This window comes from Perognathus longimembris, chromosome 9 (genome assembly GCF_023159225.1).
Source record: "Perognathus longimembris pacificus isolate PPM17 chromosome 9, ASM2315922v1, whole genome shotgun sequence".
Taxonomy (NCBI): domain Eukaryota; kingdom Metazoa; phylum Chordata; class Mammalia; order Rodentia; family Heteromyidae; genus Perognathus; species Perognathus longimembris.
Window position 1 is genome coordinate 29,676,370 of NC_063169.1, and position 143,169 is coordinate 29,819,538.

Sequence of the window (143,169 nt, forward strand, 5' to 3'; positions counted from 1 at the left end):
TTTGTCTATCTGACATTGTGGTAATTGTGTTATTTTTATTAGATGCATAGATGCTCCCAGCTTGTCTTGCATATTTCCTGCCCTAGTGTACCAGTCATCTTCACAAGGAGTTCTGGTTCCTCCTATGGAAAATCAAGATCTGGGCCCTGTGTGCACTGAATTTAGTTACTTTTTGGTCAGATAATTGTTAACTAGAAACTTCAAAAGAGCTTGGCTCTAGGGAAGTACAAATCCCTGTTACTTTTTCATTCAAAGAATTGCTGTTTATGTAGCAAAAACAAAAAATAACTAAAATATGCAGACTTTTCATTATTAGATAAAACATCAGGATTGCTGTATTTTAAATTAACCAACATGGTTACAACAGAACTAGGAATCTTAGAATAACAGAGTCATTTGTCGAGGATCACCAGGGAGAATACTTATAGTTGCAGTGTCCTGGCCACCCAGGACTTGCACCCAAGACAAGAAAGTCACCAGCACTCAGTTAATGGGGCTAGGAGTCTTTATTTAGCTGTACACAGCATCTGCTCTCCACCATCAGGATGGTAAAGAACAGCAATGAGCCACCGCAGGGCTGGTGTTTTAAAGGTAAAAGCTATGCATTCTACAGCAAATGGTCATGTAGCACAGATGCAGGGGGTCAGAGCAGTCACAAAATGGGTTAAGCGAGCCATTTACAGGAACAGAATTTTGCAGTCAGGCTGACCTAATATCAACTTTATTTTTAACAATTGTTACCATGTTTCCCTAATATCAACCTACCAATCATGAGTAGGCTAAAACAATCCAGTACTCAATCATAAGTGGACCAACCTGACAGTCACCATGGCATTTCTGTAACTACTACTACTATTTCTATAATCTATTACTATGAACATTTTTACAATCCGTTACTAGGGGTTGCTGCCTAGATACAGAGAGGAAAAAGGGCTACATATATTCGTAAATGTCAAACTATGAGGAACTAGTCTCATGGGTAGAGGTGCAGCCCTCTAGCATGGAGTCACTGAAATGGTGTTACAGAAGCTAAGAGTAAACTCTTATGACAGTGCAATTTTACAAGCCCTATTGTTTCTAGGAGCTCAGGAGGCTACACTTTTTTGGTTCTCAATAGTATCTTCAGCTTTGCCATATAACAGACACAGCCTGGTATATTCCTGAAATTCATCCATGGTACTGAATGTATATTCATGCCTGGCATTGACATAACAATTTTTACACATGATCACAGGTAATTATTTCTTCTCCATCCTCTTTCAGGGATTTGTTAGTAATCAGCATAAACTCCTGTTTACTGCACACTACACATTCTGTAAAGTTCAGTAGAAAAGATCCATTCTCCAGACACGTGCTGTCCTGGTTGGGAGATTCCTTCTCCCCAGTCGCCACACATCACGATGCTGCTTACTGGGATCCATCCTCTGCCTTTATTTAAATTTTTTTTTTTTTTTACTATTTTGATTAGCATGCATTTACAGTAAAGAGGGTTTCATTGAAATGATTCTATAGATGCATACAGTGTAATTTGAACCAGTTCACTCTTTTTTTCAAGGGTGTTTCATTATACTATCTCCACATATGTACACATGCACAACAGACATTCACAAACTACACAGATACAGACACACACTTTATCCTTCAGTGCTATTTTTTTTTCTTTTTCCCCCCATCCTCCTTCACACTAGTCAGTTTCTTGTTGTTTCATTTTGGTATCATTTATGTTCTTTTTCTATAAAATTTTATCATTTGAATATAATTCCTGGTCATATGATTGGTTGTATTCCAATGATACCTTATTTATATAAACCAGTGGAAGGCAGAATTTGGCCCTCAGGCTGTAGTTTGTAGGAGGGGGGGAAAGTAAACTGGTAGAAAAATTGTAATCACCTTCCTTTTGGAACAGATGGGGGAAGCCACAAAAATTTATCTTTGGAGATAGACACTTGTCCTTGGGAAAAGCCTCTTAGTTACACAGAGTTGGAGTAAGAATCAATTTGCTCAGTATAAAGAAAGAAATAGGGAGTTTGTCTTTGGTAAAGAGATTTTTGTTTTGTTTTTTTTTTATGGTAGCTTGGGGCTTGAACTCAAGGATTTTGGTGCTGTCCCCTTAGGTTTTTCATCCAAAGCAAGCATTCTCTACCACCTCCAAATTTTATGCTGATGAATTGGAGACGAGTCCCATGGACTTTGAACTGATATCCTTAGATCTTAGCCTCCTGAATAGCTAGAATTACAGGTGTGAGCTACTGGCACCCAGGGAGAGTTGCTTGCTTAGTTTCTTTGGAAGGAGTCATGCCAGATGGACTGAGAGGAGGGTGCAGAGAAGTATGAAAGAAGGAATTCTGTTTGATTCTTTCATTTTAGTCAACAATATTTGCTGCACTTTTCAATTCTGGGGATATGTTTGTACACTTATTAGCCTACCTTGAAGCTGAGGGAGACACAATAGATGAAGGAAATAGTACCATGTTTCAGAAAACAATACCTGCTCAGAAGAAAGGAAGGGAAATACAGTGGTGTGGGTATGAGGTGGCCAATTTAAACAATTTGGTCATGGAGATTAAAGAAAAGCTTTGGGACTGGGAATATGGCCTAGTGGTAAAACGGTCGCCTCATATACATGAAGCCCTGGGTTCGATTCCTCAGCACCACATATATAGAAAATGTCCAGAAGTGGCACTGTGGCTCAAGTGGTAGAGTGCTAGCCTTGAGCAAAAAGAAGCCAGGGACAGTGCTCAGGCCCTGAGTTCAAGCCCCACTACTGGCAAAAAAAAAAGTCCTGAAGGATGTCAAGGGCAGACATACAGCTACCAGGCAGTGTCCAAGTGAAGTTGGAGTCAGAGGAAACCACATCACATTTACTTTGGAGTGGGATGGAAAGGGTGAGCAGATGAACAACATGATCTTAGATAGATGATCTGCATCTTCCAGTTTTTCAACTTTATATGATGTGAAAGTGATACATATCTTACAGAAACCATACTTTGAGTTTTGATGTTTTTCTGGGCTTGTGATATGTGTACTACATTTTCCAAATGTTGGGAAGCTATGGCAAGTCTCAGTTTTCAAGCAGGAGCTCAGAATAAACAGTACTTTACAGTGCATATGAAGTCATGAAACTATGATGGTTGTTAGGTTAAGTGTATTAAAATCATTTTGAAACTTAGAAAATCTCAACTTAAAGTGGTTTATCAGGACATAACTCCATCATAAATAAAGGGCCACCTGTATTAATAGAATTACATTGGCTTCTCTATTAAGACTAAAATGGAAGAATAGAGATGGCTCTCAGGTGGGATGACTCTCAGGGTAGTATTTGTGGAGTTGCTGGGACTTGAAATCTTTATTTTCTAAAGATAGGCAACATACTTAGTAATGGGTGAGATATGAATTTGAGAAGAAGGAAGCAGGCAGGGATGTCCCATGGTGTGCTCTGAGCATACCATGAAAGGTTTAGTAAATGAAACAAGGAAGATTGAGACTTGCACATGATAAGTGTGTGTGCACGTAGATTTCTTTTCTCATGATTCTTTTTGTCTTTTTTGTACTGGGGACTGAACCCAGGATGTTATACTTGCTAGACAAGTGTTTTTTCACTGAGCTACATCCTATCTTGAGATTGGCACATGTTTCAAAGGTGAAATTACAAATTCATTTTAGGACATGTGACATTTGAGATGCCTATTAAATATCTGAACTAGAAATGTCAAATAAATACATGTTGCTAACACTCGAGTTCAGGGGAGTGGCCTGGGGTATGGGATCAAAATTTGGGAATCACCAGCATATACTTGTGAAATCATGAAACCAGATGAGATTACCAAGAGATTAAGTGTAAGTAGGAAAGAAAACATGCTCTATTGTCTGGATCCTGGGGAAAGACCTATAAAATAAAACCTTGAAGAAATCCCCCCAGTTCTTGGGAGAGGCAAATTTTCAAGACTACTTACTTTTATTTTTATGAAAGACATGGGCTAGCCAGTCTCATCTAATTGTGTGTTCCCATTGACATAGAGGCAAGAATTCAAGGCTCATGGGTGGTCAAAGGCCTCTGACTATTAGCATCAGTGGAGGCTAGCCTTGCAGTACTCTGGCCATGGTGCAGAATGGTCATCACCAGAGCTTTGTTCCAAGACTGTGTCTGTGGGAGACTTGCACCACAATACTTCACTGTTCTGGTTTATGGTCCATTGTTTGGACTGGTTTTCCATGCTTGATGATTTGGGACACTAGCTCATGTCCTCTGGCATTGTCTCTGCTTAGAGATTTGTTTTTTAGCTACCTGTCCTAAATGGCTGAGGGGAGTATGTCCTTTGTTATTTTTAATATTCCAGGCATCTTGTAGTGGGTCATATTTCATTGTTCCCTAGCTAGTTTCCCACAATGTGGGTGTTCTTTTTCCATTCCTGGGGCTTGAACTCAGGGCTTGAGCACTATTCCTGGCTTCCTTTTACTCAAGGCTAGCATGCTACTACTTGAGCCACAGTGCCACTTCAAGCTTTTTCTGTTTATGTGGTGCTGAGGAATTGAACACAGGGCCTCCATGCATGCTAGGCAAGCACTATACCACTAAGCCACATTCCCAGCCCAACCATGTTTTTTTTAATGAAGTATTTAATTAAGGTTCTTAGAGGCCTGGGAAGTACTACTTACTAGGGATTTGCTTCAGGTTTTTATAAATGCCTAAAGCTTCTTTTGACTAGATACGAAAGTTGTTTCCATTTGTTCCAAAAGAACCTAAAAAGTTTTGTTTTGTCAACACACATCAAGAAATATAACTCATTTTCAAAATATGTAGGACAGAGAGCTACTGACCTACTGACCTACTGCTGGTGGTTCTGTAGGTAAGGTGGGGATCTGTGTTTTCCAAAAAGGTGATGACATACTATGGCTGGACTTAATCCTAAACTCAGTAACTGTAATTGGAAATAGGGTTGTGCTGATAAGTAATTGTGCTGAAGAAGTAGTTGGTGTGGGCTTTATCCAATATGACTGATGACCTTACAAAAGGGGAAATTTGATCAGACAGAAAAATACAGAAGGAAGAGGATATAAGCCAAGGATATCAGAGGATGCAGCTGCTGGAGGAGAGACATGGACCAGATTATCACATACAGCCTTCCCCCTCCCCCCAAAGAACTACTGGCCACTTGACCTTCTATTTCTAGTCTCCAGAATGGTGAGACAATGTATTGGTGTCATTTAAGCCATTTTATGTGTGGTTCTTCATTATGGCAGCTCAGGAAATGAATACTAACACCCTTTCCTAATTGTGGCAAGCAGTTACATCTGCTTGACAATCCAGCTATTAGCTATCAGCTATTAGCAGACTGGACTTCCTTCTAGGAGATTTAGCCACTTTCTTATGGCAAAGTGCTGAAGGCAACTAGTGCTATGGTGAGAATGTCTGCACACATCATCCCCTTACCCCAATCTGTTAGTAATACCGCCCCCCCCCTCGCCATGGTGATGGGAGGAGGTTGCATCTTTGAGAGGTTGCTGAGTGAGGAAGACAGAGGCCTCATATTTAGTATCTTTATAAAAGGGACACCAAGTTGCCTGGCCTCTTTTGCCAGTAAGGACATAAAGCAAGAACCATCTAGGAAGCAAGAAATAGGCCCTCATCAGACATGACATCTGCCAGCATCCTGATCTTCGATTTGGACTAGCCTCTAGAACTATGAGAAGTGATTTTCTGTGTATAAGCCACCCATTCTGTGAATTTTGTTATACTAACCCAACCAACGACTAATTTTCTTTAATTAAAAGAATATTAGCTGGGCAAGAGAGGCTAATACCTGTTCCTAACTACTCGGGAAGCTGAGATCTGAGGATTGTGGTTTGAAGCCTGCTCTGGCAAGAAAGTCTGTTAGACACTTATCTCTAATTACCACCAAAAAAGCAAGAAGCAGAGCTGTGGCTCAAGTAGTAGAGCATTAGCCTTGAGCAAAGAAGCCCAGGGACAGCACCCCGGTGCTGAGTTCAAGCTCTAGGACTAGCACCAAGAAGAAAAGAAAAGAAAAAGTAGGACTGGGACTATGGCTTAGTGGTAGAGTGCTCGCCTAGCATGCATGAAGCCCTAGGTTTGATTCCGTAGTACCACATAAACAGAAAAGGTTGGAAATGGTTCTATGGCTCAAGTGGTAGAGTGCTAGCCTTGAGCACAGAGATGTTCAGGGACAGAGCCCAGGCCCTGAGTTCAAGCCCCAGGACTGGCAAAAGAAAAAAGAAAAAAAGTACTAACTGCAAAAGGCTTTAATGTGGCTGATTGAGGTAAAACTAGCTTATTATCAGCATGCTTGGAAATATCATAGGCACACAACCAATTCAGATAAGCTAATGAAAATCTACCATATTGCCTTGGGTGTTTTATTTTTAGGAAATCAGTATAGGCCTCAAAGTCATGTTAACAGATTCTATGTATCAAAACTATAACATTCAGTAGTGTACGCTTAAAAATTACCTTTCTCTCCTCCTTAAAAACTTCATGTAGTTCTTTATTTTTCTTTTTGGAATAGGAGTGGAATAGGACAGTTGCCAGATGGCCTAGGGTTTATAATTAAGAGAAGCGATACTAGAGAAAATTTGTCAAAAGATCTTCTTCAAGCTATGTGTGGATGGTTCACACCTGTAATTCTAGCTGAGATCGAAGGATTATGGTTCAAAGCCAGTTTAGGCAGCAAAATCCCTGAGACTCTTATCTCCAATTATCAGCCACAAAGCTGGAAGTCATCAAGTGGCTCAAATGTAACAGTACCAACCTTTAGTGAGAAAGCTAAGGAACAGTACTCAGGCCCTGAGTACAAACCTCAGTCCTGGCACAAGAAAAAATGTTCTTCAGTCATGTCCTGAGTCATACATATTGAACTGAATTGAAAGAATGATTATCAAAGACCAAAGAGCATATATCTTCACTTTTATTGTTTAGAATTTACAATTGCAAAGTGGCCTAAGGTCATTTCTTAACACCAGTGCATAATATACAAACACATATTTAGAAAAATTATAAAACTATTCCTTAAAAAATTATACTCTCATAAGATTTAATTTACTGGCCAAACATAAAAAAATCTACCCCAGATGTACCTTTATTGTTTTGTATAATTTTATTGATTTTTGTTTATGGATAACTTGTAGATGCACAGAACTGAGGGAAATAATTTACTGCAACCACCTTCAAATTTTTACTTATTTGTAAATACTAGGAAACAAACATGTTCCCTCTCCAAACCTCTAGCTGCTGTTTGCCCACAACTCTTGCTGACTTTCTGAAGCAGTGTTGAAGAGGCTACCTGGTCCTACTACGTGTTGAGCACATATTTGCTTTGGGGCATAAATTATTTCATCTGTCAGTATTTTTGGGCACCTCCTCAGGGGTTCCCTATTTGTCTGCATGTATTCTTATATCTGGACTTGAGGATGACTTACAATGATTATTTAATTTTAAGGCAGACTGACTTCAGACATCTTACGTATATCACTTCTTAAAATCAACTCTTGTTGTCTGGAACTCTGAATCTCCTGCTGTGTGTTTGGTGTAACTAGAATATGTGCAATGTTGGTATCTTGGGAAGGGAGAGGTGCAGGGTTAGAATTACAGTTTATTTTTGAAGGTTCTCTGTGACACCTTATGCATAGAAGCAGGGCCAGACAATCTCATAAAATTAACAACAGCCAAAGCTACAAGCCAGGCTGTCACTCTTTTGCAAATACTTACTTACCAGCCCTAAATGCTCAGTAGCTCTGGATTTTCTATAATGCAACTCAGTCCTGGCATCATCTTTCCTTTCTTCCTTGCCCCATGACTGCCTGTTGCAGCTCTTGGCCTTTCCCATTATCTGTTTCACAAGTTTGCTCCTTGACTCATCAAAGGCACAAGGCGAAGCAAGAGAATACTGTCATGTGTTCAGCCCATTAAATTTGCTATTTTAACAGGAGCCAAAAAAGGAAAAGGTAGAGATAAGCAGAGGCTTATCATCCACGAGCTTGGAGCCACTGATGGTTATGAAGAAATTTTCATCATAATTCTGAACATCAACTTGATGCAGTTGATCAGTTTCCTTCTCTGTCCAAGTGAGGGGAAAGAGCTTGTGGGCATTAAATGAGACAATGTGCTTAAAATACTATTGTAAATGATAAAGTTCTATGTACACTGTTGTTTGATGGGTCACAAATGGATATACAGGGGGAAATTATGTGGCTAAAGTTAATAACATTTTGTTAACATTTGGATGTGCATGCTCAGTCTGGTTGGTACTCTCCCTATTTGATTGCTTTCTCTTTCTTCTAACTAGGTTGCTGGAGAGATGAAATCAATCTCTTCATTGCACAATACTCTAAGCAGCTTGTAGGAGCCTGAAGATGATGTGCCAGGTCCCAAAGCTAGGACCTAAAGGGCAGATTTCAGTTTCACTTGGGGGGAAATGCAGTTTCACATTGATGGCAAGAAGAACTTTTGGCTATTGGTATAAAACAAAGATCACTGACCAAAAAGAAAGAAATACTAAAGGAATGCTTCCATGGTAATGACTTCCTGCTGAAAATTTGATCCGACCTTCAACTGCTGGATAAATTATTTTCATCTTTAAGATGTATTGAGAAACCACGCTGATGTCTTGGTCACCTGGAAAAAGACATACATTAATGTAACTACAGAAAAAGTAATTACCAATTTATCATAAGAGGAGTGGGACAAACCATTTCTTTCTCTAAAGCCTTTGGTAATTATAAAAGGGAAGGCACTCAGGAGGGTGACATTGTCCAAAAAGAAATGTACTCCTTACCTGACTTATGCAACTGTAACCCCACTGTGCATCACGTTTATAATAAAAATTTTATTTTTTTTAAAAGGGAAGGCATTCATTTTAAGTCCCAGTGGTACAGTGCCAATGGGACAAGAATACTGGTGATCATAAGGACAAAGGATTTGACTGAATTTTCATCTTACAGACCTGACATGTGCTAGTTGTTTGGAATTGGATGACTAGAGGAATAGGGAATGCTAGCCTGATTTCCTCCATCTCAGGAGACACCCTGCCATCTTAGGCCTTGCTTTAAAGCATGACCCTTCCCTGAAATTAGCTGATACAGGGCCATTTGAAGCAGGCAGCTGCAACTGCTAACAGTAGCTCCCCCCTGGAAGTAGTATCCCATTTGTGCAGCTGCAACCATAAATCTTAGTTGGACCCCCTCCCCGCAGTGTCCTTCATGGCTCACATGAACCTGGTCCTATACAACTGTTCTCATAGTCCCCCACTGGATGCTACTCTTAGCCAACAAGGTAGCTTGTCAAGTTACTGATATTAAATTCTTTTTTCTTTGTATGTGACTATGTGTCCAAGTGATTTTCTTGGGGAAGCCTTTCACTGGTGCCATGACTTGGATCAGGGCCCTCCCATTGACCTTGCTCTTCCCCTCCCAGGGAATCTGAGCTGCTTTAGGAACCCCAGCCCCTCGGGCTCCCATTAAAAAATCACTTTTTGCCCTGGACATGGTGGATCATGGATGACAACTCTTCTCCCCATCTCCTCTGCACTTTTACTGATAGAGGAACTTTTGAGGACGCCCACTGTCCCTCGTAACTTGGTATGGTTCACTCCTCACCATGGGAGGGTCCTGCTCATACATCCCCTCTGATTCCCCTTTGGGATATATCTTCTGTGAGTGCTCAGGAAAATGGAAAGAGCTTTCCTACATATAGGCTTTTCCTTTTTCCCCTCTATGCCCAGTCTCTGCACTTCCCACTTCCCCTTCCCCACCAACACCACCCCCTCTGTCTCCTCCCTCAGATCCCATTACCCCACTGCCTCCTGTCACAGCTGGAGCTGCTACTGCTGTGCAGAGGTGGCCACTGGCCAACCCCACCCCCCACTCCTTGCACACATGCACTCTTGCTCAGCCCAGCCTCCCACAGATCAGCAGCTCTCTGCTGTGCCTGTTCCTCTCCTTCCCCTTGGGAAAGTGGCCAGCACCAAAGTTGTTAGTGTCATACCCCCGCCATGTGTCTCTCTACTTGTGCCCTTGAGAGGTGAGAGGCAGGCAGGGTCCTGGGGACCACCACTCTAGGTTCCCTATCAAGGCTAGCGTTCCTGGCTTAAATGCTTTTAGCTAAAACTCTCTCTCTCTCTCTCTCTCTTTCTCTCTCAAGAGCATCCACACTCTGTTACTGTTACTGTGTGACCCTGCCTTTCTGCTTGTCTGTTTGCTGTTTGACTGCTTGCTTGCTTAAAGGTCAGTTTGTATACCAATTTTTGTATACCAATTGTCTTGGTGTTGCCTGTTTTTCTGGTGTTGACCACGTGGTTCTAAACTTATGGCCAATTTTCACTTAAAAAAAAAAAAACCTGGCTGGAATATAGCCTAGTGGTAGAGAGCTTGCCTCGCATACATGAAGCTGTGGGTCAATTCTTCAGCACCACATATATAGAAAAAGCCGAAAGTGGCACTGTGGCTCAAGTGGTAGAGTGCTAGCCTTGAGCAAAAAGAAGCCAGGGACAGTGCTCAGGCCCTGAGTTCAAGCCCCAGGACTGGCAAAAAACATTTTTTAAAGAAACAAAAACCAACCTAAGCGGGCCTTAAAACTTGTAAAATCTCAATGTCTTAGAGTTTCCTCTTAGCTTCTATAACTCCATTTCGGTGACTCCATGCTAGAGGGCTGCACCCCCACCGGTGAAACTAGTTCCTCATAGTTTAACATTTAAAAATACATGTAGTCCTTGTTCCTTTCTGTATCTAGGTAGCAACCATAGTAACGGATTGTGAAAACAATAATAGTAATAGATTATAGAAATAACCATAGCAGTAGTTATAGAAATGCCATGGCGACTGTCAGGTTGCTCTACTTATGATTGAGTACTGGATTGTTTTAGCCCATTAATGCTTTCTAGGCTATTAGGGAAACATGGTAACAATTGTTAAAAAAATAAAGTTGATATTAGGTCAGCCTGACTGCCAAATTCTGCTTCTGTAAATGGCTTGCTTAACCCATTTGTGACTTGCTCTGACCGCCCCCCCCCCCGCATTGGTCCCCCATGTGTGCTATATCACCACATGTTGTAGAATGCATAGCTTCTACCTTTAAAAACCCAACACTACTGAGGCTCAGGGATGTTCTTTATCATCTGGATGGTGGAGAGCAGACACTGTGCAGAGCTAAATAAAAACTCCTAGCCCGATTGACTGAGTGCTGGTGACTTTGTTGTCGTGGGTTCGAGTCCTGGCTGATCAGGATACTACATAAAGAAGGTATGTAATTAGGTTGGCTGTGATTTAAATAAGGGGTCAAGATTAATACACTGATGTAAAATCATCATCTCATTCTTTATGTCTATCTATAAAAGTAATTGTGCACTATTAAGTTTGTCTGTTTTTAATATATATTTCCCAAGTATGTAAGCCATATTGGACACAGAGCTGACAAAGTTTCAATCTTAAGTAGTATCCCAAGATGCTATATTCAGTTAATCAGTTGCTGTTTTAAAACTCTCATTTTGTCTACTGACTTTTGTCATTACAGACTTTGTCCTCTGCAGCTTTTAGTCAGACCCACATAGAAATAATTCAGACAAGTATTTCTTGGTCAGTTTTAATGAGTTACAGGTAGGCTCTGCTTATTATTTCTATTGATGTCTTTGTTGCTTCACTTGGAACTAAAAGAGTTTCATGGCAAAGGCTCACTTTATCTGAGGATAGCAGTTCAAAGCCAGCCCAGGTAGAAAAATCCCTGAGACTGTTATCACCAATAAACTACTAAAAGAAAAAAGCCAAGAGTAGCACTGTGGCTCAAAGTGGCAGAGTGCTAGCCTTGAGCAAAAGAGCGCAAGGGACAGCACCCCAGCCAATGAGCAAAAATGTTAACTGAGATGAGCCATCCCAGCAATGAGCACCTAGAACCCTGGACAAAGCTAGTTCTGACTATGTGGGATCATGGAGAAGTATAAAAGGAGATTGTGTCATATCCTAAATGGAGTCACTTTACACTCACCCTTTCAAAATTAATCAGAGAAGGGAGATCAAAAGAAAGTAGTTAATGAGCATGCCTAATGTTCATACCTGTCTTCTAACTGTACAGAAAGTTAAAGTGAGTCTTAGAACAGTTAGCCTTGGCAGCTTCCTAGCTCTCCCATACATACTCTATACTCCAGACATCTACCAAAGTCTCTCAATGAGCCCTTAACCACACCAATCCAGCACTAGTCTGTGACTGGTTATTCTCAACCAGTCCACAGTGCTCTCCCCAACCCAGAAGCCAGAAACCCTGCACACTCCTTCCTGCCCCTAGTTCAGTTACATGGGAATTCCTCCTTCTCTATAATATGCCACAACTGGTTTTGTGCTCCAAATGAAACTTTTCTGGCTTGTGCCCAGGGTGTGCTTTCCTATGTCATTCATATCAACTGGCCCTACCACCTTGTCAGCCTTTTGCCTGATTTTACCTTTTCAGGATAATAGCTCTGGGAACAAGTCAAGGCCATCTTATTACTTCAGGCAACTGGAGGCTTCACTTGCACCGTGCTGCCCTGACCTGCACAGACCTGGACCCTGAAGACCCCAGCCCCAATGACTCTTTGATGCCCCCATGCCAGCAGGAAGTAACCAGAAAAGACCACTACAGTCCTCAACTTTTTTTTCTTTATGGCCAGTTCTGGGCCTTTAACTCAGTGTGAGGACTGTCCCTGGCTTCTTTTTGCTCAAAGCTAGCACTCTGCCACTTGAGCCACAGCGCCACTTCTGTCTGTTTACCATATATGTGGTGCTGAGGAATCGAACCTAGGGCTTCATGTATGGTACGCAAGCTCTCTTGCCACTAGGCCATATTCCCAGCCCCATGTCCTCAACTTTTTATACTCCAGGGTTTCACATGATGGGAATCTGCTTTGTTCTCATAACTCCATGCTGCTCCCATGGCCCAGTGACTACCCTCCCTGGGAACCCCTCCTGGTTCTCAGAAAAACTTCATCCCTGGACTACCAATGTCAGGAGGGTGCCCCTGCCAGAAAACCTGCCAAACGGGATAGTTTGGATAACACATCTCCAAAAGGACAGGACAAAAAAATTCCAAAGAAGAGTCTCACCCTAGAATGTATATAAACCAACAAGCCCCTTTACCCTTGCCACACCATTCCCAATCACCCTTACAGGCTGGAAGTTTTGGGATAGTCCTTACACAACTATACTTTCCAGCCCAACAGACTCCAAGGTCCAGTGCCACCCATATTGGATTCGCAACTGTAATATTAAACTTCATCAGCCTGTGGTACTCTCCTACAGCGCAGACCCAACAGGGCCTCTGTCTCTAAGGATTACAAAGAAAGTGGAGCCAAGTCTGCCCAGCATTCTGGAAGACTCGACAACATTGAGACATCCTAAGGACCTGGTCTCCATGGATGAGTAACCCCCTTTTCTCCCCATCTTGCTACTATCAATTTCTCCTTATTTTGTGGACTGAACTCTGTTTTTACTCTAGGCCCCCTTCCCTTCCTATTCTCCTATATTTGGTGCAGGATCTACACCTGCAAGGCACATTATCTGACTTTAACCTCAGAAGTGATATATACCTTCCCTCCCTCCCTCCCTCCCTCCCTCCCTCCCTCCCTCCCTCCCTCCCTCCCTCCCTTCTTTCTTCCTTCCTTCCTTCCTTCCTTCTTTCTTCTTTCTTTCTTTCTTTCTTTCTTTCTTTCTTTCTTTCTTTCTTTCTTTCTTTCTTTCTTTCTTTCTTTCTTTCTTTCTTTCTTTCTTTCTTTCTTTTCTTCTTTCTTGTGCCAGTGCTGGGGCTTGAACTCAGGGGCTGCACACTGTCCTTGAGCTTCTTTTTGCTTAAGGCTAGCACTCTACCACTTGAGCCACAGCACCACTTCTAGCCTTTTCTGTTTATGTGGTACTGCAGAATTGAACCCAAGGCTTCATGCTTGCTACATTCCCAGCTCCTATTTTCTTTTTCTTATTCTCTTACTTTCTTCTATTTCACATAATGTTATTTCTTGCCCTTGGTATCTTGGAAACTTTGCAGCTCATAGCCCATACTTGAACAGAGCCCCAGGTACATAACCCATATGCCTAGCATTTTTACATGAATGCCCTCTCTTCCCAATGGGTTCTTTCCTGGGCCTGGTGCCCCTCCATGGGAGGTACCAGACTCATAGCCCTCTCCTTCAACCTAAGACAGGCCTGCACTTCAGGATGTTATTATGTGAAAAATCACCTCTATGACCCTAAGATCCTCTGTCTCATCTCAGATAAGGACAACAGCTGTTGCCCACAGAACACTACTTATTATGACTGCTCCTCCTGGAACTGCAAATTTCATTACTGCCATCTCCTAGACCTCAACAAAAACTTTGGCCTGGAAAACAAAATTTTTATAAACTGTACCATTAATGTTACCTTTACAATAAATGACCCATGGGACAAAAAGTAATTGGTTCAATTAATTCCCAACTATCTATAGGAACAATTAAGATTTACTAGGCATATGAGCCCATCAACCCCCAAACAGCCCTTGACACAGCTGTCCATATCATAAAAAAGTCCTCTAACCGCCTTAAATTTTCTTTATCGTCCTACAGGCCTCTCACTTGGAGAAGTCTACTAAACCAGTCTCCTTCTTCTTGAAGCCCTCAATTACACTGCAACAGATCGTTTCCTTTGCACTGAGTTACAGCAATCCCCTGTGGTTTTTGGTTCCTCTTTATGCTTCTGCTAAAGATAAAACCCGTTTCCCACCCATCACACTATGGCCCATGTTATACAACTCATAACTCCTCGGGTATCTTGCCAAACCCCGCGTACGTCAAATAAACATGTTACCAAATCCTTAGTCAGCCCCAATGAAACCATTTTTGGCACTCTTCCTTGATAAGGTGTATCAGGCTAGGCTCTCCATCTGCCTGCATACTGCTTTCTCCAGTTACACAGTACACTTTGTACTTCCACACTGATTTCAAAACCTTAAGCACCCTTGCCTCAAACCCACATCCAGGCTGACAGATGCGGGCCATTTTTCTCCCAGTTCTGGTGGGAGTAAGCTTGGTGTCCAACATCATCTCCATAGGGCTGTCAGGAGTCTCTACCATTCCATAACATCTAACCAAGAACTTGGTGAATGTCTGCTGTCCTCTATTGAGGGAACCCTATACCTGCTACAAACTCAACTTAATTTTTCAGCTGATGTCACACTCCAGAATAGGAGAGCCTTAGAAAATAGGCAGAAAAGGGTGGGACATGCATCTTTTTAAGGGAAACATGTTGCTACTATGTAAACAGGTCAGAGCAGGTGGATGAAAATACACAGGCCCTAGATAAGCTTGTCACTGACTTATGCACTAGAGCCTCTCCCTCATCTCTGCAACCATCCCTATGAAGCCCACTTGCCACCTGGATTTTTGCCCCTGCTGACTCCCCTCATGGCCATTTTTCTTTACTTTTAATTTTACCTTGAATTTTTAGATTCCTACAAGACATCCTCACAGAAAGAGCAAGAGCCCATCAGATGGTCAATCAGATGTGCCTGGGGCAAATACAGTGCCTCTCACCCAGAGAATAGTTCCACATAACTCTGCCCATTATTCAGCAGAAAGCAGTTACAGAAGACTGCCCTTCACCCATACACCCTAATGTGGTATCCCCATGAAAAAGAAAAAGAAAAGGGAGGAAGGTTAGTCTGATATCCTCCATCTCAGGAGACACCTCACTGTCCTAGGCCTTATAGTAAAGCATGGCCCTTCCCTGAAGGCTGACACAGGCAGCTGCAAGTGATAATGACAGTTCTCCCTCTCCTGACCCGGAAGCAGTATCCCATTTGTGCAGCTGCAACCATAAATGGTAACTACAGATCCCCCTGAAGTAAGTTCTTACTCATGCAGTTGAAGCCATAAATCTTAGCCTCACTACAGTAGAGCTCCCCACTCTCATATCCCTTATAGCTCACATGAACTCGATCCTATATAACCATACTCTTAGTCCCTCCTCTGGCTGCTACTCTTAGCCCACAAGGTAGCCCATCAGGTTACTGATATTAAATCCCTTTTCTTTGTATGTGACCATGTGTCTGAGTGATTTTCTTGGGGAAGCCTTTCAGAGAAGTCATTGATATCATAGTCTTTACATTACTCCAAAATTAAGGTCATTGGGAACTCGGGTCAAGAGTCATTAGTTGAGAATCAGGCACTGGTGGCTCCTACCTATACTCCCAGCTACTCAGGAATCTGAGAGTTGAAGATAGCTATTTGAAGTCAGACAAGGCAGGAAAGCTTGTGAGACTCTTATCTACAATTAAACACCAAAAAGATTTTGGAAGTAGAGCTATGGCTCAAGTGGCAGAATATCAGCCTTGAGTGAGAAAGGTAAGTGATAGTACTAATCTAACTATCTATCACCTGTCTACCTACCTATCCTCCATCAGCCCAGCACCAGTGGCTCACACCTGTAATTCTAGCTATCCTGGAGGCTGAGATCTGAGAATCATAGTTCAAAACCAGTCCAGACAGGAAAGTCTGTGATACTCTCATTTCCACTTAACTACCAAAAAAATTCAGAAGTGGAGCTGTGGCTCAAATAGTAGAGGGCTATCCTTGATTGCAAAAGTTCAGTGACAGCGCCTAGGCCTAGAGTTCAAGCCCAGGACTGGCACACAAGGGATAGATATATGTGTGTGTGAGGGGAGGTCAGGGGGATGGTATTCCCCAGTGCTGTGCTGTTTTCCAGCAAGCAAAGCCAAAGGGAGTCAGCAGCAAAGGGACAGGATCTTATTTCTGGCTTTGCCCTCCTGGCACTATAGTAGCTTCCTTTTCAACCCAGTTCTGTTGGCCCTGTGTACCTCTGAGACTGAGAGAGGAAGAGACCCATGTGCATACCAGAGTCATGTTTTAACAATTCCTTTTTAATCATCTGGAATCCATCACCCCCACTGGCCAGGTAGCTGGGGAGGATCACTTTGTACGTTTCATCCAAGTTGAGAGGCTCGTACTTAGGCACACGGCAGCGGGTACATAGCACATCCAATCCGACCACTCTGTCCCCAGGTTTCCGGGAAAGATCATACACCACGTGGATTCCTAGAAAATAATTTGTAAAAAAAAAAAAAAAAAAAAAGAGCAAGAATTTAAAAACTAGACCTAAGGGAGATGTTGAGTAAGGAAGTGATTCTCGCCAGTATGTGGAACTGAGGTGCTAGACATGCTTCTCCTTCAGGTTGAGCCTAAGTGAAATTTCATCCAGGAAATCAAATAGATGTTGTAGTTACCCTTTCTCAGTTAGGGTAATGGAGTGTGTGTGTGTGGGCAGGGGGGCGGTATGTGGCACCTGGACTTGAACTCAAGGCCACTGTCCTTAGCTTTTTTGTTCAAGGCTGGTACTCTATCACTTGAGCCACAGCTCCACTTCAGGCTTTTTGCTGGTTAACTGGAGATAAAAGTCTCACAGACTTTGCTGATCAGGCTAGCTTTGAACCTCGTGATCTTCATTTCTCAGCCTCCTAAGTATCTAGAATTAGAAGGAGGACCACTGACACCCAGCTTGGGGCCATCTTGAGTTCCTCCAGGAGTTTTAGGACCCACTGGAAGGAAAACTGGCATTGAATCAGAACGGGGATTTGAGGGGGGCACATTTCCCCCATCTCTAAGACCCTAATCACTCTAGTAACTTCAGCAATGTGAAAAAGAGTCAGAAGGTATGTGTAAACAACTCTGAAGACTAAAATGTGGTTACTTGGGATTGGACTAGTTTCCCGAAATGTGCAGGTACCCAGCACCTTGCTAGAGCATCAGAACAAGAACACTGCTGTTTCTTCTGCTTCTTCCTGGAAAAATGCTGGGTGTTGGGATCATGCCACAGGAGCAGGCCAGGGCTCTGCCCTTGGGCAGGCCAAGGCAAGCCATCTGTTTAACCCTAACAGCAGTGAGTTCTGACCAGGAAGACTAGCCAACTCAGTAGCACTCTGTAAGTGGGGCCATGATTGAAAGTCAGGAAGTGTGACCAGAAGAGACTTTCTGATCATTAAGCATTAATTCTCTGGAATGTTAAATTACTGGGGGTTGGGAGCACTCAGAAGCCCTTGGTAAGCATTTCCATTCAGTGTTTACCATAATGGAAGGCTTAACTTGGTCAGGTGTTTCACTGTACAAGGTTGAGGACTTGCTCTGCTAACAATGGGACTAGTATGTCTATGCATCTAGCTGGCCTTCCCAGACATCAGCTTTATTTCTACCTGTATTTCTTTGAACCTAGGCATTGTATAGGCAATTTAACAAACACAGTGGGAAAAAGTTTTGTTGTTTTATTATTTTTAAGAATGCTTAGCAACTTTTTTTCCCAGTACTGGTGACTTAACTCAGGACCTAGATTCTATACCTTAGTCCTTTCTTTTGCTCAAGGCTACAATTTGAGCAACAACCCCACTTCCAGCTTTTTGCTGGTTTATTGGATAGGAATCCCACAGACTTTTCTGCCCAGGATGGCTTCACATTACAATCCTCAGAGATTAGCCTCCTGAATAGTTAGGATTACAGTCTGACTAAGGAGCTTTTAGAAGGAAGACCTCAAGCAACTGATAAGCCCAGTGGTTCATAGGGTGAACTCCCATGGAGCGCCTATCTGATGTCCAAATCAAAGTTGGTAAATATTGGGCTGGGGATATGGCCTAGTGGCAAGAGTGCTTGCCTCGTATAATGAGGCCCTGGGTTCGATTCCCCAGCACCACATATACAGAAAATGGCCAGAGGTGGCGCTGTGGCTCAAGTGGCAGAGTGCTAGCCTTGAGCAAGAAGAAGCCAGGGACAGTGCTCAGGCCCTGAGTCCAAGCCCCAGGACTAGCCAAAAAAAAATAAAAATAAAAAGTTGGTAAATATTGCTCATTTCCAGGGCTTAGGAGCTGTGACCTCTAATCTAATATGAGGGGCTGTGGAAGTCCATACACATTGAAAGATGATGTATTGGTGTTGAGTGGGGAGAAACTCGGACAAGTCTGACCATAAAGGTCCCTGTGAGTGGGTAGATGAGCCAACTAGCAGGAAATCCCACATTTTTTTTTCTAATATTTTTTAAATTTATTTATTGTCAAAGTGATGTACAGAGAGGTTACAGTTTCATATGTTAGGCATTGGATACATTTCTTGTACTGTTTGTTACCTCCTCCCTCATTCCCCACATCATCTTGATCAGTGACTTACCGCCCACCTGCAGGAACTCCCCCGTGGACTGGCCGTACCGATGCACACTGTGCTCAAAAGCCTTCTTCAGGGTGGAGCCTTTTAATTGGACCAGGTCAAAAGTGCCTCCAAAGGGCAACACCGCAGCCAGGTTCTCCCAGGTGATGGTGCCTGATGGTAGCCGCAGAGAAGGTGAACAGGGAAATACAGCTTGAGAAAACACCCAGACCAGGTGCCCTGGATCAAGAGAGGAAGTGAGGGCCTATAGGGAGCTTGAGCAGGGGACGGAGGCAAACCTAGAAAGTGAGGGGCTACAGGGAATGTAGGGAGGAAATAGGGTGGGGGTGAGGGGAGCTGAGTTCTGTCCAACACCAGGAGGCAAGGGGGCAGGAGCTCACTGGGGTTCAAAAGCTCACCACTCTCAGCCTCATCTCCTGGTTTGGGCATGGCCTCCAGTAGGTGGTTAAACAACTCATTCCTTCGGATAGGCATGTCCCTGCCACCTGTCCTTGTTGTCTGGCAAGAAAATTAGTTTGGGGCTTCATACTGATACCAGTTATGTTTGAGAACATATCAGTGAGTGTTTTGGTAATCTGTCTAATTGATTTTTTGCCATATCTCACAATCTTAGTGAGGTATAGATAAATACACTAAAATACCAATTTATTAGCTTGTGTTTCCCTGCTCAGAAGATTGGCGATTTTGTCTTTCTTTTCTCAAGCAGATATGCTGTTGGCTTTTGCTTACGTCAGCAACTTGGCTTTGCAAATCAGAAATGTAGGCCATCTTAGATTCTGTTAAGCATGGCTGCTACATGTCTGTCTGTCTGAATATATGGAAGAACCATGTGTAGATCCTTTGGGCTAGGCACCAAACTCGAGGAACAGCTAACTCAAACTTAAAGGACTGGCATGTTGGCACACGAGTGATGGCAGAGGGGAGGGGAGATGAGACTACTCAGGACTCTCAGGGTTGGAGCACCAGGAGAAAGCAGGTCAGAGAGAACAGAGGGACAAAGGGAGCTAGGGCTAGGCAGCATACCGTTATTTTGCTCATCAATTGGTGACCGGATGCCACCTCCATTTAAAATACACATGGACACGTGGTTCCAGAACATTTCATCTGGGTGTCTAAGGTTGTTGTTAATCTATAACAGTAGCACACATTTTAGTCTTTTCTCAATCTTCTTCCTTAGGATCAGTTCCAGGAATCTGGCTAGCTCTGCTGAGGAAATGAAATTGCTCCTCCCTTCACCTGTGTTCCCAGAGAGTTCTCATCTGTAATTAGAACTAGTTTTATATGCTAGCAGTCATAGAACATTATTGGTCTACTTATCTTCTTAGTCTTCATATAATTTACTAAAAGCAAAATATGATGTTGTGATTAGGATCCTCTCAAACTCTGAAAACAAGAAAGCTCTTAGCCCTTCTAAAACTCCTGTTCCCCGGGCTAGAGAGCCACAGCAGAACAATGAACCCCTTGCAGAGTGTGCACAGTGTGGATATACAAGCCAAGTCTGGTGTGAATTGGCCTAGAGGGCTTCTCCTCCCAGGATCCTCTGGGTCAGGCAGTGCCTTCAAGCTCTGTCACAACACCAGACTGTGCACCAATCAGAATGCTTGTAGGTTCTATTGAGCCAAGTGGTTAGATTGGGGAAGAAGAGTGTGGACAAAGATCTAAGCAGATGTGTTTTATCCACTGTCTATCTGTTTCCCTAGCAACATCTTCAGGGTGGCAGAGTTTATCTTTGTCACTGGATTATCTTACAGAAAGAAAGACACATCCAAAATTCAGATATCCAGGAATGACATCTTAAAATAAGTTTTAATTATTTGCTCTGCAAGCACGAAGGCTTGAACTCTAGGGGCTTGTGCTCTTAAGTTGGCTTTTTCTGCTCAAGGCTTGATACTCTGTCACTTGAGCCCCACCCCCAGTTCTAGCTTTTTGCTGGTTAGTTGAAGATAAGTCTCTTGGGAGCTAGGAATGTGGCTTAGTGGTAAAGTGCTTGTCTAGCATGCATGAAGCCCTGGGTTTGATTCCTCAGTACCAAATAAACAGAAAAAGCTGGAAATGGTACTGTGGTAGAAGGCTAATGTTGAGCACAGAGAGGCTCAGGGCCACTGCCCAGGCCCTGTGTTCAAGCCCCAGGCTTGGCAAAAAAAATGTCTCTTAGATTTGTCTGACTGGGGCTGGATTCCAACCTTGACCCTCAGATCTCAGTCTACTGAATAGGTAGGATTATAGGCATAGTATACCAGTGGCTGGCTAAATAAAGGTTCTTACACAGCCGTAAAATGATGGCTACTCAATCTAGGTCAGCTACTTTGCCAACGTACTTGGTGTGAAATTAGTCAAGCTTTTGTTTGAGTAGTAAATGTGTAAACATTCCCAATTGTGCTACAGGTACCCGTGGTACCTTTTTTCTTCTCTTGTCTTCCTATCCTCCCTCTCTAGACATAGCTCTCTGCGACTCCATACTGCTTACCATAGCATCACAGATCAGGTTGCCCATGTTGCATTCTCTGAAGCGACATGATTGAGTGGTGCCATCCAGGTACACAATGGTTTTCCCCAATTCCTGGGTAGAGTAATTATCTAGTTTTAGCCTCCAACGGTTAATATCTGCCTTTATATTTGGATCTAGAAGGAAATGGGGCGGGGGAGGGAAGATAGAAGAAAGGTAGGAAGAGAGGAATCCTATGGTTAAAATAGATCTGACAATGTAATTCCTGGAGAAGGAGTCAAAACCCATTTGCAAATTAGTTTCCATCTCCAGTTACATTTTAGCTTTGACTATGCAATTTCCTTAGCCATAGCTGTTCTGTTCCTGGCAATTAGATTTGGGATGGATCTTAATGCAAGTACCTGCTGAACCTGTAAGTTCATTAGTTGAACTTATGCAAGTTGAATGAATGCAAGTGATGTAAAAATAGAATGCATTTTTACTCTAAATCCTAGACCAAAAAGTAAAACAGATACTTTATCTAAAAGAACTTCCAAAGCTTGGGTCCATCGTACTGAGCAGCTTGATCATAACACCTGGTCCTTAGTGAATGGAGGCCAAGATTTGAGTTCTGCTTGGTCCTGTTTTTTTAGTCAGTCCTGGGACTTGAATTCAGGGCTTGGTTACGTTCCTGAGCGTTTTGTTCTCTTGAGATTTTTTGTTCAGAGTAGTGCTCTACCACTTTGAGGTGCCTTGCCCCTTCCTTCTCCCTCCCTCCCTCCTTCCCTGCCTCCCTCCCTCCCTCCCTCCCTCCCTCCCTCCCTTTCTTTTTTAAGTCATGAGGTTTGAACTCAGGGCATGGATGCTGTCCCTGAGTTTTTTCATTCAAGGCTATAGCGCTTTACTACTTTGAGGTGCCTGGCCCCTTCCTTCTTTTATTTTTATTTTTCTAGTCACGAGACTTGAACTTAGGGCTTGGATTCTGTCCCTGAGTTTTTTCACTCAAGGCTAGCACTCTACCACTTTGAGCCACAGTGCCACTTTCAGTTTTTTGGTGGTTAATTGGAGATAAGAGTCTCACAGATTTTCTTATCTGGGCTGGCTACATTATCACTCTGTTTTTTATTTTTTGTTGCTGTGGGGTTTGAACTCAGGGCCTAGGTGTTATCCCCGAGCTTTTGTGCTCAAAGCTAATCCATTGCAACGGTTGAGCCATAAATCCACTTTCAGCTTTCTGGTGGCTTACTGGAGATGAGAGTCTCACAGACTTTCTTATCTGGGCTGGCTCTGAAATGTGATACTCAGTCCTCAGCCTCCTGAGTAGCTAGGATTACAGGCACGAGGCACCAGCACTCAGCTTGCTATTTGAACTTACTGAACCCCTTTGATTTCAGCATATGCTGTCATTGACATAAGCTGAAACTGGCTTTTGCATGTCAGGATCAAGGTGTTTGGTTTTTGTTTTTTTTTTTTCCACCAATACTGGGACTTGGTCTCAGGGCCTGGACACTATCTCTTAGCGTTTTTGCGCAAGGGTAGCACATTACTACTTGAACCATAGCTCCATTTCCAGATTTTTGGTGGTTAATTGGAGATAAGAGTCTCTCATGACGTTTCCTGTCCAGGCTAGCTTTGTATTGTGATTCTCAGATCTCAGCTCCAGAAGAGTAAAGATTACAGGCATGAGCCACCAGCATTTGGCTAGGATAAAGCTTTTCAAAGGCAGAAAACACAGTGACATAGAATCTAATACTGTCCAATGCCTAACGAATGAAACTGTACCCTCTCTGTACATCAGTTTGAAAAAAAAAAGAATCTAATACTGAGAAAACTTGGAGAAGCAAATGGGAATTTGGGCATTAGGGAGTTAAAAAAGACTTCATCTGTGAAGAGGGTAAACTCAACAGAGAAGCTAACTTCTTGAAAAGTATTAGATTCTTTCTGAAAAATGGAGGAAAGAGAGGTAAATCTAGCCACCTATTTTTTTTTTTAATTACCATGACCTTCTGAATTTCACTTACCTTCTGGAATGCTGCTGTTTAGAAGAATGGGATTTCCATGTGAAGTGATGACATTTCCTTTTTCATCAAACTCGACTTTTAGATATCCTAAGTATTTGCCAAAAGCATAGGCCTGGACCACAGGAACCTTGCGCCCATCATCGGCAGTGACTATGAATGGGTACTTCCCAGCAGGCACCTCTTTGGAAGGTGGATTGCCTGAAATAAACATGCCAGAGCTGATCAAGTCAGTCCTTGTGCAGGGCTGGCTATAGGCCCAGGCACCACTGGCTGGATGACAGTGAGCTTTAAACTTGCCAACTGCTGCTCTACGTAGCTGGTCTTTCAGATTCTTCCCAGGCATCTGCCCATTTCTAAATACCCTTTTGGCACACAAATCCTTCCATTCTCAACTCAGTAGGCATTTTCTAAGCTCTTCTTGAGTCCAGGGAATTCATTGTGCCTGGTTCCTAGTTTATTCTACTTCCATCCTGGCTCAGCCTTATTCCCCTGAACTGGGCATTTAACTTTTCCATACTGTGAAATGGATGAAATAACAACCTGAATTCTCAGGCCAGTTGAGACAATGAAATACCTAAGATTTCCAGCATGGTGCCTCGCAGGCACATGAGGCACACAAGGTGAAGGCAACCTTTGGTAATCCTGGACACCCATTCAAGGGCTTAGAATTATGAATGGAAAACAAGCAGAAATGATAAATGGATTTTGTGGCTAAATGAGCCATCTACTTGGGTTCCTTTTGGAAGAACCATGTTCACTAAGGGTACTGACTAGCACACAGATTCCCTCCCCAGTCAGTCCTCACCGATGTCAGATTCTGCAGGCCCTGTCTCAAAGGGTCCCTAGGGAGAGCTTCATCACCCACCAGCCTGCACATGGGCCTGCCTGAGGGGAAGGTGTGGCCACAGAGGCAGCTTAGTTCAACATCCATCTGTATAAGTTCTTTCACTGCACCTTCTCCCTGTTCACTGTGGCTGTCTTTTTCTTTGAGACAGTGACTCAATATATAGCCCAGGCTACCCTCAAATGGGCTATCCTCCTGTCCAGTCTCTCATATGTACTACCATGGCCAGTCATACTTCATGTCTTATTTCCATCGAGAATAATGACATAGTTTGGGCTCTTTGTTATTGGAGACAAATTGGTCCCCTAAGGCTCACTATCATGGTTCAAAGCCAGCCTGGGCAGCAAGGTCAGTGAGACTCTTATCTCCAATTAACCACTAGAAAGCAGGAAGTGGAGCTGTGCCTCAATTGGTAGAGTACTAGCCTTGAGTGAAAATGCCATGTATGGGGGCTGGGAATGTGACTTAGTTGTAGAGTGCTTGCCAAGCATGCATGAAGCCCTTGGTTCGATTCCTCAGTACCACATAAGCAGAAAGAAACCAGAAGTGGCACTGTGGCTCAAGTGGTAGAGTGCTAGCCTTGAGCAAAAGAAGTTCAGGGACAGTGTCCAGAGCCTGAGTTCAAGCCCCAGGACAGTCAAAAAAAGAAAAAGAAAAGAAAATGTGAGGCTCTGGGGCTGGGGATATGGCCTAGTGGCAAGAGTGCTTGCCTCGTGTACATGAGGCCCTGGGTTCAATTCCCCAGCACCACATATACAGAAAACGGCCAGAAGTGGCGCGGTGGCTCAAGTGGCAGAGTGCTAGCCTTGAGCAAAAAAGAAGCCAGGGACAGTGCTCAGGCCCTGAGTCCAGGCCCCAGGACTGGCAAAAACAAAAACAAACAAACAAACAAAAAACAAAACAAAAAAAACACAACAAAAATGTGAGGCTCTGAGTTCAGGCCCACAAACAGAAAAAAAAAAAAGAATTGAAACAACTACCTGTAAAAGGCAAAGTACTCAAGGTCTCACAATGGCACATGATGAGGAGCTGGTTGAAAAACCAGAGCTGTGAGACACTGAATCTTATTTTCTGTCTACCACCCAATGCCTCCTCCTCACCACGTGCTGTTCTCCTAAAGCACATAAGCTAGTTGTCAAGGCCCTTTAGGAAGTTAAATGCAAACCTATAATTTGTGCCTTTGTATCCCAAGCTGTTTCTGGACCTCTCTCTTCACCAGCCTTGCTACGCTCCTGTGCTAAGAGCAGCTGTTTTGAGTGCAATAACCAAAGGGTAATTGCAAACATCAGGAGACAGCTGCTTCCAACATTAAAGTCCCATTTTCTTGCTTCCTTTGGAGAAAGAGCAAAAGTCTGAGAAATTTTATGTTTACAAAAGCACCAGACTTGGAATCCAGTGAGTGTCTTGTTCCATGATCACTCGCAGGACTATGGGTTGACAAGCTGACGGCCTGAGGCAGTGGCAAAAGAGATGTGCAGTACAGTAACAGGAAAGAAGAATTCAGTGTCCTCATCCTGGTCTGTATTTCTCCTTTGGGCAATGCTAGAACCTGCTCTTCACTTCAGGTGACTGGGTAGTTAGGGCAGCGTCCACTCTAGCTTCTAATTTCCTCTTTTGAGTGCACGTTTGGGAAGAGGCAGTTCCCTAAATGTCCACAAGGTGGTGAACACCCTGTGCAGGAGGAAAAAGCACTATAATAGGTTGCAAAAGTCAGTAGTCTGGCAGTTTCCAGAGAATGGCAAGCCTCCCTCTCCCTCTCCCTCTCCCTCTCCCTCTCCCTCTCCTTCTCCCTCTCCCTCTCTCCCTCTCCCTCTCCCTGTCCCTCTCTCTCTCTTTTGGTGCCAGTCCTGGGCTTGAATTTAGGACGTGGTTTCTGTATCTGAGCTTTTTTGCTCAAGGCAAGCATGCACAATTTGAGCCGAAGCTCCATTTCTAGCTTTTTGGTGGTTAATTGGAGATAAGATTCTCACAGATTTTCCTGCCACTGCAGGGTTTAGATTGTGATCTTCAGATCTCTGTCTCCTGAGTAGCTGGGATTATGGGCAGGAGACACTGGCACTATTATTATTGTTATGATGATGATGATCATTATTATTTATGCCATCCATAGAAATAGCTGAGCTTGAATAGAATATAAAAGTCAGGAATCTGATAATTAATTAAGTCAACTGTTAATCAGCATATACTCTGCAAATAGGAGTACACAGCAAACAAGGGCACTTAACAAACTTGGGTCCCTTCTGACAGAACAATTCCTGGATCAGAAAGGCCTTAAGATGGGCATCAGTGGCTCATGCCTGTAATTTTAGGTACTCAAGAGGCTAAGATATGAGGATTATGGTTCAAGGCTAGCCTAGGTAGGAAAGTTTGTGAGACTCTTTATCTCCAACTAACCACCAAAAAGCCAGAAGTGGAACTACCAGCTACCCTTGAGCACCAAAGCGAATATCTTGAGTTCAAGACCCAGGACCAGCACACAAAAAAAGAAGGAAGAATGGAAAGTAGAAAGAAGGAAGGAAAGAAGGAAGGGAGGAAGGAAAGAAAGAGAAAGATGAAAAACCTGAATCAAGAATAAGGATGTGGTTTCCACTGTGGTTGAGGCAATAGCTGGTTTTGCTTGAGTCCCTGCCTCTCAGGTGACTGAGCTTTCTCTATCTCCCCTTCCATTTGGCAATCCCAGAAAACCACTAGGAGAGAAGACGACCCAGGATTTATTTTCCCTATCATTCATTGCTACTCAGACAAAGGTTCTAACACTCAAAATATTCTCCCTACACAAGCCAGATTTTTGTCTTTAGAAACAAGCATCATCATCTGGCAGGATAGAAACTTTATATTTCTGTTCCAGTCACCTAGCCAGGAACCAAGCATGGATGGACCTGGGGCTATGGGTTGACATGGAGTTGGGAAACCTAGCACTTCCTAGTGCTGGGAGGGCTTCTGAGGAATTCCTCTGGAGCACTCTTCTCAGAGCCAAGGAATTCAGTGAATTCAGTGCTCCCTTGCACAGGTCTGGAGAACTTCCTCCTAGAGTCACATGGTAACACACAAGCCGATCAGGAGGCCTTTGTGGCTTTACATGGGCTGATTGTGTTAAGGTAGCCTATGTGAATATTTTTTTAATTTTTGCTTGTCCTGGGTCTTGAACTTAGGGCCTGGGTTTTGTCCCTGAGCTTTTTTTCCCCCTCAAGGATAGCATTCTACCAGTTGAGTCACAACTCCACCTCCAGCTTTTTTGATAGCCAATTGAATATGAGTCTCACAGACTTTCCTGACCTGGCTGGCTTCCAACAGGGATCCTCAGGTCTCAGCCTCCTGAGTAGCAGGCCTGGATCACTGGTGCTGCCTATGCTAAGATTTAAATACACAGAGAACCAAACTGAAGGGAAAAAAGGAGAATTGTTAGGCAGATAGGGATAAAAAGTGGCAGACATCACACATGTCAGATACTATATGGCCTACCATGGCATTTCCTGTTCTCATAGTGCCTTGGGCTCCTGCTCAAATGTTTTTTCTTCCCATAATGCCCTAAGTGCCTGCTCAACCAATGAAAAGAACTGGGGATGCACATGCACAAGCCATCAAGAAATCAGTGCAAAGCCCAGGGGAGGAGTTATCAGAGGAAACCCATACTAGGATCTGTTGGACTTCTTTGTGGGGTCCCTTTCCAAGTGGAGAGTCTCTACATTCATGGTTTTCCTTTCACTTTCAAATAAACTTACTCTGTTTACCTTAAACACTTTCCTGCCTTCTCATTCTTTAGTGGGTAGAGAAAAAGAATTGGGACCTACAGATAGCATTAAATCTAAGAACTTCTAATGTGAGATCCTTCAAAACAGAAAAGGCTGGCAAAAATAACTGGTCATTATTCTGGGCATGGTGACACATGTTTATAATGTCAGAACTTGAGAGGCACGATTAAAACCACCTTAGAAACACACTGAATCATAATAGAAAGAGAAATACACTGGGAGATGAGAAATTATACATGTCTCTTGGCATTCACACAGTGAGTCCAAAAGAGGATATTCTCAGGAGAGGATCACAAAGGCTCAATAGCTATGTGCATTTGATCATAGAAAATAATTTTATCAAAATGAACTCCAAGAAACGGAAACAAGGTGTTTTTTTTTTCTTCATTGCTGTTTTTGTTTTTGTTTTGTCTTGTTTGTTATTTTATCTGTCTTTGGGATGGTCAGGGGACACAGAAATGGAGGAACAAAGGGTGAACAAATGCAACAGAGGAACTCACTAGACACCATGTTGAAAATGAACTATACAACTTATGGGAGGGAAAAACTGGGAAAAAGTGAGGTAAGTGGTGATATTGCTCAAAAAGAAATGCACTAAAAATGTACTCATTACCTGACTTATGTAACTGTAACTCCTCTGTACATCACCTCTACAACAATAATAAAAATTATCTAGGGCTGGGAATGTGGCTTAGTGGTAGAGTACTTGTCTAGCATGCATGAAACCTTGAGTTTGATGCCTCAGTACCACATAAACAGAAAAGGCTTGAAGCAGTGCTGTGGCTCAAGTGGTAGAATGCTAGTCTTGAGCAAAAGAAGCTCAGGGACAGTGCCTATGCCTTGAGTTCAAGCCCCAGCACTGGAAAAAAATTACACACACACATGCATACACACACAAGACCACATTAGGCTATACTGCCTATACCCTGTGTCAAACTCTCCTTCTCCCCCAACTAATAACAATCGGTAATGAACCTAGCTCAAATCCTTGCTTCCAAGGGACTCAAGCCTCTCTGACGTGACCCGAGGGCCTGCTCCCACCAGATGCTGCTTTTTTTTCTCTCTCCTTTTTAATGTCTTCTCTCCCAAAGCACAGTTGTGCCTGCATCACAACCACAGTCTCTTCACTGGTCTTTGTAGGTCTCTTCTCTCTGCCTCTTTCTAACTAACCTATATGTGGCAGCCTTACTGGTCTAAAACATGACTACACACATCCTTCCCACTGCCATTAGGAAAACCATGAACATTTTTAACATTAATATCATAACCTGTAAGTGTGTGGTGATGGAGCCCTTGCTTATCTCAACCGACTGTTTTCCATCTCTGTGCCTACACCTACCTACTTGCTATGTTCTCATGGAGAAGGAGCCACACTTGAGCCAAGGCCTACATGCAAAGCATTTACATTGTTTTCCTTCAATTTCTTCCTCATCAGTAAGGTAGAACCTGGTTGGGTGGGGTAGATACTAGCTAGCTCGACTTCAATCTGATCATTTAATGTGGGGAGAAGCATTTAGCCCCTGTAGCCTAATTTTGTTTCCTAAATTTATAAAATAATATAAAACAATAAAAATATGATTTATTACCAGTTTAAATCAATGTTTAACTCTCTCTCTCTCTTTCTGTCCTTCCTCCCCCCTCCCTCCCTCCCTTTTCTTTCATCTGTGGGGATCTTTTGTACACCAAGGTCCAGCATCAAGTAGATCCAGCCAGCAAGATGAAAGCCTGATGACTCAGGTGGGTTAAGGGCACTGCGGAGGCCACAGCCCAATTTTCTGGGCCGTGCCACTCAGGGTAGGGGCAGAGATTGCTGGCCTAGATTGCCTTTGGCCTTTGATGTCTCATGGCCCTGGTTGCCTCATGTCTGCTATGCCTCATCTAGGAGTGGCTCTAGATGTGGAAAAGGGAGGGGGTCTTCTTTCTTATCACCACTGCTCAGTCAAGAGCATCTAGCAACTGTGGGAGTGAGTCATTCTCATAGACCATTTCTGTACTAAATCATGCTTCATATACTGCTCTATGCACTCAGAGAATTCAAGGGACCAGGCACTACTTCCTACCTGTGAATTACTATCTTCCCATGTACTGCTCCCATTCTTACACTTTCATTAACAAATGGGAGGTGGTAAAGGGATTAGCTAGGCATTGTCTAGTAGTGCCCAAGGCAGACAGACACAAACTTCTCATGAAATCCAAGCAAGCAAGCTCATTTGTCTTCCTGTCTCCTAGCTTGCCTGGCTGAGGAAAACAGGAAGATGTGTTGACTAGGGAGAATTCAGCATCCATGTGTCCCTCAACCAGCCACTTCCTACAGAACTCCAGTGTGGGCCAGAGCTTCCCAGTTCCCCTGTTCAGCAGGGCCAGGTCTGTGGTGGTGTTTACTACAACTTTATGAGGCCAGGAGAGGCTGCTTGGTGGAGACAACAGGGGAAAGAGCAGAGCTTGGTTTTTGCACCACCCCCTTTCTTTTCTTACTTTGAATCTGGCATTCTCCTGGGTAGTATGATACTAGATTTTCTATTCACTTTTTACATTCTATTTTTTTTTTTTTTGCCAGTCCTGGGCCTTGGACTCAGGACTTGAGCACTGTCCCTGGCTTCTTTTTGCTCAAGGCTAGCACTCTGCCACTTGAGCCACAGTGCCACTTCTGGCCGTTTTCTATATATGTGGTGTTGGGGTATTGAACCCAGGGCTTCATGTATACAAGGCAAGCACCCTTGCCACTCGGCCATATTCCCAGCCCCACTTTTTACATTCTAGACCAAATTTCTACCAAGTGAAGGAAAACACTTTAAAATCACAACAACACAGACATCCTCTAGTTCTATTACTACAGCCTGTTAAAATGCAGACAGCAAGGGCAGAAAAAGATCAGTTTTCATTTTGGTATGCTCATGTGGCTCCATTTACTAAGAAGGCTCTTCTCAGAAGCAATAACTTTATGATTAAAAAGGAGGCCAATAGAACTATAAGCTGACATCCCTGTGATATATATATGTATATATATCACATATATACACACATATATCTTATATGTACACATATAGTTATTATTATAGGAAATAAGCATTGAGCTGAGGGTATTCCTGGAGTGGCCATCCGCAGTGTGAAATGTTGGGTTGGTCACTCCGGGTGGAACCCCAGGAGTTGCTGAGGACAGCCGTGGTGGGGAGCAAGGGGCTGTGACACACACTCTACCCAGGAGCTCTCGGGCACAGGGCAGGAACCCTGGCTCCAGGTCATGAGAAGTATTTGCACATTCATACCAACCAGCAGTCCAAGTTCTCAATCATAACTGTTTTTAGTCCTGGGGGAAATGGGTAAAGTGAGGTGAGAGGATTGGGTGAAGCACAGCCAGGGTGTTTGGGCTAAATCAGAGCATCCTTTCTTTCTTGTCTTTTTAAGGTAAGAAGCTACAACTATTCATGAATTCAGCTCAGATTCTTAAATCTCACAGATAATTAAAGTAGATTTTGTTGTTCTTTGGGGTTTTGGCAGGGAAAGGGGTTGTGTGTGAATGTGCCACACATGCATAAGAAAAGAAAAAGCTGAAGCTCAGAGTGGTTTAGTATCTTGCCTGAGGTCAGCCAGCCAGTGGTGACTAAGCCAGGGAGCAAACCATGTGAATAAGAGCTCAAAGCCGTGTGTGTGTGTGTGTGTGTGTGTGTGTGTGTGTGTGTGTGTGTGTGTGTGTACCTGTGTGCCCTGTCCCAGAGAAAGTCGAGGAAGGAGATCCTTAGCTTTTTCACTCTTGGTTAGCACTGGACCACTTGAGCCACACCTCTACTTCCGTGTTTTTGTGGGGTTTTTTGTTTGTTTGTTTTTTTTGCTGGTTAATTGGAGACAAGAGTCTCATGGAATTTTCGTGTACAAGCTGGCTTTGAACCACAATCTTCAAATTTCAGCCTCCTGTGCAACTAGGTGTGAGCCACTGGTACCTGACAAGAACTGATATTTGTACATATTCAGGACTAAGTGATGTAAACTCATTGCTGTAGGTCATTCCTGTTCGAGATGAAGTCAGGTGACCCAGAGCAGGCCTTGTTTTTACAGATTCTCACAGTCCACTATAGTAGAGTCTTGCCTAAGTGTAATACCAGACCTGCACACTCACCAACCAGGAAGCTAATCCATGCCACCTGAGGAGCTAGGATTACAAGTGTGAGCCACTGGTGCCTGGCCTAGCTTAAATTTTAGGATTAATGGTTAAGTTTATGGGATTTCATTGTAAAAATGAAACTGGCATTACAAAATATTTGGCAAAGGAGAAGAAACAATTATTCATAGACCTGAACTCTTCAAAAATCATGTATATTATACATATGAGGCTTGGATGGCTTTGTGGTAGAGTGCTTGCCTAGCATGCATGAAGCCCTGGGTTCATGTCCTCAGTACCATACAAACAGAAAAAGCCAGAAGTGGCACTATGGCTCAAGTTATAGAGAACTTGCCTTGAGCACAGAGAGGCTTATGGACAGTGATCAGGCCTGAGTTCAAGCCCCAGGACTAGCAATATATATATGAGTAGTACTGAGGGGTAAGTTGGTGGCAGAATACATTTTAGTGAAAACCCATTCGTTTAGTGAATTCAGTATTGGTTGGAGTTCTCAAAGATGAGTATGGGAGAAAGTTTGAGTAGAGAAATAGCTTATTTGTTTTTCCCTTATTATATCCTAAGGCCACAATCCCCTTGCTTAATCCATACAACACATCATAGAGGTAGCTCCTCTGAGGTCTCCATTTAAAAAGGAAAAAATAAAATGAAAAAAAGCTGAAGTTCAAAGTGGCTTAGTAAGTTGCCTAAGGTCAGCCAGCCAGCCAACAGTGACTGAGCCTGGGAGCAAAAACCAAGTCAACCAAAATAATCACAAGACTCCTCCCAGAGACAATCAGAGGCAGCAGAGCTAAGGAAGCACAAACTTCCTTCTGTTGGAGTATTTACTGTCTGATGGAGAGGGAGCCCTGGATTTCCCAATAGCTGGTTACCTTTTTTTTTTTTTTTCCAGTCCTGGGGTTTGAACCCAGGGTCTGGAGCACTGTCTCTGGCTTTCTTTTGCTCAAGGCTAGCACTCTACCACTTGAGCCACAGTGCCACTTCCGGCTTTTTCTGTTTATGTGGTGCTAAGGAATCAAACCCAAGGCTTAATGCATGCTTGGCAAGCACTCTACCACTAGGCCACATCCCCAGCCTTCTTTGCAAAGGATCTTGACTATCTTTTGCTTTATAGTCACTCCCTTTCAATTTTGGTTTTGGGTAGTCTCAGTTCATCTTGGAAAACACTGTAGTGCAAACGGATGTGTGTAGCATAGCCACTAAGTCACTCATTTGTGTGTTTGAGCTTCTCCCCACTGGAGGCTGGGGCTGGGGCTGGGGCTGGGTCAGGACTGGGCATTTATGAAGTGACCTGAGTGGGTAAGTGAATATGGGAGCAAGGAAGTCCCTGTACTTACTCCACTCAAAAACTCTGAAAAATCATCTCTGGGGCCACACTTCTGTCCTTTGGCTGATTCTCCTTATTTACTCAATGAACCAGGATGTCCTCAGTCCTTATCAACCACCCAAATGGCCAAGGGCACATTCTTTGTTGGAGAAAGTTTTCTTCTTCTGTGAATGAATGTGTCAGATTGTTTTCTTGTTCTCCTGGTCCAAATTATCTAAGCTACAAGGCTACAAATTAAGGGAGAGTGGAAACAATGATTGCAAATAACAATTGAGTCATTTTCCTTCTTTCTTCACTTATCCCAGGACAATAAGGACACATTCAAAGAACTTGTCTAATGGATAGTTACACTACAAGCTTCAAAACAAAATACTGCTCTTTAAATAAATGAAAATTTGAATTCCATATTGAACAAATGTATACCTAGTCGGGTGCCAGTGGCTCATGCCTAAAGTCCTAGCTACTTAGGAGGTTAAGATCTGATGATCATGGTTCAAAGCCAGCCCAAAGCAGAAAAGACTGTGTGAGACTCTTACCTCCAATTAAGCATCCAAAAACTGGATCTGTGGCTCAAGTGGCAGAGTAAAAAAGTTAGTGCCTAGTTCAGGACTGGTACGAAACCAACCAATCAACCAACCAACAAAATGTGTGCCAAAGGACTGGGAATATGGCCTAGTGGCAAGAGTGCTTGCCTCATATACATGAAGCCCTGGGTTCAATTCCCCAGCCCCAAATAAATAGAAAACAGCCAGAAGTGGCACTGTGGCTCAAGTGGCAGAGTGCTAGCCTTGAGCAAAAAGAAGCCAGGGACAGTGCTAAGGCCCTGAGTTCAAGCCCCAGGATAGACTAAATAAATAAATAAATAAATAAATAAATAAAATGTGTGCCTAAATTCAGAAACAATCCTAATGAAAATGATGCAATTAATTTAAAAGAACCCTGATAAATCAAATAAAGACTGTTTTAGCCAGGTGCCAGTGTCTCATGCCTTTAATCCTAACTACGCAGGAGGCTGAGATCTGAGGGTTACAATTCAAAGCCTGCCAGGGCAGAAAAGTCCCTGTGAGACTCTGATCTCCAATTAACCACTTAAAAGCCAGAAATGACACTGTGGCTCAAAATGGTAGAGCACTACCCTACCCTGGAGCAAAAGAGCTCAGGGACCACACCCAGGCCCTGAGTTCAAGCCCTAGGACCAACACCACTACCACCAAAAAAAATGTTTTAAAGGAGTTGTACTGGGTAGCATCCAGCCAAAGCTGCTGAAGTAGAGAGCTAAAGAGTCTTTGTAAGAGGTCACTTGAAGGATGCTTTGGCTGGGTACTGTGAATTAAGTAAAACTTTCACAAATATCGGTGCTCTTCCACCTGGGCCATTCCCTGCTGCCCTTCATTTGTAATCATCTTGTTTTCAGAAGAAGAGAGAAGATTCAGATAGATAAACCATCGCGTGTGGAAGGCAAACTGACCCTCAAACAAGCAACTGTCATCTCTTACCATCTTAAAGCAATCAGCCAAAAACAAGAGACAATCTTATTCCAGTTCTGTTCAGGAATAGAGTAATAACAGCTTCTCCAGAAACCCTCCAAGGATAAAGTCTGAGCTAATGGTCAACCAGGCTGTGATTTTAGGACTGTGTTTTTCACTATGCCTGCCCTTCTCACTCCCTACTCCCAATTCTCCCTACTTAGCCCGAAGCCAACATCTATACCTCAGAAGACAGCTGAAGATATAGTGAAGTGCTACCTTCCCATGGCTGCCATGTAATAAATCTCCTTTCTCTGCCCTTCACCATGTCTTTTTATGTGGCATATGGGAGAGAGTGGCTGGACCTAACTTGGGACTCCTGGCCTTTGGACCTGGGGTCTAAAATCCTGGTTTTAACCTGAGGCTTCACTCATGCTGAAGGCCAGCTCTGAAAAAAATGCAGGTTGGGAATAAGCTCTGGGAATAAGAAGTCTGTGACAAGAGCCAAGGAGCAGAGTTGGAGTGATTTGAGGGTGACGGAGGCTCAGCTCTTGGCTAGAACTGACATTGCTGAAATGGAGTGGCCACTGACAGGCACTGAGGAGAGGTGATCAAGGTGAATGCTGAGTCAGTCATTCCCACAGACACCCAGCTGGGATGCAGAGCAGAGGTGGCATGAAGTAGATAGGAAATTGGATGCTGAACACTGCGTGTGGGGAATGGTGCTGGGGGCCCACTGTGACAGTGGTAAAAGGGGAGCTTCTGTGGATTCCAGGGGTCATTAAGTTCTCTTCAAGATCCTAGGGAAATTGTAGGTTGTTCTACCAGAAAAATATATTTCCTCAAATGCATAAATCAGGCTCTACCTACGGATGGTTCACTAGGGAACAAGATATTAGATTAGAAGAATCACAGAATAATAACCCTTAAATGCAGGTACAAAATGGATGTCTACACTTACCCAAGGTCACAGCTCACCAGACTGACACAAAAAACTAAAACTTCAGTTAAAAATCCTGGAGGGAAAACAGAAGGAGTCTTACGAGTCCTTTCAAGAATTAGAAAGAGCCAGGTACAAGTGGCTCATGCTTGTAACTCTAGCTACTCAGATGGCTGAGATCTGAGGATCGTGGTTTGGAGCCATCTGGGGCAGAAAAGTCCATGAGTCTTTTAGCAATAATACACTACCAAAAAAAAAAAAAGCTGGAAGTTGAGCTGGCTCTAGTGGTAGAGCGCTAGCCTCCAGCAAAAAAAGGTTTATGAACAGTACCCAAGTTCTGAGCTAAAATCCCAGAACTGGAAGAAAAAAAAGGAGGGAAGCATGCAGAGGCCTCTGACATACTTGCTTCAGGTTTCAACCTGCCCTTCCTTTATTACTCTCTTCTGTGAGGGCAGTAATATGATTTCCTCTTCTTCATGATTCTAGGCTTTAACTACTTTAGAAAAAGCATTATAAAAAAGCATGATTAAAAAGCATTTTCTTTAGAAAAGCACACACACACATACACAGAGAGAGAGAGACTTTATTATTAACTAATCATGTTGAGCAGACTTAAAATTTAATTTCATGTGAACTCCACAGAATGATTTAGTGTTTATTTTAAAGGTTGAAAAAATTTAGATAGACAGGTAGGCCCCTAGCCCTTAGAGTGTCCTATAATTACCTTTAATTATTCAGTTCACTCCTCAAAACAAGTGCCAAAATAGCTTTTCATGAGCAAGTTTAACCTTGGTAAGCCATTATGAAATGTGAAATAAATGAGTGAGACTTAGCTCACTTTTCTAAGACAGTGTAATTATCAACTCCCAGATTTACAGATAAGTAAACTATGACCTTATTCTCAAAGATTTATTTCATCCTGTGTTGCAAAACTTCTTTGGCTGGGACAGTTACTAGGAAGCCAGCACTGTCACTTATCCTTACAAGCCAAACTGTGAGCCAATAAACCACTTTTACTTGTAAACTACTCAGCTTTAACTATTTTGTGATGGCAATGGCAACCCCCCGCCCCCCACAAAATTAAAAAGACTAAAACAAAGGGCATTTAAATACATCTACGCATTACCTACATTTATGAATGTATTTATTTATTTTTGTGCTGGTACTTGGAGGTTGAACTCAGGGCCTGGGCATTGTCCTTTGGCTTTTTCACTCAAGGCTGAAACTCTGCCACTCTGGGCTTTCTGGTGGTTAATCAGAGCTAAGACTCTCATGCTCTTTCCTTTGTGGGCTGGCGTCAAATTGTGAGCCTCAATTCTCAGTATCCTGAGATTTGATTAAAGGTGTGAACCACCAAAGCCTGGAAAAACCCTCAGATTCTTAGAAAAACTAATTTTGGAAGATGAGCAGAAATGGAGAGGAGAGAGAAGATGGCAGAGAAGAAGGCTGCTAGACTGTAATCTAGGCATTAGGGGAGGGAAAGGCTGGGTGTGGTGTGACGGAAAGAATGACAGATCCTCGAACCACAGTCGATAGGTCAGTGGTACAGCACTCAGCCAAGAGGGTGACCTGTGGGGTCAGACAGTCTGGACACAGTCTCCTTCCTACCATGCTGCACGCATGGTTCTCTGATGTCACGTAGGCTCCACTCCTCAGCTTGAGGCATGGCAGTGCTCACCTGCTATTGGCAGGAGCAGCTCAGAGGAGAATAATCTTGTTACTGCCCATATTCTACAGATCAGGGACTCAGGCACACAGATGATTCCACCATTCACTAGTGGCAGGGTCAGAAGGACCACAGAGTTTACCTGCCTACTGATCTTCAATTTGTCCTGATTTTGGCTCACTCTGTGAATTTAATGCTCCCAGAGTTGGAAAAGCGGCTCTCAGATGTTTGATCACACCATTACCCAATTTACCATCTGTCCTCCTCCTCACTGAACTTGTTTGTTGGCTGCTATGTGCCAGGGCCATTCTCACCATTTTATATCCATCTTTTTTCTCCCCATGAAACGGTATTTATTCTCATGATGAAGCAATATGAGTGACTAATCTAATTTACTACTCTGTTAAAAAAATAAAAAATCCTACTGCCTATCGCCCACCAAATTCATTTTACAATCACTAATGAGTATAAACTCTGTTTGAAATTGTTCTTTAACTTGTGACCACCAATGGCTAAAATACCAGTGAGAGAGTTTAATTAGTATACATTAATACTGGTATCATTTTCTTAGGTGAAAGGACAGTTTTGTGACTCACAACTTTGAGCAATATACATATATATATACATAAATATATATGTATGTATGAGCAGCCTATAGCTATTTGCAGTTTACATAGGGTTCTCACACCCACCATCTCATTAAGTTTCACAATGCCACACTTTGAAATATAGCATCTCTATTTTGGAGCTAAGCTAACAGGTTTAGAGAGGTTAAGTGACCCACTCAAGGTCATTCAAGTGAATTAGGAATGAGAACTTCTGACTCATTGTTGCCTTTCTTTTCCATTTCCTCTTTCTTTCTTTTGGGAGGGCAGTGGAGTTTGAACTGAGGGCATTGTGCTTGGTACATAAGCACTCTAGTATCTGAGACATACTTCCAGCCTCTTTTCTTTTTATAAGTTGTATCTCATTTTCTAGTTGCAAAGATAAAATCTCAAAAGTGCTATGAAGATGCAGAAAACAAAAATTGATCCCTGTCTATCACTATGCACTAATATTCAATTCAAAGCAAATCAAAGACCTTCAGATACAAAACTTTGGAACTACTGCAAGACAGTAGAAGAAACGTTAGCACATACAGGTATAGGTATAAATTTGTTAAAAAGAGTCCCAGGGGGCTGGGAATATGGCCTAGTGGCAAGAGTGCTTGCCTCCTACATATGAAGCTCTCGGTTCGATTCCCCAGCACCACATATATGGAAAACGGCCAGAAGGGGCACTGTGGCTCAGTTGGCAGAGTGTTAGCCTTGAGCGGGAAGAAGCCAGGGACAATGCTGAGGCCCTGAGTCCAAGGCCCAGGACTGGCAAAAAAAAAAAAAAAAGAGTCCCAGATGCACAACAGATAGGAGAACTATTTGACAGGTATGACTACATCAAAATAAAAAGTTTCTGCACAGCTAAGGACATAGTTCTTAAACTAGAAAGACAGCCAACAAACGGGAAGAAGATCTTTACCAGCAATGTATCAGAACAAAGGTCTAATAAGCAACATATACAAGGAGCTCAAGAAATTGACTTCCTCCAAATCTAATAAGCCAGTCACTAAATGGGCAAGGAAGCTAATGAGAAACTTCTCAGAGGACAAGGTAAGAATGGCAAAGAAACACATGAAAAAATGTTCATCACTTCCCTGGCCATAAAGGAAATGCAAATCTAAACAACTCTGAGATTCCATCTCACCCCAGTTAGATTGGTCAACATTTCAAATTTGAGCTACAGCAAATGTTGGCAGGAGTGTGGGGAAAAAGAAACTACTGCATGGTTAATGGGAATGTAAACTAGTAGACCCACTCTGGATAGCAATCTGAAGGTTCCTCAAAAAAAACTAAACATAGGGGCTGGGAATGTGGCCTAGTGGTAAAGTGTTTGTCTTGCATACATGAAGCCCTGGTTTCCATTCCTCAGCACCACATATATAGAAAAAGCCAGAAGTGGCACATTGGCTCAAGTGGCACATTGGTAGAGTGCTAGCATTGAGCAAAAAGAAGCCAGGGACAGTGCACAGGCCCTGAGTTTAAGCCCCAGGACTGGCAAAAATAAAACAAAACAAAAAACAAACATAAACCTTCCCTACAACCCAGCCACACCACTCCTGGGCCTCTACCCTGAACATCATGAACCAGGATATGATAGGGACACTTGCACATCCCTGTTCATTGTGCTGGTCACAATAACCAAGATATGGAAACAACTCCGATGCCCTGAAATAGATGAGTGGATCCCAAATGTGGTACCTATACAAAGTAGAATTTTTCATAGCCATTAAAAGTAATAAAAATATCATTTGTAGGGAAATGGATGGACCTAGAATAAATCATGTTAAGCGAGGTAAGAAAAGCTCAGAGAGACACATGGTACATATTCTCTCTTATATGTGGAAATTAGATCTAAAATACACTGACATATGATCAGTTATACAGGATTCTAGATACTCACACGCAGTGAGACCAAAAGAGAATACTCTTAGGAGAGAAACTCAAAGGCACAATGCCTAAGTACCTCTTTATATTTGTATAAAATATATATGTATACACACACACACACACACACATAAACAAACTCCAAGATATAGAAACAAGAGACCACTTTTTTAGTTTTAGTTTTTGATGATTTTGTCTTCTTCACTTTACCTATGGTCTATTCATATGTATATCCTTGGGAGGGTAGAGGGGAGGGCATAGAACTTGAAGGAAAAAGGGTGAAAAAGTGCAGCAGTGGAGCTCACTGGACACTGATGAAAGTGAATCATACAACTTATGGGTGGAGACAGGAGGGAGGGGACTGGGAACAGAAGACAGTGTAAAAAAGTAATTATATACATTACCTGACTCATGTAATTGTAATCCCTCTGTATATCACCTCTATAATAACAATAATTTTTTTAATGCTATGAAGAAAATTAAAAAAATCACTTTCTTAGTGAAGACTGCTTTTGAACATTTCTGGGTATTCCCTACTACTTAAAGTGACTATTGTTTTATAACAATAGATGGACTTATAAAAACTGATGGTCAACTAGGCACTAGTGGGTCATTCTTGTAATCCTAGCTATTCAGGAGGCTGAGATCTGAGGATTATGGTTCAAAGCCAGCCTGGCCAGGAAAATCTGTGAGACTCTTCAATAAACTACTCAGAAAAAAGCCAGAAATGGTGCTGTGGTTCAAGTGGTAGAGCTATAGCCTGGAGCAAAAGAAGTTCAGAGACAGTGCTCAGACCCTGAGTTCAAGCCCCATGACCAGCAAAACAACAACGATAATAACAACAACAATAAAAAAGAAAAAACCACAGATGTTCTTGTAAAGTCCACATAAGAAGGTCCAGCTTCTGCTACCTGTGCAAGCTACAGATCAAGTCCTGTTGTTGTGCCAAATCGCAAGACGACCACCAAGAAGGCCACCGAGACTCAGATGTTCCGAAATGCAAAAGCAAGGCAAGGCTTTATTCAAGCGAGGTGCAACTCGGGCCTTGTCCTACCCACTGACACAGCAGAGGTTAGGAGGAAGCCCCGAGCTGTGATTACACAGGGCTTATAAAGGCAAAAAACAAAGTTACAACAATCAGGTGTTCAAGCAAGCAAGATTAGGACACAGGTACAAATCTGATTGGCTCAGGGCTCAAGGCATTCTGGGGGCAGTCAGAGTTAAGCATTCCCAGTGGTTAGAGTTCTAGACCGACTAGGCCCTAATGGGCTTGTCCTGGGTTTGCTCACAGGGCCTGCTTATCTCAGGTTCACGTGGTAAAGTGGGGTTCGCGTGGTAAAGTGGGGCCTGACTTCAAAGTCTGGCACTTCATTTCCCCCTTTTTCGCTCTGGTACCTTGGGAGCCAATCATGGCTCCATTCTGTCCATTTCAATGGCTTGCATGTCTAGGGGATGATATAAAGATAAGGCATGGGCCAATAGGGCCCAAAGTAGTAACCAAAGCATCTGTCACCATTTCTCAGAAGTACAGTCTCTGTACCTCTGTTTTGCATGCCTCTAGTTTATCCTGCCTCATCTTCCCAAAAACAACTCTGGTCCCTCAGTTTTAAAGGGGGGTTGATGGGTGAAGATCATCCATCTTCTGTAACTTCTTCAGGCTGACTCAGGGGCGTTGACCTTACCTAGCCAGGAACCTATAACCTTAGTCTACTTTACCAAGGGACTGCATACATCAAACTGGACAGGACTCCTGCTCATCACACTCGGGAAGTCGCTTATTGAGGTTCGGGTCCAAGTGATCTGGCACATCCCACTTGCCTGTGGCCAGATCACAAAAGTAAGTCTGGCCACCAGGTTCCTAAGGGGGCTTCCTTAATTGCTAAAACAAGGGGATCACCCCACTTTGGAGTGAGCTGCCAAAATAATTGGAAAGGCCGGTGAGGGTTAACATCAACATTAGCCAGGGTAGCAAGGAAAGAAGGCAAAAAGAAATTTATAACAATATTCAGTCTAACTTTCTTTTCTTTCTTTTTTTTTTTTTGGCCAGTCCTGGGCCTTGAACTCAGGAACTGAGCACTGTCCCTGGCTTCCTTTTGCTCAAGGCTAGCACTCTGCCACTTGAGCCACAGCGCCACTTCTGGCCATTTTCTGTATATGTGGTGCTGGGGAATTGAACCCAGGGCCTCATGTATAAGAGACAAGCTCTCTTGCCACTAGGCCATATCCCCAGCCCTAACTTTCTTTTCTTGAGGTGAAGGCAAAGCGTGATGTTCCATTACGGTAGTCGTTGTCCAGGGCAAAGGGGTCAGCTGGCCTGGCGTGGAAGCAATGAACCCAAGTGGCGATGCCGTATAGGGTCCCTTCCACAGTGGTTCTAAGGATTTGGGGTTATGCCTTCGGACGAAAACCCAGTCCCCTGGTCTGAACAAATGGGGGGTAGGGGCAGAAGCAGAATCATATAATGCCTTAAGTTGGGGTCACATATTCTTGTGCACGAGCTGCAAATAATCAAGTTTACACAAGAATTCAGCATCATCCAAATCAGCAAGCAATTCAGTCTGAAGGCTAGGGATAATGGCGGGGGGTACCCGTACATTATTTCAAAAAGAGTAAAGCCAAGCTGATAGGGAGAATTTCTTACTCTAAGCAGACCAAAAGGAAGGAGTGACACCCAGTCTGCGCCAGTCTCTAAGGCCAATTTAGTCAAGGTCTCTTTTAGAGTCCGATTCATTCTTTCTACCTGTCCTGAACTCTGGGGTCTATAAGCACAATGCAATTTCCAATCCGTCCCCAGTGCAGCGGCTATTCCCTGACTTACTTTTGAGACGAAGGCCGGTCTGTTGTCTGACCCAATGGTGAATGGGAAGCCATACCTGGGTAGGATTTCTTCCAGGATCTTCTGAGCCACTACATTCGCAGTCTCATGCTTTGTTGGATAGGCTTCAACCCATCCTGAAAAGGTGTCTACAAAAACTAGCAAATATTTGTATCCAAATTTTCCAGGTTTAATTTCTGTGAAATCTACTTCCCAATACACACTTGGCCTATCCCCATGGAGGTGAGCTCCTTTAGTAACTTGTTGATTGAGGCCATTGGTGAGCTGACAGGCCTTGCAATTTTTAACAATATCTTCAATAAGTTGGTCTCCTTGTTTGCATCTGCTCAGTCCAATGAAATTCTGGGAGGTTTTTGGTGGCTTCATATAGAGGCTTGGCCATCTCAGCGAACCCAGGTATCCACAGCCGGCAAAAGCCCGCTGTTCCCAGGAACTCTGACTTGTCTGGCTGACTTAGGCACAGGGATTTTCAGCACAGTCTCTTTACATACATCTGACAGCCAACGCTTGCCCTCTTTCAATATGAAGCCCAGATGGGTGACTTCAGGTTTACAAATTTGTGCCTTTTAACATTCTAGTTTGTAAAAGCATTTTCCTGACTGGCTGGGGAACTGATCTCTGATGATCTACAAAAATTACCTTTGCAGGCTTTTAATAGATCTCAATAAGGACACAATCTCAGGTCTACAAGCTTTCTATCCTGAACAGATGTATCAGCTTAAAATTCTCACTGCCAGTCAGAGCTTTGAGTATATGCGGGGGGTTGAGATTTTAAACTATCCTCTCATTTGACAAACTTACCCTTACTAACCACTATCACAGATGACTGGCAAGTTCCTGCCCAGTAGACAGACATGGGCATTAGTAAGGCATGCTTACGAACTATTCTTCTAGGACTTCCCGGCTTTGATTAACTTTTGAAAGGCCAAACATGAGTGACTCTAGGATCTGACACCATCTCTGCCATCCAAGCAGTGGCTTACTGCCTCTGGATGCTCCATCACTTTTGTCCCAGGAGGAGTGACTTTCCACTGAACTTGGACTTAGGGCCTGAGCGCTGTCCCCCAGCTCTCCAGCTCAAGACTAGCACCCTACCACTTTGAGCTGCACACAACTCCGTTCCCAGCACTCTGCTGGCTCTCACAGGGACCTTTCTCTGCCCGGGCTGGCTTCAAACCGCAGATTTCAGATCATCAGTGAGTCTTACAAGAGGCCACTTTACTCCAATTAAAGCAACAAGGTGGTCCACACAGAAGTAGTTTTTAAGCATGCTCTTACCTGGAACTTATTAAGGGCCAGTATTAGATCTTGACAAACTTGTAGGAATCACCTGTGCTTCTCTGTGGGCCTGCTGGAAACTGTTACAAAAAACCTACAAAGAAGCTGGAATGGCAATTAAACATATTGGTAGCCATAATTCTCCTTTTCTCACTTTGCAATAATTAGTTAGGACAATTTTACTTCCAAATTTCTTATCTAGAAATGTATTCTTGATTTCCAAAGCCTTTTTAACACTAACAGAACACTTTAGCTTTTATCTGCATTGGAAAAACTGAAGCTCACAGGCATTCTGAAACCAGGTGCCGCCCTTTGCCTACGGACTGCTTGTTTCAAAAGAGCCTCTTTTTTTTTTTTTTTCTTCAGTCCCAGTTACTGCATGGCATGAAGACCTTTGAACTCAAATGACAATTTTTCCTTAATGCAAGAATTACAGTTAGAAATACTTATCCATTCAGCTTTCCAATATATTAGTGAGAAAAATTGGCCCATTTTGGCATTTTTTCCTACATACATAGAGTTAATGAGAGTTTACTTATATCCCCATTAGTTTAATATATATATCCTTTTAAATCCAAATTTCTGACACTTAGCTCTGATTTTTTAACTATAGTTCCTCTTTAAAACAATGCAATAATCCTTTAAAGCATTTGGTAATGCCCAAACTTGATGACCATTTCAATTTAAACCTAAACTCACTCAATTTTACATCATACTAACAGTCTTGAACATGTTCACACTCACACATGCACACACACATACATATTCAAAAGATCTTCAAGCACGCATAATAAGCATCGGCCGTACATTTTCCAGTGGCAAGAGGTATTTTGTCAATCTTACTCCTGTAACACCCAAATTTTAAGACAAAAACCTTTAACAAATGATTTTTAGCATTCTCCAGCCTCATTTTCCAGGGCTTGATAGTTTTAGTAAAACATTTTTAGTCTGCTTAAGAAGGTTGGGTGGGGGTCCCCCCAGAGTTCTTTTTTGCAGACACTCACACTGATTGTGAGCTGTCGCCTGTACGTCTCATGCAGGTTTGACACAAAAGAGACTGTTAGATTTACAAACACAGACGACGGCGCTGCGGGGTGGGGTCACTCCCCACTGCCTGCGGTTGGTTTGGGCTGGCTTCATGTCTGCCCCTGTCGGTGGAGGCTGCGGGTCAGGACTAGGGGCTGACGCCTCCATGCCCTGGGCTGCCGGCGCCAGGACTGGTCGGGACACTCCAGAGCAGAGGGCACAGCTGAAACATTTTAAGAAAGGCGGAACCCAAGCTGGAGTGTCCCTGTCAACTAGTTCCCTCCAGGTGTCTATATAAGGAATCTGGTCTAGATAGCCTAAATGAGGGGCGTCGATTCAAAGCTCCCCTCAGGTGGCCAATTAGCCTCAAGGATGGGCCATTCTGACTTGCACAGGGTGATTTTCCTCCTTATGGGCCACACCTCAGTTCTGAGCTATCTCCTTGACCTCCCTCCAGTGAGCTAGGGTCAAATCTAGGGGGCTAGATGGAGGTCCCCAAGATAGAACGTTACCCATAGCTCTGATCAGATGTTTAGTTCAAACGGCTACAAAAAAAACAAACAATACAACACACAGGCCTGAGAACAAGAAGCTATGAGTTGGAGATCTCCTAGGTTGGCCCACAAGCCTCCTCCTGCAAGCTAGAAGCAGCAGGAGCAGACCTAAGTTGGCCCACAACCTCCCGCAAGGGTGCAGGAGGAGTGGACCCTAGTGGACTCAGAGTCTGGGGCATCCCCCAGTCTCCGCGGGATTGCCAAGTAAGCGCATCCGCTTCGACAACCCCTTAAAGAACCCCTTTAAGAAATAAGCAAAAGCAAAACAGACAGACAAGCAGACAAATTACAGGACAAGACAAATAAACAAATGAACAGCACTGTTTCCTTACCTTCGGAGTCTGGGATCTCGGGGGTCTCTGGGGCGATGCTGGATGAAACCCCAAATATTGTGCCAAGTCGCAAGATGACCACCAAGAAGGCCACCGAGACTCAGATGTTCCGAAATGCAAAAGCAAGGCAAGGCTTTATTAAAGCGAGGTGCAACTCGGGCCTTGTCCTACCCACTGACATAGCAGAGGTTAGGAGGAAGCCCCAAGCTGCGATTATACAGGGCTTATAAAGGCAAAAAACAAAGTTAAAACAATCAGGTGTTCAAGCAAGCAAGATTAGGACACAGGTACAAATCTGATTGGCTCAGGGCTCAAGGCATTCTGGGGGCAGTCAGAGTTAAGCATTTCCAGTGGTTAGACCGACTGGGCCCTAATGGGCTTGTCCTGGGTTTGCTCACAGGGCCTGCTTATCTCAGGTTTGCGTGGTAAAGTGGGGTTCACATGGTAAAGTGGGGCCTGACTTCAAAGTCTGGCACTTCACTGTCACCTTAAATCAGGTTCCAGAGGCTCATGTCTGTAATCCCAGCTACTCAGGAGGCTGAGATATGAGGATCAAAGTTCAAAGCCAGTGTGGGCAGGAATGTTGGTAACACTTATATTTCCAACTATCTACCAAAAACTGGGAAGTGGAGCTGTGAATCCAATGGCAGAACACTATGGTATCTTGAACAGAAAAGGCTAGAGGTCACCAACCCAGGCCCTGGGTATAAGCCCCAGTACTGGCACAAAATAGAAACAGACAAAAAAGTCCTGTCATCTTGATCTTTGAAGGCCCTATTCACATTACTTTGTTTATGTTTAAAAATCTTTTTAGATGACATGCTGCTTTTCAATATGAATCTGTCATAAACAAACTTGAAGGGGCTTAGTAAGCTTTTTCACTTATGAATGAATATAAGTTCTGTATATAAGCAGAACTGGCTTATAATATTGAAATAAATATGTTCTTAGTAATGCCTCTAAGGAAGATTACAGGCATTCCCATTCAATATGAATGACATAGATACAATAGATTAAACAATATAGATTAAACACTTGGTAGCAAGGGCAATTACAGCAGTTAGAAAAACAAGAGAAACAATGTAACCTCTGCACACATTGTGGCCAATGTCATTCTTTTGAAGCAATTACCTGTGTAAAGAAATGTGTTGGAGTGTCCTCCCACCACCAGGTCCACACCCTTCACTTTCTGTGCGATGAGTTTATCCATTTCAAATCCAGAATGTCCCAGTGCAATAATTTTATTCACATTTAGAGTTTTTAGCTTATCTACTTCAAGTTGCAGTGCAGTGATTTCATCTTCAAACACTAAGCTCGTGCCTAAGGTATAAAATAAATAAAACGGACAGTAACAGTAATTTTATTATATTGCTTATCAGCATTATAAACACCTTATTAGAGATCTTCAAATACTAAGATCAAAATATATCAAAATACAAAATCCCTACAAAATCAAAAGGAACTTAAATCATTCAATTAATATTGAATTAGTTGAAGACTGTAGATAACTTCTCTCTCCCTCCCTCCCTCCCTCCTCCCTCCCTCCCTCCCTCCCTCCCTCCCTCCCTCCCTCCCTCCTTCCCTCCCTCCCTGGCTAGAACTCAGGGCCTCTCACTTTTGCTTGGCTTTTTTTTTCTACTCAAAGCTGGTGCTCTATCACTTGAGCCACACTCAACTTCCTGCTTTGTGCTGGTTAACTGGAGATAAGAATCTCTTTGATTTGTCTGCCTGGGCTAGCTTCAAACCATGATTGATCTGCAGCTCTCAGCCCCGAGTAGGTAGATTACAGGTGTGAGCCACCAGTTCCTGGTTAGATTACAGTTAACATTTTGCTTGGACTGAATTCCAAACTACAAGAAGACTTCAGCTATGGCTTGTTTTTATCTCCTTTTATATTTAGACTTCTGTAATACCCATACAGAAAAGGCCTCAGCTTATAAGTTTGATGTGCAAACAGCACTACCAACTTCAAGGCTTTGTTTGGAAACTTGAGACAATCATTCTTCCAACCTAAGACTGCCAGCAAGCAGGAAGTAGAACTGTGGCTTACATGGTAGAACACCAGCTTTGAGTGGAAAAAGCCAAGCAATTTAAGCCCTAGTACTAGCACACAAAACAAGCAAAAACAGAACTGTCAGCAAGCAGACCTTGGATGATGTGCTTAACAAATTTTACCCCTTCAAGATTTTAGGAAAGTGAGAGAAATGCTACCTAACCTCTGCTACAGAGCAGCCCTCCTTCACAAGATGCAAGCATCTATTAATTTGTTTGAAAAATTCTGTTTCCAAAAAGCAGCAAGCCTATTAAAAACACATAGTGCCTAGCAAACAGACAGGCCTTCAGAGGAACAAATGAGTTGAGAAAATGAGAGCATCCTCTTAGTCGGGTGAGAAGGAAGACAAAATTTCAGAGAAATAACTCTGAGGACAAAGGAGTGTATTCTCCTAATATATTAGAACTCCACAGGATGGAAAGATGAGAGGAGCCAGGGGCTCATACCTAGATCTCACTTCTTCTTTTTTTTTTTTTTTTTTACTGGGGATTGAACCCAGGACATTGCACTTGCTAGGCAAGCACTTTGCCACTGAGCTATATCCCAGCCCCAGATCTCACTTCTAATCCTAGCTACGCAAGAGGCTGAGATCTGGGGATCCTGGTTTAAAGCCAGTTGGGGTAGACAAATCTGAGAGACTCATCTTCAATAAGTCAACAAAAAAGCTGAAAATGCCAGTATGGCTGGAACACCAGCCTTGAGTGGAAACAAACAAACAAGTGTGATATATTCAAGAATTTTATTACCTATCTATAATGAATTAAATACTAGAAGTACATGTTATATAGATCACAAAGACTGGAACAACTGGACTGTGCAAGCAGCTGAGATGTATGGGGACAGCCAGAGATGGGCTACACTTGCAGTTTGAATGCACTGAATGAAGTAAAAAGATGCTGTTTATGTCAATGAAGAAATTCACTGAGCAGAGAGGTAAGGTCTTTAGCTAGTAGTAAGTTAGAACAACACAGAATCCATCAGATTAGTTTTATCAGTGTCAAGCTAAGTGCACCATTTCCCTAGCTATCCCTTCTTTTTCCTAGGACCATAAAAATAATGCCAATCCCTGACCTAATGCATTTATTTTCAAGTCATGAGTGCTATAAAAAGTGAAATATACCTGGATTGGAGAGAGAAGGGGTTTCTTTTGAGGTATATCCTACAATTCCCACAGCTTCACCACCAAGATAAAGAATCTTGTATGGTAAATACAGTCCCGATATTTGAGATGCTAGGGACCCCTTTGCCTTAATGTTTGCACTCAGAATCGGGAAGTTGGCCTTTTTGAGCAGTGGATTGATCAGCCCTTCTACACCATTATCAAATTCATGGTTTCCCAGTGCCTAGATAAAAGGAAAAAGAGAAAAAAAGAATTAGGCACCCTGGAATTGTCAATAAAAGCATTCTTAAAAATATTATAGTAACTCAGTAGCTCCTGAAACTGGCTGGGCTCTGTGAGGCAGACCCAAGTCTTGGTGTCCAGATTTCCAGATACTTGATTGTGAAACCTTGGAGGCTGGACCGGGCCAGTCACATCATAGGCTGCCCACTTAGCAAAGGTGTCAGCTGAGTGCACAGGCACTGTCTCACCATCCTCAGATCAAGGGAAGCTTCAGAGTCTGCCTTTAACCAGTTCTGCCCAGCTTTTCCAATTCTGTTTTCTCTTAAAACCCACATTCCAGAGCTAATCATCTAAACCTTCAACCACTTGTAAGAATATAATCATCCATTGACAGGACTTTGACACTAGTGGCTCACACCTATAATCCTAGCTAATTAGGAGGCTGGGATCTGAGGGTCATGGTTTGAAACCACTGGGGCAGGAAAGTGCATGAGACTCATATCTCCAATTACCCAGCAAAAAGCCAGAAGTAGAGGTTTGGCACAAATAATAGAGTGCCAGCCTTGAGTAAAAAAGCCAAGAGAGAGTACAGGGCCTTGAATTGAAGCCCCAGTACCAGCACAAAACAAAAACCAAATGAACAAAATAAAACAGGGCTTAGGAAAATGAGAACTTGAACTCATTGTGGGCAGAGAACAGAGGCCTTCCTCCTCATTGCATCTCCTGGGTCATGGTTTTCTGGGGTTCCTGCAATTGTCTGTTTCTGAAATTCTCTGTTCCCATGGATTGCTGTGGTCCTCTAATTCTTCTGGGGAGGGAAGGAGCGGTGGGCAGGAGCTAGCATCTCTCCACTTGACCATGCTTGCTGCTGTGTGTGGGATCCAGTCTCTTTGGGCCACCCTTCCTTCACTCTAGTCCAGCAGTTAGCACAGAAGGACTTCATGGTGACATGAGCATGTGGCCTTCAGCAGGTCCCGGCGTTTCCTCCCTGCCCCCCAGCTTTGCAGAGGGCAGGGGTGGCTTCAGGCATTGTTGGTGTGATCTCATTCTCTTTACAAGGACTGAATTTATTTATTTACTTAATTTATTTTTTCCCTTTATTGTCAAAGTGAAGTACAGTGGGATTACAGTTTCATATGTAAGGCACTGAGTACATTTCTTGTTCAACATGTTACCTCCTCCCTTATTTCCCCCTGCAAGAGCAGTGGGGGAGAGATGAAAGAGAAAAAAAAGGAAAAGATTATACTAAGAAAAAGGAAATAAATGTACATATCACCTGTCTTGGAAGAAAATATCTTATTGTTAATGTTGCTTTGTTTTTAGTGACAGGTTCTATTATTCTTTTGGTTTTTGAGACAAAGTCTCACTATGTTTTCCCAGCTGGCCTCAAACTCATGATCATCTTTTTGTCTCTGCCTCAAAGTTATGAGAAGACAGGCATGTATCACTGTGCCTGGCCATTCTTCTAGTTCTCCATAAAAATGCAAGGTTCCTGTGGCTCATGCCTATAATCCTAGCTACTCAGGAGGCTGAGATCTGAGAATCATGGTTCAAAGCCAGCTTGGGCAAGAAAGTCCATGAAACTCTTATCTCCAATTAATACCAGAATACAGAAAGTAGTGCTGTGGCTCAAAGTGATAGAGTTTGAACCTTGAGCTGAAATGCTCAGGGACAAAGCCCAAGTCCAGAGTTTAAGCCCCATGACCCACAAAAAAAAATTACCAATCTTTTTTTTTCAGACACGAGCCTCTGGAACCTGATTTAAGGTGACAGTGAAGTGCCAGACTTTGAAGTCAGGCCCCACTTTACCATGCAAACCCCACTTTACCATGCAAACCTGAGATAAGCAGGCCCTGTGAGCAAACCCAGGACAAGCCCATTAGGGCCCCAATGTCTAAACAACACTCAAGCTTTCAATGCTAAAAGTTCCTTTCTTCTGAGATTTGCTATTTGGACTCAAAGCGCCACCATGTTCTCAGTCAAAAAAGCCAGAAGCCATGGAGGGGCTGAACACCTCGTGTTTCTCCCAGCAGCTTGACTTCCCTTGCCCCGAGTGGCCCACTTCCACCCATCCCATTACTACAGCCTTATAGCAGTCTTTGCCCTTCTCTCCTGAACACCACACTGGCTGCCTGCAAATTGGGCTTTTTGAAACCACTGTTCCCTTCTCTAACCATTAGCTAATACCATGTAAATACTATTGGATAGCTCTTACTTCATATTGTTGAGGAAAAAAATTTGTACATATTCAGTACAATCACCAGTTATTTTTTCCAGATATTTTGAGTCTGTTATTATTTGACTCCATAATTTGAAACTCATGGTTAGAGAGGACAGATTGTATGTTATTACTGTTGTCTTGAGATAAGGTTTTGCTATGTAGCCCAGGCTGGTCTGGAACTTGTGGTCCTCCTGCCTCAGTCTCCAAAGTTGGGAGATTATAGGAGTGATCTGTCCCTCTTGGTTTTGATTATCCTCTTATTCTGCTTCTTTTGGTTCTCTCTGCCAAGTTCTCATCTGTGAACTCAAGTTCTTTGAAGAATGAAGAACCTGTGCTCTGTTTGACCCTGGTTGAAAAGAACATTATGAATGAGGAAAGATATAATGTTACAGTAGAGCAAAGGCCAAAGTCAGCTGGGTACTGGTGGCTCATGTCTGTAATCCTAGCTATTCAGGGGGCTGAGTTCTGAGAGTTAAAGCCAACTGGAGTAGGAAAGTCTGAATACTCTTATCTCCAATTAACCATCAACAAAACAAAACAAAAGCTGGAAGTTGAGCTGCGACTCAAGTGGTAGAGTGTGGAGCGCTAGCCTTGAGTTCAAGCCTCAGGACCTGGACACACACACACACACACACACACACACACACACACACACACACACACACACACAGCCAAAGTCATTCTAGGCTATCTTTCTAGTGTTTACTCTCTACCAGTGTATCTACTTAGCATCCTTTTGACAACTAAATAAGACTTGAAAATGCCATATTGCTAAGCTGGACAGACCTTTGCTAGCTTCCATTCACCCGGAAGCTAAGAATTTGATAATAACTAATCCTATAAAAGAGATTCTCCACTTTGCTCTTCTATAACTCACCTACCTAATGGCCTCACCAAAGTGCCTAGTAAATGCACTACTTTACAACTTTCTTTTATGCGGTGACTACAAAAGTTCAAGTAACCTCTCCCACATTGAACAAAACACTCAGTGTAACTTGAATCACATGTTACAGTGCACTGGTCATTCATTTGGATCAGAATAAATAATTCTTATCTTTAAAATAGAGCTGGCATTTTACATTAACATGACTTGCCATTTACCATAATCTTAGTCAAGTGATTTCCATGGCCCTAAATCACAATTTATCTTTCTCATCTTTTGCTTTCCAAGGATTTAATTCTGAATATCAGCTTCATTCATTTCTTGGGTTTTCCCTTGGTTTTCTTGCTCACAGCTGACACTCTGCCTTTTGAAACATATCTCTAGTCTGGCATTTTGCTCATTACTTGGAGATGAAATCTCACATATTTTCCTACTTCACTTGGCTTTGAACCATGATTCTCCAGGTCTCTGGCTTCTGAGTAGCTGGAATTATAGTCATGAGCCACTGGTGCCTGGCATAACCTTGTATATTTTTACTACTAGCACTAAATTTCACCAAATTCATCTTTTTTTTTTAATTTCAGAGAACTGAGCTTAGCAAAATGACCTGTAGCATCTTGAATACCAAAATCATGTGTTGAGAAATACCAGTGACCCCCACCCCCCACCTTGAAGAAGGTATAGTGGGAAGTGGTGCTGTGGCTCAAGTGGTAGAGCACTAGCCTTGAGCTGAAGAGCTCAAGGACAGCACCCAGGCCCAGAGTTCAAGCCCCACAAATGACAAAAAAAAAAAAAAAAAAAAGAAGATATGGTGGTAGGTAAAACACCAAGGGACAAATGAAATATAGTTTCCTGCCAAGTCTTCTTAGAGGAGTTGGTCCCTCATATCATGGAGACACAACATGAGCATCTAGTCTACCTCTAGCTCCTTACTTTCATGTATAGGAAAAAGCCTAAAGAATTGTTTTTGTTTTTTAAGACAACAGAAAAAAATCTGGGTGCTGATAGCTCACTCCTATAATGCTAGCTACTCAGAAGGCTGAGATCTGAAAATCATGGTTCAAAGCCAGCACAGGCAAGAAAGTTTGAGACTCCTATCTCCAATTAACCACCAGAAAACCGGAAGTGGTGCTGTGGCTCACAATGGTAGAACACTAGCAAAAGAAACTCGGGGACAGCAGAGAGAAAAAGAGAGAGAGAGAGAGAGAGAGAGAGCGAGAGCAAGAGCGAGAGAGAGAGAGAGAGAGAGAGAGAGAGAGAGAGAGAGAGAGAGAGAGAGAGAGAGAGAGAGAGAAGAGAATGAAAGAAAGGGAGAGGGAATTGATTTTTCAGCACAGAAACTTTCCACATTCTCCATGTAGCCTTGCCCAGCCCGGGATATCTGACACTTAAGTAAATACTTGAAGCATTGCTGCCATTTAGAGTCATAAAAACATGCCATAACTCATGGCTCATGCCTGTAAACGTAGGAGGCTGAGCTTTGGGGATCATGGTTTAAAGCCAGCCCAGGAAAAAAAAAGCCCACAAGACTCTTATCTACAATTGACCAGCAAAAAGCTTGTAATGGAGCTGTGGCTCAAGTAGTAGAGTGCCAGCTTTGAGCAGAAATCTAAGGGACAGAGCCCAGGCCCTGGTTCAAGTCCTTGTACTCTTCCTCACCTACAAAAAAAGTAACAAGCAAATAAAAATATAAAGAACAAGGAAAGTGATTTGATTCTTCTGTGGCTAAGAAGCCTGTTGTCCAGTGAGCTCTGAGGACTACAACCTGCTGTTTTAACACCTTCTGCAGGTATTTAACATTCACCTTGGGGCTGGGAATATGGCTTAGTGGTAGAGTGCTTGCCTTGAATGCATGAAGCCCTGGGTTCAATTCCCTAGCACCACATAAACAAAAAAAGCTGGAAGTGGTACTGTGGCTAAACTGGTAGAGTGCTAGCCTTGAGCACAAAGAAGCCAGGGACAGTGCTCAGGCCCTGAGTCTAAGCCCCAGGACTGGCCAAAAAAAATACACCGCGGCTATGCATGGTTTATGGAATCTCTTTGAATCTGAGAAATCTTCTGTTGACTAAGGGTAAGGCCAGAAAGTCCTATGAGTCAGTAATGGGGGAATGAAGATATTTTAAGACTTCTAATGCCAAGTTTCTTGTTTTGGGTTATTAAAAATACCCTGCAATTAGCAGTAATAGAAAACCTGTGTCTGAGGGTTTGGCTTGTCATTCACACAAAGTCTGTTTCAGGTCAAGGTCTATTTTTTGTTTTGGGATAAGCAGTGTTTTTACTTAGAAAAAGTCTTGGGTGGTTATGAAGTGATTATATCTTTATTCATTTATATATTTCCAGTGGACTACATGCCTAAATGAATCAAGGGTCAACCCACAAAAGGGGAAAATCTTTGCTAGTTATTCAATAGAAAAATGATTAATATCCAGAATGAGTTGAACAGACTGCTCTTAGAAGAAGAAATATAACAGATAATAGATACATGAAGAAATGTTCAAGCTGGGTGCTGGTGGCTCACTCCTGTAATCATAGCTATTCAGAAGGCTCTCAGTTTGTCAAGACTATGGGACTCATATCTACAACTAACCACCAAAAAGTTAGAAATGGACCTGTGGCTCAAGTAGTAGAGCACCAGCCTCGAGCAACAAAAGCTAAGGGACTTTACCGTGGCCATGAGTTCAAGTTTCAGTACTGGCTCAACCTATCCCCCCCGTTCCCCAAAACCACAAAGTCTTGAATTCAAGCCCTGGACCAACATGTATGCATGCATGACACATATATACACACATATTAAAAATGTTAATTAACATGAAGAAATTATCAACATATATTTACTGAATGAATGAGTAAATTACCTGGGGAAGGGAATTAAAAATGGGCTGGGAATATGGCCTAGTGGCAAGAGTGCTTGCCTCATATACATGAAGCCCTGCGTTTGATTCCTCAGCACCACATATATAGAAAAGGCCAGAAGCGGCGCTGTGGCTCAAGTGGCAGAGTGCTAGCCTTGAGCAAAAAGAAGCCAGGGACAGTGCTCAGGCCCTGAGTCCAAGCCCCAGGACTGGCAAATAAAGGAAGAAAGAAGAAAAGAAAGAAAGAAGGAAGGAAGGAAGGAAGGAAGGAAGGAAGGGAGGGAGGAAGAAAAGGAAAGGAAAGGAAGAAAGGAAGGAAGAAAGAGAAAAGAAAGAAGGGAATTAAAAAGGAGACAAATAATTTCCAAGATTCAAGGATTAATTATTGGTCTTTAAGCCCCTTGGTACAGTTGCCCCAGGTAGATTCACTCATGAGATCCAGAATTCAGTACAAAGATCATCCTTTATATGTGCTGTAATGTAGGGAAAAGTAAACAACTACAGCAAAACTCAGTCTTCCTGGCTTTGCACAGGAGCACTGCTTTTGAAACCTTTAGTGAGTGATAATTTTAGCAGGAAACTCAACCACAAAAGGTAAGCTAGCCACAGCCCAGGGGGCTGTCAGGCCTCATAGGCCAATGTGGAGTGTGGCTCTGGCTCTCACATAGCTGCTTCCTCCTCGGGGACAGGTGTGGCCCCAAGCATATAAAGCAATGAGGTCACAGGGGCACGGTTTCACAAGCTCCCAAGGCAGCACTGTTTGCCCATTTTCTTTTTTGTTTTTTCTTTTTTGGCCAGTCCTGAGCCTTGAACTCAGGGCCTGAGCACTGTCCCTGGCTTCTCTTTGCTCAAGGCTAGCACTCTGCCACTTGAGCCACAGCGCCACTTCTGGCCGTTTTCTATATATGTGGTGCTGGGGAATCGAACCTAGGGCTTCATGTATACGAAGCGAGCTCTCTTGCCACTAGGCCATATTCCCAGCCCCATGTTTGCCCATTTTCTTATACCAAAAAGTTTATTCCAAATGTCACCAGGAAAGTCTGACTTTTTCCAAACACTGAAGTCACACTCCTCTCTACTTCATTCCTGCCCAAATTGAAACATGCAAATTAAGTAACAGACCTTGAAAAGGGGTCCCACTAGGGAGGTGGAGCTTTTTTTTTTTTTTCCCTTGTTTCAGAGGACACTTTAAGGAGAGGAATGGAGGAAGTTGATGGTCAATTCTCCTCTCCTTATCTCCCCACAGCTCCAACTCTCTCCATCCATATAGGTCAGGAGTCCCCTGCCAGGTCAGCCACCAGCAGAGGATCCTGTGAGGGATACTCAGAACCAATATGGCACCAGGGCTGGAGACACTGGGAAGCACAGAACATGGAGCTGCCTGATTCAGCCTCCACTACCTCAATGCCTGAAAAGAAAATTCCTTTGCTTCTGCTCCAGCCCCACCTCAGCAGTCTGTTTCCAGCACTATCTGCTAGGTCTCCTCACTCTGGTCTTTTAGGCAGTCCCTCTGCCAACACCCCACACAGCTTTCTTGCACTTACCACAGGTCACCAGTGAGCTGCTCAAAATATACTTAGCCTGCCTCTCACCTGAAGTGAAGTCTCTTCAAGGCTTCCTGCTTCCCACAGAAATTAAAGTTGTGACTCCTGGGCCATGATACAGGCCCCCATTGATCACCCAGCTGTGTCCTGGACTGCATTATTTTTTTCTGCCTAACTTTCAAGTACCCTCCCTCACTACCTTATGAAGTGGGCTGCTGACCATGAAGTCCAAGTGTAACTCTCTTAAGACACTGCTGAATCAGGGTCACATTGCTGTCTGGTGCGTCCACCATACCTTGCACCTGCATCTCTTGTAGCATGTGTCTTTGCTGGGGCCATCAGTACACACATCAACTGTCCCTATACCCTAGGTGACACGAGATACAGCTGGCACCAATGCCCAGTAATGTTTACTGAATGACAAACAAAACCACTCACTCTACCTGGTCCTTTTAAATAAGCTCCATTAAAAAAAAATAAGCTCCATTTTTAAGCTCCATTTTATTCTGATTTCATGTGTGAGTCATTAAGACTCTTCTGAAGAAGGCAAACAAAATTGGTAAACAGTAGTTAAGTGATGTCTTCACTATACAATGAGAGAAAACAAGCTGCTAGGAACAGGTGAGAAATTTAGCCAACTGCTCCCCTGCTCAGTTGGACCCCAAACAGCTTCTCTCTGGACAACTGCCAGCTTCTCTTATAATCATTTTCTATGTTTTTAAATCTATTTACCTGCATGTATTTACTAATTCCTTACTAGTACTTGTTAATGAATAGAACAGTTTTTGTGTGAGTGCCAGTAGTGGGGCTTGAACTCTGGCCTTTAGTGAGTGTTGGGCTTTTTTGCTCAAGGCTGGCATTCTACAACTTGAGCCATACATCTACTTTGGCTTTTTGCTGGTTAATTGAAGATAAGAAGCTCACAGACTTTTCTGCCTGGGTTGGCTTTAACTAAGATCCTCATATCTCAATCTCTTGAGTAGCTAGGATTACAGGTGTGAGTCACCAGCATTCAGCTTGAATGGAATATATTTTTAAAAAGTATTCATTGAAATGTTCTGTGTTGTGTCTGCCTATATGCGTGCTATTTGAGTTTCATGCTAAAGGTAGGAACACTAAACTTTCTGAAAACCCTCCTTTCTTTGAAATCTGCTAAGGTTACTCATGATTTGACCTATTACAGGACACCTATATAGGAACTTCATAGGCTCAGTTATGTTTGCAGTGAAGTTAAAATGAGGAAATTTTAATAAAGAAGATTTTTTTGTTGCCAGTCCTGGGGCTTGAACTTGGGGCCTGGCCACTGTCCCTGAGCTTCTTTTGCTCAAGGCTAGCTCTCTACCACTTTAACCACAGCCCCACTTCGTGTTTTTTCTGTGTATGTGGTACTGAGGAATAGAACCCTTCATGCATGCTAGGCAAGCACTCTACCACTAAGCCACACTCCCAGCCCTAAACAGGATTTTTCTAAAGACAAAAAGCATGATACAAAGAAATAATGATAGTTTAGACGTATGGCACCTGGCCAGGCCTACTCACATATTAACTTATTTAATCATTACAATGGTAAAAGGTAGGTACAATGTCTCATAGATGAGAAAACTGCAGTGCAGGACTCCTATAACTAGCAAGTGGCAGAGCTGGGATTTGAACAAAGGTAGTGAGGCGTTAGTAGCCAAGGCCTTAACTTCTCTGCCAAAATGCAACTAATGTATACATGTCCAAGTGGTGAGTAGTACTCAGATTCTTACAAAGTCCTAGAGAGCCAAGTAGCACCACTACTGTCCTTGTCCTGAAGAAAGTATTAGGGAAAATAAGCAAAACTTTAGCATCCATCCATCTGTTGCACATATCCATCTATTCACCCACCTACCAATTCACCTACCTGTACATCCATCTATCAATCAACTCAAGTATATATCCATTTACCCACCCACCCACCAATCCATTCATCCATCCATTCACCAAGCCACCCATTCATTCATCTATACACTCAGACACCTATGTATAAATTCATCCACTCCCCCATTCTTCCATGTATACATGAAACATATAGGAACCATTTCCATAAATATGGAGACACATGCAACCTGTTAAGAATTACAGAGGCTCAGCTGGGCACCTGTGGCTCATGCCTGTAATCCTAACTACTTGGTTGGCTAAGGTTGGGAGAATTACAGTTCTAGGTTAGCCCAGACAAAAAAATTTCTGAGATTCTCTCTCAAGGGATGAAGCTGTGCTTGGTGGTGCTTGCCTGTCATTCTAACTATGACAGGGGATATAAAATAGGAGGATTATGATGCAGGTGTGGGCCTCTCACAAAAAATAAGACCATATCTCCAAAATAAACAGTATAAATGGGGGCTGGAGGTGTGGCTCAGTGGAGAGTGCCTGCCTAGCAAGTGTGGGATGCTGAGTTAAAGCCTGTGCTAAAAAAAGGAAGGAAGAAAGAAAAAAGAAAGAAGGAAAGAAAAGAGAACACAGACCTCCAAAGGGCAATACAATGTGGTTGGTAAGAAAGCTCAGAGCAAATACCACTAATGATATAAACAAATGAAAGAACAAAAACAAGAGAGGGTAAGGTGTCAAAAATGTACCAAGTGAAGATAAAATGTTTACACATGTCAGAGAAAATCAAAGGGAAGGAAAGCTGCATGATGTAGAAGAAGAAAACACTCTTTTATGATGTAGCCACAGAAATCAATTGCAATAATGTCACAGGGCTATTTTGTCAGAAATCTGAGGTACATTTAGTTAGCTTGCTCATTTGTTAAGGACTGAAGGTTATAGTAAGTGTTATAAATTAATACTGAAAAAGACAAGAAAGACTATTACACAATGTGGCTCTGTTGGAATGATTCAGGGATATTGAACAACATCCTTAAGGGGAGAGTACCACAGACGATGCTTGGTTTGGCTAATGCATTCCTGGCAATGTGGACCATGTCTGATTATTTGCCCTCTAGCCCCACAACCCAGGGCCAGCACATGTTGGCAGTTGGATGTGGAGCTCTAATGAGTCATAGAAAAGATCCTGGGGACCAATGCACTCATCCACATAACATTTGTTCAAAGATTGAACAAAGGAGTACTGAAAAGCTGAGCACCGGTGGCTCATGCCTGTAATAATCACAGCTACTCAGGAGCTTGAGATCTGAGGATTGAGATTCAAAGCCAGCTCAAGCAGAAAATCGATGAGACTTTTACATTCAATTAACCATCAAAAGATTGGAAATGAGTTAGGTGCTATGCAGGAGGCTGAGATCTGAGGATTGTGGTTTAAAACCAGGCTGGGCAGGAAAATCTATTTGACTCTTACCATGAATTAAGCACCAAAAAAAAAAAAAAAAGCTGGAAGTATAGTTGTGGCTCAAGTGGTAGAGTCCTAGCCTTGGCAAAAATGTTCAGGGATAGTGGCCAGGCCCTGAGTTCAAGCCCCAGCACAAAAGAACAACAACAAAACAACAAAAACAAGTAAAAATAGTTGAGCACACAGCTTTTCACAGTTTCTGCATCAATTGGAAAGATGAACACACTCTTCCTACATGCATACATGTCACTGTCACATTGAACATTAACTGCTCAACTAATTGGGTTCCAGAGAGGCTTAATGGCATCTCTGTGGATAAAGAACTCAGTGAAGGTTTAGACTCTATCTAAAAGCAATTATTAAAGTTAGAGGGAGAAAAAAAGCACCAGGAGAAGTTTTAAGCAATTCACATAGCACACAGATATATTTGTGTGTATGGTACTTCTGGGCCAGTGTGGCATGTGATTTGTTTAATTCTTTCCAATTTTCAGATAAAACACAGATGCTGGGACAAGGACAAAATGTACACTAAGACATTGCCTTTTCTGCCTCCTTTGCTAGCTGAGGTTAGCCCTACTTAGCCCCGCTCTAGTCTAGAACACAAAGGGACAGTAGTAGGCAGAGGCTGTGGCCATTCCTACACGAGGATGCTGGTGTTTGTCAGTAGGTATGAGGACTTCTATTTGCTGGAGTGCTATTCAGGAAGTTCCTGCTCATGCCAATACATTCTAGTATTTTCCCTATCCTTTTTTGTGGTAGTTTTAAAGTCCCAGGTCTTCCTTACATTAAGGTCTTGCCCATGCCAATACTTTCTAGTATTTTCCCTATCCTGTTTTGCTCATGTGTGGCTCTGTTCTCATTTCTCCTGGATGAATCCCCTTATGGGTTGATAGTTGATAGGTTATCCTGAGTGTGGCTGTCTCCTGTATGTTCCACTTTCTCTATCCAATGTGCTGATGTGCTCGGCTTCTGTGGAGAATCTTTCACCAGGAAGAAGGATATCACCAGCCCTACAATAGATGAGTGGCTCCAAAATGTAATATCTAAACAAATGGAATTCTATACAGCCATGAGAAAGAATAATAGGTTGTTTGCAGGGAAACAGATGGATTTAGAACAAATCAGGTTAAATGAGATAAGCCAAGCTCAGAGAGACAAATGGCTCATGCTTTCTCTCATATGCAGAAGCTAGATCTAAAATATAGAGACATGCTAAATCATACAGTATTGTAGGCGTTCACACACAGTAAGAACAAAGGAAGTTACTTTTAGAGGAGAAACACAAAGGTGCAATACTTATGTGCCTCTGATCATATAAAATACCTGTTGAAATGAACTCCAGGAAATGGAAGCAAGGTGTTTTTTTTTTCCTTTGTTTGTGGTTTTTGTTTTCTTTTCTTTTTGTCTTGTTGGTTCATGTATGGAGAGGGGAAACCAGAGGGGACACAGAAATGGAGGGACAAAGGGTGAACAAATGCAGCAGTGGTACTCGCTAGATACCATATTGAAAATGAGCTATACAACTTGTGGGTGGAGACAGGAGGGAAAAACTGGAAGAGAACAAGGGAAGGGGTGACACTGTTCAAAAAGAAATGTACTCATTACCTAACTTATGTAACTGTAACCCTTCTGTATATAACTTTTATAATAACAATGAAAAAAATTTAAGAATATGAAGGAAGATACCACCAGATGTCTTGTGCTCCTCATTATTCAGAAGTGTGAGCCAAAAGAAACCTCTTTTTCTTATGGATCACCCAGTCTCAAGTATTCTGTTATAGCAACATATGACAGCTGAAGGCAAAGAGGAAGCTTAGGAGGAAGAAAAATCCATGTCTTTGTGTAGCAGTCTTGCTGCACAGCACTATATGGTGCCATATAGCACTGCATCTCCAAGTGTCTTTGATTTGACCCTTCTTTGTCATTGCAGACTCTTTTGAGCCACTCCTGGCCAGCAGCAGGTGAGCACAGCCAGCACTTGCTGACCCTTCAGCTCAGGCTGGCATTGGGCTGGCACTGTCATGTTTTAACCTGCTGAGGTGACATGGAGGTTTCATTACATCAAATAACCTGCTCATAGTCCATAGGTGCAGTGTGGTATGGAGGAGACTATGTCCAGATTATCTGCCCCTATAGGTCACCCTCTTGGCTGAGTGCTATATCACTGTATCAAGTCTTGTTCTCAGTGTGTCTAGCCATTCTTTTTTATCACACTGCATGCAGTCCTTCCCTAATACCCAGATTACTGTTCATCAGTCCCTCTTCTTGGTCATCCTCTCTCTCCCTTCCATTTCTGCTCATCACCCAAAACCAGTTTCTCAATAACCTCAGGTTTTGCCAGGCATTGGTGGTTCATGCTTATGATCCAAGTTACTCAAGAGGTGAGATTTGAAGATCTCAGTTCAAAGACAGCCTGAGTATAAAAGTTCATGAGATTCTCAATTCCAATTCACCAGTAAAAAGCTGGAATTGGAGGTGTGGCTCAAGTGGTAGAACATCAGTCTTGAGGTGAAAAGGCCAGGCAGAAGTACAATGTCCTCAGTTCAAGTTCCAGCACAAAAAGAATCTGTGTGTACATGCATGTGTTTTTCTCTCTCATAACCAATTCTTCAAATCTCTGCAAACATTGACTGTGTATACAACAACTCAATTTAATTTTCACACTGCTCACCTGGACTTAGCTTCATACATCACCAGTTAGAGGACTCAGCTACACCAGACTGTCCTTAGTTCTGATGCCAGTCTAGAGGGTGAGCCACCTGCATGTCCAAATGATCAACTGTAGGTTGGAAGTTCTCATGACACCAACCTTACATTTGATAGTTAACTACAGTAATCCCCAGAACCTACTATTGTTAGCTTACTTTAGAGGATACACTGAGGAATAGCCAAATGGTGGGCCTGCAAATGATAAGGCTTAAGTGGTATGGCTTCCATACCTTCTCTATGCACCCTGAAACTTGAGAGAGCATCTAGCATCCTTAGTCATGAGATTTTATGAGCTAGATCTCCAGCCCTGCTTGCTGGGAAATGGATAGGTGAAGTTGGAAATTCTAGTTCCCTTCTCCTCTAATTACTTGGCTCTTCTGGTGGTAACTGGTCTCATCCAGATGCTATCTAAGGGCTCTATCCCACTAACTTCATTAGCTAAACTCCAGTGTTATCAAAGGAGCTCAGATTATTTCTCTAGGAAATTCCTAGAGAATAAAAACTTTAAAAATTCCCTGGGTTTTAGGAGCTCTGTGGGGACAAACACAAAATCTTTTTTTTTTTATACTATCATCCATCTAACCCATGTCTTACCACGATATAGATTTCTTTCTTAAGAGGCAGAGAGAGGGCTGGGGATATGGCCTAGTGGCAAGAGTGCTTGCCTTGTATACATGAGGCCCTGGGTTCAATTCCCCAGTACCACATATACAGAAAACGGCAGGGAGAAATCCTCCAGACAGCGGCGGATATACACAGATCACAGGCTGAGCACAGACAGGCTGAAATCGCAGAGAAAGCATGAGTACCCCACGAAAGACATTCTCACTCTCAACCATAGAGCAGCTTCTGGGAGGTAGCCCTTCCCCCACCACCAGAGCAAAGCACCATCTTTGACACTGGCATAGGGTCAGACCAGACTGGAACTAAAGCAGGCCTGGGGAAAGTGAGGACAAAGGAGCCATCTTTGAGAAGGGCAAGAGGGACCAATCAGTGAGAGCCAGCTCCACCCAGGAGAACGACCCCTGCCCAGGCAGAAGGCTTGTCCTGGGCTGCGGTTCACACACTCATGTGAACTCAGCCAGAGGTGCCCCGCCCTGCACGCTGGAATTTCTAAGTTAAAACCAAAAGCGGCACGAAACAACAAGACGGGAGAACAAACAGTTCCCAAGACAGATAAACAGTCCCATCACAGAGGAAGCCCAATTCCCAGCCCCAAACGGAGCTGAATACCATACCCAGCTCTGCCCAGGAGACCGCCCCGCCCAGGAGGGAGGAGCCCCCCCCAGGCAAGCAACTCTCAGCCAGGTAAACCAGGCCAGAGGTGCCCTACCCTGCTGAGTCCACAGCCTATTCAAAGCCAGGCATTAAAGGCAGCAGCCCCACAGCAGACTGGAGGAGCCACGGTTCCCGAGACTGTTCACGTCCCCATCTACAGTGGACGCCCAAGGCCTACCTGCAAGCTGTGTGAACCACAGAGACCCAGGATTTCACTAACAGGGGAAGAGGGTCAGAGCAGATCCACCCCCTGAGAACTGAAAGCAAGTCAAACAAGCCAAGTGGCAAAACAGACTGCAGACCATCGCAAGGAAACCAGAGACTGTAGAAAGCCCACCTAAACAAGGAAGACTCCATAGTTTTTTCTCAAACATTTTTAAAGCTTTCTTTTTTATTTTTATTTTATTTTTATTTTTTTCATTTCTGAAACGTCATTGGTTTTTTTGTTTTCCATTTTTACCTGTTCGTTTTATCAAGGTTTTTTTTTGATGTTGTTCGTTTTTCTGGTTTTTTTTTTTCCTTTTTATTTTTTAAAATAATTTTCCTCTGTTTTGTGCAGTCTTCCAGTATTTTTTCTTTATTTCTCTCTTTGCATTCTCTTTCTTTAAAAATTACTTTCCTATGAATAACACCTCCACTCTTTACTGCTACCTCTCCATTGTCTACCATTTTAACCTTGTTCTTTGTACTGATTCTACTCTTCTCCACATTTTGATGTCACTGAAACTAAACCAAAATCATCACCCTCCTATACATTTTACTCTATTCTCTTTACTACCTCTGACTTACCCTCCTGACTTACTTCCAGGACCTCCAGATTCCATTGACTCCTGGTTATTGGGTAGAGGGTATCCCTGCTTAATCCAAGTGAATCAAAGGGGTTCATAGAGAAAGCGAGTCCAAAAAGAACTTAATATAATAACAAAAATTGCTCATAGGGTTGTAGCAGTAAATAAGTAACTACTGAATACAAGGCTCAGGATTGGTTGTTATATTGAAATTGTATTCTTTAGGAACACCAAATCTAATTTTATATACAGGTATACAAGGTATCTGTATATAATTGTGAACTTCTAAGATTTACACAACAGTGCTTGGTAAGGTCTGCTTTGGGTCTTAAACGGTGCTCACAGGTGCTTGTAGATTGGCATTCCCAATCCAAATGGGGAGAAGAAACACAAGAAATATGGCAAACTATGGAGTTTTATCTCCCACTCAAAACAAGCAGGAAGCAGAGCAGTCAATCAAAGACATAGAAGAGAACTCTCAAAATGCTCTACAGAGTCTACTGATAAACATAATAAATGAAAAGCTTGAATCGATACAGCAATCCTTCCATAAAGTAATAGAAGATTTCATGGCCTCGACAAATAGAAAGATAAATGAAATTCAAGTGTCAAATGAAAAGATAGCTACCCAGCTAAAAGATTTGAGAGGCAGTACTCAAAACCAAATTAAAATAGGTAATGAAGTAAAGAAGTCCATGCAGGACCTAAGAGATGACATGGAATCATCTGGAAAGACCAGACAGAAGGAAAAGAGATTTGAAATCAAGTAGCTAGCCTACAGTCCCAACTAACTGAAGCAGAGGATTGAATCTCAGGAGCTGAAGATTCCCTAGAATCTATGGAGAAAGATAAAAAATCAATACAAAACCAATCCAATCGACAAAACAGATCATTCCAGGAGCTCCAAGACACAATCAGGAAGCCCAATTTAAGGCTAATATGTATTGAGGAAAACCTGGAGAAAGAAGTTAATGGAATAGGCAACCTATTTAACAGAATATTAGCCGAGAACTTCCCAAATATCCAGAAGGATAGGCCTATACAGATACAAGAAGCATTTACAACCCCAAACCGACTAGACCAAAACAGGACATCCCAACGCCACATTGGGATTAATGCAGAATCAAGAGTACAAGAAAAGGATCCTTAAAGCTGTTAGGGAGAAGAAAACAATGACATATAAAGGAAAAGCAATCAGAATTACCCCAGACTTCTCAGCAGAGATGACGAAAGCAAGGAGAGCTTGGAATGAGGTATGCCAAACCCTAAATAAAACTAACTACCAACCAAGAATACTGTACCCAGCTAAACTCTCATTCATAGCCGAAGGTCAAATAAAAATCTTCTACAGTAAGAAAAAACTGAAACAATATATCTCCACCAAACGAGCTTTACAGAAAATCCTCAAAGATGTACTATACAGGGAAAATAATCAAGATCCCAATACAGACAGAGAAATGAACCCCAAATAGTAAACATCAGATCAAGAAATGGGAAGACACAGCTTTAAACAAGATAGTGATAATGAAAGGAACAAACGATCATCTCTCAATCCTAACTCTCAACATTAATGGACTTAATTCCCCAATCAAATGACATAGGCTCATAAGTTGGATGAAAAATCAAGATCCATCTTTCTGCTGCCTCCAAGAGACACATCTGTCCAGCAAAAGTAAACATCTTCTAAAAGTGAAAGGCTGGAATAAAATCTACCAAGCAAATGGCCCCCATAAGCAGGCCGGAGTTGCAATCCTAGTATCTGACAAAATTGACTTCAAATTTAAAAAGGTAAGAAGAGACAAAGAAGGTTACTACATACTAATAAAGGGATCTCTCCTACAGGAAGATATAACCACCATAAATATCACACACAGCAAATACAGGAGCACCCAACTTCATCAAACAAACACTACTGACTCTAAAAACACTCATAGGCCCAAACACATTGATAGTTGGGAACTTTAACACTCCACTGTCACCTATGGACAGATCAACACGCCAAAAACTGAACAAAGAAACCACAGAGCTAAACAATTGCATGGACCAACTAGACTTAACCGACATCTACAGAATATTCTACCCGGAAACAACAGTATACACATTCTTCTCAGCTGTACATGAAACATTCTCCAAAATAGATCACATCTTAGGGCATAAAGAAAATCTGTACAAGCTCAGAAGTATCAAAACCATTCCCTGCATTCTCTCAGACCACAATGGAATAAAAACAGAACTCAACTCAAACAGCCACCATAGAAAATCCTACAATTCAAGGCGACTGAACAACACACTGCTGAACCATCAGTGGGTCATTGAAGAAATTAAAATGGAAATTCAAATGTTTGTGAAATTCAAACAAGATGAAGACACAAAGTACAAGCTCCTTTGGGACACAGCAAAGGCAGTACTCAGAGGAAAATTTATATCTCTGAGTGCATACACCAACAAACTGGAGAAACAGCAACTCAATAATTTAAGGAAGCACCTTAATTTCCCTGAAAGAGAAAAATAAGCCAAACCCCAATTCAATAGATGGAAGCAACTAATTAAAATCAAATCAAAATTAAATTAATTAGAGATGAAAAAAACCATCGAAAGAATCAACAAAACAAAGAGTTGGTTCTATGAAAAAATCAACAAGATACACAGACCCCTAGCAAACCTGACCAAAAAACGAAAGCAGCAAACCTAGATAAACAAGATCAGAGATGAAACTGGAAACATCACCACAGAAACAACCAAAATTCAGAACACAATAAGGGACTATTTTGCAAACCTTTATGCCAACAAATTCGAGAACTTGGAAGAAATGGATGATTTCCTAGAAAAAACTGATATCCCCAAACTCAACCATGGAGATTTAAACCTTCTGAACAGACCCATATCCAGTATTGAAATAGAAATGGCAATAAGTGATCTCCCATCCAAGAAAAGCCCAGGTCCAGACGGATTCACAGCAGAATTCTACAAGGCCTTCAAAACAGAACTCACACCAATATTTCTCAAACTCTTCAATGAAATTGAAAGAGAAAGTTCACTACCAGACACATTTTATGAAGCCAGTATAACCCTCGTCCCCAAACCAGGCAAGGACTCATCACGGAAAGAGGACTATAGACAGATTTTCCTGATATACATAGATGCAAAAATTCTCAACAAAATTCTGGCCAATTGACTTCAACAGGTCATCAAAAAAATCATACACCACGATCAAACTGGATTCATCTCAGGGATGCAAGGTTGATTCAATATACGCAAGTCAATTAATGTACTCCACCACATCAACCAGAGCAAGGTAAAGAAACACATGGTTATATCACTGGATGAGGATAAAGGGTGTGATAAAATGCAGCACCCATTTATGCTAAAAGTCCCCGAAAAACTGGGATTCCAGGGACCATTCCTGAATATAATCAAGGCAGTTTACGACAAACCAACACCAAACATAACTCTAAATGGTGAAAAACTAAAGCCATTCCCTTTAAAATCAGGAACAAGACAGGGATGTCCGCTCTCTCCCCTTCTCTTCAACATTGTACTAGAATTCCTAGCCAGAGCAATTAGGCAAGAAGAAAATGTAAAGTGGATTCAAATAGGAAAAGATGAAGTTAAACTTTCTCTCTTTGCAGATGACATGATCCTATACCTAAAGAACCCCAGTGACTCTACTCCCAAGCTACTAGAGCTGATCCAAAACTTTGGCAAAGTTGCAGGATATAAAATAAACCCCCCAAAATCAATGGCATTTCTATATGCTAATGACCCAAACGCGGAGGCTGAAATCAAGAAAGCAACTCCTTTTTACAACATCCTCAGAAAACATAAAATACCTAGGAATAACCTTAACCAAAGAAGTGAAAGACCTCTTTGATGAGAACTTTAAAAACATGAAAAATGAAATTAAGGCAGAACTAAGAAAATGGAATAACCTCCCATGCTCCTGGATTGGAAGGATTAATATAATCAAAATGGCAATATTGCCAAAGGCTATCTACAAATTCAATGCAATACCCATTAATATCCCAACACCATTTTTTAATGAAATAGAGGAAGCAATCCAGAAATTAATATGAAACAATAAAAGATCCAGAATAGCAAAAACAATCCTAAGCAGAAAGAACAGTGCTAGAGGAATTACAATATCCAACTTCAAGCTGTATTATAAAGCTATAGTAATAAAAATAGCTTGGTATTGGCACCGGAACAGACCTGAAGACCAACGGAACAGAATTGAAGACCCAGAAATGAACCTACAGAACTACGCCTACTTAATCTTTGATAAAGGAGCTAAAAAGATAGTCTGGAAGAAAGATAGCCTCTTTAACAAATGGTGCTGGCAAAACTGGTTCAACACCTGCAACAAACTAAAACTAGATCCTTATATATCACCCTGCACCAAAATCAATTCCAAATGGATCAAAGACCTCGAAATCAAAACAGACACCCTGAAAACACTAAAGGAAGGAGTAGGAGAAACGCTTGGGCTCCTTGGCCCAGGACGGCACTTCCTTAGCAAAGACCCAGAAAGGCTACAAATCAAAGAAAGGTTGGATAAATGGGACTGCATCAAACTGCAGAGCTTCTGCATGGCAAAGGACATGGCTCGCAAGATAAACAGAAAGCCCACAGATTGGGAGAAGATCTTTACTGGCCATTCAATGGACAAAGGCCTCATATCTAAAATATCTGCAGAACTAAAAAAATTACATTCCTCCAAAACAAAACTGCAAAGAACCAATAGCCCCCTCATCATTTGGGCTAAAGACTTAAAAAGAGACTTCTCTGATGAGGAAATGAGAATGGCCAAGAGACATATGAAAAAGTGCTCTACATCACTGGCCATAAAAGAAATGGAAATCAAAACAACATTGAGATTCCATCTCACCCCAGTAAGAATGTCCTATATCAAGAAAACAAACAATGACAAATGTTGGAGGGGATGTGGCCAAAAGGGAACCCTACTTCCTTGTTTGTGGGAATGTAAACTGGTTCAGCCACTCTGGAAAGTGGTATGGAGATTCCTCAGAAGGCTAAACATAGAGCTCCCCTATGACCCAGCAGTCCCACTTTTGGGTATCTATCCAAATGACCACAAACAAAATCACACTAAATCCACCAGCACAACAATGTTCATTGCAGCACAATTTGTCATAGCTAGAATTTGGAACCAACCCAGATGCCCCTCAGTAGACGAATGGATCAGGAAAATGTGGTACATATAAACAATGGAATTTTATGCCTCTATCGGAAAGAATGACATTGCCCCATTTGTAAGGAAATGGAAGGACTTAGAAAAAATTATACTAAGTGAAGTGAGCCAGACCCAAAGAAACATAGACTCTATGGTCTCCCTTATAGGGAATAATTAGCACAGGTTTAGGCAAGTCACAGCAGAGGATCACAAGAGCCCAATAGCTATACCCTTATGAACACATAAGATGATGCTAAGTGAAATGAGCTCCATGTTATGGAAATGATTGTTATATCACTGTTGTAACTACTTTCAACGTGCTATGTGTGACTGTAGCTTCTTTTATTGATTATCTTCTTGTATCTCCTTTTTGTACCTACTGTGGTTGTGGTTGTACCTACACTATCTCTGTATCTTATCTGAGTATATTGGAAACCGTGTATACTGGTATTAGAACTAGGAAATTGAAAGAGAATACAAAAAAAAGAGACATACAGGGTAAAATAAGACAAACAATTACAAAAGCAATACTTGCAAAACTGTTTGGTGTAAATTAACTGAACAATTCATGGGGGGGAGGGGAGGGGGAATTAGGGATGAGGTAACAAACAGTACAAGAAATGTATCCAGAAACTGTAACCTCTCTGTACATCAGTTCGATAATACATTTTTTTAAAAAGAGAGAAATGGGGCTCGAAGGCTCATGGGAGTATCCAGGCCAAGGGTAAATGAAATGATTTGCACATCCTCACTCTATTCCTCATGCCTCAGAGGATACTAGTCCTTCCACTGTCACTTCGACACCACCTGGTCACTCATGCCAATATCCATCCAGTTTTCTGCTGCTGCCCAGTCCCAGGCTCTCTCAGGCTACCTCCAGAGTCTTTAAAACTGCTCCAAGAGCACTCCTAGAGATATGACAGATCTATACTTTCTCAAAGGTTCCAGCTCTAGCAGACTCCTTGGGCTAAACTGGATTCTAGAAGCCTTTCTTCATCCTCTAGTTGAAGGAAATTGTAAATACCTGTCCACAGCTGCTCTCCACCTCAATCTGAACCTCTTGTGTCTCAGAAATCAACATGCAGCAGGTGGTTGTGATGGGGGAGCCTTCACAATGGCATCAATAAACCCCTTGAGGCTTAGTATAATACAAGCACAAAGACAGTGAAAAAAAACCCGTTGGCCAGGAAGACTGCAAAACTGTAACATATATATTTAGTATTATAAGAACTATACTTCTAGTAGGTCAGATCCTGTTTTTCAGGCCCTGGTGACCTTCCCCCCTGCAGCCTATCATACTGTGTAGAGGTAAGTATTGATGAGGAGCTATCAGGAACATGGCCATCAAGCTGATGTCATTCTATCTGCCTCTGTCAGTGTTATATACGTAGCTTGGTTTTGGCCTCAGGCCTAAGTCCAAAGTAACTCCACTACACTAAAGTATTCAAAACATTCAGGATCATGAGCTGCAACTTGTAGCACAGGGTCTTTCTTTACTTAATTTTCCATTATAAATATGTGACATGATTAGCACCTGTGCTCAATTTGGCCTAAAGAGGGAATATTATTGGGGAAAACTAGAAATGTATTTATTATTGTTATTATTATTATTGTCAGTGATGGGGGCTTGAGCTCAGGGCCTAAACACTGTCTCTGAGCTCGTTTTGCTCAAAGTTAGAACTCTACCACTTTAAGCCACTGCTACACTTCTGGATTTCTGGTGGTTAATAGGAGATAAGAATCTTACAGGGTCTGGGGATCTGGCTCAGCAGAAGAGTGCCTGCCTGGTGAGGGCAAGGCCCCGAGTTTGGTCCTCAGCTCTGGGGGAAGAAAAAACAAAAACAAAAACAAAAAAAACTATAAAAGAATCTTATGGACTTTCCTGCCTAGGCTGACTTTGAACCTTGGTCCTCGTATCTCAGCCTCCTGAGTAGCTAGAATTATAGGTGTGAGCCATCAGCGCCAGGTTTCCCCCACCCTCCCTCCCTCCCTTCCTTAAACAAAAGGAGTTTACACAACTGTGGAGAACTTTCCTGTAATGCTAGGTATTCAGGAGGCTGAGATCTGAGGATTGTGGTTCAAATCTAGCCCAGGGCAGGAAATCCATGAGACTCTTATCTCCAGTTAACCACCAAAAAAACTGGAAGTTGTGCTGTGGCTCAACTGGTAGGGCACTAACCTTGAGCTGAAGAGCTCAGCTACAGTGCCCAGAGTTAAAGCCCCATGACCGACAAAAAGAAAAAAGAAAAGATTGCTAGGTGCCAGTGGCTCACATCTGTAATCCTAGTGACTCAAGAAGATCTGAGGATCAAGGTTCAACGCCAGCCCAGGCAGACAAATCCAAGAAACTCTTCTCCAACTAACCAGAACATTGCCAGAACTGGAGATGTAGTTCAAGTGGTAGAGCTCCAGCATTGAGTGAAAAATTTAAAGGAAGGCACCCAGGTTCTGAATTCAAACCCAGTACTAGCACAGAAAAAAAAAAATCAATCCAGGCTGATAAACCCAAGAAACACTTTTCTCTACTCTGGAAAAGCCCGAAGTGGTAGAGCTCCAGCCTTCAGCAAAAAAAGCCAAAGCACAAAGCCCTGAGTTCAAGCCCCAGTATTGGCACACACACATACACACACACGAAAAAATTATAAAGTTGTGATTTACACTTGAAGTCAAAACAAACTCACAAGGTTTATCTTTCCCTTGTGAGAGGAAGTAGTAGAGATCTAAACCAGCAACAATTCAATTACATAAATATTTAGATTGTTATTACTGCTTTGCAAAGCACCAGGCAGATTTAGCTGTGGAAAGAGTGAGGTTATGAGACCACAGAGTTCTCAAGACCACAATTCTACTGAGGCCTAATATCACTAACCCTTACCTGCGCCCCTCCCTGCATCAACTCTGGAGACTTATAGATCTGTCTGAATTCCTGCTGCTTTGAAAATCTCTCAACCCACACTCAGAGGCTCTTTCTCCTTCTAGTCTAAAAAATGAGAAAAAAAAAGTCCCAAACAACTGTGTGTCTCCGCAATTCCAAAGCACAGTATTGTGCTTTCCTGACCTGTGAGTTCTTCTTTGTGTGTGTGTGGGTGTGTGTGCATGTACACACATGCATACATATACACACACACACACACGAACACACACACCGATTCTGAAACTTGAACTCAGTCCTGGGTACTGTCTCTGAGCTTCACCCCCTCAGCCCCATAAATCTAATGCTTTTCCAGTTGAGCTGCAGGCTCCACTTCCAGCTTTTTGGTGGTTAACTGAAGATAATGATCTCATGGACTTTCCTGCCTGAGCTGGCTTTGAACCATAGTCTCTCAGATCTGTCTCCTGAGTAGCTATGATTACACGTATGAGCCGTGGGTATCTGGCTCTGTGAACACTTCTTGTACAAAAACAATCGCTATCTGCAGTGTTCTGCATCCCAGTTTGCACCCCATCTACCTTTCCCTTTCCATACTTTGTGACCCCAGATTCTTGAGACCTTACTCTGCCTTTTCTCTTATAGAGCTCTTAAATTTTCCTAAGCCCCAATTTTTCTATAGTTAACTGGATTCTTTTGTGCTAGGCTTTTGCACATGATTAAATTTAGATGGTGGGCTGAATTGCGCATACATTTCATTTATACGTATTTATTACTAGGTAACCTCTCTCTGCACCTTCTCTAAAATTATCCCAGGCTTCACATTTAATGCGGTACTGGGAAGTTCACATGAAACTTTCACATTTTAAGAACCTGGTCTCTCCCTCTCTCCCTCTCTTCCTCTCTCCCTTTCTCTGCCAGTCCTGGGGCTTGAACTCAGGGCCTGGGCACTGTCCCTGAGCTTCTTTTGCCCAAGGCTAGCACTCTACCATTTGAGCCACAGCACCACTTCCAGCTTTTTTTGTATATGTGATACTGAGGAATTGAACCCAGGACTTCATGCAAGCTAGGGCAAGGCATTTTACCACTAAGCCAACATCCCCTGTCCCTTTTTCTCTTTTCTTTTCTGTGTTAAGAGAGAAAGATACCGATATTAAGATGGACAGTTAGTAGCTGGCTCCAAGTCACACAGAAAATAGTGGGGTGGAAACCTAACCTAAGAGTTTATCGGGCCCTGGATTTTCAGGGTCAATAGGTTCTGGTATCCATTGAGTTCCGGTGTTGTTTGGGCCTGGTGACTTGGATAAATCACTCAGCCTCTTGTACCATCAGGTTCCCATCCCATAGAGCCAAGATAAGATATTTTTTGAACAACAACAACAAAAAGATATTCTTTGAAAGGGGTAACAGTGAGAGAGGATGCGGGACTAAGTTCAGTCCCAGCACTTGGTAACCATGGTCAGTGCTCGCACAGCGCCCCTTCTGAAAGCCCTGGTAGATGGAGCGGGCTTGGGCTGCCTTTAGTACACTCACCTCTTTGGGGCAGTCCAATAACCTGGCTTTAAGACAATCACCCAAAGGACTTGTGTCTGCATCCTCTCGTCAGGGTCTAGCTCTCTCCCTGCGTCCTTGAGTCCTGGCACAGGCACGCGGTGCCAGGGGCTGCCTCCCTCCAGCTGGTCTCCCCAGGCTCCCGCCGCGGGCGCGGCTTTTCCTTACCATGGCATTGTAGCGCAGGGCATTCATGAAGTGTGCCACCTCGGCGCCTTTGTACACGGTGAACCAGATGTGCCCTGGTACTGGTCGCCGGCGTCGAGCAGCAGCACGTTGGGACTCGGCGCGGCGGATCTGCTCCACCTTGGTGAAGAGGCGCGCCACACCGCCCACGCAGAGGGCTGGCGTTTGTTGCACTTGGTGGAGTCCTCGCTGGTCTGCTCTAGGCCGGCTGTGCACGTCGTTCGTGTGCAGGATCGTGAGCTCCCATGCGCCCGCTGCGGCTGCGCTCAGCGCTAGGAGCAGCAGCCGGGGCACTGGTGCTGGCGCGGCCCGAGACACATGGCAGCGGCGCGTGGAGCGTACGCGAGTGGCCGCGGGCCGGCCGGAGGGCAGGCAAGTGTAGGCAGGGACTGCTCCCAGCCCGGCTCCCTAGCCGAGGGGGCGGCCGGAACGGGCCGGGGGTGGGGCCGCATCCGCCTCGCTCCGCCTTCTCGGCGGGCGCAGCGGCCAGGCGCGCTCCCCAGCGGTCACCCGAGCCGACCCCTGGCACCCGGGGCTGCCCGGGCGCCGCGGAAGCTTGGCACCCGCCGCCGGCAGGAACAGTGCGGGGATTGTTCCTGGCGGTGAGCGGGTACCCGCCGCGGTCCCATTCCTATGGGGAGCCAGGGTGCAGGCGGCCCCGCTGTGGGCGCGCTGCTCTCCCCGTGGACTTGGAGGGGTCGGCCCCGGGTGTAGAAAGATCCCCGCGGACTCGCACTCTCGGGGACACAGAGTTTCTGGAGGGAAGAAAATTCGCAGGAAAAAGCTGATCGCAAAAAAAAAGGGGGGGGGCAGGGAAACGGGGTGGAAAGAAAGGCGGCCACCCAGCGGCGGGGGGAGGTGGGAGTGAAAGGAGAGGAGCGGGAGCGCGGAGCGCGGCGACTAGTGCTCGTGGGCCGAAAATCGCGTCGTGACTTGTGGCGCTCTCTGCGGGTTGAGGACGCACCAAGTCTGCGTTGTTCAGATTTGATCTCAGAAGCCAAGAAAAAATATCGGGATGTAGTAGTCCGTTTACTTAGGATTAAAACCCCACTGATAAAACGGTGGCAGTGCGCAGACAGCTCCCAGAAGCTGAAAAGCATCAGAGGGTGGGGCCGGGGGCGCGGCGGGGTGTGGGGGGGCATTTCAACGGCTTTTGCGGTTAAGTGAGCATGTTGCTGCCTTGCCTTACCTTTCTAGCCGTCCCTTTCTTTCAGCTCTGTTTTGAGGTAGGGGTGTGTGTGTGTGTGTGTGTGTGTGTGTGTGTGGTGTGTGTGTGTGTGTGGTGTTCAATGCAAAGCATTTAGCAAGGAATTCAGCTGGGGTGCTGGTAGCTCAGCCTGTGACCCTAGTTACTCAAAAGGTTGAGATTTGAGGTTCTCAGGTCGAAGCCAAAACGGGTAAGAAAGTCTTAATCAGCAAACCTGAAGTGGAGCTGTGGCTCAAAAGGTAGAACTCCAGCCTTAAGCAGAAAAAAAGCTAAGGGACGATGTTATTACTCAACTCCAGTCCCAGTACCAGCATAGAAAAAAGAAAAACAAAAACCCACAGAATCCATACATTAGTTTTATGAAATTGAAACTGCTACAGATTTTCTCTGTTTAACATGGATTGAGTCCTCAGTTTATAAATATAATCTAGCACATCTGGGAAGGGGGAGGACAAAGAAAATTAGTTTGGTTCCCCATTATATATTTTTGCACATTACACAGAACAGCATATTTAATTCTCATACTTCTTCAAAGTGCATCAAGGCAGTTTTTTTTTTTAAGTTTTGTCTATCAACTGTGGTAAAATAGGAATAACAGATAACAATTTTAGCTGTTTCAAGGGTACAATGCAGTGGTATTCACATTGCTGTGCGGCCATTACTGCCAAGGATCTCTAGAGCACCTCACAGTGACCTTCAGTTTGTTCCCTCTCAGCCACTGGCAACCAGCATTGTCTCTACGAACTTGACTCTTCTAAGTACATTATGGTTGTCCTTTTGGGACTGCCTCATCTCACTATGTCTTCAAGATTCTTCCTTGTAGCACAGTTTGTCAGATTTGTGATCTACTTTATAAGACGGATAATGTCATTCTCTCTATTATATATAATATTATATAATATATAATATAAGATAGCATATATATAATATATATTTAATTATTTTGTTCATCAGCTAATGGATTGCTCTTGTGAGTAATACTGCTATGGATATAGATGGACAAATATGTATTAAAGTCCCTGCTTTTACTTCTTTATTTTTTATTTATTTTTACATTTACTTTGTTGTTACTACAGAGGTGCCATACAGAAGGGTTACAATTACATAAGTCAGGTAATAGGTACATTTCCTTTCTTACAGTGTCTTCTGTTCCCTCATTTTCTCCCAGCCCCTCCCTTCTGTCTCCACCTGCAAGCTGTACAGTTCACTTTCATCAGTGTCCAGTGAGCTCCACTTTTCACCCTTTTCCCCTTGAGTTCTGTACCCTTCCCAACCCTACTAAAGATGTACACTGGAATATACCTTACATAAAGAAGACAAATCATCAAAAACTAAGAAAGAAAGAAAGGAGAGAAGGGAGGGAGGAAGGGAGGGAGAAAGGAAGGAAGGAGAGGTTTCTTGTTTCTATATCTTGGAGTTTGTTTCAGTATGTATGTATTTTATATAAATATAAAGATGTACTTAGGCACTGCATTTTTGTGTTTCTCTCCTACGACTATCCTCTTTTGGTCTCACTGTTTGAGAGAATCCTGTATAATTTATCATATCCCAGTATACTTTAGATCTAATTTCTGCACAACAGAGAGAACATTCTTTTTATTTTTTATTTTTATTATAAAAGGTGATGTACAGAAAGGTAACAATAACATAAGTCAGGTAATGAGTATATTTCTTTTTGGACAATGTCACCCCTTCCCTCACTCTCTGCTTTTACTTCTTTTGGCTTATACACCAAAGTTAAATAGCTAATTGCTAGATCATCTATCTATCTATCTATCTATCTATCTATCTATCTATCTATCTATCTATCTATCTTTTCTATCCATGCATATGCATCTATATATCTATATATTTAAGAAAACTGTCACATTTTCTTCTAAAGTGGATATAACAAGTTACTTTTCTTTTGTTCTTTCTTTCCTTTTCTGTTTTTGTGTGGTGTGTGTGTGTGTGTGTGTGTGTGTGGGTGTGTGTGTGGTGTGTGTGTGTGTGTGCTGGTACTGGGGCTTGAAACCAGGGCCTTACCGTCTTGCTTGGCTTTTTCACTCAAGGTGGTCACTCTTCTGGCTTTTCGCTTTTTATTTGAGATAAGAGTCTTACAGACTTTTCTGCCTGTGCTGGCTTCAAACCTTGATTTTCTTTCTTTTTTTTTTCTAAATTATGGGACATTTCTTTATTAAATATCTTTAAGATGATAAGCAGGGGGGTTACAGTTACATATGTAATATCATGGTGACATTTGTTTTTAAACAGTTACTCCATCCTTCATTTTCCTCCCACGTACCCCACCTCTTTTTTTCCCCCTCTTCCCCATCCAAGTTGTAAGGTTCATATCCACATTAGCGGTCAAGTGAGTATCATTGTTGTATTAGTTTATCCTTTGATTTGCTGTTTTCTGTGATTCCCTTTCCCTTCCCCTGGTCAAATAATCTTATATACAAGACACAAGATATAGAAAACTAAGAGAATTGAGAAAAAAACAATAAACTACATACAGAGCACAATAAGAATCTCATGTTTCCATACATTGGAGTTCATGTTGATATACTTCATTATATATGGATCCTATGCATTAAGTAATTGGGTTGTTGGAACCCCCTGTTAAGAATATCATAGATATATTCTAGTTCTTACAAATGAGGGAAACCATAAAACCTACTAAAAATATTTACAAACCTTGATTTTCTGATCCCAGCCCTCTAGAGTAGCTCAGCTTTCATTTTCATTATCAACAGATGAGTTTTCTAGTTTCTCTGAATCCTTATCAACAATCATTTTCTTTAGAATAGTTTTAAAAGCTACTCATGGGTACCTCATTGCGGTTTTGATTTGCACTTCCCTAGTGAGTAGTAATGTGGAGCATCTTGATTGACCATTTGTATGCTTTCTGGTAGATAGAAATACTTGTAGAAATATTGTAGAAACGTTTAATTATGCCTCTTCCTTCTGTTTTAATTGAGCAATAGAAGTCTTTTATATATTCTAGATATTAATCTCATAGAAGTCTTTATAAATTCCAGATATTAATCTCATAGTAGTTTTTTATATGTATTCTAGATATTGATACCATAGAAGACTTTATATGTTCCAGATATTAATTCATTAATATTCTATATATTAAGCAAATATATGAATTAAATTTTTTGCCCGTTCAATGGTCTATGATCCCTGAGGAAAATAGAATATTAGCATCAAATTCCAAGTCCTTTTTCATTTCCAACACACTTGTCAAGTCTATGGGATGATGAAAGCAGGAAGAGAGGACAGGGTTCTCGTAAGAGGGTTCTGGAGGGCCTCTGACTCCTCATGCTGGGAACTAGGGCAAACTGCTATCTACAAATATGTTATCTAACCTATTTTCTGCCCATCTGCTAAGTCAGCCATTCCTTGGAATTCTGAGCTAATGATGTCATTAAATATTATAATCTAAGTTATAAAAGTGTTCTCCCTGTTGTAAGCAGTATAGAGGAAGCAGTATGGAAGGTAAGTGGGGCTAGTCCAGTTCACTGGACCTTACACTAAGGTAGTAAAGCAGCAATGTGACAGACAGATGCTCTTGGCCCAAGGGGTCAAGAGTAGCTGGGATTATAGGCATGAGCCACCAGCACATTTAGATCTTTATTAATCCATTTTGAATTATCATTATCTTTTTTTATTGTACCAGTCCTGGAGCTTGTACTCAGGGACTGGGCACTGTCCCTGAGCTTTTTTGCTCAAGGTAGCACTCTACCACTTGAGTCCAGCTCCACCTCTCGCTTCCTGTCAGGACTGGCTTTGGATTATGATCTTCATGTCTCAGCAGAGGATCAAGGTTCAAAGCTAGGGTTACAGAATGAGCCACCAGCTCCTGGCTTGAATTAACTTTTGTATATGGCTCAAGTAAAATTTCCTATTTATTATTTTCTGTATAGATAACCCAGTTTTCTCAGTGTTGTCTGTTGAAAAGACATTCTTTGTGAACCTTGTTTTTAAGATGTGGGATTCCAGGCTCAGAGAATGCAAATACTTGCTCAGGAAAAGCCAAGGTCTTTTATATTCTACTTCTAGTCAACAGGAAATTTCTTTGCTTTCTCCAGAAGGGAATGAACTGTATCTTCTCTCATTTCCTGGACTGTACTTACAATTTCATTTTACTGTATTTTTTATTTTCCCCTATGTGTTTAAAGCCTGTGCTTTTCTTTCCTCTAAGTGATGAAAGCAGAGCAGCTGCTAGTGCGGTTCAAACAGCATTGAACTAAACTCTGCTTTAGAGGCTGTGAGCAATAATGAGAGGAGGGCTTGGGCCTCTAGGTGCTGCTGATGCTGCAGATGAAGCGAGGCTGTTTGTATGAACAGTTGCAAGGTCATAGAAGATTAATTCAAGTGAGGAAGGACGATATATTTAAAGGATGTTCAATACATAATTAGGACTTGATCTATTGTTCATTGGTTAGACTTAAGAGATTAATGGAGCTAGTGTTTGTTAGCATTTCCCTAGCCTCAGGTCCTCAGCTCCTCCCACTAGCCCCCAGATCCACCCATACTTAATGAGCCACTCCTACTCACTACCTACCTACTTCCCCTTTATCCCCAGAGAGAAGCTGCTACCTGGATAAGGTACAGATGCCATGTATCTCCCTCTCCCGTGGTAACTATGGCCCCACTAATAAACCTCCTTCTGAACCTTCTTCTCCTGTCTGTGATTATCTCCACATGGTCCTCTGGGATGGCTGGGACATCTCCTTTCATTGGTGCCGAACCCGGGATAGGTTCCCTGGTAGATTTGCTCCCCCATTTCTGGGGGGCAAGCTGCCTCCGGGACCTATTCTGCTGTCCTAAGCCCACCCAGAGGACCACCAAGGTAACTTCTCCTGACCGAGCGCTCTACTTCCATCCACCACGACTATCTACAAATTTGCCTTCACACCCAGGGTAAGTGATCATCTAACCGGGGACTTGGATCCGATTTTCTGATTTACCATCCATGGCTTCAAGGCCACACTATGCACTCAGTCCGGGACACAGAAACTGGGGTGACAACCTCATTGCTGATTGTCTCCTACATTTCAGCTGACCAGAGTAATACCGAGGATGCTTGGTATTTAACTCTCCAGCTCCACTAATCACTTACCATGCAAGGGGCACAATCATCCCCCACAACAGATTTGAAACTCCAACCAGGGTGAGTGACCATTATCCGGGAGCTTGGATTTTCCTTAAAGCCACTGGGCCACCATAAATCTTGGCTCCAAGTTCCGAGCCCCACTCCCAGGGAAGGCCACTGGGCCGCCGACCTTAAGCCACTGGGCTAGGTCAAGGGGATCAGCAATTGTGGGTGTTTGGAGTCAACTGATCTTTAGTTCAGCTCTGCTGGTCACTCATAAAGTGGGGGACAGTCTAAAATGCTTCAGGAAAGCTGCTCAAGTTTGAGCCCATCTTACAAATTTGGAATATTTTAGAGCCCAATCTTACAAATTTGGAATATTTTACAGGACTTACATAACTTCTATGAGCGCTTGGGCAGATGGAGTTCTCTCTCTCTCTGCCTCTCTCTAAACCCTGCCTGCCTGCCTGTGATATAGGATGGGCTGGTATTAGCTTTCAAAGGTACCAATGTTTGTTTAACATCTGCTTTGAAAGACACAAAGGTTTTCTGTTCTTGTTATTGATGTTTGTTAAGCTTGGAGATTCAGTTAAATTCTGCTTGTTGTTGGCTAAATCCTAAGTTTTCTCTTAGCATTGACCATGTGGTGGACAATAGAATTGGTTTTAGCAAGTGCCATCTTGGTTCCATCAAGGTTCCAAAAACTCTTGGAGGTGGAGTCCCACCCACCCCCAGGTAATGGGCGTGCCAAATTCCTCAAGGCTGGGCTGGGATGTGGAGACTCAAGCTCCCGGTAACCCTGACCCCCACCCTAAACTCTGCAACTGTAGCCTTGCAATTCAAATGTGCCTTGCAATTCAAATGCTGTGAAGTGAAGGCATCTTCCTGTGAGCCTACTAACGCTCTGACCAGCTCCACCACCATTATGCCATGCCAAGTGTCTGTTCTGTTCCTGTCCTGTCTCCTGTCTCTTGGACCTTCTCTGGTCATAGCATCCCACTTTAGCTCCCCATTGGAGCTGAATTGGTTTCTCAAAATGTGGCTTCTCCATTTCCTTGCCGGATAATCTGTGAAAATTTTTGTTTGCTAGAAAAGTGTTTGTTTTCTAACTGACCACGTGGTTCTAAAATATGGGCAAAATAATATCATTTTGCCACTGGAATTCCAGAAAACTTACATGGCCAATTTAAAAGAAAAAATTCTAAGTACGCTCCAAAGCTTGTGCACAACTGTCTGTATGTCTGTCTGTCTGTCTGTTGGTAAAACATGTAGAAACTGGCATCATGGTTTCAAAATTACTTGCTTTTGACTACTAAACTGATCTTTGCAGCCTGTGGGTGGAGTCACAGTGAACAGCCTGGAGGCAATCCTGACTCTTATCACCAGACAAAAGAAAAAAACCGAGGTTTTAAAACCCAAACTGATCATGTTTGGGTGCAAGCAAATGTGTCTAAGAAAAACTCCAAAAGGTTCTAATATGCAGCACATGGAATTAAGTACAATGATGTAAAACCAGTGTGTTATTTATGTCTATCTATGCTAAAAGTCAAGTGTACATCTGATCCTGACAATTCTTTGGTATAGACTAAGATTTGCTTCTCCATTTTTCTCTCCTGTGTTCTCATAAATTCTTTAAGATCAAGGGACCAGAGTCATTTTGGAATGAGTGTGCAAATGTGGCTGCCAACCTCCATTTTCCTGACCCAAGAGTCACAGCACAGCACAGGGTCTTAACAATATGGAGTTTCCTAGGTCCTTAACAGCAAAGCAGTTTACAGAAATAAAATTGTCAGTTACTAGCTACAAGATGGTGGTTACAATTCTTAGTTTCTCTTGTGGTTTCTTTTTCCCTGGACTTGTTTGTGCTGAGGGCTAGTGGACTGTACATGCTGTTCTCCAGACTGGGAGCCATCTTAGGTTTTCTACTGCCTTTCATTCTCCTCTTGTCTTATGTGCATGGGGAGCCAATCCTGGTTCCCCTTGCCATAATTCTCTGAGTCTTCTCTCTGGAGTGGTTGGTACTGGGCCCACAAGACCATTAATTGCACAGTATTCACCCTGTCTTTTACAAAAGACACTAGCTTGTTAATAACACATGGGCCAATGGTCAAAAGGAGCAGTAGCATTATGAGGGTACCAATAAGGGGGACCAACCACTGTGTAAGGGACCTATGGAGCCAACTCCAATCTGTCCTATGTTGCGGGTGCTGACTTAGGGTCTCTCGAAGGTTTTTGAGAGCCTTTACATTTTCTTCCACTAACCCTGACTCATTAACAAAGTAACATCATTCTTCTCTCAGAAATACACAGGTCCCTCCTTCGGCTGCAGTACGTAGATGTAATGCCCTTTGGTTTTGTAAGGTCACTGCGGCTAGTGAATTTATCTGGCATTGTAAGGAGGCTAAAGACACCACAGAGGGTTGGGTGGCTTCCCCTAATCTGTCTTCAAACTCCTGTGCCAGCTGGAGAATATGCCCTAGGGCTCCCCCAGCCACAGCTACACTCCCCACAGAGGTTACCAGACTTACCCCTATCAAAACGGGGACAGAGATGGTCCGGTGGACCCTATAATGGGCCATTACCTGTTGATGGATCTCTCCTTTGGTGTACATCGTTAACTGGGGCACCACCGTAACTAATAGACAAAATTCTACAGTTTGATTAATGGAGGCTTGGAGAACTCCCACACACCAGAACAGCGTACCATTTGGAGCCTGAATGGGAGAGGTCACCGGTATCGTCTTTTGACAGGTTACATTTAGAGGCAGAGAGGTGCAGCTAAAGCCTGAGGGGTGGGTGTACGTAAGGTTCCCACAGTAACATATGGAGGGGAAGTCACTTCCAGGGTCCCACAGGGATATGTCGAGAACAGGTTCTCCGCACTCAAAGGGGGTTATAGCTGTTAATTGGGCCTCTGTTTTGCTTGGCATAGGTACAGCTATAAATGAGGGACGTTTTAAAAAAGCACACAGGAAGCACTGGGTTACATTGAATCCTGTATAAATTTGGTTGATAAGAGAGGCAGTTTCTTGGATAACTTGGGGCCGGGGGTGTAGGCACCTTCCAGGCCTAGTTACTCCTTGGGCTTGGACCACCTGTTTCTGTAATTCCTGCTCCAAGTGTAAAATGGACTGTTGAATCTCCTTAGGGTTGGGGGGGGTAGCTATGAGTTCTCTAGAAATATACTACACTGCTTTTAATGGGGTAGAGTAATGGGGGGGGTAGAGTAAGAATGGTAGATTTTTTGCCTCCACTCTGTTTTCCCAGTGCTTATCCTAGGGGTCATATATAGTAAAATTTAGCTGGCAATCTCCCTCACACTGTGGGGGCGGGGGCGCAGGTAAAAATATTGGATTGGGGAGTCCAGGTAGCATGTATTCTACAGGACCAGTAGGGACATCCTCCATAGTAATCTGTATACTTAGCACCTGGCTTACAGTAGTCCGATTTCTGATCAGAGGAACAGTCTGGTTGCCTTCTATCCCTTGCATAGGTCTGATTCTCGTTCTGTCTTGGGGGAGAATATTGAAAGTAATTGCTGATGCGCATCTGGGTTTTGGGCAGTCCCCCCATCCAATAATCTGATTTTTGTCAGCCTTGTTCCCAAGGTTTCTCTGATTTTTAATCTCCAATGAAACTGCTCAGCCATGGTACCAACAAAGCAGGCAAAAAACATGCACAACAGGGAGTAACTCATTATGTTTATACACTAATATCCTCTCAAGCTTGAGTTTCACGAGCCTTTGCTGTGTAGTTTAAGTTTCAGTGGGTTATGGTTGCTCATGGGGATTATTTCCCACTCTGGTTCCTGTCCGTTCAGGAGGAAAAAGTCTCTCACGTGAGCCGTGGAGGCTGCCTTGGCGTGGGAGTGGTGAATCCAGGAAGCAATCCTGTCCACTTTGAGAGAAGTGGGTGTGGTGAGAAGTACCACATATGGTCCTTTCCAGCGAGGTCTCAGGGTCTCCTGCTGGTGTCTTCTGACATAGACCCAATCTCCTGGTTGGAAGTCCTGTGGTTTGGGTGGAGGTCCAGCCTCATAGAGTGCTCAGAGACGAGGCCACATGTTCTGGTGGACTTGTTGCAGGGCTTTTAGGGAACGTAAACGATCAGAATCATCAAATTCTACTAGCAGTTGTTCAGACAGGTTGAGGATTATGGGGGGAGGCACACCAAACATGATCTTGAAAGGTGTTGCCCCCAATTTATACGGAGAATTCCATACCCTGTACAGGGTGAAGGGAAGGAGAGTCACCAGTCTCTGCCAGTCTCCATGGTCAATTTGGTCAGGGTCTCTTTTAGGGTTCTATTCATTCTTTCTACCTGACCTGAACTCTGGGGCCTATATGCGCAATGTAATTTCCAATCTGCCCCAAGTATGGACATTAGTCCCTGACTTACCTTTGAGACAAAGGCAGGTCCATTATCTGATCCTATCATCATGGGGAAACCATATCTGGGTAGTATTTCCTCCAGCAGTTTCTTTGTCACTATCTGTGCTGTTTCTCTTTTGGTCAGGAAAGCTTCAGTCCATCCTGAAAAAGTACCTACAAAAACTAAAAGATATTTGTAACCATACTTGCCCGGTTTCACTTCAGTAAAATTCACTTCCCAATAGGCTCCTGGCCTGTCTCCCCGTACTCCACTTCCGGGGCTAACGGAATTGTGGCCAGCGTTGTTCAGCTGGCAAGCTTTGCAAGAGGCAACTGTCTGCTGAATCTTAGAAGTTGCATTCTTTACTTTCAGTTTGGCATGTCTGATTAAATCTTGCATCTTCTTTTCCCCCATGTGAGTGGATTGATGCATTGTCAGTAAGATTCTGTTTCCTAACTTTTCTGACAGTATTACCTGTCCTCTGAAGTCTCTCCACCATCCATTTACACATTGGGCTTCCGGACGGAGTTTCTTAATCCAGTCCATATCCTCCTCTGAGTATTCAGGTCCCTCTGGTAGGTTCCTTGGGCCTGGATCGGGCAGCTTTACTACCCCCACTGTCTGTCTTTGGAGGGCCACCCTCCATGCAGTTTTATATGCCAAATTGCTGCCTCTAGCAATCACATTTTTTGTTCTCTGATGCCCCAGGCAGTGAACGATCGATAACTTCTTAGGCAACCATAGGGCGGCCAACAGGGCCAGTATTTCCTCCTTGTTTTTTTATAGTTTTTCCTTCAACTGTTAATAACCCCCTTTCTCTGTATATGGTGCTGTGCACATGGGCGGTGGCAAAAGCATACCAGCTGTCAGTGAGCACTGTCAGTCTTTTGTCCTTCCCCAGCATTAATACTTGGGTCAGGGCTATCAATTCTGCTTTCTGGGCCGATGTTCCCGTTGGGAGGAGTTCGTCCCATATCACTTCAGCTTCTGACACCACCGTCGGGCCTGCATACCTCTGTCCCTGTTGAACGAAACTGCTCCCATCAGTGAACCAGGTGAGTTCTGCGTCTAGCAATGGTTGATCCTTCAGGTCCTGTCTGACACCATGTGTTTGTGCTATGATCTGAGTGCAGTCATGTAGAAGAGCCTCCAAGTCAGGGTCAAGGAACAGGGTCATGGGGTTAAGAGTTGTGGGTGTCTAAAAAGTGATTCTGACAGGATTTAGTAACAGTCCTTGATAGTGCATAAGTCGGGCATTGCTCAGCCACTGGTCTGGAGGTTGTTTCAAGATTCTTTCAATGGCATAGGGGGTGGTTTTATTCAATTCCTGCCCTAATGTGAGCTTGTTGGCATCTTTCACCATTAGGGCTGTGGCTGCTATCATCCGCAGGCAAGACGGCCAGCCTGCTGCCAGTGGGACCAGTCTTTTTGAGAGATAAGCTACTGGCCTTTTCCAGGGGCGTAGGTATTGGGTTAAGACCCCTTTTGCCATCCCTTTGCGTTTGTCTATGAATAGATGGAAAGGTTTTGTAATGTCAGGAAGCCCTAGGGCTGGAGCAGACAGCAATGCAGTCTTGATGTCACTAAAGGCCTTGTCCATTTCTTCATTCCACTGGAAAGGCTGAGTTTCTTTCACGCCCTCATACAGGGGCTTGGCTAGTTCAGGAAATCCAGGGATCCATAGCCTACAAAAAGCTGCAGACCCTAGGAATTCCTGCACTTGGCGAGGGTTTATAGGTACAGGGATTTTTAGCACTGTCTCTTTCCTGGCCTCAGCCATTGCCAGCCTCCTTTTAGCATTTATCCTAAGTAGTTAACTTTCTGTTGACAAATTTGAGCTTTCTTGGCAGAAGCTCGGTACCCCAAGTCCCCCAAGGTTTGAAGGAGCCCCCTTGTACCTTGTAGACAGGCCTCCTTGTCTTCTGCGGCAATAAGGAGATCATTCACATACTGAAAAAGAGTCAGCTTAGGGTTCTTAGAGCAAAACTCACCCAGATCTTCATGCAGGGCTTCATCGAAGATGGTTGGAGAGTTCTTGAACCCTTGAGGCACTCTGGTCCAGGTGAGTTGCCCGTTTATTCCTTGCTCTGGGTCACTCCATTCAAAGGCAAAAATGTCCTGGCTCCTGGGGGCTAAGGGCAGGCTGAAGAAGGCATCTTTTAGATCTAATACAGTGTACCACTGTTGCTCAAGGGTCAAGGAGCTGAGGAGGGTATAAGGGTTTGGTACTGTTGGGTGAATGTCCATCACCCGCTTGTTTACTTCCCTTAGGTCGATAGTCATTAGTATGGGGTTTGTGGACCGCCAGGAGAGGTGTGTTCCAGGCTGACTGAGAGGGTTGCATTACCCCAATTTCTAACAGCCTACGGATTTGGGGTGTAATTCCCTTCCAGGCTTCCAGTGGCATATGGGATATTGCCATACTCTAACAGGGTCTGCCCCAGACTTTAATTCCACAAACACCACGGGCCTATGTTTGGTGAGGCCCATTTCTCCGGTCGCAGCCTAGGCTTTAGGGAATTCTTGCAACCACCTTTGTATATTTTGAACTGGGATTTTTGGTTCCTGGCATATTCTGTATTCATCTTCTAATTTGAGAGTTAATACTTGGATAGGTTGCCCTTGTGCGTCCAAGACAGAGGTTCCAGTTGGCAAGAAATAAATTTGGGCCCCCACTTTGGTAAGAATATCTCTCCCCAGAAGAGGGTAGGGGCACTCTGAAATTACCATGAAAGTATGAGTGACCTGGCCTTCACCAAGGTCCACAGTTCTTTGAGTAGTCCACGCATATGTGTTTATCCCTGTGGCTCCTTGAACCTAGGAGGTTTTCCCGATAGTTTTCCAAGGGGCCTTTGAAGCACTGAATGTTGAGCCCCAGTACCAACCAGAAACTGGACTGGGGTCCACCCACTTTGAGAGTTACCCTGGGCTTGGGGAAGGGCATTGAGCCTAGTCTTCGGGTTCCTCCATTGTCAATATGGTGGGGACCTTGGGCTTGACATAGTGGGGAGGTCCCCTTCCTGGTCTCTTTTTTTTTGTTGGGGCAATCTCTGGTCCAGTGCCCTTTCTCCTTGCAATAGGCACACTGGTCCTTACTGATATCTGCTCGGCCAGCTCGTAGCTGGGGACCGGCCCCTGGCCTGTCAGTTACTGTTACCAGTACTTTGGCCATCACCTTTTCCTGCCTTTCTTCCTGGAGTCTCCATTATTGAAGACCCTTTGGGAAATCCTAAGTAAGCTAAGTATGCTCTGTCCCTCTAAATCTGCTACTTTCTGTAACTTCTTCCTAATATCCGGAGCTGCCTGATTAACAAAGGCTATGACTACTGCTGCCTGGTTCTCAGGCACTTTGGGATTCATGGGGGTGTACTGTCTAAAAGCATTAGTCTTTCTAGAAAAGTGGCTGGGGTTTCCTCCCTTCCTGTGCTACCTCATAAACCTTGGCCAAATTAGATGGTTTTTGAGTAGCAACTCGGAGACCCACTATTAGAGTCTGGCGATAGACCTGGAGTCTCTCCTTACCTTCTGGGGTGTTATAGTTCTACTGATCATCAAAGGGTCGGCTTAAGGGAAAAGCAGCGTTAATCAAGTCTGGGTTCAGAGTTGGGCGCCCATTGTCCCCTGGGACCAGCTTCCTGGCCTCAGTCTGGATCTGCTCTCTTTCCTCCGTGGTAAAGAGGATTCAGAGCAGTTGTTGGCAATCATCCCAGGTGGGCTGATGGGTAAACATTATGCTATCTAGAGGAGAAATCAGGTCTTTTGGGTTATCAGAAAATTGAGCATTCTGGCTCTTCCAATTGTATAAGTCACTGGTAGCAAAAGGCCAATATTGGAGTCTCATTTTTCCGGTGTCATCAGGAGGGCTGAATTCTCCAAGCGGCAGCGCCACGGTGGTGTCAGGCTGTTGAGGTGGGCTCACGGCTTGTTGAGCTCTGCCATGGGTTCCTGCAGCAGGTCCCTCCAGGAGAATATCCTGGCCACCAACTGCGACCGCCCCCTCCCCAGGTTGTACGGGGCCATCGACTGCCTCCCCCCTCAAGCTGTTCAGGAGGAATAGGAGGTGGTAGATACCAGGGAGGGTCTGAGAGGAGTAGCTCTTCTGACCCACCTTGATATACGGGCAGCAGTGGTGCAAAGGGCTTATAAGGACTAGGAGTTACTTTTAAAGCCAGAATCTTGGCCTTTGCCTGTGGTGGAAGAAAAGGGGTTAGCCAGCTAGGGGGGTCTTCTATCAGGTCCTGCCATACCAGAATGTAGGGGATTTGATCAGGATGTCCGCTCCTGGCAGGAAGTTAGATCTTATTTTTAACCTGGAGAACAGTTTTAGGGTCAAAGGTCCCCTCTGGAGGCCATCTCACCCTGAAGGTGGGCCATTCTGCAGAACAGAAAGTAATTAATTTGCCCTTTTTAATTTCCACACTTAAATTGTGCCCTCTTTCCTTTAAATCCTTAAAATCAGAAGTTAAGAGGGTCAGGGGAGTTGTCTGAACTTGACCCATTTCCCAATACAACAAAAGCCCTATGAAGAGAGTGGGCAACGAAAATGAAAGGAAAAGAAAACTTAGCCTACAGAAGCAGCACCGGCGTGGGTTTGAAATATTCCAGCAGAAAAAAAGTTCAAAAGGCGAGGCGGGACTAATGGGACTAAATTTTCCTGCTATCCCAAATGGGGAAATGAGCGGGCAGGGTGCCTCGCTCTGGTGGTCCGGTAGAAGTTCCAGTTCCATTCCCAGCGTGGCGGGGTGACCACCCAGCAGTGAGAGCAGTGATCTGTTAAATCCAAAAGACACATAGGACAGCGACAACAACACATAGACAACTGGAGATATTGAAGTTGAAGAAGATGGGCTGATAAGGAGGGTCCTAGGTAACGACCAGCGGGCCTTGGAGAATCAAGAGTAAAACAGATAGAGAATATCAGTGGGGAGTAGGAGCCTGTTTTAACACAAAAGAGACTGTCAGAGTCACAAACCAAAGCACCTACAAAGGAAACACTCTAACAATTTATAAACTGACAGCACCGACAAGCACTAGACAAGGTAACAAAATAGGTTATGCAGGTTACAGGAGCAGAGGCAATTTGGATGAACGGAGTCCAAATGCCTGGGCTGCCAAAACAAAATCAATTAGACAGTCACAAATAACACAGAGATGACAGCGCTGCGTGATGTGGTTCATCAAGCAGAACTTGAGAAGCGTCTCAATAGGTGATGACCCACTCAGGCTGGGAGCTGGGGACGACTCCCACAGACCCCCATTGGCGATCCTTTAGTGCGTCCACCAAGACCCTATGCCAACCGGACAGATCCGCGTTTCAGATTCAGATTCAGTTTCAGTTTCAGATTTAGATTCAGAAAAATGGCAATGCCTCAGACTTACTGATTGGATTTTTCAGAACTCCGTGGTTAGGGTGTCTGGGTGGGCTTCGGGGGCATCCCGGAGGAGCCCCCAGGATGTTATGCTCAAATTCTGGACCCCCGCAAGGACCACCAGAGACCCACACCAATGCAAAAGCAAAAGGAGTCTTTATTGTAAGCTTGAGCTTGGTCCTCCGTGCACTCGACAACTGGTGATGCTAAGAGGCCCCGAGCATAAATTCAGCACAGTTCTTATAGCATTAAACCAACAACTTTAAGGAACTGTTACAGGATTGGTTAACATTTGAATCAAACTAAATCGGGCATACATGATTGGCTAGCTATATTTGACGGGCAAAAAAAGCGGTAAGCAGTTACTCATCATTTTGGGGTGTTTTTTTTTTGTTGTTGTTTTGTTTTGTTTTGTTTTTTTGGCCAGTCCTGGGCCTTGGACTCAGGGCCTGAGCACCGTCCCTGGCTTCTTCCCGCTCAAGGCTAGCACCTGAGCCACAGCGACCCTTCTGGCCGTTTTCCATATATGTTGTGCTGGGGAATCGAACCGAGAGCTTCATGTGTAGGAGGCAAGCACTCTTGCCACTAGGCCATATTCCCAGCCCTGGGGGGTTGTTTTTGACACACTATCTCAAAATGTCACTTGTTGGGTGGAACATTCTGGGCTCAGGTGGGACATTACTAGACTTAGGAGGGGCTATTCTGGTATTTTAGATATTTCGACATCTCGTCATAAACAGGCAGCACCTGTGATTCCACGAGCTGTTTACGTGAGGCCGTTTCCTGGTAGGAGGGTAGAAGTGGGTCAAGGGTCACAGCATAGCATAGGGTTGTAACAATATGGAGTTTCCTAGGTCCTTAACAGCAAAGCAGTTTACAGAAGCAAAATTGTCAGTTACTAGCTACAAGATGGTGGTTACAATTCTTAGTTTCTCTTGTCGTTTCTTTTCCCCTGGACTTGTTTGTGCTGAGGGCTAGTGGACTGTACATGCTGTTCTCCAGACTGGGAGCCATCTTAGGTTTTCTACTGCCTTTCACCTATCATGACAGAGTTGCAACCAAGACTTACTCCAAGGTTAAAAGCATCAGAGTTGTGTTTGGTGGCCACAGGGTTGCATTGGGGTAGCACTGGTGTCTTCCCCTCCATGTCTCAAAAACTGTCATGGCTGCTGCAGAGAGCAGACTTGGTTGGCCTTTGGTCTGTGTGGATTTTGTGACTAGGAAGATGGTTAAAGGCCCAAGCCTTCTAAAATCTTTTTAAAGTTGTCACCCTGCTTACACCAGTAGGGCACCAGCCTATAAAAGCTAGAATACTCAGAGTAAGCAACCAGGGAATACTGGGAGATTTCAAATGTCTTTAACCAGTCTGTGTAGAAATTTGCAGGCAACCCAACAGGAGGTGTGACAATCTATCCAGGGGACTCTGAGAGATGCCACTACAGCCTTGCCCAGATCCAACCCATCTCTCCTGCCTGCCTCCATCACACATGACTAACTAACGAAGACTGCTGATTCGGGATGGAAGACACAGCCACTTTGGTTCCGCTGAAGTTGAGACTTTTACATTGTCCTGACCTTTGCCCTCTTGATTGTTATTCATTTGTGCTCTCTTCCACCTGCCAGTAAGGTTAAATGATATGATTTGATTTGATGGCACATGCATGGATCTCATTCAGTTCGCTGTTCTCTAAGTGTTACAGCAGAACTCTGGCAAGTATTTGTTGGTCAATTCTCAACAAGATACAGGTAAGCTCTACTCCTGTTGTTCTCCTGTTGCTTTAATTGGAAATAAAAAGGGCTTTTATGGCCAAGACTCCTCAGATTGCAGTTCGAAGCCAGCCTGGGCAGAAAAAAAAAATATCCCTCTAAAACTCCATCTCCCAACTAACCAGCAAAGAGCCAGACTAGAAGCTTGGCTCAAGAGAACCAGCCAAATGCTGAAAGCAGCACTGTGGCTCAAGTGGTAGAGCACTAGCCTCGAGCAGAAGTGTTCAGGGACAGTGCCCAGGCCTTGAGTTCAAACCCCATGAATGCCATCTGGGACAAGCTATCCAAGCAATGTGCTCCCAACCAGTCCACTTGAAAGCCCCCCAGCAAGCACATGTAGAGCCATCTTGCAATAAGCTGACATTTTGACAAAACTCAGGGCTAGGCAGGGCAGATAACCACCCCCAAGGCTAGGCAGGGCAGATAACCACCCCCAAGGCTAGGCAGGGCAGATAACCGCCCTCAAGGCTAGGCAGGGCAGATAACCACTCTCAGGGCTAGGCAGACAACCACCCATGATTACTGGAAAAACCGCAAATTCCCTTTAAGGAAAGGACCAATTAGAACCCTGTAACTATGCTTCTTGCTTCTGTAAACCGCTTCTGCAAACCCCTTAAAAACCCCCCACAAATCGAGCCTCGGCGCGCCATCTCCCTGCGAGGACTTGGACGCCTGGGTACCCGTCCCATAATAAACCTCTTGCTTTTGCATCCATCGTGTGTCTCGCTGTTCCTTGGAGGGGTCTCTCTGACTGATCGACTTCCCCAAACTCGGGGGGGTCTTTCAGCTGGGGGCTCGTCCGGGATAGAGACCCCCACCCAGGGACCACCGACCCACTGACGGGAGGTAAGCTGGCCAGCAATCGCATTTTACTCTGTGTTGCTTCTGTGTTGTTTTTGTGAGGTTTCTGTACTGCGCCTGCGTCTGCACTAGTTGGCTAACTAGCTCTGCATCTGGCGGACCCGTGGAGGAGCTGACGAGCTCGTACTCCCGACCGCAGCCCCTGGGAGACGTCCCAGTGGTGTCTGGGGCCGAGGTGGCCCATCTGTTGTCTGGGGCCAAGTATTTGGCCCACCAGCATTCTGTGAATCCTACCCAAATAGGACTGTTTGGGGCATCTCAGCTGTCCGACAGGTACGTGGTTCTTCTGGGAGACGAGAGTAGCCGGGCTCTCACTAGGTCTCCATCTGAAGTTTTGTTTTCGGTACCGAAGCCGCGCCGCGAAAGTCTGTCTTGGTCTTGTCTCCCTGCTGTTCGTTTTGTCTGTCCTAGGACTCTGTATATCTCTTTTGTGTCAAACCTGCATTACCTGTTTTGTTACCTTGTCCTGTGTTGGCGCCGAAATTAGTAGATTGTTTATGGCATATTAATTCCTTTATGCGTTTTTTTGAGGTCTGTGTGTAACTGTGTCTAACCTCCCTCCACGCTGGCGGGAGAAATTCCTCCTAGGCATGGGGACTAAGCTAAGAAAGTGGCAAACAGAAGACTTCCAGAGGTGACTCCTTCTCTTTCTCTTTATGTCCCCAGCAGAATTTTCCTCCCTACCTTTTCTTAGCAGCATTGCTTCTCCAGATTTGTCAAACTGCTTTTACTCTCGCCACTTTTGTATGTTTGTCTGGTTTATGTAGAATGCTCTGAGAAGTCTAAATGATGTGGTTAATTGGACTTTGATGTAAAAGAGAAAGTGAAATTGAAAGCAGAAGGGCCTAGGATGAGAGTGAGTACTGAGGAGACTAGGTCTGGTGGTAAATTAGAAAAGAAAGTAATAGTAAATCCAATTACATACTAGAAAAAAATTATGTTGCAAAAAATTTTTTGTCTGGTCTGGACTGTTCTTCCCTGTTTTTGTATCTCCTGACTGTGACGGACGTAATAGGACATATTCCCTCTACCCCCTTGGATTTATATTCAGCTCATTTGAAAGATGTACAGGCGACAGCCCACAATCAGAGTGTGAGTGTCCGCAAAAAGAACTCTGGGTGACCCCCACCCAGCCTTCTTCAGCAGAAAATTATTTGGTGTGCTAAAATTATCAAGCCCTGGAAAATGAGGCTGGAGAATGCTAAAATCATTTGTTAAAAGCTTTGTCTTAAAATTTGGGTGTTGCAGGAGTAAGATTGGCAAAAATACCTCCTGCCACTGGAAAATGTACGGCCGATGTTAATTTTGCGCGCTTTAAGATCTTTTAAATGTGTGTGTGTATGTGTATGTGCATGTGTGAGTGTGAACATGTACAAGACTGTTAGTATGATGTAAAATTGAGTGAGTTTAAGTTTAAATTCAAATGGACATTAAGTTTGGGCATTACCAAATGCTTTAAAGGATTATTGCATTGTTTTAAAGAGGAACTGTAGTTAAAGAAAATGTTTCATTAATTAAAAAAGAGAGAAAAAAATTGCTTGGGTTTCTAGGAAAGGAGAAAAAAATGGGCCTGTATGCCTATCCACAGAAGTGGGGGTCTGGCAACAGTACAGCTTAGCCAGCCCACGTGGTGGCACAGGCCCTGGAGGGAATCCACGTGGTGGGACAGCCAAAAGGGGGTGTCCTTGCATGGTGGAAGAGAAGTGGGGCCGGCACCAAGACAGTTCATCAAGCTCTGAGGAGTAGGATGAAAGGATGAAAATAGGCTGTTTGGCAGGACAGGCCATGGAGGCCTCTCTTTTGACTCTTTTGTTTGCAGGTGAACTTTGGAAACCTGGTGGTAAAAATGAATGGTTTGGCTGGAATTTTAAAAAAACTGCCCCTTGAGGTACTAAGAATTAAAAAAGTTTTTTAATGGTTAAAAAGTATATTTATCTGATGTAATTTGATTCCTGTGCTATTTTGTAATTCGGATGTATTGAAAAAGCAAAGATGCTGAGACTGGATTTCATGTGTTTGTAATTTTGGTGACTGTTTTAACTTTTGTTACAATTGTTTTGGATATCAGTTTAATGATTCAGGTACTGAATTTTATGTGATGTAATAGTAAGACTCGTAACTATCTTAAGTTACACATAATGAGGCAAGTATAAAAGTAAACTCTCATTAACTCTCTGTATGTAGGAGGAAATGGCAAAAATGGGCTATCTCACTACTTTATTGGAAAGCTGAATGAATAAGTATTTCTAATTTTGTAATTGTAATTCTTGCATTAAGGAAAAAATTGTCATTTGAGTCCAAAGGTCTTCATGCCATGTGGTAACTGGGACTAAAGAAAAAGAAAAAAAGGCTCTTTTAAAACGGGCAGCCCAAAGGCAAAGGGCAGTACCGGTTTCAGAATGCCTCTAAGCTTCAGAGTTTTTCCAACACAGATAAGAGCTAAAGTGTTAGTGTTAAACAGAGGTTAGTAAAAGACCTTGCAAATCAAGAATGCATTTCTAGATAAGAAATCTGGAAGTAAAATTGTCCTAAATGATTATTGCAAAGTGAAAAAAAAAAAAAAGGAGAATTATAGCTACCAAAATGTTTAATTGCCATTCCAGTTTCTTTGTAGGTTTTTTGTAACAGTTTCCAGCAGGCCCCACAGAGAAGGACAAATGAGTTCTACAGGTTTGTCAAGATCTAACATTGGCCCTTAATAAGTTCCAGGTAAGAGCATGCTTAAAAACTATTTCTGTGTGGACCACCTTGTTGCTTTTAATTGGAGTTAAGTGGCCTCTTGTAAGACTCATTGATCTGAAATCTGCTGTTTGAAGCCAGCCCGGGCAGAGAAAGGTCCCTGTGGGAGTCTTCGTGTCCAGCTGACCAGCAGAAGTGCTGGAAATAGTCATGAGTTGCTTTGAGGCTCAAAAATGGTAGGGTGCTAGACTTGAGCTGGAGAGCTGAGGGACAGCACTCAGGCCCTGAGTCCAAGTCCAGTGATGGACCAAGAGAAATGACAAAGGTGCATTTATACCAGCATGGAAAAGTTACTCCTGGGACAGAGTGATTGCACATCCAGAGGCAGTAAGCCACTGCTTGGATGACAGAGAGCGTGTCAGATCCTAGAGTCACTCCTGTTTGGCCTTTCAAAAGTTAATCAGAGCCGGGAGGTCCTAGAAGACTAGTTCGTAAGCATGCCTTTTATTGCCCATGTCTATCTATTTTGTAACTGGACAGGAACTTGCCAGTCATCTGCGGTAGTGGGTAGTAAAGCCAAGTTTGTTAAATAGGGGATAGTTTGAAAATCCCAACCCCCTGCATCTACTCAAAGCCCTGACTGGCAGTGAGAATTTTAAGCCGATACATCTGTTCAGGAAAGAAAGTTTGTGGACCTGAGATTGTGTCCTTATTGAGATCTGTTAAAGGCCTGCAAAGGTAATGTAGGCATTTTTTTTTGGTCATCAGAGATCAGTTCCCCAGCCAGTCAGGAAAAAGCTTTTACAAACTAGAATGTTAAAAGGCTACACTGTGGTAGCCCCAAAAGTCTGTATAGTTAAGTTAAATGTTGAATGTAATTTTCAGTTTGGAGTAAAGCTCCTACTGGACATCTGACCCTGCAGCCCCTTGGTAAAGTAGACTAAAATTATAGATTCCTGGCGAGGTAAGGTCAACGTCCCTGAGTCAGCCTGAAGAAGTTACAGAAGATGGATGATCTTCGCCCATCAACCCCCCTTTTTAGGGCCAAGGGACCAGAATTGTTTTCGGAAAGATGAAACAGGATAAATTAGGGGCATGGAAAACAGAGTTATCTGATTTAAACTTATTGCCCTGGCAAAATGACCCAAGGTCCATTAATTGCTAAAGCCGTCTTGACATTCAGTGATGTGCCAGCCTACAAAATCTAGTGTGCTTAAAAAGGAATCAAGAAAATACAAGGAAATTTGACTAAAGTTATGCCTCAGGTTAACTTAGGTTAAGCTTCTCTAACCACAGTCTATGGAGAAAGTTGCAGGTAACCCAGAAGGTGTGACATTCTACTGGAACCGCTGGAAGCCACTACTGCCTGATACCACCATGACCCCTACCCATTGCATTTGAGTGAGGATCAAGGAGAGTCTAACAGTCATCTGGAAGAATCTACATTTTCACCCTGTGTAGCCCTATCTTGGTAAAACAAATGGGACTCTTATCATGAGCAGCTGATTTCTGCTGGAAAGTGCTTTGGATCTGCTGAAACTAAAATTTTGGGGGGACATTCTTGAGTTAACTGGAGATAGCTAGCTTTATTAAGAAAATTGGATATTGTAAGAAATTTTCAAGCAGACTGGCCTGCTGCTAAAATCAAAGCATGTATGACAGGCTGGAGAGTCACTTCCAGGCAATGCCTGGAGTGGGAGTATTAAAATGTGTCCAGATGAATTAGGGTGTGACCTCAGAAGAAAGGGAGGTAACTGCCATCAGGTGTGCCAGATACCAAGGTAACTGGACAGAGATTTAAACTGTCTGGGGGCATCTTCATGGAGCCCTCCTGAGGGTGGATCTTACAGATGCCACTGGCCAACCTTAGGCACTTAAAGGCACTGGAATCAGGAAAAATCCACTCTAAAATAGTAACTCATGATAGTTGGCTCTGGTCTGGCTTTTTAGGAGCAACAGTCCCCATCAGGCTGACCCTTGCCCCACCTTTGTTTTCCCCAACAGCCTGTGGGTAGAGTCACAGTAAATTGCCTTGATGTAGCTGAGATAAACTAGATTCTACAAACCAGAGGAAAGTTAGTATAGTAAGCCTTGGAGAATAAGAAAGGGATTTAAAAAGTCAAGTGTTACAGAACGTTCCAGTAAGTCGCTGATGGCATGAGGAAGTAAAAGATGATGTGAGTGGGGATATGTTAAATTTAACTTTAGAGAGAAAATTGGGAAAACAAAAAGTTTCCTTTAGATTAAAAGGTTTTGGCATGTTAAAAGTGAGAAAGACAATCCCTAGAAAGTGAGTATGTGACATATGGTATCAGTATGTCTTAGAATTAAAGCACATGAGTAAAGTTGGTATGTAATCAAATTGGCTATAATATAAATAGGGTCAGAATTGGGACTTCGGTGTAAAACTATGTTAGTCTGTACCTGCATCTGCAGGGCTAAGGGAATTGGGTGATGTCATCTAAATGTTAACCAGAAAGATCTCATGTATCTTTAACCACTTGATTCCCTTGCCAAAATGGTTTTGTATGTAAAGCCTGGATTTGCTCATGTGTAGCCTTAGGATCAGATTTGGGATCCCCTCCCATAATTCCTAGCTTGCAATTGCATTTGTTATGAGCTTTTACCCCCCTCAGAGCCCTATAGCAGGTCCACCAAGAGATCTGGCCCAAGGTAAGGGCCCTTTATGAGACTGGACCTCCTCCTGAGCCACACCCGCTACCAACTGAGTAAAGCGCCACTCACAAGCAAACCTGGATGACTGGAGCCTGTGGACTCATTCGCAGTGAGAGAGAACATTCTATCCTGGCGGCACAACAGAGGCTGTGTACCAAAAGATGGACTTGGCTAACTTTACCTTGCTAGGCCTGATATATATGATTGGTGCTTCCGTAGCTAGGGAGAGAGCCTAGACACTCATAAACCCTACCTATGGGTAGTCTGGTGGCTTGGGGATGAGCTACTGTAAATCCCCTGGCCACTATTATTATTCCTACTAGAGTCATGAGAGCAAGGCCCCACCGTAAAAAACTTTGAGTTGTGACCAGACCCTTGTGTGTGATTATTCTTGTCCTGATTATAGGACCCTGTATTAATAAGTTAGCTGCTTTTTGTTAAGGATAGGACGTCTGTTACACATGCCCTAGTGCTTACTCAACAATACCACCAATTAAGGCAGTATGAGCCTGAGGCCGCCCGAACAACAGCTCTCCTGGTTGAATAAAAGATTTTATTCAGTTCAAAGAAAAAGGGGGAAATGAAAGCCCCCCAGCAAGCACATGTAGAGCCATCTTGCAATAAGCTGACATTTTGACAAAACTCAGGGCTAGGCAGGGCAGATAACCACCCCCAAGGCTAGGCAGGGCAGATAACCACCCCCAAGGCTAGGCAGGGCAGATAACCACCCCCAAGGCTAGGCAGGGCAGATAACCGCCCTCAAGGCTAGGCAGGGCAGATAACCACTCTCAGGGCTAGGCAGACAACCACCCATGATTACTGGAAAAACCGCAAATTCCCTTTAAGGAAAGGACCAATTAGAACCCTGTAACTATGCTTCTTGCTTCTGTAAACCGCTTCTGCAAACCCCTTAAAAACCCCCCACAAATCGAGCCTCGGCGCGCCATCTCCCTGCGAGGACTTGGACGCCTGGGTACCCGTCCCATAATAAACCTCTTGCTTTTGCATCCATCGTGTGTCTCGCTGTTCCTTGGAGGGGTCTCTCTGACTGATCGACTTCCCCAAACTCGGGGGGGTCTTTCACACTATCCCTAAACACTTCCTTCCTGCCCCCAGTTCAGTTATTCCTCCTTCCTTGTAATGGGCCACAATTCAGTTTATGTTTCAAATGGAACTTTTCTGGCTTGTACCCAGGGTGTGTTCTCCCATATTAACTGGTCCTGTGAACTTGTCAGTCCATTGCCTGACAATTCCAAAAGTCTCTTTTAACAGGATAACATCCCTCACCCAGGATGCCACCTGGGAACTTGCAGTTCAAGGCCATCCTGTTACTACGCTGCTCTGCCCAGTGCAGATCTGGACCCTGAAGACCCCAGCCGCAGTGACTACTTGATGTGCCCAAGCTGCAGGAGGTAGCCAGTGGAGACCATGACACCCATTGGCCCTGATAACCATTCTCGTGGAAATGATGAGGACTTTTACCTACTGTCAAACAAATACTTCTTGGATGGTACCAGGCCAAATGACGAATCAGGGACCCCTGACTACTTTGCCCTTTATAGCAGGAAGTAGCTCCAGAAAAACAACCTCCGCCCATACTCCCAGCCTCGTACCCCTCCTCTGTAATTAATAAACAACAATGGGGGAATGTTAGCATTTCCCTAGCCTCAGGTCCCCAGCTCCTTCCACTAGCCCCCAGATCCACCCATACCTAATGAGCCACTCCTACTCACTCCCTACCTATTTCCCCTTTACCCCCAGAGAGAAGCTGCCACCTGGATAAGGTGCAGACACCATGTAGCTCCCTTTCCCGTGGGAACTATGGCCCCCACTAATAAACCTCCTTCTGAACCTTCTTCTCCTGTCTGTGATTATCTCCGCATGGTTCTCTGGGATGGCCGGGACATCTCCTTTCAGTGTTAATAGTGCAAAATGAACCTAAAAGTGAGTGGTGTCACTAGTCATTATGTAGAAATTTGAGGAAATAGTCTTTTAGTATTTGAAAAATGAACATATGATTTAGCAAAAATTGTATTAATGGCAAACAGTGAATGTAATGCTAAAGCTAAAAGATGGTTTAATTAGTATAGACTGCATAGGATGACAGTATTTTAGCAATAGTTCACATATCAAATTTAATAACAATAGATTCAGTAATTTGGGGGTGAGAAAAAGATTTTCAAACCAGGTGGTTTATGCCTATGACTCTACACAGGAAGCTGAGATCTGAAGATTTATGTTCAATGTCAGCAGAGCAGACAACTCTAAGAGACTCTTATCTCCAATTAACCAACAAAAAGATGGTAGCAAAGGAGTGGCCAAGGTGGTAGAGCACCAGCCTGAAGTGATAAAGCTAAAGGAGAGTGTCTAGACCTTCACTTCCAGCCCGAGTACCAGCACAAAAATAAATAAATAAATAAATGGATAGTCAATGCCATTTGTGAATTGGAACAATGGATTGCTTATGGACATAAAAGTTCTGTAGTTCTGCACAGTAAGTTGTTTTGTAGTCTCATTTTTAAAATTTTATTATTGTTATTTTTGTGGACTGGCAGTTGAACCCAGGGTTTCAAGGCAAACACTCTGCCCCCAGCACTCAACAATGCATTTTTTAAAATAACCATAAATGTATTTGTATATAAATTCAGGTGTGCTTGCTTGCCAGATATTTGGTTGCTGGTACACCCTTCTACAGAAGTAAATTTTGCCTTACTGAGACAGTTGTTTACTTTTGTGTCTATCATTGTGACCCTAATAGTTCCTGGAGAACATACTTATAAAAATTGGGGGCCCATCTGGAATCTTTCCATCCAGAAGAGGCACTGGGGATCCCTTCCCCTTGCTGTGGAGGCCCTGAGGTATTGGGCAACCAGTGCTCTTGGACTGGAAATCCATCTGAGGGCTGAATTCTCTCAATAACATTGGGAAGGGGGATCTAGCAAGTACCACAGCACCTCAGCAATTTTGTGCACAGATCAAAGCAAGAAACATCAACACCACTGATTTCCCTATCATTCCTCATGGCAACAAGGACTGCTGGCCCAGACTCCACACCCTGAGAGCCCTGGATACCAATACTGGCACCAGACAGAGGTGAAGTTTAGTCTGGAAGCTTCCCTTTAAAGGTTGGAACTCTTTACTTAAAGTCCTTGACTTTGATCACAGAATAAGAATTTCTGGACAAGTCACAATGGTAAGAAAACTTGGCAGATCTTTATTAAGGAAACAAGTAGGCAAGCAGACAAACAGACAAAAAGACAAACACAGAAGAGCAGGTGCACATTCTAACATAGTGTGGGTACTCTTATAGGGAGAGACACATAGCTCCTTGGGATGTTGTTGTATTTAATGGTTTCACTTCAAAGTCATGTAAAGATAGGTGCTTTGTCTTTGCAATAATTATACCTGGTGTTACTTTCTGAGTTTCCAGGTAAGAGTGCACCTGTCATAAAACTGATTCTTATCCTTGAGGTAAGGAAGCACACTGCTATCTGTATTTTGGGGCATGAGGTGGCTTAAGTTTAGGAAGTGTTTTTCTCCGGAAGGCATACATCCTGCCAGACAAGTGTTAATTGTTGGGGTGAGGAATGCACCCCTCAGAAAGGAACGCATCATGTTGTCTCCCTTTGAAGCAATGACGGAACTTCTATGTTTCTAAATACCATATTTCTGAGTTGCTTTCACCACACTTCAGTTTCCTTGAGTTATCCTGCGTCAATACTTCCCTAACAATTGCATCCTGATCAAGACTTGGAAGAAGATGAACTCAAGCTAATCTAGGAGAGACTTAGTCAAGTGCTACTCACCACTGAAAGGGCAGTGCTTACTACAAAAAAGGGATAGATTTTTTGCACTTGGTCATTGTAAGTGTTGGGAGCCAAAGGAGCAGCTAATCTCATTCTGACCTCTGGCTGTGTTGTTATCACTAGGATATGCTAAGTACAAGGACATTTGTTTACTAGCATCTCAGCCACTACCCAGAATTGCTTTGCTATGTCCGCTGGAGTACATTCCTATGTTAATCAACCTCATCCTGTCTTTACTGCCATCAGATGTTGTGGACTTCAAAGCCCCTTTGTGTTCTTGAATTTTAGCAACCCTATGCTATTCCCTGGTTCCTAAACTGCATATAAGCTGGAAATTAAAACTAAATGTGGCTGCAGTTTTAAGTTACAATCTTAAAATGCAGACCTACCATACCCCATCTTTGCCTCTTGTTTTTTTTCTCTTGTCTTGTAGTTTTCCTTTTTTTAAATCCTTGCCCCCCTCATTCAGGATTCCCTTTTCACTGCTGGCTGGCTCCAGCTTGTAAGACCCAGGGGGGTCTATGGAATCCAGTCTTGAAGATGCCAAATGACTTTAAAAAGATAGAAAAAGGGTATTGACTCTTCCTCCCTGAGATAACAGAGGGGGGGAGGGGCAGAGATTTAAAACATTTTCTTCAAGACTAACTTTAGAGCACCAGAGGGCAGGTGTCTACCCTGATACAGTTAAGAATGATGTGGAATGGTCAACAAACAATAATCAGTCATGTAGCAGGGGTAAATATAGAGATGCTTACAAAAAGAGCCTGACAATGTAATCCCTTGGGAATTGTTCTAGATCCTCACTCTGAAGAAGAATCCTTCTGTGTTTTGTATTATGGGCTAGGAATTTCTCTTATTGACATTCCCAGTCTGGTAGGAAAAAAATTCTGCTTAGAATTACTGGAACTCAATTACTATGCGGAGCCTCATATGTCCTAGTTAGGCTTCAAGACAATCATTCTGAGGTCATTGTAGTGGAGGTAAAAGATTAAAGATTGGTCATAGGTGTTGAAACTGGGTATGTTAAAACAAATGCCTGGTTGCAATGGATAAAATATTCTGTTTGCACTTTAAATAAAAATGATTTTTACACATGTGGCAGGTAGACTGAAGTAGAGTGGGGGTTCGCTACAATGAAACAGGGTTCCCCCCCAAAGGAGGGAATTCCTGGTTCCCCCAAGAGTCCACCACACAGTCTCCAGCTACAACGTGACAAAAAGACAGTTTTATTGGGGAAGTAAAAAGTGAACAAAAAGTGAACCGACTGGCCTTGGTCGCAGCCTGGACTCTGGAGCCGGAACTGCCAACCACGTGTGGAGCCCAGACTCGGGAGCTGGGCTTGTACACATCTGGGCGGCCCAGACTCAGGAGCTGGGACCGCCCCGGTGTGGCCTTTCAGCCTGGTTATAAGGCAAACATCACAGACAAACTTGTCACACGCAGGTGACCAATGAAGATACAACACTTACAGAGCATGCTAGGCCGCACGCAGGTGGCCAATAGAGTTACAGTCTGTCTCATAATATTCATTTGAACTAACCTATCATTCTAGTTAGAATTGACGCATGGATTTGGCGGGGCTCACATGATGCAGGCGGATATGCTTACTCACAGCCTGTTCCCTTGAAGCTCCCAGGCCTCAGGTGGTTAATCTACATAACTTATCATAATAAAGAGGAGGACACAGGTTCTCTTGAAGCTCCCAGGCCTCAAGTAGTCAATCTACATAGTAAAGGGGAGCTTCCCTGAATAGGGTGGGGGAGGGCTTAGTGGAGATGGAGTTGGCTTCTGCTCTTATCTGAGCTGGAGTCAACCTGAAGTCCCTCCACAGCTATTAATGGCACTGGGCAGATCTGGCCTCCCCATTACAGACCAAGATTTCAGATTTCCCTCTTCCCTCTAGGATGACCACAGAACCACCAGCATGGCATGCATGACAGTCCTCTTCCAAGACAAGATGGGTTGGGGCAACACATCCTGAAGGACAATGTCACTTTTGTGTTCTGTGGTGGGCTAAAGCTGCCTCAGTTTGTCAATGTACCATTTCATAGCTCTGACTAGGGTGGGAAAAGTGAGTCTCTGGGAAATGTATCCAGGAACTGTGAAAGTGGGTCTTTACAGGAAATGGGAATATTTCTGCTCTCACCATTGCTAGAGCTGATGTCTGGTGCCATTGTGGGGGACTTTTGCTTGAGGCTTTTCTGGTCAAATGGAACCTGTACTTTGCTTCAACTTGCTATCAAGCTGGTATTTCAAAAGCCAAAGCACTGTGAAGCAATAGATAAAAACAGGACCTCAACCCAAGTGAGTCATTTGACCTCCAGGTTTACATTGATAACATCAAGGGCCAACAAGGAGTTTCTGATGAGCCTAAGGCCTGGAACAATTAATTCCCTCTAGAAAGAGGACATTGAAAAATTGGATGGTGCCTAATGTTATTCTAGCAGAAAAAAAAAGGGGGAGGGGTTACATTCTAATAAAAGGAGGGTGGCAGCAAGGTTGTTCATTCATCTTGAGAAATATATTTCCGTATGGGATCTTAACTAAAATTCCAGAGGTAAATGGCTCTCATGCTGTATAAAGAGGTGTTGACCTCAATTCAAATGTCCCTCCTGTTGTGATGGGGAAAATGGCTTTAATTGGGTGGTGTGGGATTTTTTTCATATAGAGACTAGGAGTTTGAAGAAAAGAGTAAAAAAGGGGAGAATTGTGAAAATAACTGTCATTTCCTATCAAAGTGTGTTGCTTAAAAGTTCCTGCTTTGGTCAGTTGGCTTGACTCTTGTTAAGGAATAAAGGACCGGCTTTTGGATAAGAAAGGATTTTTGAAATGTAAGGTTTTGTCTTAAACTGGTTTCTTTTCAAGATGAAATTCAGATTGCTCAAGAAATAACAGAGGGGGCTGGGAATATGGCCTAGTGTCCAGAGTGCTTGCCTTATATACATGAAGCGCTAGGTTTGATTCTCCAGCACCACATATATAGAAAACGGCCAGAAGTGGCGCTGTGGCTCAAGTGGCAGAGTGCTAGCCTTGAGCAAAAAGAAGCCAGGGACAGTGCTCAGGCCCTGAGTTCAAGGCCCAGGACTGCCCAAAAGAAAAAAAAACCCAAAAAACAAAAAACAAAACAAAACAAAAAAAGAAATAACAGAGGATGAGATGACTTGTGTACTGTTAATCTTATTTCAAAGTCACATCATGTAAATACATTTTGCCTTATTTAAACTCTCTCTCTCTCTACACACACACACACACACACACACACACACACACACACACACACACTGTACCACTTGAGCCACAACTCCACTTCTAGTTTTTTGGTAGTTCATTGGAGAAAAGAGGCTCATGGACTTTCATGCCCTGGCTGGCTTTGAACCATGCTTCTCTGATCTCAGCCTCCTGAGTAGATAGGATTAAAGGCTTAAGCCACTGGCATCCAGCTCCTATTTCACATCTTAACACAGAGTCTTCAATACAATGCCCATTTCTCCTTAAATGTGTGTGGATATTACATTGCAGGTTTGAGCCACCAGCTCCTATCACTGTTACTACATTCATATGTTGCCTGAATTCTTCCCATGCTAGCAACCAGAACCTTGTACTAAATATCAATAACACTAAAAGGATGTTGTTAATATTGTTTTTGTTTTATGAGTGAGAAAATATACTTAATATTTACCCTGGATGATTATTTGTTCAAGATAGTTCTTGTCCAAGTAGAGAGCACACTGGTTTGTAACACGATTGTATTCCAACACTCAGGGTACATTGATAGGTTTTCATGAAAGCAGAAAAGATAAACATCACCCTCTTCTCTTCCCTTTTAGTGCTGAGAACACTTGAATCTATTGTACTGACTTGGCCAATTTTCAAGCATGGAATACATTGTTATCAACTATAGTCCCCATGTTGTACTACAGATCTCGTGTATTTATTTATTCCTCCTGTTTAACTGACATTGTGTATCCTTTGCCTAATATCTTTCCAATCCTTCCATCCTCAGGCCTTGGAAATCCTGGCAAACACCTTTATGTTTTCTGCTCCTATGAATTTGTCTTTGTCAGATTCCTCATGTAAATGAGATTGTGTGGCATCTGTCTTTCTAAGTCTAGGTATTCTTATTGTGTGTTTCATCTATTGATGGATACTTGCATTGATTGATTCCATATCTTGACTGTTGTGAGAAAGCTGCCATATCATTTCCCTTTGGATAAATTGAGATTTATTTTGGTAAGGTAATTGACTAAGGTTCCAAAAGTGAACAAGCTTTTTTTTTTTTTTTTTTTTTTAACCAATCCTGGGCCTTGAACTCAGGACCTGAGCACTATCTCTGGCTTCTTTTTGCTCAAGGTTAGCACTCTACCACTTGAGCCACAGTGCCACTTTTGGCTTTTTCTATATATGTGGTGCTAAGGAATTAAACCCAGGGCTTCATGTATATGAAGCAAGCATTCTGCTGCTAGGATATATTTCCAGCCCTGTGAACAAGCTTTTTGTTTTCAGGGCCTCATGCACTATACCTCTTAAGCCATGGCCCAAGTCTCCCTTTTTTTCTTTTTTACCTTTTATATTTGTAACTTTCATAAAAATGTTCCATGCTGGGCACCAGTACTCACATCTTTGGTGTGTGTGTGTGTGTGTGTGTGTGTGTGTGTGTGTGTGTGTGTGTGTGTTGGTACTAATGCTTGAACACAAGACTTTGGTGTTTTCCCTTAGCCTTTTCTGCTCAAGGCTAGCACTTGAACCACAGCTCTACTTCCAGCCTTTTGGTGGTTAATTGGACATAAAAGTCTTAGAGATTTTCCTGCCCAGGCTGGCTTCAAATTGTGATCCTCAGACCTCAGCCTCCTGAGTAGCTAGTATTACAGGAATAAGTTACCAGTACCCAATTTCACAAAGTGATTTAAAAAACCTATTAAGTTTTCCTGGACAGAACAGAGAATGGCAATAAACAATTTTATGGAAACACACCTGCGAGGCTTGTCCCACTATCTCCAAAGAGATGAGACCTTTTTTCTTTTTGAGGAGGGAGGGAGGGAGTAGGAGAAGGAAGACTGGATCATGAAACTTTATGGATAAAGACTTTTTCCCACAAAGCATATTTAAATCACATTTATGGTATATAAAGTACCCAACTTTCTTGTGAGATCTTGCTTTCAGTAACTAAAAACAGCTACCTGTTGACATCAAGAAGATTCTCAGATATACTTACAAATGCACTGATATTTTAGCAGTGGCCACTCCTTTGTTGATTGTCCTTGGCAGAGTTTGTTTTGCTTACCTTCCCTTTACCAAGCATTTTATTTTAAAAGAAAAACCTGAATCTAAGTAATTAAAATGTTAGCTGATAAATAATCTTTCTTTAATTTCACAGATTGTAGAATATCTGGTGACCTTCTGATAACAAAATATACGGGGGTCTGCTCTTGTTAAGGAGGTGCTCAACCACTTGAATTATGCTTCCAGCTTGGCTTTTTGCTGGTTATGTCATGAGAGAATGGATGAGGGGTTTCCTTAGTTTCCCAGTTCCCCCACAAAAATCACAGATCCACTCATGGAAAGATTTTAGGGTATCTCAAAAAAGGGAGACTCGGGGTTGGGAATTCAGCCCGGTAGAAGAGGACTTGCCTAGCAAGGACACATCCCCGAGTTCGGATCTCAGCTCTGGAAAAAAAAAAAAAAGGAAATATCCTTACAATGTGAATGTTTCAGGGAAGATTTGTTTCAAAGTAGGGGAGTGCATTAAAGTAGGGAGGAATAGAAAATGAGAAACAGTTCCAGCTTCCCAGACAAGAAGTGGGAGGTAAATATTCAAAATGGTGGTTTTTAACTGTAGCTTTTATGCTTTTTGAGCTGGGCAAAAACACATGGTCATGTCCTCTAGCAACTACGAATCCTTAAACGATGACTTTTATTTATTTGTTTATTTAGGGTAAGACCCCAAACATAATGCAAACCCAGATAACCTTCTGGACTTCTTGCTGCCTGACATGTTCTTTCCTTCTTTCTGTTCTTTAACCTTTAGGAAGTGTTCTGAGATTTATTTGTTTATTTATTTTTACCAATCAAACTATAAGACAGGCATTTCCTAATTTGGTTAACTTACCATTAAGAGAGGAAGATAGTTTATCTGCCTTTTCAATATACTTCCTGTTTTTAACATTAGACATTGGCCCTATTGATATTTGTTTAAGAGAATATCATTTCCTGTTTCCCACTCTCTATCCTGCCTCAGTTAATTTGGAGAGAGAGCCTAGCAAACTTTGCTGCCTGGGTGGCTCTGAGCATCTCTTCTCTCCAGCTCAGATTTCTGAGCAGCTTGAATTATAGGCTTGCACCACCAGCACCTGGTATCCTTATTCTTTAATTTGGTGCATCAACCAAAGTCAACAATATAAATTGTGATGATGCTCACTTTGCAGAAAAGTAGTAAGTTTATAACTAGCTCCAAGAAGTCAAGGTCAGCAGCCATGTGCATGTGTGGGGAAGACAAAACTTAAAGGATGTTAGTCCCTCTATTTTCTCAGGAAGCAGGTACTTGAATAAAATTAATTTCCCTTTTTACCAACTTTTATTTTTTCTCATAAGTATTAGCTTTTGAGCAGTGAGAAGCCAGAGCTACATCTTATAACTCTATGCTATTTTTTAAAATTTTAAATTATGGGAAAATGCAAACAATTATATTAACTTTATCAGGAAAAAATCAGTATATGATATTCAGTTTAGAAGAAATCAAAATATTTAACAGGAGCATCAGTTTGCCACAACTAGATTGGAAGTTTCAACATGAAATCATTCCCTTACAAGAAAAATCTGTTTTGCTTTTACAGCGAAATTGCTTGGTGGCAATAATGTTATATGGCTAGAAAACAGAGAAGCCACATTTTGAGAGGTGAATTGGTAGTCTTTATTGGAAAGCTGGTGAATGTTGGGGGACTCTTGTCACAGAGACCTGCAGCCCCACAAATACACTTAACACTGTTAAGCCACGAGAGCTGGAGAGGAAAGAAAATGCAGTAAAACAATAATAACAAACCAGATCAACTCCAATGGAGAGCCGAAGTTGGATGCCTTGGTGACTGGAGAAGAGCCAGCTGGGAGACAAGAGTGGACAGGAGATATTTGGCATGGCATACTCATGACTAAGCTGGTCCTGGCCTAAATAGGGTCAGGATGGGGCAGGTCACAGGAGCTTGAGAGTTCATGACCCACAACGTGGTGCGAAAGCTCTATGTTTTTAGGAGAGTGTAGATATGCCAGTGGGAAATCTTTATACCCCCACTCAATTTTGCCATAATGTAAATCTGTTCTAGCTAGGGGCCTCTGGCTCCCACCTATTATCCTAACTACTCAGGAGGAGGCTAAGACCTGGAGAATAATAGTTAGAAGCCAGCCAGGGCAGAAGTCTCTGAGACTCCATTTCCAATTAGCCAGAAAAATGACAGGGAGACATGACTCAAGTAGTAGAGAGCCAGAAAACCTACGGAGAGCATGAAGTCCCACATTCAAGACATGTTTCAAGCACAAAATAAATGAACAAATAGACAAATAAATAAATGACAACTACTCTAAAAATAATCTACTTAAAAAGAAAATTAGGGGTCAGAGGTGACATCCACTTGGTAGAGTGTTAGCCAGTGAGCAAAAGTGTCAGGTACAGAGTTTGAGTCCTGGTCTTGGACCTAAAAAAAGTTTAAAAGATCCTAGTCCTTTTCCTATCATCATCATCTTCATCATCATCATCATTTGGTATGTCAGGGTCTGAGCACTGTCTTTGAACCTTTTGCTTAAGTCTAGTGCTCTACCACTTTAAGCCACAGCTCCACTTCCGGTTTTAGGGTGGCTAATTGAAGTTAAGAGTCTCCTGGACTCTCCTGCCCAGTCTGACTCTGAACCATGATCCTCAGATCTCAGCCTCAGTGCCCAGTTTATTAATGTTGTTGTTGTTGTTACTGACAGGTTAATCAAGAAGGCATGTTATCTTCCAACAGTGCCCATAGTGGTGAATATAGAATTTTTAATAGAAAGATTTGTTTTGTTCACATAATTACAGTGGGCAAATAAATAAACCAAAAGATGTTTTACTTTTTCCGAAGTAAAATAAGGATGAATTTTTTATTTTCTTACAAAAAGTAAACCTGTTCAAAGTTCCAAGTGCTTATTTAGGCTTTCAGTTTCTGTGTGGGAACTGCTCGCAGGATGTTCTGCCTCCTGGCACAGTCTTCTGAATATGCCCAGATCCAGAGATCTGCTTCTGATCAGTTTCTTGCCTCTGGTTCTCAGGGACACTGGAGGATTCTGTTCCAAGAGCTTGTCTGTGTGCCTCAAAGCAAGATAATGGTCAGTGAGTAGTGAGAGAGAATCGGGAGTTTCCCTTATCAGAAAAGAGGTGACACAAGGTGCCTCAGAGAGTCACAGGAGCCCCATCTATGCCAAGCCACAGTTCCCAAGCAAATGGTTTCCCTTCCCTTCCCTCCTCTTCTTTCTCTCCCCCTCCTTTCCCCTCCCTACTGCTTCTTCCTCTTCCTCCTTCTCTTTCTCTTCCAGTTAATTACTAAAACATTAACAATATTGGTAATTACTAAAAAGGCTGAATAAAAAAGTTTTTCCCCCTCCCTTGACAGCAGCAACAAGCACACAGAAAAGAAGACAACAAATTGGCCCTGAGGTTTCCAACTTAAATTGGCCTAACCTACTTCATTTTCTGAAGAACTCCACTACGTGTGTCTGGCAGGAAGGCTGTTGTACAGAAACCGTGCTTTTGAATGCAAGCAGAACCCTACCTGCATCCTATTTTGACAACATTTTCCTGGAAGGGATTGTATAAGCTAAAAAACAGTTATCTTGGCGAAAACATGGAGAAACTGACCACCCAGGAGCTTCTGGGAGCAGCTAGCCATCACTAAAACTGAAAAATGTCAGCAATGCATTCCCTCTGTACCTGAAATGCTTATGAACTCCCCTGTTACCCACTCTGAGAGACATTGTTGATGGTGTCTGCCTTGGAAAGTCAACTAGCCTTTGCCTTCTTGCTGTCTCTTGGAGAGCTATTTCACAACTTTTGCATTGACCAAAGCTTACCAATGGTTACTTTAAAAGTTGCTATTATAGGGGCTGGGAATATGGCCCAGTGGCAAGAGTGCTTGCCTCATATACATGAAGCCCTAGGTTCCATTCCTCAGCACCACATATATAGAAAACAGTCAGAAGTGGTGCTGTGGCTCAAGAGGCAGAGTGTTAACCTTGAGCAAAAGGAAGCCAGGGACAGTGCTCAGGCCCTGAGTTCAAGGCCCAGGACTGGCAAAAACAACAACAACAAAAAAGAGTGAAAATTGTTATTATAAAGGTGGTGTAAAGAGGGGTTACAGTTACATAAGTCATGTAAAGAGTACAATGTCAACCCTTCCTTCACTCTTTCTCAGTTTTCCCTCTTGTGCCCACCCACAAGTTGTGTAGTTCCTTTTTAACAGTGTCTAGTAAACACTACTGCTGCATTTGTTCACCCTTTGTCCCTTCACTGCCCTTTACCTCCCAAAGACAGAGAAGTGAACAAACAAGCCCAAAAGAAAACAAAAACAGCAACAAATAATAAAAAAAACCCACCTCTTGTTTGCATTACCAATGGCTATTTTAAGGCAATAATAGCCTACAGTTTCAAACAGTTGTTTCTGAAGGGGCCCTCACGGGGTCAGGTCTTCACTGATGTGTTTCAAATCTGTTACATCACTGACAAAGTACCATCTTCTAGCTTATTCTCCAGGAGATATTGGGGATTTTAGAAAAGCTGCGTCATAGTGCCCAGACTGTGTGAGAAGTGCAGAGGAGCTGCGGAAGTTCGAAGGCTTGGGCAGAGCAGCTGCGGTGGTGCTGGCGTGCTGGGGTCTCCTCCGCCTCCCGCGGTGCTCACTGCTGAGTGGGAGGCTGCCTCAGGTCGGGACATCATATACAGGACATGGACGGAGCCCTCCCCCATGACGTACCAACATGGACCTGGAATCCAAAATGATGAAGATGGGCTTAGGCCATGAACAAGGATTTGGAGCCCCCTGTCTAAAGCGCAAAGAATGTGAAGGATTTGAACTACACTTCTGGAGAAAGGTATGTCACAACTGCAAGTGTGGCCAAGAAGAGCATCATGTCCCTTTTGAGCAATGAAGAGGATCAAAAAGTGGGGAAGCTTTTTGAAGACACGAAGTATACCACCTTGATTGCAAAGCTAAAATTTGATGGAGTTTCCATGTATAAGCGCAATGTTATGATACTGACCAATCCTGTTCCTGCCAAGAATGTCTTCATCAATACCATTACCTATGAATGGGTGCCTCCTGTCCAGAATCAGGCATTGGCTAGACAGTACATGCAGATCCTGCCAAAAAACAAGCAACCAGTGGCAGGCTCCGAGGGGGCGCAGTACCGGAAGAAGCAGCTGGCAAAGCAGCTCCCCTGCACATGACCAGGATCCTTCAAAGTGCCATGAATTGTCTCCCAGTGAGGTGAAGGAGATGGAGCAGTTTGTGAAGAAATACAAGAATGAGGCTCTGGGAGTAGGAGATGTCATACTCCCCTGTGAGATGAACGCCCAGGGCCCTGACAAAGTGCATATCTCCGGCGGCGACAGAAGCACCCCAGCAGCAGTGGGAGCCCCGGAGAAGAAGCCTTCAGATAACAAAATGTCCCAATATTCTTGCCACTGCTGCAAGCTGACTATGAAAGAAGGGGACCCAGCCATCTATGCTGAAAGGGCTGGCTATGATAAGCTGTGGCACCCAGCTTGTTTCATATGCAGCAGCTGTGGCCAACTCCTGGTTGACATATATTTCTGGAAGAATGGGAAGCTGTACTGTGGCAGACATTACTGTGACACTGAGAAGCCCCAATGTGCTGGTTGTGATGAGCTGATATTCAGCAATAAATATACCCAAGCAGAAAGCCACAATTGGCATCTGAAACACTTCTGTTGCTTTGGCTGTGACACATCCTCGCAGGTGAAATATATGTTATGGTCAATGACAAGACCACGTGCAAGACCTGCTATGTGAAGAACCACGCCGGGGTGTGTCAAGGATGCCACAATGCCATTGATCTGGAGGTTCAGCGGATGACCTACAACAACTTCCACTGGCACGTCCACTGAGTGTTTTCTGTGTTCCTGCTGCAGCAAGTGTCTCATTGGATAGAAGTTCATGAGGGATGGTTTGCTGTTGAGTGGAGTGTAAGAGGATGCTGTCTTAGGAGGGGAGCGCCAAGCAATACTGAGCCTTAACTATCCAAAGCAGCCTACTTTTCAACAATAGAATGCAATTTCCACACACTAAAAGGCAAAAAAATCTAAAAAGGCAACCAGAATAGTCTGTTTTCTGTATTTTTTTCTGATCAATTCTTCTATCTCAACTTTAAAACCTGTTTTAAGCATCTGATTTTTTAGACAGTGAAGAACTTTTGATTTCCTAATGTGAAATCTTAGTTGAAAGTTTGCATTTAATTAATCTTCATGCTCCTATACCCTGGTGCCAAATGTGTGTGTGTGTGTGTATCACATAAAAGAGATAGTGACCTAAGTGAATGGTGAGCATGTCTAATTCTATACTCGTTTTTTCTCCATTCATGTATAAAATGAAAAGGAAATGAAATTTACCCTGAGGCCAACATTTTACATTTATCACTCATCTTATTCACTGAACTTTATAATACACAGTGAGTACTTTTTATAAGAGAAAATAAAATTCAGCATAGTGTGTTCAGCTGTTTTAATGCCTATGTATTTGCTGTTTTCTGATTTAGGCAGAGGTGGCATTTTCTGTATTGCATTTCCCTATATTTTATTTACCTTACCTTTCACTTTTCTTTTGTTAGCTGGTGACCTCCATCTGTAGCTTTGAATATTTTATTATCACATATGGCATAACAATATGCACATTTTTTACTTTTAGTGATCTTTGTCTTGGAACAAAAAAGCAAGCCACACATTTATATTATTTTCTTTCTTTTTTTTTTTTTTTTTTGCCAGTCCTGGCCTTGGACTCAGGGCCTGAGCACTGTCCCTGGCTTCTTTTTGCTCAAGGCCAGCACTCTGCCACTTGAGCCACAGCGCCACTTCTGGCCATTTTTTATATATGTGGTGCTGGGGAATCGAACCCAGGGCTTCATGCATATGAGGCAAGCACTCTTGCCACTAGGCCATATTCCCAGCCCCATTTATATTATTTTCAAACACAAGAGCATGTATAGTTTTATACCTAGGAAACCATAAAGTTTACTGATTGCACTTGCCTACTATGGTTTAAATAGATATTTGCATGATTTTTTAATTTCATTTTTGATACCTCCAAGCCTGTTCATAGATATATAGAATGTGTTTGCCTATATATGTCTATATTTATTTCTTATGTTTAGTTTCCTGTATTCTTCTGCACATAACTATACACTACAAATTCAAAATGGAATGAGTGATATGTATATTATTTTAAAATGAAGTTTCTTTCATTAAAAAAAAAAGTGCAGAGGAGAGGTAATCACAGTGTGCTTTACTACCCCCCAAACACAGGTTGCTCATCTTCCTGTAAATTTATGTCATAGATTCAAGTATTTAGATCCAGATTTAGATTTACTTATTTAGATTTAGATTCACTTATTTAGGAAAGAAACCCTCAGGTTAGGCTACCTCCAAACTGGTGCAGAAAGATGAAGATTCCACCTGCTCTGGAAAAAAGTATCCAGCACTCCAGATATGATGTAATACCATCTCCATTAACACTTGTGCTTCTACCTTTGGGTCTCTTAATTTTATAAAACAGTTTTCTTTTTATTCATTCTCTTACTTTCTACAAAGATGAGTTCCTGGTGATATTGCTAGTCGATAGGTTGCCTTTAACAATATCTCTGAAGTTTTTCCTCATATTAGGCTCACATTTTTTTGATACTCCAGTTCTCATCTCTAAGGAAAGTTGCTTTCTTTTTTATCAGAAAACTAGAAATTTGGAATAGTAACAATATGTGGAGGAATAAAAAGCTGTATACTTGTACTTATACTTTAAAGAAAAGAATACATATATATATATATATATATATATATATATATACATATAGTGCACAATTCGGTTTTGTTTAGGTTTAATTAAATTTTTTTTTGAGACATAGTCTCATCATGTAGCTCAAGCTGACCTCAAACTTGTGATCCTTTATGCCTTAGCCTTCTAATTGCTAAGATTACAGGCATTCACCAGCATGTCTAGTTACATTTTATTTTCTTCAGTCCCAGAGCCTGGACTTTGGGCCTTACTGCTGTCCCTGATCTTTTGTGCTCCAGACCAACATTCTACTTGAGCCACAGCTCCATTTCCAGCTTGTTTTGCTTCATTGGAACTAAGAGTCTCATGGACTTTCCTGTCTGGGCTGACTTTGAACTATGATCCTCAGATCTCAACTTTGTGAGTAGCTAGAATTGCAGGCATGAGCTACCAGTGCCCAGCTCCTAGCCACATTTTTTTAAACTATGGGAACTATGAGAAGATGTAGCTAGCACTTTGCTTTTTGATATCTACTTCTCATAGCAGTCTTTTCAAGGTTGAAGATAACAAAGCACAGAGAGATGAAACACTTTGTCGAATCTGTTTGGCTTTCTAATCTCTGTTAACTCAAAATTGAACATTTTAAAAAATCATTTCTGAATGGGAGGCAGTAAGGATTGAGAAGAACATGGGCTCTCAGACCTCAGGTAAAACACTTGGTTCCCCTGTGGCACAATTCCTCATTCTACATTAGAGGAAATGGGGTAATAATTCACTTTCCATAACTTGCATAACAGGTTCTCATGATATTGTCCCTGCTGTGACATGATGATGTTGGATGGAGGCCTGAGAGCTGATGTCCTTGATGGACACTGTGAGAGCTAGTCCTCCTCCTCCTCCTCCTCCTCCTCCTCCTCCTCCTCCTCCTCCTCCTCCTCCTCCTCCTCCTCCTCCTCCTCCTCCTCCTCCTCCTCCTCCTCCTCCTCCTCCCCCTCCTCCCCCTCCTCCTCCTCCCCTCCTCCCCCTCCCCCTCCTCCCCCTCCTCCTCCTCCTCCTCCTCCTCCTCCTCCTCCTCCTCCTCCCCCTCCCCCTCCTCCTCCCCCTCCTCCTCCCCCTCCCCCCTCCTCCCCCCCTCCCCCTCCTCCTCACCCGGGTATTCTCCCTGATAGTTTTAACTGCTTAAGTCTAGCACTCTACCACTTGAGCCACAGCTTCACTTCCAGGTTTTAAGAGTCTCACAGACTTTCCTACCTGGGCTGATTTTGAACCTCACTCCTCAGATCTCAGCCTCCCAAATAGCTAGGATGACAGGCATGAGCCATGGTGCCCAGCTCTATTATTTTTAAATTTTTATTGTGCTGGTTCTGGGGCTTGAATTCAGGGCACACTCTGACTTGGGTTTTTCTCACAAGGCTTGAGCTCTACTACTTGAGCCATACATCTTTTTCTGACCTTTTGCTGGTTAATTGGAAGGAAGAATCTCATGGATTTTTCTGCCTATTCTGGCTTGGAACCTCAGTCCTCAGATTTTAGCCTCTGGAGTAGCTAATATTATAGGCGAGAGCTACCAGTAACCACCTAGGTGACCTTTTTATGGGGATCAAGCACCCTGTTTGCTAAAGGGCTCCCAGAAGAGATGGGATGTGTCTTATTAGCTAGTCTGAGCCTCTCCACCTCGCAGAATAATTTACATTGATCTTCAGTGGCAGGCAGCATCCTCCAAATTCTTTCTAGGCACCTGGCACAGTGTTCCTATTTGGTCCGATTTAATTATCTAATACCCTATGAAGTAGGTACCTTTGTTACCTGTTTTACAGAAGAGGCATATGTAGAGTTGAGAGTTTACGTGTCTTGCTTAAGATTATAGAAGTTAGAGGTGAAGAAATCACCCTGCCTGATTTACTAACTCATTTGGATCACTTCGACAGGCTTCTGTGTGGTTTTACAGAATTCTACAGCTTCAGATTTTCCTTAGCTGAGAGGCTCTCAGGTTGAATAGCTTTAAAGTAGGTCAGGGGCCTAATCCCATTTTCCTGAGAACTACTAATGTAAGATTAACCTGATTTATTGTCTCAGCTGTGTAACCTTTGGCCTGTTTTGGAACCAGTTTCCAGAGGTGATAATGTTTTCATTGTGCCTGTCATCTCAGCCTTTCCAAAGAGACAAGAAATGTTACTCAACACTCAGCAGTAATTTTGTTTTTAATAAACAACTTTACTGAGATAAAAATTGCCCTTTAAAAATGTCTGAATGAATTGTTTTTGGTATACCCACACGAGTGTACAACCATCATGAAGCCAATTTTATAGTGCTCTCATTTAGCTTGCTAGATCATGTCCAGTGCTCTACCTCGTGAACCATACCTCCACTAGTGGATTTTTGTTGGTGGATTAGAGATAAGGGTCGCTTGCATTTCACTTTCTGGGCTAGCTTCCAACCACTACTCTCAGATCTCAGCCTCCTGAGTAGCTAGAATTATAGACTTGAGTATCGTGCCATGTTGTTTTTCCAACTACTGCTGGGAATGGAGTGATATTTCATTTCCCTGGTGATTTTCATCAATGCAATTGTATCTAATGGGTAGTGATAGTGACCATCATTTCATGTGATTACTGGCCACTAAAATGCCTTATTTGGAGATCATTTAAATCCTTTCCTAATTTTCAGATTAGGTTGTCTTGTTGAGTTATAAGAGTTATTTACATTTTCTGAGTATCTCTGACAAGATATATTGATTTATGAGTTTTTCTTATTATGTGGATTCTCTTTTCCTTCTCCCTCCCTCCCTCTCAAGGTCCTTCTCTCCCTTCCCCCTCTTTCTCTTCCTTTCCTCCCTCCTGTTCCTCCTCCTCCCTCTCTCCTTCCTTTCTTGTGATAATGGAGTTTGAACTCAGGATCTGAATTTGCTAGTCAGGCTCAGGCACTCTGTTGCTGAGCCACTCCACGAGCCCTATGTTTTCACTTTCTTTCTAGTTTTTAAATGTACTATTTGTTTATTGACAAGATCTTGTCTCCTGCCTCAGCCTCCTAAGTGCTTGGATTATAGGCCTACACCACCAAGCCTGCTTGTTTTCACTGTCTTCACATTCCAAGCAGAAATAATTTTACTTCTTATTTTTAAATTTTATATAAATTGTTATTATGAAGGTGATGTACAGAGGGGTTACAGTTACATAAGTCAGGTAATGAATACATTTCTTTTTGGACAATGTCACCTCTTCTCTTGCTCTCTCCCAGTTTTTCCTCCTAATCCCCACCCACAAGTTGTATAGTTCATTTTCAATATAATGTGTAGTGAGTACCACTGCTGCAAGAAAAGTTTTTAATATCTTAAGGTGGTATCATAAGGTGTTAAGGTTTTAATATCTTAAGAAACCATTGCCTGGTTTAGTGTCAGGGCAATTTACTTCTTTGTTTTTTTCTCTGAGGGTTTTACAGTTTTGGGTTTACTTATTTATGTCTTTAATGTGTAGAATTGCATTTTGAACTCTAGCCTTCATATTCTTTCTTGCCTTACTTGCTCATGGTAGCCACTCTACCAATTTACATTTTGCTGGTAATTGGAGATAAAGACAGAATCTTGGATTTTATGCCTGGGCTGGTTTTGAACTGCAATAATCTTGAGATCTCAGCTTTACTGAGTTGCTAAGATTATAGATGTGAGGCACTAGCCCAAGTAATCTAGCGTGTGTGTGTGGGTGTGTGTGTATGTGTATATCCTGGGGGCTTAAACTCAGATTCTGGACACTGTCCCTGAGAATTTTTTTTTTTACCAAGGCCTAGAGTGCCTATCTGGCCAGCGCCAGAATCGGCTCCTTGGTGGTCTTTGGGGACCTGAAATCTGGGCATAACACCATCAGAGAGCAGTGCCAAACTTTGTGCTAAACCTCAATGAAAAGAAACAAGCAGTGACTCTAGGCAACTACAGGAAGGGGGGCGGGGTAAGAAAGATCATCCATATGGTAGCCACTGAGGAGTTTAACAGATTAGGGTTGGGCCCAAGGAAAGTCAGTGGTTCTGTGCACCTCAAGAAGTAATGTTTTTCAGGAGCAATTCCTGAAAATGTATTCCATTCTTGTCATGCTGAGCCAGGACCTTTCTTCAGGGAATTGTTTTGTGTCTGGCAAGGGGTCTGAATTTCCTGGGCTGCTACATTTCCTTTATGTGTGTGTGTGTGTGTGTGTTCTGGTAGAGTAGCTTGCAGCAGTCCAGGCTTGGGCACTGACTGTTCCTTAGCATTTTTGTTCAAGGCTGATGCTGTACCACTTAAGTTCTGTTACGGGGTTCAAGGGAAGGGAGTCCCTGTCCTCCAAGAGTCCTCCACTCAGAGACAGTCTCAAGCAAAAAGATGGATTTATTGGGGAAGCATAAAGTGAATTGACTGGCTAGGGATGCAGCACAGACTCCGGAGCTGAACCTGTGACAGTGAAAAGTGGGCTGACAAGCCCCGGACACAGTGCAGACTTGGGAGCTGCCACCGTGATCCCGAGCAATCCTCAAATTGGGGTTTATAAAGGTAAAAGCATAGCACATATGTAGGAAGGTGACGCAGGGGGTAGAGCAAATAACAAGTTAAGCAAGCCATTTACAGAAACAGAATTTTGGGGTCAGGTTCACCTAATAATCAAGATGGAGTCAGCTCTGTTCCCTACAACAAGTTCCACTTAGGGACTTTTGCTAGTTATTTGGAGTAAAGTGTCTCATAGACTCTCCTGCCTTGGTTGGCTTTAAACCTTTGATCCTCACATCTCATCCTCCTGAGAAGCTAGAATTACAGGTGTGTGCCATCAGTGCCCAGTACTTTCTCTTTCTTCCTCATTCTGTCTTTACCACTCATTTTATAAACCCTTTCCTATGTTGGGAAATCCAGTACATTCATCATTCAATTATCCTGCTGCTATCTACTATGCATAGACAGAAAGCTGAGTACTGGAGGGGATAGGAGTCACATGACATGTGGTTGTCTTCAATGAGCTTCTACCTTATCTTAAAAAAAACACCATGTGGGCTGGGGATATGGCCTAGTGGCAAGAGTGCTTGCCTCATATACATGAGGCCCTGGGTTCAATTCCCCAGCACCACATATACAGAAAATGGCCAGAAGTGGCGCTGTGGCCCAAGTGGCAGAGTGCTAGCCTTGAGCAAAAAGAAGCCAGGGACAGTGCTCAGGCCCTGAGTCCAAGCCCCAGGACTGGCCAAACAAAACAAAACAAAACAAACAAACAAAAAAACCATGTGCACACATAAAGAAGGTCACATTCATGCCACCCTGCTTTAGACAGAAGCACTGCAAAAAATCAGGAAAGGATCAGTGTTCTCCTGGACAGGAGAAAGACTACAGGACAAGTGGAATATGGAGACTCACTAGGGACCAATAGCCAAGATATTGATGTTTCTTGAAGCAAAAGCGACATATATTCACGGCTCAGCTTTTCCCCTGGCTTACACTGCCTTCAAGTTCTTTCCAATCTGGATTGAAATATTAGATCTATGGAATTTATTCTGCTTAAAATTTTCTTCATCATGTTATTTATAGGAAATGTGTTTTCTATAGAGAATAGTAATACTTACTGCATATTGTCTTTCTAAAATACCTGTTCATTCAAATTCCTCATCTTGGCCTGTGAAGGAATCATCCTCTCTAAAGTTGTACTTATTGTGTAATTGAATGTTTTGGCTTTTTGAAATCTGAACAAAATGTATAGAAGTCGTGAAAACATTACTTTATTAAAATGTTGGGGAAATGATTATGTATTAGCTGACTTTTCATTAAGATTTGAAACTAGGACTTTCCAGAAACAAGGACTTGATTTCTATTGTTTCTCCTTGCAGAGAGCTCCAAGTCCATGTTGTTCAATGCTCTCATTGTAAGTTGGGGTTATGGAGAGTTTTCTAAAAGTCAATTAACAGCACTTGTCTTTCTAAATAAATCTTGGCACTACTCTGTATCCTAGAATTGGGAGTCAAATTTCAAAAATTCCCTTCTCCAGGTTCACCTCCTCCCTTCCTTCTCCTCCTCCTCCCTCTTTGTCTTCTGTACTGAGACTTGAAGTCAGGGCCGCATGCTCTTGCTTAGTTGTGTGTGTGTGTGTATGTGTGTGTGTGTGTGTGTGTGTGTCCTAAATTTATGTTAAAACGTAATTTTAGTTGGACACCAGTGGCTTATGCCTGTAATCCTAACTACTTAGGAGGCTGAGATGTGAGGATTGAGGTTTGAAACCAACCTGAGTGGGAAGTCCATGAGATTCTTTAAAAAACTTTAAAAATTGTTATTATAAAGGTGATGAACAAAGGAGTTACAGTAATAAGTCTTTTTGGACAATGTCACCCTGTTGTGAGATTCTTATCTTTAATTAACCACCAAAAAGTGAAAGTGGAGCTATGGCTCAAGTGGTAGAGTGCCTTGAGAAAAAAGCTCAGGGATGGACTCTCAGAACCTGAGTTTACACCCAAAGACCAGTACCAAGTGAGTAGCACAATAAAATTCCTTATTAATTTTAATTGGGAAATGGGACTAAATTTGTCTCTGAGTGAACATCTTTTTTCTCTTGGTCTCATGGTACTGCTTTGTCCTTGCAGGACCCAATGATTAGAAAGTTTTCTTCTCTCTCTGTCTCTGTCTATCTTTCTGTCTCTGTCTCTCTCTGTCTCTGTCTCCCTCTGTCTCTGTCTGTGTCTCTATCTCTCTCTGTCTCTGTCTCTCTGTCTCTCTGTCTCTCTCTGTCTCTGTCTCTCTCTGTCTGTCTCTCTCTGTCTCTCTGTCTCTGTCTCTCTCTCTCTTTCTGTTGGTCCTGGGGTTTGAACTCAGGGCCTGAGCACTATCCCTAAGCTTCTTTGGCTCAAGGCTAGTGCTCTACCAGTTGAGCCACAGCACCACTTCTGGTTTTTGAGTAGTTTATTGGAGATAAGAGTCTTACAGACTTTCCTGGCTGGCTTTGAACTACAATCCTCAGATTTCAGCCTCCTGAATAGCTAGGATTACAGGCGTGAGTCACTGGTGCCCAGCTTAGAAAGTTTTCTAGGTAGGCCGAAAGGGAAAATTCTGTTCTGAGCCTCCTGCTTCTCCATGCTTATCTTGCCCAGTGTGACTTCCCCTTGGGATTTAGTTGAATAATATTTTTGTTTGTCTTTGATGTTCTCTTCCCTGCTTTGACCATTTTCCTCTCTGCTTGCTGCATAATGTCTCACATTTTCCACAGACCAGCTCACTTCTGGCTGACTAGCCAGGAGCCTCCACAGCAGAATGCGTCCAGCCTTTTCACAAAAAGTTCTTTTTTTTTTTTTTTTTTTTTTTGCCAGTCCTGGGCCTTGGACTCAGGGCTTGAGCACTGTCCCTGGTTTCTTTTTGCTCAAGGCTAGCACTCTGCCAGTTGAGCCACAGTGCTACTTCTGGCTGTTTTCTATATATGTGGTGCTGGGGAATCAAACCCAGGGCTTCATGTATATAAGGCAGGCACTCTTGCCAATAGGCCATATTCCCAGCCCCAAGTTCTTAAAACACACTTGAAGTTTTAAAGTTGAGTGAGGACAGAGGTTAACCACAAATTCTTGTTGCTATGGATACAGGGCTTCACTTGGTTTTACACACACACACACACACACACTCTGTGAGAGAAAGAGTGAAAGACAGACTTATTGAACTTATGTCTGTGTGGTATGTCTTATTTGCTTCATTTTTATTCATCTGTTCATTTTTATAGTTTCAGTTCTTGTTTTTTCTTTTCTAAATTTTAAATTTTTTTCTTTTGAGAGTGGAAGGAAGCAAGAGTGCCTTGTTCTTACTTGGCTTCCTTGTCCATGACTGGTGATCTACCACTTGAGCCATAATACCTCCAGCTTGGGTTTTTTGGTTTTTTTTGGTGGTCAACTGAAAAGATAGTTTCATAAATGTTTCTGCCCTGGGCTATCTTTAAATCATGATCCTCCAGATCTCAGCCTTCTGAGTAGCTAGAATCACAGGCATAAAACACCAGTATCTGGCTCAAAAACAACAAAAAATTTTCTATTACTTTGACATTAAAACATAACGAGAATAGTCAGGTAGGCCACAGTGATGACAGCAAGATAGGAAACCTTTCTTTATCCAATGGCAAGGGATTGCTGCTACAAGCCCCATCCCTCTTTTGCTGCCCAGAGGTCCCTCAGTTCTCCCCATGAGCCCCACAAAGCAAATGGCTCATAGCATAGCAAGGGAGAAGTACCCTCGAACTCCTACTTCACTCCATCCTCTGCCCACACCCACCCATTCTGCTTCATTGTCAACTCTGTCCTGTGCCAGTTATTACACATTTTGATTATCATTTCCTGAAAATAATAAGAGAGCCCTGAGTACACAGCTATTCAGCCAATGTTAGTTCTGGAATTCAACCATGATTTGCAACTGAACTACAAGAAATTCCTGAACAGTGAAAATAGATTTCATATGTCCTGGCACCATAGTCACACATACTTCTCTCAAGAAGAACTTTAGGATAAATTAGAAGGTCATAATATAGATCCAGCTATCTTGCTAAATAAAGTGTGAGTACCCTGTCACAAAACCTAGTCCTGAGTGATCTCCAAGGCCCCTCCCCTCCCCTCAGAGTTTGAGTAAGAGACTATGTGTTGGGTTAAGTAACACTTTTCATGGCTTGTTATAGGGGATTCTTTGTCTTTTAAGTTGTAGTCTGAATCACTTTTGGAACCATATGATGTTTTACAGTCATTTTTCTTCTAAAGTAATTTTGCAGATATCTCTTTTCCTCCTCCAGAGGCATAAAAATACCCATGCAATTACCAGGTGCCTGACTTCACCTGTTCATTACAGAGTGTTCAGAAGTTCCAATTATATAGCAAATTTGTGGCCTAGATTGTACGTTCAGCTTAAAAATAGAATTTAAGGTAATTTTTCTCAACCCAGTTGCAAATATCCCTGTGGTGATTTTCTGGCATATAAAATCTATGTTTTTCTAAGGAAGAGAATGAGTGAGGAAGAATATAATCAGCATAGTTTACTTAGGTATATGAAAATAAAACGATGAAGCTTGTTGAAATTATTTTATAAAAGGAACGATGGGACAGAGGACAGTCATAGAAGATGTAAAGTTGACCAGGGTACACAGGAGATTTGTGTGGAAATGTCCCAGTGGAACTCTCCTTGTACAACTAGTGTATACTAATAAAATATTTTTCAATTATATCCCTTTAAAATATTCCCATTGCCTTTGGAAGGAAGGAAGGAGGAAGGAGGAAGGAAGAAAGGAAGGAAGGAAGAAGGAAGGAGGAAGGAAAAACGGGAGGAAGGGAGGAAGGAAGGAGAGAGGAGAAGGAAGCATGGTAAAGAGGTGATTATAAAGACAGCATGTTATATGCATGTATGGAATTGTCATTAGGAGACCCCTTACTTTTTACAATTTAATATACACTAGTAAAAATGGATAATGAAAAGAGGAAGGAAGGAATGAAGAATGGAAAAGAAAACTATTCTATCTTTGCTTTTTTATGTGTGTATGTGCCAATTTTGGAGCTTGTACTCAGAGCTTGGGGTGCTGTCCTTGAGCTTCTTTGGCTCAAGACTTATGCTTTACCACTTGAGCCACAGCTCCACTTCCAGCTTTTTTATACTTAATTTGAGATGAGAGTCTCATGGACTTTCTTACCTGGGCTAGCATAGAACCACAATCCTCAGATCTTATTTCCTGATTAGCTAGGATTCCAGGTGTGAGCCACCAAGGCCCAGCTAAGAGGAACTATTAACTACTTGCATTTAGTTATTAATTGATTTGGTTAATCTTGGGTATGTATGTATGCGTGTATGTATGTATATATGCATGTATATATGTATGTCAGTACTGGGGTTTGAACTCGCTTTTTTCTTGTTCAAGAATGATACTCTACTACTTAAGCCGCAGCTGTACTTTCAGATTTTGGTTGATTAATTGGTGATGAGGGCCTCACAGACTTTCCTCCCCAGGCTAGCTTTAAATGCCCATCCTTAAATCTCAGCCTCCTGAGTAGGGGAAATTGTAGACATGAACCTTGACATCAGCTTCAAGGTCAATCGGGGTTCATGACATCTTCTCCAGAATTAGTGCAGGAGGGGAGAGCCAGAGGGTGCACATTTATCAAGTAGATGTTTTGGCTACAAGTAGCAGAAAACAAAGAGACTCTTGATCTCTTGATTCTTCTGACAATCTCAGTTTGCTGGCTGCTCTGATTCTTAGGGCTGGTGGGGCAACAATAGCCACTCTGAGTCTGGTGTTCTTTCCACCTCAGCATCTATGGGCTATGCAGCCTGCTGTTCAGGGGTTTGCATGCATCATCAGCTCTGCCTGTTTTCCCAGCTTCCTTCTTTCCTTTTGCACTTCTCATTTGCTTGGGGTTCTCTTGTTTCTTTTCAGGAACAACTGTCACTAGCATATGTCTGTAATTTTGTACATATTTCTAAATTCTGTGATTTATTTGCCATATTGCTTTGATTCTAAGAACTCGGATAAACAATGAATATATTGTATGTTTCTGTTTTCTACAAAATGGTTGCCTATGTTAGTCATTTAACAAAAAGAATACACTCAAACTAGGCCCTGGTGGCTCACATTTGTAATCCTAGTTACCTAAAAGGCTGAGATTTGAGGATTAAGGTATAAAGGCAGCCCAGGCAGAAAGTCTGTGAGATGCTTATTTCCAATACCTATAAAAAAACTGGAAGTGGAGCTATAGCTCAAGCAGTAGAGGACTAACCTTGAGTGAAAAGCACAATGCTTTGAGTTCAAGCCCCAGTACAAGCACAAAAAAAACCAAAGCAAACCAACCAACCAAACAAGAATCTTCAAACTATTTTAAATAGAAAAAAAAAAAAAAGTATTAAAGAGCTGTAAAAGCCAGCTGTGGTGGCCAATGCTGGTAATCAATGAGGGGGATGAGGCAGGAGGATCACGAGTTGGAGACCAGCCTGGGCTACACCTACATAGACACACACAAACACAGACACACACAGACACACCCACCCACCCACCCACACACACATACACACACCCCACACACAAAGAAGTGTAAAAACGGGGTGACTTTCAGGGTATGTTGATCTGGTGGCTCTGTATCAACAGAATCCAGGTTCTTTCCAGCTGGACATACTGCTAATCACTGGGTAAACTTTGCTCTAAGGCTATTCTTGGGGTCAAACTGTGTTTGTCAGTAGCAACTGGAGCTACTCATTCAGATTTAGTTTTAAAGCAAGACCATCTTGGTTTTATGGTTTTCCCTAATGCCAAGAAAGTCTTCCAAAGGATTCTGAAACAAGAGTTTTTTTTTAATTAATCTGAGTGGAGTCAGGTGCTCATTTCTTGTCTCAGTCAGTTCCTGTTACAAGAGGACACCATACTTAGACCAAATATATTAGGCTGTCTATCCAAAGCACAACCTGAGACATTTGGGTGCAGAAACTTCCCTGGGGATGCCCTGCACTCAGCATTCATGGAAAAACGAAGGAAGTCAGAGTGGGAAGGAAAGAGTTAAAAGGCCTATTGTGTGGGGAGCTCTGTAGCTGAGCCCTTCAGAGTTACTCATTTTTGAACTAATAATGTTCAGTTAATAAAATAAATTATTCTGTGCAAGTACTAGGGCTTGAACTCAAGACCTCACACTCTTTTTTAGCTTTTTCTGCTTAAGGCTGGTGTTCTGCTTATGAACCACATTACCGGTTATGAACTATTTGCTGGTTAATTGGAGATGTGAGTTTCATTTTTGTTTGCTTGGACTGACTGAACTGGATCCTCAGATCTCAGCCTTCTGAGTAGCTAGGATGATAGGCACAAGCCATCAGTGCCTGGCATAATGGCTCATTTTATGCTTCCACTTTGGCCAGTGCTGAATATGTCATCTTGAACTCATGGTACAGTGTTGGCTGGTAACGTTCTTTTGTTTTGTTTTGGTCAGTTACGGGGCTTGAACTCTAGGCCTTGGCTGGTGACTTTCTTTTGTTTTGTTTTTGTCAGTTGAGGGGCTTGAACTCTAGGCCTTGGCTGGTCACTTTCTTTGACTTACCTCTTCAGGACAATTTCTATAGAGGACTCAGCTGAGAATCATCGGTTGCCAGCACAGCACAGGGAACGGGCTATTTCAGTCATGAAATGGGAAATCTGGCAGCAAACCACAGAATCTGTGCTTTTCACCTCTCAAACTGCTTGCATCCACTTTCTTCTGTATGTCATACAAATAGCTCCTCCAGGAGTCTGATTGGTCTGTGTTCCTACAACTTCAAAAGAGAGAAAGTTAACATTCATGGTGAACTGCTTCCCTTTTGAGGACTGGTAAGTTGAAGTCAACCTGCCACAAATGTCTAGTCTCTTCAAATGATGGTGCTGATGATGCTCCTTATAACCCCTGTAGTAGGCAGATTGGGGAAGATGCACAGGATTAAAGTATGATCAACTGGCAATGAGTTCACAATATTCTTTTCTTTCCAGTACGTCTAGCCAGATTTCAGAAGAGGCACAGAATGGCTCACATCTGTAACCCTAGCTACTCAAGAAGTTGAGATCTGAGGACCATGGTTCAAGGCAAGCCCAGGCAAAAAGGTACATGAGACTCTTGCCTCCAATTAACCACCAAAAGCCAGAAGTGGAAGTATGGCTCAAGTTGTAGAGTGCTGGCTCTGAGCACAAAAGCAGAGAGTCAGTGACCAGATCCTAAGTTTAAGCCCCAGGTATGGAATACACACTCAAAAAATCTGGAAGGAAGTGCAAACAAATGGAAAGAAACCCAGGGAACCATGCAGTTCTGATTTGAGGAACAGCAAAGGAACTATTTGTGTGTGTGTGTGTGTGTGAGTGCACACACACACACACAAGCACATGCAAGTACTGGGACTCAAAGTTAAGGTCTGAGCACTGTCTCATACCTCTATTTTACTCAAGGCTGAAGCTCTACCACTTGAGCCACAGCTCCACTTCTGTCTTATTTTGGTGGTTAATTGGAGGTAAGAGTCTCACGGACTTTCCTTCATAGTCTTGTTTTGAACCATGATCCTCAAATTTCAACCTCCTGAATAGCTAGGATTATAGACATATGCCACAGGTGCCCAGCTGCAAAGGGGACTTTTACAGCTTGGAGTGAGTGAGGGAATCACTTGTTTGTGTTGGATTACTTTTCGTCTTGTCCTTTACTCTGGGCTTTTTCATTGTGGGGCCAGTGATGGTGGGAACATTCAGTTTGGAAAACTGCAGGAGCCAAAGCTCAGAGAGGAGAGTCTTCATTTTCATTGGGCAGAGCTGCAATTCTAAGAATTTTAACTCTCTCTCTTTTCCTATCACTCAGGCCCCTGATGTGGCTCAGTCACAGGAATGTGTGAAGTTTGGCTGATAGGAGAAAAAACACGACACAGGGAACCAGGAAGTACTGGGAAGATAGCAGAGAAGGAAGAACTTGAAATGTAGACTCGATAAACTTGTTTACACACGTCTGGCCTGAACTCCAACCTCTGTACTGACAACCAGCTCCTAATTAGTATTGCAAAGATTAATGGGCTGCAAGTGTCCCAGCCCTCTGGGACGATTGTAAGTTCAAGGTCAGCCTGGGATGAACAGCAAGATCTTGCCAGGTGCCAGTAATGACTGTAATCCTACCTATTCAGGAGGGTGAGATCTGAGGATTGAGGTTCAAAGCCAGTGTGAACAGGAGAGTTGATAAAACTCTTATTCCCAATTAGCCACCAAGAAAGCTGGAAGTGGAGCTGTGGCTCAAGTGGTAGAATGCTAGCCTTGAGCAAAAAAGCTCAGGAACAGTACTCAGACCCTAAGTTCAAACACCAGGAACAGCGCAGAAAACCAACTAGTAAATGAGTGAATGGAAGACTTGTGCTAATGGAAAGCACTGAGAGACACAGGACAGACCTAGTAGCACTTAGGCCTTTAAAAAACCTGAACAGTTAGAAGGGTAGTGGGGGGGGGCACAGAAATGGAGTGACAAAGAGTGAACAAATGCAGCAGTAGTACTCACTTGACATTGAAAAGTGAAGTGAACATAGTGTTGCTTAAAATAATTCTCTCATAAGATTTAAACAAAAACAAGATTCTCATCATATAATACTCAAAATATTCAGGCAATTGGCATATAAAGAGCTATAAAAACCTTAATTTTCATGCCAATGATCATGTGACCCAGATGTTAGAGTTATTTCACAAAGACTTTAAATACATAGAACTATTTGGGGAGCAATCATAAATACTACTATAAAAATTGAAATAATTTTCTCTTATTTCAAGAAAAAGACAAAGATGTCCAATTTCCCACTCCTTTTCAATGTAGTATTGGAATTCTTTTTTTTTAAATTAAATTTTATTGACAAGATGATGTACAGAGTTACATAATAAGGTAGTGAGTACATTTCTTGTTTTCTTTGTTACACTCTCCCTCATTTTTCTTTCCCTTCCCTAGTTCAGATAAGCATATATACAACATCCAGTGTACCAAAATCATATAGAGTGACCACAGGGGCATGCCAAAGGAAATCTACCTAGTACATTAAACATAATGACAACAATAAAATCCTCCTGTTTCCATCTCTTGGAGTTCATTTTGCTTAGCCTCATCTTATATAATCATATGTACATAGCTGTTGAGCTATTGTCCTTTTTATGTTTTATTAGGAATAGGAGAAACACTTGGGCTCCTTAGCACAGGATGAAACTTCCTTAAAAAAGGCCCAGAAATGCAACAAATCAAAGAAAGGTTGGACAAATGGGACTGCATCAAACTGCAGACCTTCTGTGGGGCAAAGAACATAGCTTGCAATATAAATAGAAAGCCCACAGATTGGTAGAAGATCTTTACCGGCCATACAATGGACAAAGGCCTCATATCTAAAATATATGCAGAACTAAAAAAAATAAATTCCTCCAAAACAAAATCTCAAAGAACCAACAGACCACTCACCAAGTGGGCTAAAGACCTAAAAAGAGACTTCTCTGAAGAGGAAATGAGAATGGCCAAGAGACACATGAGGAAATGCTTTACATCATTGGCCATAAAAAAAATAAAATCAAAAATAGCTGAATTCCACAGCCAGCGCTGCCCAGAAGGGAGGAACCTAGGCCAGAGGCTCCCCACCCTGATGAGTCTGCAGCCTAGTCAGAGCCAGGCATTAAAGGCAGAGGACCCACAGCAGGTGGGAAAAGCCACAGTTCCCAAGAATGTTCAGAGTCCCCCATCTACAGAGGATACCCAAGTCCTACATGGAAGCTGTGCAAGCCACAGAACCCCAGGATTTAACTAACAGGGAAGGAGGGTCAGAGCAGATCCACCCCCTGCAAAATGAAAGCAAATCAAACCAGCCAAGTAGCAGGAAAATAGACTGTAGACTATCATAAGGAAACCAGAGACTGGAGAGAGCCCTCCCAAACATGGAAGACTCCATTTTTAGAAATATTTTTTAAAGTTTTTTATTTTTTATTTTTGAGTTGTCATTTGTTTTTTGTTTTCCGTTTTTATTTGTTTTTTTTTATTGGTTTTTTTTGGGTAATTTTTTGTGTTTTGTGTGTTTATTTTCCTGTATTTATTCTTTGCTTGTCTTTTCACATTTTCTTTCCTTAAAATTACTTTCCTTTGACTAACACCTTTACTCTTTTCTGCTGACTCTCCATCGTCTATCATTTTAACCTCGTTATTTCTACCGATTCTACTCTTCTCCAACTTTGCAATTCACTGAAACTAAACCAAAATCATCACCCCTCATTCATTTTACTCTATTCTATTCATTACCCCTAACTTACCCTCCTAAATTTACTTCCATGTTCTCCAGACTCCATTGACCTCTGGTTATCGGACAGAGGGTATCCCTGTTCAATACAAGTGAACCAAAAGGGTTCATAGAGAAATCACACCAGTCCAAAAAGACCTATATATAAGAACAAAATTGCTCATAGGGTTATAACGGTTAATAAGTAACTACTGAATATAGAGCTCAGGGTTGGTTGTTATATTAAAAGTGTATTCTTTGGGGACACCAAATTTGATTTTATATACAAAAAAGAGAGGGAAGGTGTCTGTATACAATTGTGAACTTCTAAGACTTATACAACTGTGCTTGGTAAGGTCTTCTTTGGGTCTTAAACGGTGCTCATAGGTGCTTGTAGATTGCCATTTCCAATCTAAATGGGCAGAAGAAGCACAAGAAAGATGGCAAGCCAGGGAATCTCATCTCCCACGCAAAACAAGCAGGAAGCAGAGCAGTCAATCAAAGACCTAGAAGAGAACCCTCAAAATTCTCTACAAACTCTACTGATAAAAATGATAAATGAAAAGTTTGAATCAATATGTCAGTCCATCCATAAAATAATAGGGGATTTCATGGCCTCCACAAATAGATAAATGAACTTCAAGAGTCCAATGAAAAGATAGCTACACAGCTAAAATATTTGAGAGACAGCACTTAGAACCAAATTAATGAAGTAAGGAAATCCATACAGGACCTAAGAGAGAGTTACAGCAGAGATATGGAAGCCATCAAGAAAGATCAATCAGAAGATAGTGAGATAAGAAACCAAGTTGTAAGTTTAGGAAGCAGACTGGACAATGTGGAAGATCGAATCTCAGGAATTGAGGACAGCCTAGACATTATGGAGAAAGAAGAGAAAACAATACAAAATCAATCCAAAAAGCAAGACAGATCACTTCAGGAGCTTCACGACACAATCAGGAAGCCCAATAAAAGGCTAATAGGTATTGAAGAAAACCTAGAGAAAGAAGTCAATGGAATAGGCAACTTATTTAACAGAATATTAGCTGAGAACTTCCCTAAACATGCAGAAGGACAGCCTATCCAGATACAAGAAGCATTTAGGAGCCCAAACAGACCAGACCAGAACAGGATTTCCCATCCACACATTGTAATCAAAACAGGATAAATAGAGGCCAAAGAAAGAATCCTTAAAGATGCTAGGGAAAAGAGAACAATCACATATAAAGGAAAACCAATCAGAATTACCCCAGATTTCTCAGTGGAGACCATGAAAGCAAGGAGAGCCTGGAATGACATTTGCCATATCCTAAAGAAAAGTAAATTCCAACCAAGAATTCTGTATCCAGCTAAATTCTCATTCATAGCCTAAGGTGAAATGAATGTCTTCCATAGCAAGGAAAATTGAACCAATATATCTCCACCAAACCAGCATTACAGAATATCCTCAAAGATGTCCTCCACATCGAAAAGGACCAAGACCACAGTCCAGACAGGGAAAGCATCCCTAAATAAAACTCCAGATTAGTAAAGCAAAAAGGAAGACACAGCCCCTACAAAGATAGATATGATGAAAGGAACAAGCAATCACCTCTCAAACCTAACTCTCAATATTAATGGACTTAACTCTCCAATTAAATGACATAGATTGACAAGTTGGATCAAAAGACAAGATCCATCTTTCTGCTGCCTCCAAGAGACTCACCTTGCCACCAAAAGCAAACATATTCTAAAAGTGAAAGGCTGGAATAAAATCTATCAAGGAAATGACCCCCACAAGCAGGCCGGTGTCACAATCTTAGTATCAGATAAAATTGACTTCAAACTAAAAACAGTAAAAAGAGACGAAGAAGGTTATTACATACTAATAAAGGGATCTCTCCTACAGGAGGGCATAACCATCTTAAATATCTACACAGCAAATACAGGAGCTCCCAACTTCATCAAACAAACATTACTGACTCTAAAAACTCTCATAGACCCAAATACATTGATTGTCAGAGACTTTAACATACCACTCTCACCTCTGGACAGATCAACACACCAAAAACTGAGCAAAGAAACCTCAGAACTGAACAACTGCATAGACCATCTAGACTTAACCGATATCTACAGAATATTCCATCCAACAACACCAGAATATACATTCTTCCCAGCAGCACATGGAACATTCTCCAAAATAGATCACATGTTAGGGTACAAACCTGTACAACTTCAGAAACATTGAAATCATCCCTTGCATTCTCTCGGACCACAATGGAATAAAACTAGAGCTCAATGCCAAAGGCCACCAAGAAAACTCCACAACTCATGGAGACTCAACAATACATTGCTGAACCAGCAATGGATCATCGAGGAAATCCGAACAGAATTTCAAATGTCTATGGAACTAAACCAAGACGAACACACAAATTACCGGCTCCTCTGGGACACAGCAAAGTCAGTACTTAGAGGAAAATTTATAGCCCTGAGCACCCACATCAACAAATTGGAGAAATCTCAATTCAACAACTTAACAATGCAACTCAAACTCCTTGAAAGAGAGCAACAAGACAAACCCCAATTCAATAGATGGAAGCAAATATTTAAAATCAGAGCAGAATGAAATGACTTGGAATCTAGAAAAATCATAAAAAGAATCAACAAAACAAAGTGTTGGTTCTTTGAAAAATTAACAGGATAGACAGACCCCTAGCAAATCTTACCAAAAACTAAGGCAGCACACCCAAATAAACAAGATCAGAGATGAAACAGGTAACATCATCCCAGAAACAACCAAAATTCAGAATACAATAAGGGAATATTTTGAAAACCTTTACACCTACAAATTTGAGAACCTGGAAGAAATGGACGATTTCCCACCAAAAATTGATATCCCCAAACTCAACCATGAAGATTTAAACCTTCTAAACATATCCAGCATTAAAATAGAAACGGCAGTAAGAGATCTCTCATCCTAGAAAAGCCCAGGTCCAGATGGATTAATAGCAGAATTCTACAAGGCCTTCAAAACAGAACTCACACCAATATTTCTCAAGCTCTTCAATGAAATTGAAAGAAAAAGTTCACGATCAAACACATTCTATGATGCCAGTATAATCCTCATCCCAAAACCCAGCAGGGACTCATCATCAAAGAGAACTATAGACCGATTTCCCTGATGAATATTGATGCAAAAATTCTCAACAAAATCCTGGCTAATTGACTTTAACAAGTTATCAAAAAAAAAAAAAATCATACACCATGATCAAACTGGGTTCATCCCAGGGATGCAAAGTTGATTCAATATACTCAAGTCAGTTAATGTGATCCACCACATCAACGGGAGCAAGGCAAAGAATCACATGGTTATATCTCTAGATGCAGAAAAGGCATTCGATAAAATCCAGCACCCATTTTTGATAAAAGTCCTGGAAAAACTGGGATTCCAGGGAACACTTCTGAATATAATAAAGGCAGTCTATGACAAACCAACAGCAAGCATAATTCTAATGGTGAAATGCTAAAGCCACTCCCTTTAAAATCAGGAGCAAGATAGGGATGTAGCACTCTACCTCTTTAGCCACAGTGCCACTTCTGGGCTTTTCTGTTTATGTAGTACTAAGGAATTGAACCCAGGGCTTTGTGCATGCTAGGCAAGCATTCTACCTCTAAGCAACTTTCCCAGGCAATTCTTTTCTTCTTTTCCTAGTTGTTTAATGTTCAGGGATTCACTGGCATTTGTTCATAGACACTAATAGAAGGTAGTCCTTCTGAAGGATTTCCATTTCTCCATTTTCTCTGCAACAGAGGCAATTTGGTTTTCTAGTTGAGCACTCCATTGGAGTTGAGTACACATGAGAGGACATGCAGGGACAGAAATGTTTGTCTGATTCTGTTGACATGGTGAACTGCCTCACAGTCCCTGATGTTTAACTCTGTGCATATAGTACTTTAATATTTTTATAAGTGCCACATAAAACTTCAGAGTTTTTCTAGACTCTTTCATAGTTCATTGGATGATACAACTATATCTACTTTTTAAAAATTGTTGTGACTATACTGGAATATCTAATGTCACTTCAAAGGGATTTTCCTTTGCTAATCTTGCCACCCAAGTTTTATGACTTGATTTATTTGTAGTTGCTGATATGTTGGCTTGCAAACATATTTTCACATTGCTTCTAGAATGTGATCTGCCTTGATAAATTAGATTAATCAATTGAGACATCAGCTGTGCCTGCATGTTAGGTAAATGCTGATGTGACAAACAGTTGCAGAGTCTGAGGTACAATTGCTTTGCCTAGCCCTGCCCTAACAGCCCTCTATTCTTAGCTGGGGCTGCTTTTATCCCAGTCTATTGAAAGGATGAGGGATTTGACAGGAGTAGATAGTATGATGTTTAAGGAATTCAATGTCAGAGGCTCAGGTAAAGAAAACTCATTATCAGTACATTTAGTTATGCTCAGAAAAATTATGTAGCAGCTTGACACTGGTGGTTCATGCCTGTAATATTAGCTTTTCAGTAGGCTGAGATCTGAGGATTGAGGTTTGAAGCCAGCCCAGGCAGGACAATCCATGAGAATCTTATCTCCAATTATTCCCTAAAAAGCCAGAAGTGGTGTTGAGGCTCAAATGGTAGAATGCCATCAAAAGTAAGAGTGTGTGGCTCTGAGTTCGAGCCCCAGTACCAGCACACAAAAAAAGAAGAACTTATGTAGCGGTCCTGAGAAAGCAAGCTGGGATAACCCCATGAAATCTGAGAGGAGTGGAGTTCCTTGGGTAAAGTTTTGTTTCTCAACTTGGCAGATCAAAAAACAGTCTTAGTGGACTTAAATATGACCTGATTAGGCACCAGTGAGTTTATGTATCTACAGTAGAATGTAACTTTTAACTTGAACTCTATTCCAGAGCTATCTGAATCAGGCATAAATAAAAGGTCATCTTATGAGTTTGAAAATAAACGCAAAGAAGGGTCCGTGTTCTTTGGTGCCAGCTTGTCCCTACTGACCACTTAGATGCTGTTATGACCAAGATGTTCTTCTCCACGATCCCAGGAAGTTACCAGTACCAAACAACCTCAGCTCAATCCTCAGCTCTGGAGCCAGACAGTGATTCTACCACTCACTGCTGAGGAACCCAAGGGAGGTTATGAAACTTTTGTTTCAAACCTTCTCTGTGCTTCAGCCTCCTCATCTGTGTTATGAAAACAATACTTAGACAGAAAAAGGGGGAACTCTGAGGTAAGTAGGGATAAATAGTGCTGGATATAACAAGGAGCGTACACCATGTGTCTCATCAGGATGCTTCTTATTTCTATAGTGACCCTGGCTCTGGCTCTAATGCTGCTCCTTCCTATAATGCTGGGTGCCTGCTCACCAGTGAAAAGAGTGAGGTTGGTGGTGTATGCACAAGCCACCAAGAAGTCAAAGCAAAGCCCAAGGGGAGGTGGTATGGGAGGAGCCCAGCACTACAAAACTGCCCTCCCAGAAGACTCCCTTAAACTGCTTTTGGGCTCCTCTCTGGATGGAAAGTCTCACCGCTTTCTGACACAGCTTTCTTTTGACTGTCAAATAAATACACTTAACTCTGTTTACCTTTAACACTTTCTTGACCTTTAATTCTTCAATGAATAGTCGAAATGAATCCTTGTTTCTAGACATATTGGTAGTGCTCCTCCATAGCATTATGTGCAGATTAAATTAGTTTGACTATGGAAAGCATCCTGCAAAATAACATGTCCTGTAAGTGCTAAGCAAGAGTTAACCATGAAGAGGAACGGAACATACTGTTAGGATTTCTTTGGGGCTCACCTTGGGACTCTGATCTTTCCACATTACTAACTAAGACTACCTTACATTTTATACCTTCATCTCTGCTTTTATCTGAACACCTAAGGTCCCTAAAGTCTCCCTAACTTGATGGGGACTGGGGTGAGAAGAGGTAAGAGTTGAATAAATGCTCAAAGAATACAATTGGAGTGAGGACAAATCTATGGAAAAGGGGGTAGAGAAGACCATTTTAGGAGAGTATGGGGGAGGAATATAGGATGTGGGAGAAAGCAACAGCTTCAAGTGCTCTTGTAAGGGGCAAACTAAAAGATGCTTTTTCCAAGTCCCGCGACTCAACTAAAACTTCCCCAACTTTGCATCTGTGCCCTTTGATCTCTGCTGTAGTCATTTTACAATCATACTGGGTGCCAAAGAAGAGAAGTTATCTTATGTGGAAGGCAAACTACCCTTCAAATATGTAATGCCTTTTTATTATCTTAAAGGAAACAGCCAGAAACTCAGGAGACCACCTGGCAGGCAACTTGTTCCAGTGGTAAAGTGACAGCAACTTGTCTGGAACTCCTCCAGAGACAAAGACTGAGCTAATGATTAACCAGGCCATATCTGTGACTTCACTATGCATGCTTTTATCATCTTCCTCCTCCTTCCATTTCTCTTTATTTAACCTGAAGTGAATATCTGTATCCCTGAAAATGTCTGAAGATGTACCGATGTGTTCTCATGGCTGCCACAAAAGAAAATCTATTTTTTGTGCCCTTTGCCACATCTCCTTATTAGGAATAAAGGGATAAGTGGCCAGACCTAACTTGTGACTCCTGGGGCTGGGGATATGGCCTAGTGGCAAGAGTGCTTGCCTCCTATACATGAGGCCCTGGGTTCAATTCCCCAGCACCACATATACAGAAAACGGCCAGAAGTGGCGCTGTGGCCCAAGTGGCAGAGTGCTAGCCTTGAGCAAAAAGAAGCCAGGGACAGTGCTCAGGCCCTGAGTCCAAGGCCCAGGACTGGCCAAAAAAAGAAAAAAAAAAGAAAAAAATAAGAAAAAAGAAAACCTAACTTGTGACTCCTGGACTTTGGACCTGGGATCTAAAAACCTGGTTTCACTCTGGAACTTCAAATGTGAGCCCAAGTGAGAGAGAATATTAAGCAGTGGACAGACTGAAAATACCTTTTCTTCTGCTATGTTAGAATGTTAGGTTTTACAGCCATTACACCTCGCTAGTGGGAAACCTGAAACATCTGGAACTTGTGATAGAATCAGATCTGAGCTTTAGACGTGGAACCTAACTGTTTCTGGCCTCTCAGCCTGGAGCACAGGTGATTTAATGAGTACAGGAGGGTTTCATCAAAGGAGATTTCACAATCTCTTGGATGGTCAAGATTTGGGAATCCTTGGGGACTAAGTATAGGGCTAGAAATAGCCAGAATCTGGAGAGATCAGGTAGAGAGGTTAGCCCAGCAGAGGGTCACACAGTCACACAGAAGGGCTTCTTTGAGAGAAGATGAGTTAAGAGCACGTGTGTGTGTGTGTGTGTGTGTGTGTGTGTGTGTGTGTGTACTGGTAGTGGGGCTTGAATACTGGGCCTTGCACATTTGCTTGGCTCTCCCTTGCCCCCACACTGGTGCTCTATCACTTGAGCCATACCTTCACTTCTGCTTTTTTGCTGGTTAATTGGAGGTTAAGAGTCTCTAGAAATTGTCTAACCCAGGATGTCTTTGAACCACAATCCTCAGATCTTAGTTGGTACCCAGGGCAATTGTGTCTCTTGGGGGAGGTCATTCCAGAGGAAGAAATAAGAACAAATACCTCTACCTACATGTCCTCCCTCCCTCTGCTCTCCAAGTTCACTGCAAGTTCAGTGGAGGGCAGGTCTGCCCTTGGTCATGGTCCAAGCACCCAGCCTCCTGGGCAGCGGAGCAGAGTCTGAGAAGGGGCAAGGTGAGCTGGAAGAGTGAACAGGAACTCTAGAAGATTTAGTCATCTTCAAAAGAGCCTGGTCAGATGAGCACTGGTGGCTCACACCTGTAATCCTAATTACTCAAGAGGCTGAGCTTGCATTTTAAAGCCAACCCAGACAGAAAAGTCTGTGAAACTCTTATCTCCAAATAACTATCAAAAAGCTAGAAGTGTGTTTGTCTTGGCAGCACGTACACTAAAATTGGAATGATACAGAGAATATTAGCATGGCCCTTGCACAAGGATGGCATTCCATTATATATATAAAAAAAGTTATCAGCGGAGCTGTGGCTCAATTAGTAGGGTGTTATTCTAAGCCCAAAAGCTCAGCACCCAGGCCCTGAGTTTAAGCTCTAGAACTGGCAACCGAACAATAAAAAAAATTAAAATTATATTAAATACAGGGTCTGGTCAACTTGCAAGAGAAAAGGCTGGATGGGATATGGTGTGTGTGTGTGTGTGTGTGTGTGTGTGTGTGTGTGTGTGTGTGTGTGTGACTCAAATTTCCAGTTGCCATGCAATTTATAGAAAATTGAGATCCAGGATTAAAAAAAATACATTTTGAGTTGTCCTCAGAACGAGAGTTTAACAAGGTAGAAGTTTAGCAAGCAAGGATTTATTTGAGTGAAACAAAATAAACAGGCAGTGTCTTCTTGACCTCTTGAAGGACGTAGCCTCAAACACTTTTCTCCCTAGAAACAGAAAAGGGAAAGAGAAACAATTCCCAATTTCCATTAATGAAATGGAAGTAAAGAAGATTCAAAGTGGTGGTACTTAGCCAGGGTTTTAATACTTTCTAAGATGAAGATTGAATTTAGGGACTTGGTGCTTGCTAGGTAGGTGCTTACCACTTGAGTAATGCCTCTAGTCACTGATATGTTAGTTTTATGTGTATGGCCCTCATTTTTGTCAGTCCTGGGGCTTGAACTCAGGGCCTGGGGTCTATCCCTGAGCTCTTGGCTGGCTTTGAATCATGATCCTCAGATCTCAGCCTCTGGGGGCATATTATAAATAACAATGGTTATTTATAACCATTGCCTCATCTGTCCTCCCTCCAAACTATCTCCAGGAGTAAAGAAGAAGCACATCAGTTGGGTTGTTTACACATATCTTGTTGTGTCCTGTACATGTCAAATTGTCAAAAAGAACACCTTGCGACCAGACCTTGTGGGATGCTTAAAGTACTTCCATGCAATGGAGTATTATCCAGCCAATAGATATTTCCCCAAAGTTTTTAATATCATGGGGAAATAAAAAAATCTATTATAAACATCTCTTCAATTAAAAAATTATTTATATGCCAGTACTATAGCCTCATGAGTTTGCTTAGCTTTTTTGCTCAAGGATGGCACTCTCCCACTTGAACCACAGATCCATTTCTAGCTTTTTGCTGGTTAATTGAATATAAGATTCTCATGGACTTCTCTTCTGACTATGCTTGCTTTGAATTGGGATTCTCAGATCTCAGCCTCCTGAGTAGCTAGGATGACAGGTGTGAAGCATCAGTGCTCAACTTAATGTCAATTTTGGCCTCAAATTTGAAAAGAAGACAAAAATAGAGAGAGGTAGAAGATTTGGACTTTGAACAATAAACAGGTTGTCATTTTAGAATCATGAACAGAATATATAAAGCTCATAATCTTGGATGGGCTCTCTCCTTTGAATTTTTTCATTAGCATCCTAGCAAGGATGAGATTAGGAAGTTGCCATGGGCCCTTAGAAGTGCTGAAGGTCCAGATGGCATAGGATGTGCTTGAGGAAGGCCCCATGAGGTGAGGGTGACATGATAAGGGCTGGACTGGGGGCACATAACAGTTCTAGGCTGTGACCCTTCCAGAACCTTTCAGAGGTGCTGGGAGGTACATTTTATATATCCCATTAGGGGCCAAATAGGTGGTGGCTTCCCTATAGAGGAGCTTCTTTTTCCTTTTCCCCCAGTACTGGGACTTGAACTCAAGCCTGGCCTCTGTCTCTCAGCTTTTTCACTCAAGGCTGTCATTGTCCCCTTTGAGCCACAGCTCCACTTCTAACCCTTTGCTGAGTCTTATTGGTGGAATTTCCTGCCTGGCCTGGTTTGGAACTGTGATCCTCAGATCTTAGCTTCCTGATTAGCTAGGATTACAGGTGTCAGCCACCAGCTTCTACAAAGGAACTTCTTACAGAGGAGCTTCTTACAGAACAGAACAGGTGACTAACACTGCATTAGAGTAGGTAGTTCAAGTGGAGAAAGACCAGAAAGCAGGACAATTGTTGGAACAGTCTCTCCAGCTTAGGTCTTTCATAATCAGAACTAAGGCTGGCTAGAGAGGAGCCATGTCCGCCTAGAGAGGTGATACCCATCTCTGGTGGACTTTGCACAGACTTATCAAACATTAACTTATTAAGATAAACCTGTCCTTAGAAAGAAAAATATTTCTAATTTTAAACCACTTTCTTTTGGCCTCCTCTTTCTTCTAAGGTGAGCCAAAGCTATGTGTAGTTTTCCTTAACAATAACAATGGACTATTTTCTCTGTGAACAGTTGTGGCTCCCTGCATGAGCTGTTTATTTGGAATCCATAGTCACATGCGTGGATTTCACTGAATGGAAATGGCCTGGAATGACACCCTGGGCATGATGGTCTGGAGGGATGCATTGCTTTAGCTTAGAGAAAGAACTGAGCTTTTCTCTTGTGACTTGGTGTGAGGGTTTTCCAATCCAAGTTAAGATGAACACCTCTAATTTCCTTCTGCCAACTTGGAAACCCCAAGGAGATCTTCTGCATGTTCTAATTCCCAAGAGTTTTCACCCAAGTTTCTCCTCTCCTTATTTCTCCCCCTCTCCTTCTCCCTCCATTCCCCTTTTTCCTCTTCTCCCTGCTTCCCTTCCTCTCCTCTTCCCCTCCCATTCTCCTCCCCTTTTTCCCCCTCCCCTCTCATGTGCTCACTGTGTGTGTGTATGCCAGTAGCTGGGCTTGAACTCAGGGCTGGGCTGTCCCTTAGCTTTTTCACTCAAGGCTGGTGCTCTCTCACTTATGCTATAGTTCTGGCTTTAAACCTCTGTCCTCAGAGCTCAGCCAATTCCAAGTATTAAAATTACAGGCCTGAGCCACCTCTACTTGGCTTTACTTCCTTTTTAAGGGAGCAGGTAAGGGAGGGGAGGGAGTCCTACTATTTAGCCCAGGCTGGCCTTGAACTCTGGATCCTCCAATTCAGCTTCTCAAATGCTGGGATTACAAGTGTGCATCACTCTGCCCCGATTGCCAGCCCCCGTTGGCTACAATGAACAAAAGACAGAGAGGAGGAACTGCTTTGTGACTGGCCTCAGGTCACTATGACTCCACTTTGCTCCCTGTGGTTTTAGGTCTAAGAATTCTTTCCAATTTTGGAAGGTAAATGAAAATCCTGCTTGTGTCTGGAGGGTATTATTTATTTGCTCAGTAGAAAGGCCTCACACCCAGTTTCCTGAAGCATTGCCAGGCAGCTTGACTCACCTCTTCCAGAGATGCTCAATTACTCCATCCAGACATGCACACGGAGCATACAGTGTGTCCCAAAAGGACTATACTGTTTTTTCTTTTACACTTATTCCTGGATCAGAGCTCTAAACTGTTAACTTTTACACTACACACATGAGATACATTCTAAGGACATATAACCTCATTTTATTAGGCCTTTAATACCTTTCTTTTGAAAGAAAAGTAGTTTAAACATAGCATCAAGCATGCTATTTCCTAAAGCTGCGTTTCCAGTGTGCTATGGCATCACTGCCCAGCCTTAGAAGTGCCTCTCAAGATTATCTCATTTGAACCAGGGAAAGGGTGACATTGCCCAAAAAGAAATGTATTCTTTGTCTGATTTATGTAACAGTAACCCCTCTGTTTATCATCTTTATAAAAACAATTTTTAAAAGTCTAAAATCAG

At 42.8% G+C, this 143,169-nt stretch overlaps 1 protein-coding gene, 1 non-coding gene and 2 pseudogenes across 2 annotated transcripts; 2 read left to right on the top strand and 2 right to left on the bottom strand.

Annotated features, from left to right (window-relative positions):
• Nucleotides 1-310: 310 nt before the first annotated feature.
• On the bottom strand, nucleotides 311-4,363 carry LOC125357559 (annotated as a pseudogene).
• A 2,539-nt stretch (nucleotides 4,364-6,902) lies between these two features.
• Nt5e (5'-nucleotidase ecto) lies at nucleotides 6,903-84,840 on the bottom strand. The gene is given in 16 exon segments (XM_048354528.1): nucleotides 6,903-8,626; nucleotides 16,854-17,054; nucleotides 19,167-19,316; nucleotides 20,187-20,292; nucleotides 21,631-21,785; nucleotides 23,610-23,807; nucleotides 47,356-47,544; nucleotides 49,398-49,620; nucleotides 74,984-75,051; nucleotides 75,054-75,096; nucleotides 75,098-75,169; nucleotides 75,172-75,204; nucleotides 75,206-75,409; nucleotides 75,512-75,756; nucleotides 83,996-84,229; nucleotides 84,729-84,840. Coding segments are annotated over 16 exon segments (2,397 nt in total). The 3' UTR covers nucleotides 6,903-8,462.
• Nucleotides 84,841-112,741: 27,901 nt separating this feature from the next.
• On the top strand, nucleotides 112,742-114,771 carry LOC125357671 (annotated as a pseudogene).
• A 24,668-nt stretch (nucleotides 114,772-139,439) lies between these two features.
• On the top strand, nucleotides 139,440-139,545 carry LOC125357838. The gene has a single exon (XR_007212230.1). It is a non-coding gene; the product is annotated as a U6 spliceosomal RNA (small nuclear RNA).
• The last annotated feature ends 3,624 nt before the right edge of the window (nucleotides 139,546-143,169 follow it).